Source organism: Dreissena polymorpha, chromosome 7 (genome assembly GCF_020536995.1).
Source record: "Dreissena polymorpha isolate Duluth1 chromosome 7, UMN_Dpol_1.0, whole genome shotgun sequence".
Lineage (NCBI taxonomy): Eukaryota > Metazoa > Mollusca > Bivalvia > Myida > Dreissenidae > Dreissena > Dreissena polymorpha.
The window spans coordinates 69,903,772-70,047,950 of NC_068361.1; the positions used below are offsets into that span (position 1 = coordinate 69,903,772).

A 144,179-nucleotide genomic window follows, 5' to 3' on the forward strand; every position below is an offset into this window, starting at 1 on the left:
AAACTTGGTTCGATTGATTAATTTATGTTCAGCATAGTATGTGAAATCACCAAAATTCCAAAACATTATTGTATGTTTTTCATATATATATATATATATATATATATATATATATATATATATATATATATATATATATATATATATTGTGTTATAATTTTAGCGATGCATTATTTAGTATCGATTAAATGTTCACGTCTTTATTTAAACATGGAATAATAATAAATAGTGTATAACATGTAAACTGTGTTTGACCAGTTGGGGACACTTGTATAGTTTGTTAAAATACCCAACTTAATGAGCTGTATGCATGTGTGTTTACGTATATCATTTCCTGTAAGTCCTACCCGTCCTATGTTAAGCCTTGTAAAAAACCACATTTAATTCACAACATATGTCTAATTAATAATGCATTCATCATAGTAATTTGCAATTGTCTTCGTTGATTTCATAAACCATGCTGAGATAATACATGCAGTTGTTATCTGCATTGTCGATGGTAAAAATATTAGTTTATAATGCGCGTGGTTCTAAGTGTGATATAAATATTTTTTTGAACAGAATATCAAAGTTACTTTTTTTAACAATGTTATCATCATCATTGTAATCATCACTCCATCATCACAATCATCATCATTATCATAATAATTATCATCGTCATCATCGTTATCATCATCATCATCATCATCATCATCATCATCATCAGTAGAAACATTATCCAGCCGCATTGAAAGATAGTTTACAAAAACATCATCGCAATCAAGCTAATAAACAGTATTACTGCCTACACGGACAACTACAACACTGTTTAACTATTGAATGTTGTTTAATAATCTTTGGTATTATACAATATAAGCAACAAAAAGCTCACACAATTAATAAACAATCCGAAACAATGATAACTCGTTATTAATAAGAAACAAGGGCTGTTTGTAAAACATGCATGCCCTCCATATGGGCGGTCAGTTGTAGTGGCAGCCATGGTGTAAATACGTTTTTTGTCACTGTGACCTTGACCTTTGACCTAGTGACCTGAAAATCAATAGGGTTCATCTGCGAGTCATGATCAATGTACCTATGAAGTTTCATGATCCTTGTCGTAAGCGTTATTGAGTTATCATCCGGAAACCATTTTTCTAAGTTGAGTCACCGTGACCTTGATCTTTTACCTAGTGGCCTGAAAATCAATAGGGGTCATCTGCGAATCATGATCAATGTACCTATGAAGTTTCATGATCCTAGGCATTAGCGTTCTTGAATTATCATCCGGAAACTATTTAACTGTGTCCGAGTCACCGTGACCTTTGACCTAGTGACCTGAAAGTCAATAGGGTTCATCTGCGAGTCATGATCAATGTACCTATGAAGTTTCATGATCCTTGTTGTAAGCGTTGTTGAGTTATCATCCGGAAACCATTTTTTTCTAAGTTGAGTCACCGTGACCTTGATCTTTGACCTAGTGACCTAAATATCAATAGGGGTCATCTGCGAATCATGATCAATGTACATATGATATTTCATGATCCTCGGCATAAGCGTTCTTGAATTATCATCCGGAAACAATTTTATTGTTTCGGGTCACTGTGACCTTGACCTTTGACCTAGTGACCTGAAAATCAATAGGGATCATCTGCGAGTCAGAATCAATGTACCTGTGAAGTTATGTGATCCTAGGCGAAAGCATTCTTGAACTATCATCCGGAAACCATTTTAATGTTTTGGGTCACCGTGACCTTGACCTTTGACCAATTGACCTGAAAATCGATAAGGGTTATCTGCGAGTCTTGATCAATGCACCTATGAAGTTTCATGATCCTAGGCGCAAGCGTTCTTGAGTAATCAGCCGGAAACCATTTTACTTTTTCGGGTCAACGTGAGCTTGACCTTCGACCTTGTGACCTAAAAATCAATAGGTGTCATCTGTGAGTCATGGTCAATGTAGTTTCATGATCCTAGGCGTAAGCGTTCTTGAGTTATCATCCGGAAACCATTTTACTATTTTGGGCCACCGTGACCTTGACCTTTGTCCTAGTGACCTCAAAATCAATAGGGGTTATCTTCAAGTCATGGTCAATGTACCTTTGAAGTTTCATGATCCTAGGCCTAAGTGTTCTTGAGATATCATCCAGAAACCATTTTACTATTTTGAGTCACTGTGACCTTGACCTTTGACCTAGTGACCTGAAAATCAATAGGTGTCATCTGTCAGACATGGTCAATCTACATATGAAGTTTCATGATCCTATGCCTAAGCGTATTTGAGTTATCATCCGGAAACCATCTGGTGGAGCGACAGACGGACGGACCGACCGACGTGAGCAAAACAATATACCCCCTATTATTTGAAGGGGGGCATAATAATTATATGTAAACAAGGGCTGTTCGTAAAACATGTATGCCCCCAAATGGGCTCTCCGTTGTAGTGACAGCCATTGTGTGAATATGTTTTGTCACTGTGACCTTAACCTTTGACCTAGTGACCTGAAAATCAATAGGGGTCATCTGCCAGTCATTATCAATGTACCTATGATGTTTCATGATCCTAGCCATAAGCGTTCTTGAGTTATCATCCGGACACCATTTTACTATTTCGGGTCACCGTGACCTTGACCTTTGACCTAGTGACCTGAAAATCAATAGGGTCATCTGCGAGTCATGATCAATCTACCTATCAAGTTTCATGATCCTAGGAATAAGCGTTCTTCAGTTATCATCCGGGAACCATTTTACTATTTCGGGTCACTGTGACATTGACCTTTGACCTAGTGACCTGAAAATCAATAAGGGTCATCTGCGAGTCATGATCAATCTACATATCAAGTTTTATGATCCTAGGCCAATGCGTTCTTGAGTTATCATCCGGAAACCATTTTACTATTTCGGCTCACTGTGACCTTGACCTTTGACCTAGTGACCTGAAAATCAATAGGGGTCATCTTCGAGTCATGATCAATCTACCTATCAAGTTTCATGATCCTAGGCCTAAGCGTTCTTGAGTTATCATCCGGAAACCATTTTACTATTTCGGGTCACCGTGACCTTGACCTTTGACCTAGTGACCTCAAAATCAATAGGGGTCATCTGCGAGTCATGATCAATGTACCTGTGAAGTTTCATGATCCTAGGCCCAAGCGTTCTTGAGTTATCGTCTGACAACCACCTGGTGGACGGACCGACAGACCGACATGAGCAAAGCAATATACCCCCTCTTCTTTGAAGGAGGGCATACATATACATATGTGAGAAAATGCATCTAAACTGTTGAATCTATATGCATTTTACAAATAAATACTTTCATTTTGTTATTGTTATTGAAACGTAATTTAATGGCCATTTCTTGAGGGTACAGTTATTACAGACAATCAAAACGACACGCCCTTTGCACACAAATCAAATATACACACATTAATATCTTTAATATTAACTAATCAAGTTGTGATAATTATAAAGAAAACAACGGAAATCATAACTGAGAAATCATGCAATAGTAATAGATGAAGTCAAATGCTTACAGTATATTGCGGGATAAATGTACAGTTAATTGCGTATACTTTAACGTGCATGTGTAAGACTGTATCAAACTCTTAAATTATATAATTCCTCAACACAAAAGATAGCATTGAATGAAGCTATGTACATATTAATACCATGTACACAAAACGTTAACTCAATGTAATTAATAGTCTTATTGCGTTTAGTAGTGTGACACTGCTCTGTTGCAAGAAGAAACATCGCCTAATCTTTTTTCGTGTATTTGAACTAATGCATCTGAAGTTATTTACAATTTCGGAGCTAAATTGACATGATTTGTTTATTTTAACATTCCATCAATTGACCAGCAAAGCTTGTGTGAATGTGTATCTTTTAAAGATGGACGTATATTAAAAATATAAAATTGTCATTGAATGTCACTACAAATTAGACTGAGATCATTTTAAAATCGAAATATTATTTGTCTACTCTATTGTTTTGTCAAAAAACACTAGTGGTATATTCAACAACACAGAATGAAAGCATAATGCTTTAGCTTAATGAAGCCGGGGTTTGAGTTTATAACGCAACCTGGGTTTTACGTTCCAAGCTTTTAATACTATAAAGTATAAATGATGTAAATGATGGCCTGAAACATGAATAACAAGGGCTGTTTGTAAAACATGCATGCCCCCCATATGGGCTGTCCGTTGTAGTGGCAGCCATTGTGTGAATACGATTTTTATCACTGTGACCTTGACCTTTGACTTAGTGACCTGAAAATCAATAGGGGTCATCTGCGAGTCACGATCAATGTACCTATGAAGTGTCATGATCCTAGGCAAAAGCCTTCTTGAGTTATCATCCGAAAATCTTTTTACTATTTCGGGTCACCGTGACCTTGACCTTTGACCTTGTGACCTCAAAATCAATAGGGGTCATCTGCAAGTCATGATCAATCTACCTATGAAGTTTCATGATCCTACGCGTATGCGTTCTTGAGTTATCATCCGAAAACCATTTTACTATTTCGGGTCACCGTGACCTTGACCTTTGACCTAGTGACCTCAAAATCAATAGGGGTCATCTGCGAGTCATGATTAATCTACCCATGAAGTTTCAAGATCCTAGGCGTATGCGTTCTTGAGTTATCATCCGGAAACCATTTTACTATTTCGGGTCACCGTGACCTTGACCTTTGACCTAGTGACCTCAAAATTAATAGGGGTCATCTGCGAGTCATGATCAATCTACCCATGAAGTTTCATGATCCTAGGCGTATGCGTTCTTTAGTTATCATCCGGAAACCATTTTACTATTTCGGGTCACCGTGACCTTGACCTTTGACCTAGTGACCTCAAAATCAATAGGGGTCATCTGCGAGTCATGATCAATCTTCCCATGAAGTTTCATGATCCTAGGCGTATGCGTTCTTGAGTTATCATCCGGAAACCATTTTACTATTTCGGGTCACCGTGACCTTGACCTTTGACCTAGTGACCTCAAAATCAATAGGGGTCATCTGCAAGTCATGATCAATGTACCTATGAAGATTCATGATCCTAGGCTCAAGCGTTCTTTAGTTATCGTCTGACAACCACCTGGTGGACGGACAGACCGACCGACAGACAGACATGAGCAAGCAATATACCCCCTCTTCTTCGAAGGGGGGCATAAAAATCATGTTATAATTAACAAATGACAATTATAATAACACTTTAAATAATTCATTGTAATACATAATAATATGCAATACAATACAATTACAATTCAAGAAAATACAATTATATAAATAATATGCAATACAATGTAATTCAAGAAAATACAATTATATAAACATAGAATAATGCACTCACCAGTGATCTCAAGACTTATTGTAGAAAGTGGCAATTGGAAAAAGCCTTCTACCTCTTACAAGGTTTTACAAACAAGTGACCAAATGTTGAGTTATGATTTAAAATTATATAGATGACTATGAAATCATCTCATAATAAAAGCATGCACTGTTAGTAATTAAACTCACTCATACATCACAAAGTATCTCTCACACTGAACTTCTCTCAGTCTTGATTGGGTTAGTATTGTTAAAAGGATTAGTGTCAGAGTGAATACCCTGTTACATTAATTTCATGTATGAAACAAAAAACAACACACATTTTTGACACATAGCGTCAACACATTTTCGATGATTACAAAGTGCCACATGCACTTCAGGACATTAAAAACAATCGCTTTATACTAATACAATGCCTAACAACAGCATACACATGTAAACGCATTTATTACATCGAGTCTGGACGTATACAAAGTCAATTAATTTTTATGTCATTCATACAATCAAAGAATCTTTAACAAACATCAGCTTTAACGCTAAGGTCATCGTGGGCAGTGTCATCAACGCCAACAATGTCACGTACAGACATGGCAAAACAGGCAAAAACAGCCAGACTCTTCAAAGTTTTGGATTTGACACGCACTGTGCAGAAAACACAAATAAAAATACTTTATATCTATTTCAATAATCCAAGTGTCTTGAAGTCTGTAGAAAGGAAGACAATCGAAACGATGATGCCATGAACTCTTTATAGGTAAAGTCAACGGAATGAAAAGTGTACAGTTAAATACTCATGCTTCAACGGGCACTACTTAAATTGTAACACCGTGTTGAAATTGTTTATTGCATGAAAACAAAGACATGCGTTAAATTAAAACATATAACAAAACATTTACACAAAATATATACGTAATGTGATTATGCCGTTTTATTGCGTTTAGTAGTGAGACACGAAGAATCGCTGCCTATGTATCTTGATTTTAATAAATACATATCAAATAGTTTACTATTGAGGAGCGAAATTTCCGTCATTTTGTTTATTTTAAGAGGCCATTATTGTTACAGAAAAACTCCGGCGAATGTATCTCTTTTAAAGATTTGTGGAGCAGAATCATATACGTGTCATTTGACTTAATACAATTAAGTTCAGATCGTTATAAAATAGAAACATTGTTGTTTCCACTATATTTGCTTGCCAAATAACACTTGTCGGAAATGCAACAACACACTTTGCATAATGTTATAGCTAAAGTGCATGAATAGAATGAACACAACATCAGTGAACGCATAATGTAAAATAAGTTTCGATTTTTACAAAGTATTACAAACACTATAACGATTCAATTACACTAGTTTCATATTAATTAAATGTCAAACAACAACACACACTTATTAATAAGAATGAGTCTGGATTTATCTGAAGTCCAATTGAAATTCGACTATATTTGAATCTTTCCATTAATTCAGCGAATATGTCATATGCATAATCTTTAATGCTTAAGTCACAGTGAGCAGGGTTATCAACACCATCAATGTAATGTACCGGCATCGTAGAATTAGATTCAGATTCATATGTTCGGAATTTTTTAACTACAACATTCGGCCGAGAAACAAGTTCCTGTTGAACAAGAATGTATTCCTGGAGTAGGATTCGTTCTGGGGGATCAATACTTGAAGCTCAACCAATTTCTAGCGGTACAGTTATTACAGACAATCAAAACGACACGCCCTTTGCACACAAATCAAATATACACACATTAATATCTTTAATATTAACTAATCAAGTTGTGATAATTATAAAGAAAACAACGGAAATCATAACTGAGAAATCATGCAATAGTAATAGATGAAGTCAAATGCTTACAGTATATTGCGGGATAAATGTACAGTTAATTGCGTATACTTTAACGTGCATGTGTAAGACTGTATCAAACTCTTAAATTATATAATTCCTCAACACAAAAGATAGCATTGAATGAAGCTATGTACATATTAATACCATGTACACAAAACGTTAACTCAATGTAATTAATAGTCTTATTGCGTTTAGTAGTGTGACACTGCTCTGTTGCAAGAAGAAACATCGCCTAATCTTTTTTCGTGTATTTGAACTAATGCATCTGAAGTTATTTACAATTTCGGAGCTAAATTGACATGATTTGTTTATTTTAACATTCCATCAATTGACCAGCAAAGCTTGTGTGAATGTGTATCTTTTAAAGATGGACGTATATTAAAAATATAAAATTGTCATTGAATGTCACTACAAATTAGACTGAGATCATTTTAAAATCGAAATATTATTTGTCTACTCTATTGTTTTGTCAAAAAACACTAGTGGTATATTCAACAACACAGAATGAAAGCATAATGCTTTAGCTTAATGAAGCCGGGGTTTGAGTTTATAACGCAACCTGGGTTTTACGTTCCAAGCTTTTAATACTATAAAGTATAAATGATGTAAATGATGGCCTGAAACATGAATAACAAGGGCTGTTTGTAAAACATGCATGCCCCCCATATGGGCTGTCCGTTGTAGTGGCAGCCATTGTGTGAATACGATTTTTATCACTGTGACCTTGACCTTTGACTTAGTGACCTGAAAATCAATAGGGGTCATCTGCGAGTCACGATCAATGTACCTATGAAGTGTCATGATCCTAGGCAAAAGCCTTCTTGAGTTATCATCCGAAAATCTTTTTACTATTTCGGGTCACCGTGACCTTGACCTTTGACCTTGTGACCTCAAAATCAATAGGGGTCATCTGCAAGTCATGATCAATCTACCTATGAAGTTTCATGATCCTACGCGTATGCGTTCTTGAGTTATCATCCGAAAACCATTTTACTATTTCGGGTCACCGTGACCTTGACCTTTGACCTAGTGACCTCAAAATCAATAGGGGTCATCTGCGAGTCATGATTAATCTACCCATGAAGTTTCAAGATCCTAGGCGTATGCGTTCTTGAGTTATCATCCGGAAACCATTTTACTATTTCGGGTCACCGTGACCTTGACCTTTGACCTAGTGACCTCAAAATTAATAGGGGTCATCTGCGAGTCATGATCAATCTACCCATGAAGTTTCATGATCCTAGGCGTATGCGTTCTTTAGTTATCATCCGGAAACCATTTTACTATTTCGGGTCACCGTGACCTTGACCTTTGACCTAGTGACCTCAAAATCAATAGGGGTCATCTGCGAGTCATGATCAATCTTCCCATGAAGTTTCATGATCCTAGGCGTATGCGTTCTTGAGTTATCATCCGGAAACCATTTTACTATTTCGGGTCACCGTGACCTTGACCTTTGACCTAGTGACCTCAAAATCAATAGGGGTCATCTGCAAGTCATGATCAATGTACCTATGAAGATTCATGATCCTAGGCTCAAGCGTTCTTTAGTTATCGTCTGACAACCACCTGGTGGACGGACAGACCGACCGACAGACCGACATGAGCAAGCAATATACCCCCTCTTCTTCGAAGGGGGGCATAAAAATCATGTTATAATTAACAAATGACAATTATAATAACACTTTAAATAATTCATTGTAATACATAATAATATGCAATACAATACAATTACAATTCAAGAAAATACAATTATATAAATAATATGCAATACAATGTAATTCAAGAAAATACAATTATATAAACATAGAATAATGCACTCACCAGTGATCTCAAGACTTATTGTAGAAAGTGGCAATTGGAAAAAGCCTTCTACCTCTTACAAGGTTTTACAAACAAGTGACCAAATGTTGAGTTATGATTTAAAATTATATAGATGACTATGAAATCATCTCATAATAAAAGCATGCACTGTTAGTAATTAAACTCACTCATACATCACAAAGTATCTCTCACACTGAACTTCTCTCAGTCTTGATTGGGTTAGTATTGTTAAAAGGATTAGTGTCAGAGTGAATACCCTGTTACATTAATTTCATGTATGAAACAAAAAACAACACACATTTTTGACACATAGCGTCAACACATTTTCGATGATTACAAAGTGCCACATGCACTTCAGGACATTAAAAACAATCGCTTTATACTAATACAATGCCTAACAACAGCATACACATGTAAACGCATTTATTACATCGAGTCTGGACGTATACAAAGTCAATTAATTTTTATGTCATTCATACAATCAAAGAATCTTTAACAAACATCAGCTTTAACGCTAAGGTCATCGTGGGCAGTGTCATCAACGCCAACAATGTCACGTACAGACATGGCAAAACAGGCAAAAACAGCCAGACTCTTCAAAGTTTTGGATTTGACACGCACTGTGCAGAAAACACAAATAAAAATACTTTATATCTATTTCAATAATCCAAGTGTCTTGAAGTCTGTAGAAAGGAAGACAATCGAAACGATGATGCCATGAACTCTTTATAGGTAAAGTCAACGGAATGAAAAGTGTACAGTTAAATACTCATGCTTCAACGGGCACTACTTAAATTGTAACACCGTGTTGAAATTGTTTATTGCATGAAAACAAAGACATGCGTTAAATTAAAACATATAACAAAACATTTACACAAAATATATACGTAATGTGATTATGCCGTTTTATTGCGTTTAGTAGTGAGACACGAAGAATCGCTGCCTATGTATCTTGATTTTAATAAATACATATCAAATAGTTTACTATTGAGGAGCGAAATTTCCGTCATTTTGTTTATTTTAAGAGGCCATTATTGTTACAGAAAAACTCCGGCGAATGTATCTCTTTTAAAGATTTGTGGAGCAGAATCATATACGTGTCATTTGACTTAATACAATTAAGTTCAGATCGTTATAAAATAGAAACATTGTTGTTTCCACTATATTTGCTTGCCAAATAACACTTGTCGGAAATGCAACAACACACTTTGCATAATGTTATAGCTAAAGTGCATGAATAGAATGAACACAACATCAGTGAACGCATAATGTAAAATAAGTTTCGATTTTTACAAAGTATTACAAACACTATAACGATTCAATAACACTAGTTTCATCTTAATTAAATGTCAAACAACAACACACACTTATTAATAAGAATGAGTCTGGATTTATCTGAAGTCCAATTGAAATTCGACTATATTTGAATCTTTCCATTAATTCAGCGAATATGTCATATGCATAATCTTTAATGCTTAAGTCACAGTGAGCAGGGTTATCAACACCATCAATGTAATGTACCGGCATCGTAGAATTAGATTCAGATTCATATGTTCGGAATTTTTTAACTACAACATTCGGCCGAGAAACAAGTTCCTGTTGAACTAGAATGTATTCCTGGAGTAGGATTCGTTCTGGGGGATCAATACTTGAAGCTCAACCAATTTCTAGCTCAATATCAATTGCATGCGGACATGCTGCCAGTCTGCCCACAATGTCCCGTAATTCCGAGGGAAGCAATTTTTTAGAGTAGATATTCAAATACTTCAATGATCGTGGTACCTGCATCGCAATGTATGTATTCAAATGTAGTGTAAGCGTCTCAAGCTGTGTAAGTGATGATAGCGACTGAGACAACGACTCTGCATGATCCACTCTCAAACCTCTGTTTTCGCCACTCAGACTCAGTCTCTTGATGTTCGAACCATTCAGAGCCTCACACAGGCCAGGGCTGTCTTTTTGGCGATTATACTAAGTGTGTTCAGCTGTATGAGCAATAATAACGACTTCTTAATAGACTCTGCATACTTTTGATTAAAATCTATATACAAACTCATACTCAGACTCTTGATATGGAGATCTTCCCACAGATCAGGAATGCCGTGATCCACACTAATACTAAGTGTGTCTAGCTTTGTGAGCGATGACAGCCACTGTTTCAAAGACTCGACATACTTCGTTTAAAAATCTGTATTAATAAAACCTCTATCAATACCTCGCAGTCTCAGACTCTTGATACTCAGACTATGGAGAGCCTCCCACAAACCAGGACTGTCGTAATTCACACTAATACTTAGTGTTTCCAGTTCTTTGAGCGGTAATATCGACTGCTTCAGAGAGGTCGCATACTTCAGTCTAAAACCTAGATATTCGTCATACAGTGCCTTACTCAGAGTCAAGTTCAGAATCTTGATACTCAGACCCTGGAGAGCCTCCCACAGACCAGGAGCCTCTTCATACACACTAACATTAAGTGTTTCCAGCTGTTTAAGCGATAATATCGACTTCTTCAGAGACGTCGCATACTTAAGTTTAAAACGGTTAAGACTCAGACTCTTGATACTCAGACCCTGGAGAGCCTCCCACATACCAGGATTGTCTTCATGCATACTAACACTTAGTGTATCCAGCTGTTTGAGCGATACTAACGACTGTTTCAAAGACGTAGCATACTTCAGTTCAAAATCAAGATCCGTGCAACTCAGACTCAGACTCTTGATACTCAGACCCTGGAGAGCCTCCCACAGACCAGGAGTGTCTTCGCACACACTAACATTAAGTGTTTCCAGCTGTTTGAGCGATAATATCGACTGCTTCAGAGACTTCGCATTCTTTACTCTCAAACCTTTAAGCCCATACCACATATTCCAGTTGCCACTCAGACACAGACTCTTTATACCTAAACCATGAAGAGCCTCCCACAGGGCACGATTGCCACAGTTCACTTTAATACTAAGCATTTCTAGCTGTGTAAGCGATGCTAACGACTGAGACAACGACTCTGCATGATTCACTTCATACATACGTAGACTTAGACTATTAATATTCAAACCATGAAGATTCTTCCACTGATCAGGATGATCATCATACACAACAATACTAAGTTTGTCCAGCTGTGAGCGCAATACAACAATCTGAGACAACAACTCTTTTTTCTGATTTTTTCGAAAAGCTTTGAAATTCTCATCAAAAGTCAGCATAGTGATGTCCTCCCACAAAAAGCAATCAAGTACGGACACTGCTATTTTTTTATTTTCTGTTTTTATTTTTACATTGCGAGTATTAAATAATTTGCCGACATCACAGTTTATCAGCTCAAACTCCACCTGATGATCAAGTGTCAGCAGACTGCTGAGTAGACTGCATAGCAACGTATAGGAACATTTGACATTTTCTAAAAGAATATATTCTATAGAAGGCAGTGTTGTGCACTGGCTTGGATTGGTACTGATTTGAACAATCCAGACTGGAAATTCCAATGAGGTCACTCTGGCAGAATCTGAAAACAAAACAAAATAAAAATAATATTTAGTGTATATCATGGTCACATTAGTTCTATATTTACGAATTGAAACATTGACATTAATCAATCGTCAGATCATATTCCAATACCTCTAACTATGAAGCATTAAAGTGGTACGTTTGTTTTGATATTTTCAATTGCATTAATCTTATTGTTCGAATGGTTCACTCAAATTATTCATACATGTACGTTTAGCATATGTGTACTCGAGTGTTATATTTACACTATGTTGTATACTATATTAATTTTAATTATATATGTACTTGTTGATATAAATATTGAAAATCTAATTCACTGCATTTGTCGTATGATATACATATTTGTATTATAGCACATTTCCTTATCTTTATGCACAAATAAAAGACAATCATGGGTTTATATCTAAACACCTCAAAACAATTTTCACCCCTATAGTTTGTATAGTTGACATACAAAATAAAATAATTCCCATAAAATAAGAGAAAATAAGATAATTTATAGTAAAATGCCTATCATCGAACATAACAACAAAGCTTTGTTTTAAAAAAACATTGACAAAGGCCTCAAGGCGCTCTAGTCTACAGGGAAATAACTGATCTGAAAAATGGTGAAAGGGTTTATAGGCAAGTACATGAATGCTGACTTGTAACATTCTCCTTGCATTTGCTTCATACCGACTGCATTGTTGCATATGCTGCTGAAGAAATTCATTGTTTGTGAATGCTTCACCAGGCTAATGTGTCGTCTCTTAATTATTGTTGCTTTTATCATATGTGTATATTGTTTTTGCAAACTGTTGCTAGTTACTGCATAGTTGAAATGTCAATGTATTGCTATTTTTGTTTGTTACGTATTCTTGGTCGCCAAAGTGAAGAAGACAATGTAGTTAGCGAATGTAGCGATTGATTTACGCATTTTTACTTGTTATTATTTTTTTCCAACACATTTCATTTCGTGATTCCATATACGTACAATATGCATAAGAACAATATTATTTTGCAATTAGACATAAGAAAATGGCAACATAAATACATGTAATGCATCAACGTACAATATGATTAATAACAATATTATTTTGCAATCAGACATAAAAAATGGTATCACAAATACATGTAATGCATCAAACACATATCATAAGTTATTCGTAATAGAATACACGATGACAAAGCGTATAAGTTAGTAAAGTATGATGTACAGATTGCAATTACACGTACTACTTTAAAGTTGCAAAATACATATACAAAAATGTAAAGAAAGGGGATAAAAACAAGTGAGTATTGACTGAGTAGAATGTGTACATTATAATAACAGATGAGAAGTGCTTAAGGACATAATAACATGCGCTATATTTTATAACGCAGACATTTAATTTTACGTGGGTAACGGTACGCTTTAGTTAGTACTTGTAAAAAAATAAATATAAAAACCACAACAATCATCAAAGTTTATTTCCAAGTTCGTGAGACAATACCATAAAATAATTCCCATTCACTGTCAAAGGATTCTAAATAATTTTTTGAAATTGATATTTTTCTTAAGTTATCGTATTTGTACTTAATGAATTTCTTTGCTCCTATAGCGCTTGGAATATATTTATTCATTTAACACTTATACAGGTATAGTTTAACAAACAAAATAACACTATTTATGGCTGTAGCAGACTTAACTATTATCCAAGTAGTATGATTGTCATATTAATGAAAGGAAAAGATTGTTCTGGTAATATTTCATCAATAATTGCTTAAGATATGTGGCACCACCAGAATAAATGTACTAAATTTTCCTCACTTTTTTTTGCAAAAAGAACATAATGGATCATCTGTAACTTTCATTTTACTCAAAAGACTATTTGTTCCAAGTATCCTGTGCATTAGCCTATATTGGATTCACTGATTCTTTACATCATTGGTGATTAAAAAGGGTAGTTCTTGAGTTATCATCCGGAAACCATTTTACTATTTCGGGTCACTGTGGCCTTGACCTTTGACCTAGTGACCTGAAAATCAATAGGGGTCATCGGTGAGTCATGATCAATCTACCTACACTGTAACTCCAATAGAACGCGGATGACGGGGTCCAAGCCACGCAACAGCGTTATAAATGGACAGTGTCATAAGTTTTGAGCTCATGTATTTAAGGGGGCTATAAAACAGGTATAGTATAGCCTATAATATAGGTCCTGTGTATTATCATGCTGTGTTGTCATCCGCAAATACATACATATAAACCGAACGATAACAGTATACATACCTCTTTTCTAATGTGCACATTTATCCGATAATCCAATATAATTAGAACATCACTTATGAAAAAAATAATGTTAAACATTTATGACGAGAAATATGTTTACGAATTTCAAAAACAAATTCATATGCCCACGCCATTTTTTAGAAAAAATAGTACAGTGCATTATGGAACACTGCTTTCATTGGACGAGCGAATTTAAATTTAGATTGAATGCAATACGATACACATTAATATACCCCCTCTTCTTCGAAGGGGGGCATAAAAAAATGTTTTATTGTGTCATACCCAGCATGCAAAAAACGTGCTTTGCGTGGACTTTCGGATAACGGGTAAAAATTTAAATGCATCTCTGTTAACTATTACACTGCGTTAGCATGTAAATAAATCGTCAGGATTTTGTATTTTATACGTATACGTATTGAAACATTAAACATACACAAGGATCTTTTTATTTATCAAGCATGTATAGCATATAATAAACGATAACACACTTACACAGCCATAGTTTATACCATGAAATACAATACACGATAAATACAAAACATAAACAGGTAATCGTTTTAAATAACTTTAATTTTTCTAATTATTCCGCTTGCACTTGCCTTATTAAAATTAGTGCACCGAACTGCTTTGATAGGGAATACATGTAATAAACATGGACTCGCGAATTTTCAAACCTTTATTGACATTACACAACAGATTAACACCAATTAGCTGTCGAGTGTCGTTTAACCTCTAATCGATTAAAATCAGATAAAAGGACGGATAAAGCAATCAAGCTGTGATCGCCGGCTTCTTTGAATTTTCCGAAAATGCATGAAGCTGCATAACATGGATTTGAATCAGAAATGGAAGGTTGGAGAAAAAACGGGATCCAAGGACCCCCCGCGTTATATTGGACACAGCGTTATGACGGACCGCACTATATTGGAGTTACAGTGTATCAAGTTTCATGATCCTAGGCCTAAGCGTTCTTGAGTTATCATCCGGAAACCATTTTACTATTTTGGGTCACTGTGACCTTGACCTTTGACCTAGTGACCTGAAAATCAATAGGGGTCATCTGCAAGTCATGATCAATCTACCTAGCAAGTTTCATGATCCTAGGCCTAAGCGTTCTTGAGTTATCATCCGGAAACCATTTTACTATTTCGGGTCACCGTGACCTTGACCTTTGACCTAGTGTTCTCAAAATCAATAGGAATCATCTGCGAGTAATGATCAATGTACCTATAAAGTTTCATGATCCTAGGCCCATGCGTTCTTGAGTTATCATCCGGAAACCACCTGGTGGACGGACCGACAGACCGACCGAAAGACCGACATGAGCAAAGCAATATACCCCCTCTTCTTCGAAGGGGGGCATAATAAGCATTTATATATTTATGATTTACATACACGCTGCTTTGTCACAAGAAAGAATATTTAAATATATAAAATGTTATTTAATAGTCAGTGGAGACTGTCGCGTTCTCTAGAATATATTAACTATACACACCACATACATATGGGCCGACCGTTCGATTGTTACTGTCTGACTTGACGTCTATTAACCAATGGGGAACAGTTTACTCATAGTTTCTAGTGACTCCACAAGTGTTTTGGGGCCATTCAGGGTTTTCTTGTAAAAGATACGACCATCGTTTGTCCAGTATGAGTCAATACGTTTCGATTTTCTGGCTTCAGACAGTTTTTGAACAATTGACTGTCGGCGTTTAGTGAGGTCTTCGCACATAAATACTTTGAAGGACTCGGATTTATGTTTGTGCAGTTCTTTCTTAGCCTGGTAAACGGCATTTTTGGCTTTCCAGTGTTGGAATTTGCATATGATTTGTGCGTTACCATTTTTGTCAGGCTGTCCGATGAAGTGAGACCTCTCAATATCATCTGAAGTTAAATTTTGAAGGCCCAATTTTTCACGACAAAGTTTGATGATAACTTGGTCAGTATCGGATTGAGGCTTTCCATTCATTGGGACGTTATGGAATCGCAGAATGTTTCGTCGGCTATACTGGCCTAGGTTATCGTGCTCATGTTCTATCTGTTAGATTTGTGATTCAAGGGCAGATATTTTGTTTTCCATTTGGGGTAATTGGTGGGTTTCCTGCTTTAATTCAGAATTGAGATGCTCGATCGTCTTAGATTGTCCGTTTAATCTATCAATCAGCGGTTGAATAGCTTTGTCGATTATGGTATTTAAGATTGGCTGAAAGCCCTTTACGAGTGATGGCCCAACCTCCTCAGCAAACCCAGTTGCAGTAAGAGTTGCTTGTATCAGGTATGTCAAGTTTAGTGACTTACTTTGTTGTCCAAAGTTCGCAGAGATGTTTTTTTGCATCGAGTTCTTGCATATTTCCCATCGAGTTCCTGCGCCTCATTGGGGTGTAGCTTCATCTTGGCCACTTGGACTTAGTGTGGCGGTAAATGGACGCTTTGGTGTTCTCGAAGTCATTCCTTTGTGCTTTCACGCTGGTTTCCCGTGCCTTCGTTGTTTATGCTCGAATCACTTTTTTTCATGTGTTATCTCCTTTATTCTCCGACAGATCCGATAATTTATTACTGAAAACTCTAGTTAACACTTTTTAAAGGATATACTGACTTGAGGCACCACTAAAGTTTTGTAAGATTACCATTATTATTAATTTTTATTCTCTGTTTCAAAATTCGTAACCTACTCCGCCATTACCGGAATTCTCATCCTCTTTTTTTACTTGTTATAAGATTACATGTAAGTAGTTCATTATTCTATTGAACTTTACTGTTGACAGGAGAAAGCCCGGTAGTTTCCAGGCTGTAAAATAGTTTTGTTGAATATCGATTGTGGCGTCTGAGCAGGTTTTGACGAAACTATATTCAACACAAAGATAAGTGTTTTAGAGAAGTAAATAAGTAAATACAACTAAATATGCATATTACAAAACATGTCTTATACTCAAGAAAATTGTGATTATTTTAACTTTGTTTTTTGTGCAAGACTTGAACTGTGTCGATCTACATTTCCAGTTTAATAAGATATCACGTTGGATCTCATCAGACGATGGATCAATATGTATTAAACAAGAGGGCCAAAGTCGCTCACCTGAGATAACAAGATATTATTGGAACAAATCTTCTGACCAAGTTTCACGAAGATCAGAAAATAAATGTGGCCTCTTGAGTGTTAACAAGGTTTTACTATAGTCATATAAGGAAAAATGCCCCTCCCCCTGTCAGTCATGTTTTTCAACCAACCGACATCATGTTTGAACTCATCTATGATATAATCGGGATGAATCTTCTGACCAAGTTTCATGAAGATCGGACAGTAAATCGGGCCTCAAGAGTGTTAACAAGATTATACTATAGCCATATAAGGAAAAATGCCCCGCCCCTTGGAAGCCATTTTTTTCAAGCAAACATAATTATTTTCAACCTCATCCAATATATCATTGAGACCAATCTTCTGACCATATTTCATGAAGATTGGACAATAAATGTGGCCTCTAGAGTGTTAACAAGGTTTTACTATAGCCATATAAGGAAAAATGCCCCGCCCATGGTGGCCATGTTTTTTAAGCAACCAAAACCATTTTCAAACTCCTCCAAGATATCAATGGGACAAATCTTCTGACCTGAAGTTTTATGATGATAAAAAAATAAATGTGACCTCTAGAGTGTTAACAAGGTTTTACTATAGCCATATAAGGAAAATAGCCCCGCCCCTGTGCCATGTGGTGGCCTTGTTTTTCAACCAACCGTCATCATTTTTGAACTCGATCAAGATATTATTGGGATAAATCTTCTGACCGAGTTTCATGAAGATCAGACTATAAATGTGGCCTCTAACGTGTTAACAAGATTTAACTATAGCCTTATATAGCCCTATAAGGAAAAATGCCCCGCCCCTTAGCGGCCATGTTTATCAAGCAAACGTAACCATTTTTGAACTCATCCAAGATATCATTAAGACAAATCTTCTGACCATATTTTATCAAGATTGGACAATACATGTGGCCTCTAGAGTATTAACAAGGTTTTACAATAGCCATATAAGGAAAATAGCCCCGCTCCCATGGTGGCCATGTTTTTCAACCAACCGGCATCATTTTTTTACTTATCCACGACATAATTGGGATGAATCTTCTGACCGAGTTTCATGAAGATCGAACTTTAAATATGGCCTCTAGAGTGTTAACAAGATTTTACTATAGCCATATATAGCCATATAAGGAAAAATGCCCCGCCCCTTGGCGGCCATGTTTTTCAAGCAAACGTTACCATTTTTGAACTCATTCAAGATATCATAAAGACAAATCGTCTGACCAAATTTCATAAAGATTAGACAATAAATGTGGTCTCTAGAGTGTTAACAAGGTTTTACTACAGCCATATAAGGAAAAATGCCCCGCCCCCTGGCGGCCATGTTTTCAACCAACCGTCATCATTTTTAAATTTATCCAAGATATTATTGGGATGAATCTTCTGACCAAGTTTCATGAAGATTGGACAATAATTGTGGCCTCTAGAGTGTTACTAAGATTTTACTATAGCCATTAAAGCCATTTAGGGAAAAATGCCCAACCCCTTGGCAGCCATGTTTTCAAGCAAAGGTTACCATTTTTTAACTCATCCAAGATATCAGTGGGACAAATCTTCTGAGCAAGTTTCATGAAGATCAGAAAATAAATGTGGCCTCTAAAATGTTAACAAGGTTTTACTACAGCCATATAAGAAAAAATGCCCCGCCCCCTGGCGGCCATATTTTTCAACCAGCCGGCATCATTTTTTAAATAATCCAAGATATTATTGGGATGAATCTTCTGACCAAGTTTCATGAAGATCGGATTATAAATGTGGCCTCTAGAGTGTTAACAATATTTTACAATAGCCTCATAAAGCCATATAAGGAAAAATGCCCCGCCCCTTGGCGGCCATGTTCTTCAAGCAAACGTAACCATTTTCGAACTCATCCAAGATATCATTAAGACAAAATTTAATATTCTTACCAAATTTCATGAAGATTGAACAATAAATGTGGCCTCTAGAGTGTTAACAAGGTTTTACTAAAGTCATATAAGGAAAACTACCTCGCCCCCTGGTTGCCATGATTTTCAACCAACCGGCATCATTTTCGAACTCATCCAAGATAATATTGGAATAAATCCATGTTTTTCAAGCAAACGTAACCATTTTCGAATTCATCAAAGATATTATTGAAACCAATTTTCTGACTAAATTTCATGGAGGTTGGACAATAAATGTGGCCTCTAGAGAGTGAACAAGGAATATGTTGACGTCGCACGACGGACGACGGACAACGCACGACGGACAAAAGGCGATCACAAAAGCTTACCAGGAGCACGTTGTGCTCAGGTGAACTAAAATATATAAATCCAACACACAAACAGAAACAAGCCCAAGTTGTATTCAGTGGCATGTGGCGTGTCCAGTATTGTGAACCTAGAGCCTTAATTTAAATTAAAATTAAAAATACATACAAGACGATTTTTTGCACAAAATATTGAACCAACCAATACTTGTGATTTCAGAGAAGAGGATTGTATAAAACCTTTGACCATTTGAACAATTGCATATGATCAGTTTTTGTCAACAGATACAAGAGTTGACAGGGTTTGAACACACACAGAAGAGGAACACAGGACGATGTTACTTGTCAACTATTGCGCACCTGATCCATGTGACTTCAGGGAAGATTTTAATGCAAAATTATTTACTATATCATGATTTATGTTTCTTGTGACCCCTGGGGGTGGACATGTGTGACCAAAGTTGTGAACACCAGTGCAGATAAGCATTAGATTGCGTTGTACACAACATAATATATCTTTGGGACTTGCAGTTTCAGAGAAGCTGATGTTAAAAATCAGTGTCTATGAATTTCTTTATAAATAATGAGAACTTTTGGACTCGACCAGTTCTTACTCCTGAGGCATCATTTGAAACATTGTTGTTTAAACGATCTTGTGATCGCGGTTGGTAACACAAATAATTAACATGTATCAGGTTAAACATGGGTCCTGGCAAGTTTTGAACCTTGGGGCGTGACCACTTTTGAACCAAGAAGCATGATTTGCAAACAAACACTAAAGAGGACATAATACGATCTTACAAGCCAAATATTTAATAACTGACAATTGTGGTTTTCGGTGATTATAAAAAACAACAACAGCATGCTCTCTGTTTATCACGAGACAACATAAACAGAGCCAGTTGTTACCCTAGGGTAATTATTTAAACAATCTTTGTACATGACCTCAATCAACCTTGTCATATTAAATATTAAAGATATAGGGACAATATGGGATTTGTGGTTATTTAATATATATATACATTTATATATTTGTTTAATGCACACATCTATATAAATAAGCTTACCCGTTGGGGCGTGGTCATTGTTCAACCCAGGGCCATAATTTGAACAAACTCAGTTGATGAACATAAGGCTATGTTATAAATCAAACACAAAAAATCCTGATCAGGCAGTTTGACAGAAAATATTTCTAACGGCCTTTTCTTTATATCCAGGGGTGAAAGCCAAACGGTTCAAACCGACATTATTTCAGGCGATTACTTAATTATATTCGAATAACAACATTTATTTTTATATTGCATCAACATGTCTTCATTTCAAACAATCAGTTTAAAAAGAAAATTTGAAAATTTCCACAAAACTCTTAAATGAATTTAAATTTTGAGAGCACAAAAACAAGTAGTAAAAAAGAAAAAAAACTTTTTATGATCATTCATTTAATTCTGGGCCTAAACAAAATAATGATAAAACACCAGCGTCTTCATTATTGGAATCGAGAAAAATAGGTCGGCGGTTAGTGGAATGGGAAGAGTTGCTGAATAGTTTCATGTATTGTTATGCATGTGTACCTGTTCCGCTCGTAAAATCCATAAAGGCGAATTACAGAAAGGACTGGGAGGATATCTGTAAGTAGAGTGTTGTTACGTTGACTGCCAGTTTGTAAACACTGCAGCGTATGTAAAATCGACAAAGTCAATGGGAAAAATGGACCGAGAATGCCATGCTTTGTTGTCAACACAAAACTTTGAACAGGTAATGTCACAGATATATGATCAGACCTTTTATATACAAGAGGGCCAATATGGCCCTAGTTTGCTCACCTTTTTTATAAGGCCTTGTTCATTGCTTAGTTGAAAATTCAGTACTCTAGAGCATATTAGATTGGTTATCTTCTGTTCACTTTTGCAGTGTGAGCATATGATTAATACTGATTGAGTACTGTCCATTTGCATGGGTATTTTGCAATGCAAACATGTGCAAGTAACGATAATGCTACATGTGTTTACATGGTCTTTGTAAGATTTGGACATTGTGACCAAGATTTTGACCCCCACATGACCCAATGTCAAACTTTGCCTAGATATCATCATCCTGATAAAAACATCCTGGTCAAGTCATTATTGGACCAAAACTATGGGCTCTAGTGTGTTAACAAGGTTTTTGTAAGATAAAACTCCGTAACATAGATTTTGTCCCCACATTACCAAACATCAAACTTGATCAAGATATTGTCCAAACAAACATCCTGGTCAAGTTTCATCATTATTGAACCAAAACTCTGGCGTATGGAGCATTTACAAGGATTTTGTAAGATGTGACCCAGTGACCAAACATCAAACTTTGCTTACAGCAAGAGATGTGCTTGTCAGAACCACTATACCCCCTCTGCTCCGCTTTGATTTAAATATTTTTGTTTTTTATTATATCCCTTTTAACTATTTCTTCCCTTGATAAATGATCTGTACCTGCCAAATGATAAATATAAATTTATTTCTTTACAAGTTGTTACTTCCCTTGGATTTGTTTTTACCATTGACCTTGAATGATGACCTTGACCTTTCACCACTCAAAATGTGCAGCTATATGAGATACACATGCACGCCAAATATCAAGTTGCTATCTTTAATATTGCAAAAGGTATGGCCAATGGTGAAGTTTTCGGACGGACGGACAGACTGACTGACAGACGGACGGACAGACTGTTCAACTACTATATGCCACCCTACTGGGGGCATAAAAATAAATACTATGACCAAGATTCATAAAATCAGACACAAAATTGTGACCTCTAGAGTGTTTACAAGAATTGTGTTTAATATAATGAAAGTTTTGACAATCTAATGGCAATAAGTCTGGCATTTATTATGCGATTTTGCTCATTATCAAGCTTGACTGAGATCTTGTGGCCATATAGCTTCTCAGCAACTTTGATAAAATATGCTTAAGAAATGTGAATGCTAGAGTGTTTACTAACCAAATGTGGACGGACGGACAGACGCCGGGCAAAGACCGATCTTAAAACCTCACCTGAGCAATCAGGTAGGCTAAATGGTGTGTTTTTCATACCGATCTGAGCCATTTTCCAACTGGTCTGAGATATCAATAAAACCAATGTCTTGACTACGTTTTATGATGATGAGGCAAAAAATGCGACTTCTATAGTGTTCACCAGGTAGTCATATAAGGAAATTCCCCCCCCTTGCGGCCATGTTTTTAGATTAATCGAGACCATTTCAATCTCATCTAAGATATAAACAAAAGCAATGTTTTCACCAAGTTTCATGATGATTGGGCAAAAAATGTGACTTCTAGAATGTTCACAAGCTTTTTTTATTATATATATTCAGCGCAACACTGTTCCAACTCCATTTTACAAAAGTTTTCAGGAAGAAGAAAAAACTGTGGATTTATGTTGCTTCTTTAGATATGTCATATGTTTTTTCTTATAATGATGTAATATTCAAATACTTTATAAAATAGCTCTTTACTACAAAACAATATAAATTTTAAAAGAGATATAAAACATAATTGCAGTTAGAACAATTTTCCCACTAAAAACTGTGTCTATATGGTTTTTTTTATTTAGTGGAACACTGTTCTAACTCAAGTTAGAACAGTATTCCACCTAACAATTATTGTTGTTTGCTTATATTAAATATGTGCAACACTGCTCCAAGTGACTTCATGATTCTATCTTATTTAATTATGGTTGTTTTAAACAATAATCATTTAAGACATAAACTACTAGGTTATTTATGAACACTTAAATTTCTGGTACACAAAACTTTACATAATATATTAACATTTTGTTTGTTAATAATGCAAAATGCTCGTCATATTCTTTAGTATTAATATATTAATATTTAAATATCATAATGAATATTCAAAGTATTAAACACATTCAGCTGCTAATTTCAAAGATCACTGTCAAAATCTATACTTGAGGCAGCTGTTGACAAAAATACTATGAATAACATACCTGTACATACGAAATGAAAGGCCATAATGCAATTAACTACATTGATATAACTTGATACATGATTAAATAATATAAACACAGAATGTACAGTTATGGTGGCTTTATCTCAATAAGTATACTTCATAGGAAAAGGTTTAAGAATAGAAAAGTATGAAACGCCATATCTGACTTTATATGAGCACTGTCGCTGTTTGCAGTACATTCATCATTAGTTTCGGTGGGATAAGCTTTATGTCGTGTGAAATCTTCTTTACCTTCTCTACATTCGTTATTATGTGCAGTACTAACAGCATTACATGCAGTAGTTACATCATTATGTTCTGTCAAAACTTAATTACATTCGGTACATTCGTCAATATGTGCAGAAGTTTCAGCATAACTTGCATTAGTTACAGTATTAAGATCCGTGGACAAAGTTTTATTTTCTGTGCAAAATTCATTCTTTTCTGTGCAAAGTTCTTGGCGTTCTGTACATTCATTAAGAGCGGTAGTTACAATATTACGCGCAGTAGCAGCTTCACGGTTTGCTTTGCAAATTTCATTATGTTCAGTACATTCGTCATCGTGTGAAGTAGCTACATTATTATGTTCACTCCAAATGTCTTGATGTTGGGTACATTCAACATTTTGTGCAATAATTACATCATTTCGTGCTGTGCAATTGTCTTTACGTTGAGTACGTTCGTCATTATGTCCAGTTGTTACAGCATACTTGCGGTAGTTATAGCGTTAAGTTATGTCAAAATGTCTTTACGTTCGGTACATTTATCATTATGCGCAGTAGTAACAGCATTACGTGTACTAGTGACAGCATTATGGTGTGAACAAATGCCTTTACCTTTGGTACATTTAACATTATGTGCAGCTGTTACAGCATTACGTACGTACCGTAGTAACAACATTATGTTCTGTCCACATAGATTAACTTTTGGTACATTTATCGTTGTGTGCTGTAGTTATATGATTACGTGTTGAGATTTAAAAATTCTTGCTATGCAAATTCCATTGTATTCAGTACTTTCGCCGCTACCCGTACTGGTTACATCGTTACGTTTGATAGAAACGACTTTATGCTTGGTAGTTACATGTACGCCTTTTCGTTCATTGGCTAGGTCTTTCTAGGAACATTTATACGTGTCACCGGATGACGAAATTTTCCCGAAAGTATGAAACAGAATCTTTGACTATTCACCCCAAGACCATTCACCCCCTGGACAATTCACCCCCAGAATTTGATTTCCTTGGACAATTCACCCCCATAGACAATTCACCCCCAAAACAATTCACCCCGATATTTTTATATGAGATTTTAGTGTAATTTGCTTTTGTCATATTTGAAAATAAGTTGTGAGCAGATGTTTAGGGGTTATAACTTTGACTTTGCAGCAAAATTTTTACGTGAAAATAATAAAATGTAGTATGTCAATGAAATATGACATTGAAAATTTTTGTCAAATGCAATTCAAACATTGTTTTTTTTCTATAAACTGTGTTACAACATATAAAATTGAAATAGATGAAGTATTTTTATATAATATTTGTGCATTCGTTTTAAATAATATTATAAGTTACTATTTTATTATTAGTACTTTGTCAAATATTGAAGTTGATTTATTAATTTCATTGTATTCTTAGAATTTATCATTATCATCATTACTTATTTATTCATGTTAGATGGGATAATAAATTTAATAAAATATAATGGTTTAATTAAGAGAAAAAAACATTAAATAAAGAAAGGAAATTTAATCTGGTTGGGAGCGTGCCATTAATGGGTATTACAATCAAGCATTCACTAGGCAATTCTAAAGGTCTTACATCTATAAGATAAAACAAACAACTTCATAAACATTAATTATGACTTTTATTGCAAATGTCCATAATGTCTACGTAATGCTTTAACTAAGTGCACATAATGATGTGTAATGAACGAAAAGACACAGCACGTAATGTTTTTATAACAGCACGCTGTAACTATTGCGCATGACAAATGTACCAAACGGAAAGAAGTTTGCACGCAATGTTGTTACTACTGCACATAATTATGTAACTGCTGCACGTTATGACGAATGTACCGAACGTAAGACGTTTGCACAGCGCATACTGATAAAACTACTACACATAATGTTGAATATACCGAACGTAAAGAGTTTCGCACGGTATTGAATTATGTTAGTACAGCGCATAATGATAAAACTATTGCACGTAATGACGAATGTACCGAATGTAAATAAAGTTTGCACAACACGAAATGATGTTACTACTTAACGTAATGCACATAATGACAAATGTACTGAACGTGTAGACGTTTGCACAGCAAGTAATGATGAAATTACAGCACATAATGTTGAATGTACGTAACATAAAGAGGTTTGCTCAAAACAAAATGATGTGACTACTGCATGTAACTACAGCACATAATGACGAATGCACCGAACGTAAAGAAGCTAGCACAGAACTGAATACTGTAACTACTGCGCGTAATGCTGTAACTTTAGCCCATAATGGCAAATGTACCGAACGTAAAGAAGATATCACAGCACGTAATGATATTGCGACAGTGCGAAATAATGTTACTACATCACAAAATGTCGAATGTACAGAATGTCAAGAAGTTTTGACAGAACAAAATGTTGTACCTACTTCGCGTAATGCTTTAATTACTGCATATAATGACGAATGTACAGAATGTTAAGAAAATTGCACAAAGCATAATGCATATTCCACTATAATGATTCATGTACTGCAAACAACGACAACAGTCATATGAAGTCAGTAATGGCGTTCCATAGAAAAAGGGTATTGCTTTAACACATTTACCTTATTGAGACCTTTATTAATGATTATATTGATATACATAACCGTTTAACGATTTCATAATGTGCATTGTATAAAAAGACCAACTTTTGCCCTTAACTTTTAATATAAGGGTAATATCTGTTACAAATTGTAACAGTATGCAAAAGTAACTATAATAGCTGCAACATTTTATAAATCTACACACAACCTACAAACTGTATGAAAAATGTCTTTACATTATCCTTATAATCTCACAATAAATTGTGACAATCATGGCGTTTATTCTGAAATATCTAAACAAGTCTGGACACAACATAAGTTATTTACCAGCAGTTTACCCACAATTACGGACACAATTTTAAAATATCTCAATAAGTCTGGACACAACATTGTTAATTCCCCGCAGTTTATCCACAATTATGGACACAATTCTGAAATATCTCAACAAGTCTGGACACAACATAGTAAATTCCCAGCAGTTTACCCACAATTATGGACACAATTCTGAAATATCTCACCAAGTCTGGACACAACATAGTTAAGTCCCAGCAGTTTACCCACAATTATGGACAAAATTCTGAAATATCTCAACGAGTCTGGACACAACATAGTTAATTCCCAGCAGTTTACCCACAATTATGGACACAATTCTGAAATATCTCACCAAGTCTGGACACAACATAGTTAATTCACAGCAGTTTATCCACAATTATGGACAGTATTCTGAAAAATCTTAACAAGTCTGAACACAACATAGTTAATTCACAGCAGTTTACCCACAATTATGGACACAATTCTGAAATATCTCAACAAGTCTGGACACAACATAGTTAATTCACAGCAGTTTACCCACAATTATGGACACAATTCTGAAATATCTTAACAAGTCTGGACACAACATAGTTAATTCACAGCAGTTTACCCACAATTATGGACACAATTCTGAAATATCTCACCAAGTCTGGACACAACATAGTTAATTCACAGCAGTTCACCCACAATAATGGACACAATTCTGAAATATCTCAACAAGTCTGGACACAACATAGTTAATTTCCAGCAGTTTACCCACAATTATGGACACAATTCTGAAATATCTCAACAAGTCTGGACACAACATAGTTAATTCCCAATATCTTAACAAGTCTGAACACAACATAGTTAATTCACAGCAGTGTACCCACAATTATGGACACAATTCTGAAATATCTCACCAAGTCTTGACACAACATAGTTAATTCACAGCAGTTCACCCACAATAATGGACACAATTCTGAAATATCTCAACAAGTCTGGACACAACATAGTTAATTCCCAACAGTTTACCCACAATTATGGACACAATTCTGAAATATCTCAACAAGTCTGGACACAACATAGTTAATTCCCAATATCTTAACAAGTCTGAACACAACATAGTTAATTCATAGCAGTTTACCTACAATTATGGACACAATTCTGAAATATCTCAACAAGTCTGGACACAACATAGTTAATTCCCAGCAGATTACACACAATAACAAGACCAAACATTAGTATGTCATGACATCATACAATAATGACATCATACAATGATGACATTATAGCTTTACTATGATGTTATTCTTTATTCTAGTGAGGTTATAGATATTAACAAATCTAGGACAGTGTTGCACTTAAAATAAAAGTGATCATGATCATTTTAATTTGCGCAACACTGCTCCAACTCAAGTTGGAACAGTTTTCCACTGAATTAAACATATCAATTGAGATAGAACTAAATGCCAACTGGCCCTTTTGACCCTTATTTTTAGAAATATGTTGATTTTTTAAAAATATTATGTGTATCTATTTAAACCATTGACAATGCAAAAATGTCATTTTTGTAAAACAAGTGAGTAAGAACAGTTTTGCGCTGAACAGACGATATAAGGAAAATGCGTCCCCCCCGGATGCCATGATTTTCAACGGACCAGAACCATTTTCGAACTCAACTCTCTGAAAAAAGAATTTTCTGACAAAATTGTTTGAAGATTGGACCAAAATGTGAATTCTGGAGTGTTCACATGCGTTCACTATACTCATATTGAGAAAACTGCTTCGCACCCTGGTGGCCATGTTTTTTCACCGATCTGGATCATTTTCAAACTCGTCCGAGATATCAATAAAACCAATGGTTTTACTATTAGTTTCATGATGAATGGGCAAAAAATATGACTTCTTGACTGTTCACAAGACTTTTTACTATATAAATATAAGAAAAACTACCCCGGCCCGCTTGCAGCCATGTTTTTCAATGGACCGGAACCATTTTTGAACTCAACCAACATATTATGAAAAACAAACATTTTGACAAAGTTCTAAATTTATTTTGACAAAGTTACATGAAAATGTGGCATGAAATGTGACTTCTACAGTGTTTTACAAGGTTTTTCCTTTTTTGACCTAGTTTTTGACCCAGCATGACCCAGTTTCGAACTCGATCGGGGTATTATTGGGCAAAATCTTCTGACAAATTTTCATGAAGATCGGACAAGAAATGAGGCCTCTAGAGTGTTTACAAGGTTTCTATTTAGCCAAATAAGGAAAGCTGCTCCGCCCATGTTTTTCAACGGACTGGAAACACTTTTGAACTCAACCAACATATCATTTAGACAAACATTTTGGCAATGTTACATGAAGATTGGGCATGCAATTTGACTTCTACAGTGTTAACAAGATTTTTCTTTTTTTTGACATTGTGACCTTGTTTTTGACCCAGCATGACCCATTTTCAAACTCGATCAAGGTATTATGGGGACAAATATTATGACCAAGTTTCAGGAAGATTGGACAAAAATGTGGCATCTAGAGTGTTTACAAGCTTTCTCTTTAGCCAAATATGAAAAACTGCCCCGCCCGTTGGCGACCAATTTTTTTCAACGGACCCGAACCACGTTTGAAATGACGAACACATCCTTATGACAAACATTTTTAAAAATTAACATGAAGATTTGGCATGAAATTTGACGTCTACAGTGTTTAAATGTACAAGGTTTTCCTTTGTTTGACCGAGTGACCTAGTTTTGACCCAGCATGACCCAGTTTTTAAACTCGGTCGAGATTTCATTGGGACAAACTTTCTGACCAAGTTACATGAAGATCGGACAAGAAATGTGGCATTTAGAGTGTTTACAAACCAAATCAAGACGACGGACGGACATACGACGGAAAAAGACCGATCACAAAAGCTCACCTGAGCTATCAGGTGAGCAAAAAAAAACACATTATCAGTGATATAGACATTTAGTTCAAAGATGTAAATTGCGGGCATTATTATAATTATAGTGTGTTAGTCTATGCTCTCTTCACTATAAACATAGAAATACAGTAACCCGAAGTAAATGTATATTGTTTTGTTTTAGATATTGTACTTACTTTTATCTTCGCTATAGTTATATTTGTTAAAATGCACCCATTTGCATTTCAATGAACATGGTGATTAAACTGGTTTACTGTAATATCATAAAATAGAAATGTGTGTTCCAAAATCTTTTTTACACAATATGGCCTGAAAGGTCCAAAGTCGCTCACCTGAGATAACAAGAAATGACATGTTACTTGCAGCCCAAGATAACAATGGAAACAAGATGTGTTTGTGAAACACAATGTCCCCCTATATGATGTTTGACCTTGTAGGATGACCTTGACCTTGATCTTTCACCACTCAAAATGTGCAGCTCCATGAGATACACATGCATGCCAAATATCAAGTTGCTATCTTCAATATTGCAAAAGTATTCATAAAATAAGCGATTTGGGCCACATATATTTGACCTCTGACCTTGAAGGATGACCTTGACCTTGACCTTTCACCTCTCAAAATGTGCAGCTCTATGAGATACACATGCATGCCAAATATCAAGTTGCTATCTTCAATATTGCAAAAGTATTCATAAAATGAGCGATTTTGGCGACATATATTTGACCTCTGACCTTGAAGGATGACTTTGACCTTGTACCACTCAAAATGTGCAGCTTCATGAGATACACATGCATGCCAAATATGAAGTTGCTATCTTCAATATAGCAAAATTTATTGCAAAATGTTAAAGTTGGCGCAAACAGACAGACCAGACAGGGCAAAAACAATATGTCCCCCACTACTATAGTGGGGAACATAAAAATATTCACACCAAGTTTCATGAAGAATGAACAACAAATGACCCTCTGGCGGCCATGTTTTGCAACAGACCTGAGCCATTTTTGTACTAGTACAAGATATCATTGGGACAAATCTCAAAAAGTTTCATGAAGGTCCGAATAAATGTGACCTCTTCTGTGTCAACAAGGCAAATATTCATGACGCACAGCGGGAGACAGACAATTGACAAAAGCGTGTGGAAACTGTGGAATTATTATGGCTTAACATTACAAACAAGAGGGTCATGGTGGCCCTGAATCGCTCACCTGACTAACCAAATACAATCCCAACCCAGATTTCATCAAGATAAACATTCAGACCAAATTACATAAAGATTGAATGAAAACTGTGACCTCTATGTCTACACAAGCTTTTTCTATTATTTGACCTAGTGACATAGTTGTTTGACCCAAGGCGACCCAAATACAATTCCAACCCAGATTTCATCAATACAAACATTCTGATCAAATTTTATAAAGATTGGATGAAAACTGTGACCTCTACTGTCTACACTAGGTTTTTCTATTATTTGACCTAGTTTGTTTTTGACCTAGTGACCTAGTTTTTGACCCCAGATGATCCAAATACAATCCCAACCCAGATTTCATCAAGATAAACATTCTGATGAAATTTCATAAAGATTGGATGAAAACTGACTTCTCTATTGTCTACACAAGGTTTTTCTATTATTTGACCTAGATTTTGACCTAGTGACCTACTTATTGACCCCCAGATGACCCAAATACAATCCCAACCCAGATTTCATCAATATAAACAATCTGACCAAATTTCATAAAGATTGGATGAAAACTTAGACCTCTACTGGCTACACAAAGAAATTGTTGACGGACACACGCACGCACACATGCACGCACGCACATAAGAACGCCAGACATTACACGGTCACATAAGCTCACCATGTCACTTCGTGACAGGTGAGCTAAAAAATCTGATGCAAATAAGTTTTTTTAATGTTGTAATGTAAACCTTTTTTGGCACTTAGTATTGTTGTGAATTTAAGCTTAGCTGAGCACTACTTTCATATGACACTATTTTATATTCGTTTAATATTCATTTAATGACACAAATCCTTATTAATTAACACTAGCTTTAATTTCGGATAGGTGGTCACCTATGGTATTATAATAGTTTATAATAAAGTAAAACATAGACTTAGTTTTAATTTAATATCATAAATCTTTAAAGGGGCCTTTTCACAGATTTTGGCATGTTTTGAAGTTTGTCATTAAATGGTTCATATTGATAAATTTAAACAAAAGCTCCAGTAAAAATTAAGAATAAAATTAAAACAAGAGGGCCTGAAAGACCCAATGTCGCTCACCTGAGATAACAAGATATTATTGGGACAAATATTCTGACCAAGTTTCATGAAGATTGGAAACAAATGTGGCCTCTAGAGTGTTAATACGATTTTACTAAAGCCATATAAGGAAAAATGCCCCGCCCCTTGGAAGCCATTTTTAGATGGTCGCTTTAGCGACCGTCTAAAGAGCTTGATGTGAAATTCAGGTCGATACGGCCTAGGTATGATTAACCCAATACCCGCTTGCGTATCCGCGCAAGAAAGAGTTGTATAATTTATGCAAGAGGTTTGAGTTCTCCAATTATGTGTATTCACAAATGGAAACATTATATTAATATCGTGATACATTCAATATTTTCGAACGGTGTTTTATAGAAAAGAATCAATAAACAATGATCGTATTGTACGTGTCGCGGAGGAGATTGTTTATGAATGATTAAAATAGTCTACTTTCTGCTGCGTCTGCGTGACGTAGTATTTTCGCTCAGCTCATTCATAACTCTGCGGCTGGCGATAAACAAAGGGGAGTCCGGGTGAGAATAACGCACTAGTATAAGGTTACGCTTGTTTATATTCACAGGTCTCAATAAATAATACGTTTACCACGAGTTCAACAATTATTACAGGGATACGATAGACAACATAAAAAATGTTTCATTATCGCTGAATATGTTAAAAAACATTTAAATATAACAAGACTATTCTCTAAAAATGTAGTCTTGCTGTTTTGAAATAAGGTTTGGAATGTTGGTTTCTAAATAACTCAATTAAAAACAAAAGTTTAATAATAGTGTTTTTTCACTTGTTAGTCGCATATTTACCGCATTATAATGTGTGTTATAATAGGCAAACCATACATTAGTAAAATTCAATCTGCCTTCGCACATAGAAGGAATGGGCCAAATGGGTGCTGCGTTTCCTTTGCTTACTTCAGTTAGAGGTCAATCAATTCTTTACGTAATAGCAACCACAAGGCTCCGGCTTCAAAGGAATTGCGTAGCGATAATAAAAGCCGTAGTCGCATGGTATTTGCGTTTAGCGTCCTATTTGGTCACGTGGTTCTTTTTTCGTGGGTGTTTTGGCATTCATGATATGAGGATATTAATAGATGCGCCTGTCGATAAACAAAGGAAAGTTTACGGGTTATAACAACGCAATAGGTTACGCTCTCACATACAACTCAAGGACGTAGTACAGGTCGTAAATTGAGAGATTCGGGAAAAAGTTGACGCTTATTTATATTCTCAATTTATAAAACGTTGAACATAAGTTCAACAGTAACTTCAGCGATACGATAAACAAAAACAAAAAAAAGTTTCATAATCGCTAAACCCGAATATAACAAACAATTTATAATAATAATACGAATGACCTGTTTCATAACCTCGTTCATGCTACTACAACGTGTATTTCTAAAAACGTTCTTTGGTTCTGAACAGATAGCGGCGATCTTTTGTATTTACGGGTGCTAGTAACGCAAAAGTAGAAGGTTAGTAGAAGGTTTAGCTTGTTTATATTCACAGTTCTCAATACATAGACAGTTGGATATGAGTTCATCAATTACTACAGGCATACTGTAGGCAACCTCGAAAATGCTTTATAAATCGCTAAAACCGAAAACAACTAAATATATTATATTAAATATATTTATAACAATAAATGTCTTTTAAAAATGTAGTCGGCGAATACGCTGACTTTGAAATAAAGTTAGCAATTTACTTTTCTAAATAATTAAATACAATTAAACAAAAGTTTAACTATTGTGTTGTGTTTTTCACTTGTAAGCTGCATATTCACCACATGAAATGTGTGTTAGCATTGTCCTAACCACACATTAGTGTGAGTAAATAAAAACTATACTAATGGAGAGCACTTCATATGTGTCCTCATATGCCTTGTTATGAGTATCTTTCTTCACTATCGAAATATATCGTATGTTTATATTTGATTTAAACGCAGTTTTCTTTCGACACATTTAAATCACACGTCAATAGCGCCGTCATGCGAAAATAGATCTTATGCGTTTCGGCAAGCGTTTGTTAAACCAAACATGTGCTTTTGCGCAGTCAGGCCATAGGCGATGCTGTTCGCTTTAAAATCACTCAATATGTTATGTTTCTCCGTACCAGAACGAGGGATAGCTGAGTGGGCTATTTATATGATGGCCGCATATGGAATAAGACCCATTTTCGCATGACGAGGATCATTACAAATCTCATTGCGAATTGAAAATGCCACATTAAAGAACAATGCTTTTTGATACAAAATTGAATTCAAAATAGCAAACTTGTTAATAATGGCAGCCTGTCCACACATTAAGGAATGATTTCCAGACGTGCTGACCAAGTACGGCAAACATTGTGGTATGATAATTAAACGATTTTGTCTTATCGTGGAGACGAATGTGAAATTCTGCGAGATGGATTGTAACGCGTAATTGTAACGGGGCCACAATTTGTGTCGTTTGAGCATACAGAGAGAAGTCCGGAATTCCTTACACTGATCAGTGCAACATCCTTTGAATTGAGCACATACGCAGTGATGTAGCAAAAATTCAGAGGTTGTATCTCGAATCAGCTTATTAAATATTCGAAAATATTCATGTGTGTCTGATTAAAACTGAAACAGCTACGCCTAAAAGTGCATTAGTGCTCTATACCTATGTTTATGTTAGCGTTGTTGACACCGTGTGAACTGCTCGGGTAACAAGTAAAGCATAAACAGCTTTGTTTATATACTTTTATTCCTCCATATACAAGATACGAAGATTATTGTATATTTTGAATTTGTATATGGTGTCAAAATAAGTTTTGTACACGGAACTTTCATTATGAATTTATATTCTTGGTGAGATAGTCATTTGATATTAAAAAAAATATTCCTTTAATATGATGGTGACTGCAAAAAAAAATTATATTAAGTTCTCATAACCATTTTCATCATACTTTCTATGCTTTCAGATGTTCCTAAAATGCATGTTGTTTTTATTTTGTCTTAGTTATTCTATGAAATAATAAGGATGATAAAAAGTGCACACAAAATTCGACCCGTGCGCTATGAACCACACTTAATAAAGTTGAATGGCGTGTGTTCATTTTAAACTTGCGATTGATTTTCAAAAATGAATTGCGTGTTAAATTATGCAATAGCGAACATCTTCAGTGCCTTCAGCGCTTTGGTTTTTTAAGCAAACATAATTATTTTCGAACTCATCCTAGATATCATTGAGACCAATCTTCTGTCCAAATTTCATGACGATTTGACAATAAATTTGGCCCCTAGAGTGTTAACAAGGTTTTACTATAGCCATATAAGGAAAAATGCCCCGCCCCTGGTAGCCATGTTTTTAAAGCAACCAAAACCATTTTCGAACTCATCCAAGATATCATTGGGACAAATCTTCTGACCAAGTTGTATGATGATCGGAAAATAAATGTGACCTTTAGAGTGTTAACAAGGTTTTACTAGTCATCATGGCAAATATATTGTAGAAACATGATTGTAAAAACTTACATGTATACTCAAATTATCATGGACTTATTGTTCATATTGTGTAACTTTCTCACAGGATTATATTATAGAAAGTATAACCTAAACTGGACCCCATTGGAAATAAGCTTTCGAGCTTTCATGGGCAATCCTAGGTTTTTACACTATATTATCCAAGTTATTTCATTTTACATACTAAGTTTTCCCTTAAGTTGTGAATGTGTTTCTATAATATATCAAATTACTAGTCTGTGCTGAAAATCTGTGATAACAAATATATGTGACATGTTTAACTGTGATAATCAAGCAATATATTCTATTATATTATAGTCACATTAAATCATATTTTAAGTGTGAGGCTGTTGCTGATCTGTTCCCTTTAAATCTAATTTGAAGTGATACGCTTCCTTAAGACAATTTTATATTGTTTCACTTTTGTGTTCATTTTCCTTGTCATATCATATGTTATATTATTTTATGGCAGTTTTTATACCATAGGTTTTGATCAGCAGAAATCTCACAAATGCCTTTAGTTAAAATTGTTATGTAATTTTGAAAGATAACTTGTATATTATGTGTTTTAAAACCTGAATAAAAATCAATCAAATCAATCAATCAATCAATCTACTATAACCATATAAGGAAAAATGCCTCGCCCCTGTGGTGGCCATGTTTTTCAACCAACCATTCTTACTTTTGAACTCGTGCAAGATATCATTGAGACAAAACTTCTGACCCAATTTCATGAAAATCGGACTATAAATGTGGCATCTAGAGTGTTTAAAAGATTTTACTATAGCCATATAAGGAAAAATGCCCCGCCCCTTGGCAGCCATGTTTGTCAAGCAAAGGCTACCATTTTCGACTCATTCAAGATATCATTCGGACAAATCGTCTGACCAAGTTTCATGAAGATCGGAAAATAAATGTTGCCTCTAGAGTGTTAACAAGGTTTTACTATAGCCATCTAAGGAAAAATGCCCCGCCCTCTGGCGGCCATGTTTTTCAACCAACCGGCATCATTATGAATTAGTCCAAGATATTATTGGGATGCATCTTCTGACCAAGTTTCATAAAGATTGGACTAAAAATGTGGCCTCTAGAGTGTTAACAAGATATTACTATAGCCATATATACAGTACAGCCAACGCGGCACAAACATAATCTGCGGCAACGCCACGACCAGATTATTAGTACGCGGCGGCCGAATCGTGTGTTCACGCGGCGTATCGCCCTTGCACTCGGCATCGATCCGCGTAAAGACGCCGAGTCTGTATTAACCTTGTGTATTTTAGCGGAGTAAATCGAGTGAAAAGATATCCACCTACATGTATGTGTAGCGTAGAATTAATTACGCGCAACTGTTAATGTTTCGTTCCATTATCATTATTAAATTTGTAATCCGAAACACACTGCCGAATTTTAATGCAACGCGACCTTTGGCAAATTCTAGCGTCAAATAAACAGTGCTAAAATATCCTTTGTTTCATAAAAAGCGCGCGAAAATTATGCAGACATGTAGAACGTCGTTTGGAAAGTTTGGGTGTATTTTGTGTTGTATAAATACATGAACATCACGTCAGGCGTAAATCGCGTGTTCAGTGGGAAATAAAACTCCCTGATTAGACGTTATTGCATCATCTCTATAAATAGTAATACATGCCAAAATGTATTTGATACTTAAGGAAATATCAAGAATGTTTGTGTCTCGTTAGTATTTACCAGCATTTGCTTTAAAACTGGAATATACGGGATTATTGGGTAATTAGTAACGATATTAACTGTATAATATGAACAAAATAAAACGTGTTTATATACGCATATTCAAACAATAGTTATAATTACCTGATAATTAACAAAACAACAAATACGTCGTCACCGTCTTGATTATTGATGTGGCTTCAAACTGCTAATTTTCTCAGCTTAAATATAATAGCAAAATCAACATGCAATTAATTTATAAATCCACCATATGCTGGAGCCTTGACCACTTGTATGTGCGAAAACATAATTACGTGACCTTGTTTATGTGTGAAATACATACACTACGGGCGGGAAACAAACTTCATTGGCCAGACACATTAACTATGCTTACATGTATATGCTAATACAATCCGCGCAAAATAAATTTATTATGATTTTAATTATTATTATAATAGTTCTTTCAAAATTTGTTAACTACATGTAACTAATAATTTTAAAAAGATTTTTTATTTTATGATGCGCATCAACTCGGCATCATGTCGCGGATCGAAGTTTCGCGGCAAAATGCGACTTGCCGCCGCATACTGACGCGGCTTCAACGACTGACCCGGCATCGACTCGTTTCGCCTTGCCGCCGCGGATCGCGAAAAACGTTTGTTCCGCTTTGGCTGTACTGTTACCATATAAGGAAAAATGCCCCGCCCCTTGGCAGCCATGTTTTTGAAACAAAGGCTACCATGTTTGAACTCATCCAAGATATCATTGGGACACATCTTCTGAGCAAGTTTCATGAAGATTTGAAAATAAATGTGGCCTCTAGAGTGTTAACAAGGTTTTACTATAGCCATATAAGGAAAAATGCCCAGCCCCCTGGCGGCCATGTTTTTCCAACAAACCGACATCATTTTCGAACTCGTCCAAGATATTATTGGGATGAATCTTCTGACCAAGTTTTATGAGGATCGGAAATAAATGTGGCCTCTAGAGTGTTAACAAGATTTTACTATAGCCATATAAGGAAAAATGCCCCGCCCCTTGGCAGCCATGTTTTTCAACCAACTGACAACGTTTTCGAACTCGTCTGAGATATTATTGGGACAAATCGTCTGACCAAGTTTCATGAAGATAAGACAATAAATGTTGGCTCTAGAGTGTTTACAAGGTTTTAATATATGCATATATTGCCATATTACAACAATGCCCCGCCCCTTTGCAGTCATGTTTTTCAAGCAAACGTAACCATTTTGGAACTCATCCAAGATATCATTGAGGCCGATCTTCTGACCAAATTTCAAGAAGACCGGACAATAAATGTGGCCTCTAGAGTATTAACAACGCAAATGTTGACGCCGCCTACGGACAAACGGCGATCACACAAGCTCACCATGAGAACGTTGTGCTCAGGTGAGCTAAAAATCCCTATTAATCAGATGTTTATTGCACAGGTATATCACACGAAGACAGACCCTACACGGATCAAATACCATATCTTCAAATCAGTAATCTTAACATGGAAACCAACCATTATTACATTTGACCTAGAAGCTACTGGACTCAGTATGTTATGAAACTAACACTTGTACTTTTAATAATTATGTATAATCAATAACTGGTTAGCTACAGCTATCAAACAGATTCCTCTATGATTTTGTTCTTCTAAAAACAAATTTTATTGCCAGATCAACAGTATGATTATTAACTTTATAAAATTCCAAGGATATTGTATTCTGTTTAGCTGCATTCTTAATGTGATATTGCATATACATATTTTACTAGATTGCAATGACAACTATGTTTTCAGTTGACGGAAGGGTACTTTCGCAGGTTACTCAGATAGAAGCGATGAGTGTCCAGCCTGGTAGTCAGTTCGCAACATACGCCACGCCAACTGTTTCAATAAGTCAAGAGGCTTCACAAGTTACAGGCATTTCAATGACTGATGGGACAATGACAACCAATGGACAAGTTGTGCAGCCAGTGTCAATACGAGTGGCTGTCAAAAGAATACACTGGCTTGAAAAATTTCAAAATGTGTGCATAGTTGCTCATTATGGTCGTCGTTTTGATTTTCCAATTTTGGTTTCGATTTTGGTAAATGTCGGTGCAATTTATTTATTTTTTATAACTGTGTTTTTATAGATTCTCTATCCATATTCAGACAAGAGGGCCATGATGGCCCTGTATCGCTCCACTGTTTTTTAATGCGAAAAAAGCGTGCAATGCGCATGGGTTGAAATGTATTCAAGCATGTGACTTTCTTGTTCTATCCCTCGTCCCACTGGGCGCTTAAAGTTGGAAGGGTGAGCATTTTATATATGGAAAACTTTACTAAAAAGCCCGAGATTGTCGCACAGGTCCTTTGCTTATAGCGTACGTACATTTATCTCTCCAAAAGATATTGTCGTTCTTTCTATTTAACATATTTTTAGATGCTGAAGATCAAATCTACGCATGTTCTACAAGATTAATGAAAGTTCCTTCATTCAATCATGAATCTTTCTCCAAAATTCCAAATTGTGTTTGTAGGTTTCAAAGTTTCTGTTACTTATATAGTTCATGACATATGCAAAACACCTAATGACGTAAACCACCTGAACTTTACTTCATTTTTGAGGCATTAGTGATTGTAGCAGGATTGTTAACGTTGTGAAGAAATTGTTTATTGTACAAAGAAGATATTTTCCTGAGGAAACACATATTCTTACTTCAATTCCTTTGTAAGCAGTCACCATCTGATCTAAAATGGCACTAAATAACAGGGTTTAATCAGGCTCTATAAATATGAAGAAGATTTTTAAAGTTTGCACAAAATAGGCTTTATTTAAGAACATGCTCATTTTTGAGAATCTCGGTACAGTGTCAAATTTGACCCCAGGGGCATAATTTGCTAAAACTTGGTAATGAACTTTAAGATTTTAATACATACCACATTTGGTAAAAATAGGCCAAATGGATATGGAAAAGAAGATTTTTTACGTTTGCACAAAATAGGCCCGATATAAGCATATGTTCAATTTTGTGACCCCTGAGGAACGGTCAAATTTGATCCCAGTGGCTTAGTTTGAAAAAATTTGGTAGGAGACTATTAGATGTCACTACATACCAAATTTGGTAGCCCTATGCCATACGGTTATGGACAAGAAGATTCTAAAAGTTTGCACAAAATTTGCCTTATTTAATCGTATGTTCATTGTTGTGACCCCCTGGGCAGGATCAAATTTGACCACAGGGGCATAATTAGAACAAACAAAGTAGAAAACTATTAAATGTCACTACATGCCAAATGTGGTAGCACTAGGCCCCATGGTTATGGACAAGAACATTTTAACAGTTTGCACAAAATATGCTTTATATAAGCATATGTTCAATTTACTGTCCCCCGAGGCGGGGTCCAATTTGAACACATTTGAAAGAGGTTCAACCCAGGAACGTTTGTGATAAGTTTTATCAGAATTGGACTTGTAGTTTAGGATAAGAAGATGTTTAAAGAAAAAGGAAACGTGCGCATGCACGGACGCACACACGACGGACGCAGAACCATGACATAAACCCCGCTGTCCTCTGGCCAGTGGAGCTACAAATCATATCAAACCAGTCATTGAAGCAAGTTGATTTAGTTTTGCAATTGCTTGGTGAAACATACAATGCACACAATGCTATGGCAGATATGGCAGCACTTATTAAGTTGCTCCAATTTGTGAATTTGTCTTCCAAAGATTTAATGCCCTACAGCCTTCCCAATTGGCTGGGTCAAATAACATGGCTTTTAGCAGTGTTAAAGCCCAGAACTATCCAAAGTTGAAACATTTAGCCCACTCATTTCATGTGATATAATGAACAGACCTACGCATGAAAATATTCCTGGGTTAGGGCTTAAACTTGTGCATCTGTGTGCATCTCTTGTGTACTTGTTCAGTAATTACAGGAGTCAGATTGCTTGCATTTCTTTATTTATTTTTAAGTAACAGTGATCTCACCTTTCAATGAAAGTAAGAAATATGACACTGCATTATCTCCATTATGCCTTTTTTATGTGCACACAATTTTATCAACGTGCACTTTAATAGTACTTTTTGAGTTTTCGAAGGATCAATTTTGTGTGAGCTTGTGTTCCTATTTTTAGTAACAGTGACCTGATCATTTACATTAGGTAAAATAAAGTGTAATACGTAATCCCCACATTGCGTTTTATATGCATGCCAATTTTCACCAAAATGTCTTAAGCATTTGTAACTCACTGCAGGATATAGTGTAGAAAGCCATGTCCATGTCAAATGAACTTATAAGTATATACCTATTTAGTATTTTTATGAAATTCTGCATAAATATTCTTGTGTGCTCATTGTTACTTAATGAATACAAGCTTGTTAGGTAGATTTTCAATCTTACAATGTTTAGATCTCGGTTAACAGAGAAAAATACTTAGTATACAACTTTGTTATTTTTTCAGTTTTCAGACCTACTCATGCCTCATGCCCCACCCCCATCCCAACCTCACCAACGCCATCCCTACATTGCCAGATTTAGCATAACTGCACGATAATAAAATAATCATAATATATAATATATATATATTAAGTCAGTAAGAACATTGAAGGTGTTTACATTTACTGGATGGGTAAATGACTATTTTATTTTGCATATTTAGATCATTTTTCATTATGTGTTTTTGAGTTTCTTTCAAAATATTCCTAATACTCCTATAAGATTTTAGTGAATTGTTCAAGATATACACGGGCAAATTGCTTTTTTCACTTCCATTTAAGCTAATCACGTGTCTCTGATAAAATATAAATGCTCAAATTCTTAGGAAATAAAAACTTATTAAATAAAGTTTTGTATGGGTCATTTTTGCATACACGGGTCGAACTTGTAGTTTTGAAGGGCCCTATACAATCAAGCAGATTTTTGTCATTATTGTTATCACTCAATTGTCTTGCATGGGATTTTCAGCACTGTCTGTGCCTCCGGAAAATGGAGTCATTCCCAGAGCAAACGGCCGTGTTCCCAATTTTTGAAGTCATTTTTCCCAATTCCAATAGAGCAGTTTTCTTTCAATATCGTTAAAAGACGTAAACAAACTAAAACAAGGGCTGTTTGTAAAACATGCATGCCCCCCATATGGGCTGTCAGTTGTAGTGGATGCCATTGTGTGAATACGTTTTTTGTCACTGTGACCTTCACCTTTGACCTAGTGACCTGAACATTAATAGGGGTCATCTGCTAGTCTTGAGCTATGTACCTATGAAGTTTCATGATCCTAGGCATAAGCATTCTTGAGTTATCATCCGGAAACCATTTTACTATTTGGAGTCACTGTGACCTTGTCCTTAGTGCAAGTAAACTGAAACTCGATAGGGGTCATCTGCCAGTCATGATCAATGTTCCTATGAAGTTTCATGATCCTAGGCGTAAGCATTCTTGAGTTATCATCCGGAAACCATTTTACTATTTCGAGTCACTGTGACCTTGACCTTTGACCTAGTGACCTGAAAATCAATAGTGGTCATCTGCCAGTCATGATGAATGTACCTATGAAGTTTCATGATCCTAGGCCTAAGCATTCTTGAGTTATCATCCGGAAACCATTTTAGTATTTGGAGTCACTGTGACCTTGACCTTTGACCTAGTGACCTGAAAATCAATAGGGTTCATCTGCCTGTTATGATCAATGTACCTATGAAGTTTCATGAACCTAGGCCTAAGCGTTCTTGAGTTATCATCCGGAATTCATCTGGTGGACGGACGGACAGACCGACATGTGCAAAACAATATACCCCCTCTTTTTCGAAGGGGGGCATAATAAGATTTGAGTGACTTCCCTTTATCTGTAATTAGAATGCGTCTACCGCCTCAGATGTAAGCATGATTTTCCGGATTCTTCTAGCATCATTTATAGCAATAAAGTCTTAACTGTTCCACAATAGTATGCAAAAGTAAAGGGGACCGCAAAGTACACATTCTTATCCAAATTGGAAAACGCTCACTTCTATTTTAATGTGCTTTTGCGAACATTGAGAGTTAGCAAAATTACGCTAGAAAATTGTCAAACAATTTAACAAAATAAAAAAATATATATTAAAATTTAAAATATATTATAACTAGAAATGGCGCGGCAGAGGCCGACGCGTATCCCCACGTCGCATGTTTGACCCAGGGGCGCCCCTGGGTTGATAATGGGACCATGCATAGTTAAGATTGACCGTATTGTCATAAGAGAAGTTCAGTAGTAATTAGAAGTGAATCGGTGTAGAAATGAAGAAGTTAAGTAAAATGCAATTTTGGGTGGGTGTGGCCTATGTGGGCAGGGCGCCCCAGGGTTGGTAATGGGGCTATGCATAGTTGAGATTGACCGTATTGTCATAAGAATAGTTCAGTATCAATTATAAGTGAATCGGTGTAAAAATGAAGAAATTATAGTAAAAGGCAATTTTATGTGGGTGTGGCCTATGTGGGCGGGGCGCCCCAGGGTTGGTTATTGGGCCATGCATAGTTGAGATTGACCGTATTGTCATAAGAGAAGTTCAGTATCAATTAGAAGTAAGTCGGTGTAGAAATGAAGAAGTTATAGTGATAGGCAATTTTGGGTGGGTTTGGCCTATGTGGGTGGGGCGACTCAGGGTTGGTAATGGGGCCATGCATAGTTGAGATTGACCGTATTGTCATGCATAGTTGAGATTGACCGTATTGTCATAAGAGAATTTCAGTATCAATTTGAAGTGAATCGGTGTAGAAATGAAGAAATTATAGTAAAAACCAATTTTGGGTTGTAGTGGTCTATGTGGGCGGGGCGCCCCAGGGTTGGTAATGGGGCCATGCATAGTTAAGATTGACCGTATTGACATAAGAGAGGTTCAGTATCAATTTGAAGTAAATCGGTGCAGATATAAACAAATTAATGTAAAATAACATAAAAAAGGAGTGAAAATCTCCGACCCGGCCCCGCCCCAACCCCCATAACTTATGACCCAGGGGTCAGATCAAAATTCCAAATAGTGCAGGGTCGCACATATGCTCATAGCTACCATGTGTTTAAGTTTCAAGGTTCTAGTGCTTATAGTGTAGGAGGAGATAGTGGCCAGGACGGACAGACGGCGGAGATCAATACAATATAACCACTTTTTCTCCAAAAAACGTGGGGATAAAAAGAGCTTGTATTTATAGTCTTTGGTAGTTGTATTGGGCTCTAAAATGTAAAAGAAAAGGCAGTGTTACACTGATGAAGTAGAGGACATTACTAAGGCTTTGAGTTGTGACTTGTTTGATTAGTTAGTGTTTTATTTTCTGTTGATGACCATGTTATTAGTCATTTACTTATTACCTGTGTGTTTTAAAATGGACAAGTTTCAATGTAATACTTTCCAGTTTTGCATGGCTTTTAAATTATAGTAGACACAGGCATAGTAACAAGTAAATTGAAGTTAATTAGTCAAAACTTAATTATTTTTATCATAACAAGGGCTGTTTGTAAAACATGCATGCCCCCTATATGGGCTATAAGTTGTAGTAGCAGCCATTGTGTGAATACGTTCTTTATGGTGGTGGTGGTAATGGTGGTGGTGGTGGCCAATGTTTATTGATACAATGCATTACAAAAATGCAGTTAGCCTTACATTTGGTAAAATTTAAATAAATTACAAGGGAGGCAAATGCTGTAACAAAAAGAACATGCATAAACGGTAGTTGTTTCCCTTGTTTGATCCATGCTAAATCCTTAAAATTCCTATTTCCAGTAACTGTAACCTTCACCTGTGACCTTGACCTTTGACCAATTGACCTCAAAATCAATAAGGGTCATCTGCGAGTCATGATCAATGTTCCTATGAAGTGTCATGATCCTAGGCCTAAGTGTTCTTGAGTTATCATCCGGAAACCATCTGGTGGACGGAGCGACAGACGGACCGACATGAGCAAAGCAATATACCCCCTCTTCTTCGAAGGGGGGCATAATAAAATAACACTATAAAAATTCCCAAGACCGGCTGTCTCTCCAATGCAAAAAATCCCAAAATTAACAATTTTGTCGATAAAAACTTCCCAATTGTGCCAGACTCCTTTTTCCAAAATAGGCAGAACTGTCTTGTGTTATATAATTTTATCATCTACATTCTACAATCATATTCTGTACTAAATGTACAAACATTGTTAACAATAATGCTAAAAAATATGACTTAATTGAATTGATTTATCCCCAGGGGTAATTTAAGTAAGAAGAAAATTCAAATTATGGGTAATCATACAGAAAAAAAACACGACAAACATTTTTGCATGTAAAGCCACCCTGCAAATTTGTAATAAGACCACATGATATCAAGTTTATGAAAACAAGGGCTGTTTGTAAAACATGCATGCCCCCATATGGGCTCTCCGTTGTAGTGACAGCCATTGTGTGAATATCTTTTTTGTCACTGTGACCTTGACCTTTGACCTAGTGACCTGAAAATCAATAGGGGTCATCTGCCAGTCATGCTCAATGTACCTATGAAGTTTCATGATCCTAGCCATAAGCATTCTTGAGTTATCATCCGGAAACCATTTTACTATTTCAAGTCACCGTGACCTTGACCTTTGACCTAGTGACCTGAAAATCAATAGGGGTCATCTGCGAGTAATGATCAATCTACCTATCAAGTTTCATGATCCTAGGAATAAGCGTTCTTGAGTTATCATCCTGAAACCATTTTACTATTTCGGGTCACCGTGAACTTGATCTTTGACCTAGTGACCTCAAAATCGATAGGGGTCATCTGCGAGTCATGATCAATGTACTTATGAAGTTTCATGATCCTAGGCGTAAGCGTACTTGAATTATCATCCGGAAACCATTTTACTATTTCGGGTCACCATGACCTTGGACCTAGTGACCTGAAAATTAATAGGGGTCATCTGCAAGTCATGATCAATGTACCTATGAAGTTTCATGATCGTAGCCATTAGCGTTCTTGAGTTATCATCCGGAAACCATTTTACTATTTCAGGTTACCGTGACCTTGACCTTTGACCTAGTGACCTGAAAATCAATTGGGGTCAACTGCGAGTCATGATCTATCTACCTATCAAGTTTCATGATCCGCTGCATTAGCGTTCTTGTGGTATCATCCTGAAACCATATTACTATTTCGGGTCACCGTGACCTTGACCTTTGACCTAGTGACCTGAAAATCAATAGGTGTCATCTGCGAGTCATGATCAATGTACCTATGAAGTTTAATGATCCTTGGCATAAGCGTTCTTGAGTTATTATCCGGAAACCATTTTACTATTTCGGGTCACCGTGTCCTTGACCTTTGACCTAGTGACCTGAAAATCAATAGGGGTCATCTGCCAGCAATTATCAATCGTCCTACGAAGTTTCATTAACCTAGGCCTAAGCGTTCTTGAGTCATCATCCGGAAACCATTTTACTATTTCGGGTTACTGTGACCTTGACCTTTGACCTAGTGTCCTGAAAATCAGTAGGGGTCATCTGCGAGTCATGATCAATCTACCTATCAAGTTTCATGATCCTAGGCCTAAACGTTCTTGAGTTATCATCCAGAAACCATTTTACTATTTCGGGTCACAGTGACCTTTGATCTATTGCCCTCAAAATCAATAGGGGTCATCTGCGAGTCATGATCAATGTATCTATGAAGTTTCATGATCCTAGTCCCAAGCGTTCTTGAGTTATCATCCGGAAACCACCTGGTGGACGGACCGACCGACAGACCGACATATGCAAAGCAATATACCCCCTCTTTTTCGAAGGTGGGCAAAAAAATTGTTGGAAACCTTCACAAGGGAATTTTTAGGTCTCATTTGGAAAAAATAAACACTTTTTTCTATTGGGAATGGGGCCGAATACCCGATTTTTAACAAAAAATAACACTGTAAATATCCTAGTTCCTTTTTTTTGGTCACTGAAATATACTTTGGTTACTCATATTCAAACTTAACTGACAATAATACAAACGGTCACAGGTATTTTCAGAGGTTGCAATAAGACTCAAGTCTCAGAATGTAATGTGGCTTTTAGTACTCTCTTTAAAACCTCAAAAGGGTCTGACCAACATTCATATTTTTGTATTCTTGTAAAGATTCGAACCTGGTCAAATATTCATGCCTTTTACCAATTTGGTGTTGAGCAGCACCTGAACAGTTGACAGACATTAACATTTTTCTTATTGACTGCCTCCCAAAGCCTGTAGTGGTTCCCACCCAGCTATTTTTTTCCTTACCATTTTGGGTATGTCAACAGGGCACTTAAGATAGGCGAAAATAGCCTAATTTAGACAAATTGGGAAAACGGTGGTTTTTGTTGCTAACAAATACTAATAATTTAGAATAAAAGTTTTCATTATTATACTAACCAATGTTCAACTAATAGAGCTGGTGACGGAAATAAACCAAACGCTGCGATTTATTCAAATAATTTTTTAATAAAACCTTCAATTGGGAATTTTATGTTGGAAAATATTTACTTTTTTTATATTGGGAATGGGGTTGTATAGCAGCCCCAAATCAGGCCAAAATCACTGTGTGACTCACCATCATCTTCCTCCTCCTCCACTGCTTCCTCCCCATCCTCCCCTGCACCATCAGCATTGAAATCTTCATCATCTCCTTCATACTGCAACACAAATAAACGTGTGAAACTTCAGCATGTTGAGCACTGAGAACAATCTATAGCAGCAGTGAACTATAAAATACTGCATAAAACCTTTTACAAATTTGATGGCTGTGTAGATCCTTACAAAAATCAATTTAAATTAAAGACATTTCTTACAGATTCAAAAGTTAAAGGCTTCATTTCTATCACTGAGATACTGATGCACAGCATACAACCTGAACAGACTTCAAGGTACTTGCTGGTTGAATATAGGCATACAACCTGAACATACTTCAAGGTACTTGCTGGTTGAATATAGGCATACAACCTGAACAGACTTCAAGGTACTTGCTGGTTGAATATAGGCATACAACCTGAACAGACTTGAAGGTACTTGCTGGTTGAATATAGGCATACAACCTGAACAGACTTCAAGGTACTTGCTGGTTGAATATAGGCATACAACCTGAACAGACTTAAGTTACTTGCTAGTTGAATATAGGCATACAACCTAACCAGACTTCAAGGTACTTGCTGGTTGAATATAGGCATTTATTTTGCTTTCCAGTAGAAAAGGGTTAAGCCATTTTTGACATTTTTTATGATGATGATTTTAAGGTCTTTTCAACCCTGAAAGTGTTTTTTTTTAATTCATAGCTATATACAGTCTTTGCTTAAGCGACTTGCACGATTCCTATGACAAGCAGATTTAATTTCGCGATTTAAAAAATTGGAGAAGCTTTCCTAACAAGGCAACTGGTTTACATGAACTGTAAAACAATTAAGATAACAAAACTAACAATTTTCAGGATTATTAGGCCATAAACAACAAGGGACAAAATTGTCACAAAACCAGGTTTTCATTGTGAAAAAAAATCTGATAAAGGGAGACAACTCAAACTGAACTTTTGAAATGAACAAACAAAATTAACCCCCTTGGTAAGTTTGTTTTAAAATAAATCTATTTTTAGTCGTGGCGACCTTGACATTGGAGATATTGACATGATTCTTTCGTGCGACACACCGTCCCATGATGGTGAACAAATGTGACAAATGATTTTAAAATCTCATAATGAATGACATAGTTATAGCCCAGACAAGCTCATTTATGGCTATTTTTTACCTTTGAACTCAAAGTGTGACCTTGACCTTGGAGATATTGACGTATTTTTTTCGCGCGACACACCGTCTAATGATGGTTAACAAATGTGCCAAATGATTTTAAAATCTCACAATGAACGACAAAGTTATGGCACGGACAAGCTTGTTCTGCCCGCCCGCCAGCCAGCCAACCAGCTAGCCAGCCAGCCCGCCCGCATTCGCCAATCTAATAACCAGTTTTTTCCTTCGGAAAACCTGGTTAAACACTGATTCTTGCACCTCCACTGCAGTCCATACCAGCTTTTCAGAGATAACATTTGTGACTTTCTGCCTACACTATTTTTTATTTTGAAAGAACTTCCTGTAAGCAAAAACATCCATAAAGGCTGAAAGTGTCATCCCTGATTAGCCTGTGATAAGCCTGTGCTAAGCAAGGTTTCCCAGAAAGGAGCTCAAATGATGCCCATACCTCGAGGTCCCCTGACTGGTTTAACAACTGCAGATTGGATCCCTCATCTTCTTCCTCATCCTCCTCATTATCATCGAAGTCTTCTTCATCATCATCGTCGTCGTCATCATCTTCAGCTCCTGCTTCCTCCTCTTCTTCATCATCATCTTCACCTAACGAACAGCAACTAAAGGTGTTCAAAATGTGCCTCTAACAGGTCCTGCATTCATCAAACAATTCTTAGAATTAAATCTAAGAATAAAGTACAATCATAACACAACAGTAACATTAAGTATGATTGGTGAAATTTGTTAAGGTTTCGCACTAAGCTGCCAAATGCAAGTTGTTTCTGATTAATCTTAATGATGATGGATGTGGTGTCATGAAGGGAATGAAATAAGTGAAGAGATTATTAAATGCTGAACAGAAACAACTTCTCCTTTAAGTTGCCTTTCTTCATTTCAGCTGAGCGAGAAGTCACTTCACATTTGATCTTAGGCTTAGTCTTGAGAACCATGCTAGTTTACCTTATATCTCTCCATGAACCCAGTAGTTCAATTAATGCAAATTTATTTTACCTTCCTCATTTTCTTCACCGTCTTCTCCATCAAAGTCTTCGTCAACACTGTCTGAAACCAACACACACATTGTGAGTACAGTAAGAGCAGAATGTCACTATTTAACAAATGCAGTCGGTAGGAAAGTCTACAAATAATGACAGGCCACAAGGTATGGTTAACTTGTAACTATCACTGGCCCAACATTCCAATTAACTGGCAAGTAAAACTAGAAATGGCGCGGCAGAGACCGACGCATATTCTCAAGCTGCATTGTTGACCCAGGGGCGCCCCAGGGTTGGTAATGGGGCCATGCATAGTTAAGATTGACCGTATTGTCATAAGAGAGGTTCAGTATCAATTTGAAGTGAATCGGTGTAGAAATAAAGAAATTATAGTAAAAGGCAATTTTGGAAGGGTGTGGTCTATGTGAGCGGGGTGCCCCAGTGTTGGTAATGGGGCCATCAATAGCTGAGATTGACCGCTTTGTCATAAGAGAGGTTCAGTATCAATTTGAAGTAAATCAGTGCAAAAATAAAGTTAATGAAAAACAAGCAAATTCATTAAATTGATATCCCCCGCCATATACTTCTGGAAACAAAAGTGTTATATTTGACACTAAAAAAAGAATTTTTTTAAGATACAAAGGGCTATAACTCTGTTATTATCAGATGGTGTACAATGTCATTTGGCCTGCATCATCTTATTATTAATATATATACTCATACCAAGTTTCAATGAAATCCGCAAAAGCACTTCCAAGATATGGCTCCGGACACAAAAGTGCCTATAGTAAAAAGCATTTTTTCAAGATACAAAGGGCCATAACTCTGTTCTTAACAGATGGTGTACAATGCCATTTGACGTGCATCATCCTCTTATGCATATATATACACATACCAAGTTTCAATGAAATCCGCCTAAGCACTCTCAAGATATGGCTCCGGACACAAAAGTGCCTATAGTAAAAAGCATTTTTTCAAGATACAAAGGGCCATAACTCTGTTTTTAACAGATGGTGTACAATGCCATTTGGCGTGCATCATCCTCTTATGCATATATATACTCATACCAAGTTTCAATGAAATCCGCCAAAGCACTTCCAAGATATGGCTCCGGACACAAAAGTGCCGGACGGACGGAAGGACAGCTGGACGGACGGATGGATGGACAACGCCAAAACAATATCCCTCCGCCTCTGGCGGGGGATAATAACCTAAAGAAGTGAGTGAAAATATCTGACCCAGCCCATCCCCAACTCCCATAACTTTTGACCCAGGGGTCAGATCAAAATTCCAAATAGTGCAGGGTCGCACATATGCTCATAGCTACCATGTGTGCAAGTTTCAGTGCTAATAGTGTAGGAGGAAATAGTGGCCAGGACGGACAGACGGACGGAGATAACCAAAATATAATTAGATTACACATTCTCTGTAGGGGCACTTGCCATGACTTCATTTGTGAATATTCTAATGTACATGTGGTAGGAAACTAAATATTATTGTGTACTAAAACTGCCAGCTTTGGTTGAAGGTTGTAGACATCATGATACTTCTAAAGCTGGCAGTACTGTACCCACTGGGGGCTGACGAGGTCAAAGCGTAGTCCGTTTCGCTACGACGTCGAGTATATGTTTTACTACGAAAACATTGTTTAAATACACATGACATCGAGAACGGATTAGTCGAAAATTGTGTTTAAAACATGTAAGATTATGATTTTGTTATAACAAAACTCTGAATTTAAGCACAATGTCATTTCATAGGTCTGTTACATCAAATTATAATCCAAGATGTGTCTGGTTTATGCGGTTAAACATGAAATAGACCGCTGATTTATCAAACCGAAGTCAATTTTCACTTTAAAAAAATGCACTTAAAGTTTACAACTGTGTTTAATTGACACAATTTTACAATTTCCATATTGATCTATGTATTGTTAAGCCACTGGTGTGTTTAGAAATGTGTAGGGTGACCCAGTTATCAGAAATAAAGGATACATATTATTATAAAGGCATGATCATGTCTCTGACAGCATACGTATATGCCTCGCTACGACAACGCTTTAGCGTGCATGCGTTTCTCACAGAAGACGTATTGGTTATCTCTCAAAGGCAAAGTAAAAAAAAAAATAATACAGAGTGGCTGGATGTTTCCTTTGAAACAGAGATAGTAACAACGGCACAACATGATCTGAAGCGCACAGTCGACATGGTAATGAACATTATTATGATATAATTTAATTCACGACTTGGCCAAAGGAAACGATTAAAATCGAAAATCCATATATAAGATGACAGTTGAGAGTCGAGAACCTAATGTCGTCGGTCTCAATAAAAATGACGCATCTTCACCATTTGACAATCCCTTATACGTTCATTTTGATAGAGACCGACGATAGGTTTTCAGCATACGGTACTCTTTTTCAAATGACATTCGGTTCTCGTTATTCCCAACTCGCTTATCTCGAAACTCTGCTTATGTCAAAGTAAATCCCATGTTCTAACTTCGATCATTATTTATCTCATACGGATTTTGATTTTTACATTGTATATATCAAAGCGATTTTCTTGAAAATCGGTTATCGTCAACTAATTTTGAGGTGAATTTCATGTTCGTATACATGATTGTACCTGTAAAATCCACACCTGTAACAGCCGTAAGGTGTGGAAAGTAGGACCCCAATGGCACAAATCCGCAATTGCATAATCAATATATTGTTGTAAAGTTGTGGCAGTGGGTTTCTGTCACAGGTTATTGTTAACTGCGTACATGACGGCCGGTAAGTTTACTTCGTGTTACAATGCGGTTAAGGCCCAGTCTCACTATGATGCCGGCGGAGCCCCAGTGCGTGATCAGGCATCTACCGGGATGAACCGGGGCCCTACCGGGATGAACCGATGCTCCACCGGGATGAACGGTGGACGACCGGGGACAACCGGGGCTCCACCGGGAAAGAATTAAAATGTTTAATACCTCCGCGATGAACCGGGAGTCACCGGGTAGGACCGGCAACGACCTGCGTGGCACCTGGAACAACCGGTACTGTACCGGGAACAACCGGGACGGCACCTTAGCTCCACCGGGGCCCAAAACCACCCCGGCAGAGCTACGGCAACGCCCCGGTTGAGCCCCGGTGAATGCCGGCAGAGTCCCTTTATAGCTACGTTACATAAGTAAACCGGTGCTCTGACGGTACCGTCCCGGTTGTTCCCGATGCAGTCCCGGTTGTTTCCAGTGCCAAGCCGGTTATTGCCGGTCCTTCCCGGTAACTCCTTGTTCATCCCGGAGGTATTAAACATTTGAATACTTTCCCGGTGGAGCCCCGGTTGTCCCCGGTTAAACCGGGGCGTTGCCGCAGCTCTGCCGGGGTCTGATGCCGGTATAAACCCGGTGAGTACCGGCGTAGTGACGGTATACCGGGGCTCTGCCGGGACTCTGCAGGCTTTCACCGGGTTCAACCTATTCGTTTTGATGTGCATGCGCACAGTGAAGCAAGGCATCTTTTGCACTGGGAAATGGCAGTCTGCAGTAACTGAAAACTGCATGTGATATGTCCAGAAATGGATACAGAAACTTCGTTGAGCAACCTATACATTATATGTGTACTTCGTTGCGCAACCAATACATACTCTGTGCGAAACCTTTACATAAAGCGACTTGTAATTTCCTTCGAAACAAAGAATTTGCATAATTAAAATATATGTTCGTAACCTGTTTTGTACTTTAAAATGTGTAATGTACACTGAATCAAAGTAAAATGTAGTTTTATTTAATTTAAGTTACCGTAATTGGCTATTTTAACAGAATAACCACCTTATGCATTGCTTCAAATCAAAATATTTCGATTTTAGCTCAAAATAAACTTAAAGGTTGCAACTACGCGCATTTGTTATAAGTTTGTTATTGAAAATAAGTACCTACCATTACTGGATGTTCCGTTCTCTAATTCATAAACACCAGAAAATATGAAACTCGCCTGATTAAGTAGTGTATTTACACCATGTTTTCGTAGTAAAACATATACCCGACGTCGTAGCGAAACGGACTACGCTTTGACCTCGTCAGCCCCCAGTGGTACCTTCATCAACAAGAGTAGCCGGTACAAAGATGGATGAAAAACAGTGAACTTTTTTAATTGTTTAAATCAATTTCCCCTGAAATAATGTTCAAGGAGTGGTTAAAGTTATTTCTTTTACATTGAATTTGTAAAAGGGACCTTTTCACGTTTTGGTTAATTGACCAAATTAAAAACAAGACTATTGCCAAGCAATTAAAGTCCCCTACCGGCTCCACCATTGTCAGATTTTTTTTTATTTGTTGCCATAGCAACCAGAATTTTTGACGTACAAACAAAATTAAATGACATGCATAATGTTCATATTGCCATCTATCCATGTTTCAAGTTTCATAAAAAATATTAAGAACTTTTAAAAGTATCGCAGGATCCAGAAAAAACACCATTTTCAGCAGTATTTCTAGTCTATTTGTTGCCATAGCAACCAATATTTTAGACGTATGAACAAAATGAAATGATGTGTATAATTTCCATATTGCCATCTATCCATATTTCAAGTTTTATGAACAAATATTAAGAACTTTTAAACTTATCGCAGGATCCAGAAAACCACCATTTTCAGCAGTATTTCTAGTCCATTTGTTGCCATAGCAACCAGAATTTTTGACGTACAAACAAAATGAAATGACGTGCATAATGTCCATATTGTCATCTATCCATGCTTCCAGTTTCATGAAAAAATATTAAGAACTTTTTAAGTAATGGCAGGATCCTGAAAAAAACACCATTTTCAGCAGTATTTCTAGTCTTTTTGTTGCCATAGCAACCAAAATTTTTGACGAGGGAACAAACTGAAATGATGTGAAAAATTCCATATTGCCATCCATCCATATTTCAAGTTTCATGAAAAAATATTAGAACTTTTAAAGTTATCGCAGGATCCAGAAAATGTGACGGACGGACGGATACAAAACCAAAAGTCCCCTCCGGTAAAATCGGTAGGGGACTAACAAGAGCTGTCAGAGGACAGCGCGCTCGACTATTTGAGTGCTTGACAGTATAACGTAAGCCATCAAAAATAAAAAATGAAAAAAAAAGTTTGTTTTGAGGGGGAGGGGGGAGGCAGGGATTCTGGGTTGGGGCATGGGGTATTGTTTGGGTGGAATCCATTGTGGTATTCAGGTAAGTGTTGTATTGTGAAAGTAATAATAAATTCTGATCACAAGGGCTGTTTGTAAAACATGCATGTCCCCCATATGGGCTTTCCGTTGTAGTGACAGCCATTGTGTGAATATGTTATAGTCACTTTGACCTTGACCTTTGACCTAGTGACCTGAAAATCTATAGGGGTCATCTGCCAGTCATGATCAATGTACCTATATAGTTTCATGATCCTAGCCATAAGCATTCTTGAGTTATCATCCAGAAACCATTTTACCATTTCAGGTCACCGTGACCTTGATCTTTGATATAGTGACCTGAAAATCAATAAGGGTCATCTGCGAGTCATGATCAATCTACCTACGAAGTTTCATGATTCTAGCAGGGGTTTTTTTAGAGAAAGGGGAAGACGCTGGACGCTGGGTGAAAGGGGAAAAAAGAGTGCGAAAGAGACATATTAGGGAAAAAAATAAAAACTGTTCATTTCAATGTCTATAACTCATCAAAAGAGGCTTGTCTCTGTCCTTTTTGTTCTTAAACACATTTAACACGTATTAAAGTCAAAGTCCTTAATTAAGTTGCAGGTGTTGATCTAATTATGGGAAATGTTTTCAACTATATTTCTGTACTGGGGCCGGGGGACGATGTCAATTTTGTGATTTCAATGTCATGATGAATGGGTTGACGATCTTGATCTGCTACAGTATTGGAAGGGAAAGGAGCCGCAGCTGCCGATTGTCTACATTCACTTTCACAATGTTCGATGTTGATTACCTCAGAATCCTGCTGGGTTATAACGGTTTTCGATGATTCTTTCTTAAAAATGCCTAGATGCGTTCAGTATCTTCCGTGTCAGAATGTTTTATTTTGTTTGTGTAAGAACGCCAATTGTGAGACATTTTTTTCTGTTTTCACGTTTATATCTTGGCTTGCACATAGCCCGGATGAAAATTCGACTGGTTTCCGGTAATTTATCGACGAAACACCCTTCTCGTGCAAGACCGGTATCAAGTAAAATAGTCACATGATTATTACGATTAGTTGCCCAGTTTACATGACGTAATTTAAGAGCTATATTTAGAATAACTTGGATTCCCAGATTTATTGTGTTCGTCTGGAGAGAGAGAGAAAGATCGTTGTACATGGTGCAAATTGGATAATTGTCGAATGCCCAAAGGAAAAATAAACATTTCTTTGAGAGAAAATATTATATTTTGGTGAAAAATGAAATTTTTGGTTCGGAAATTGTATTTTATGGGGAAAAATTCTGGTAGGAGAAGACGCCGAATATCGACGTCACTTTCTTAGTAAAAAAACCCTGCCTAGGCATAAGCGTTCTTGAGTTATCATCCGGAAACCATTTTACTATTTTGGGTCACCGTGACCTTGACTTTTGACCTAGTGACCTGAAAATCAATAGGGGTCATCTGCGAGTCATGATCAATCTACCTATCAAGTTACATGATCCTAGGCCTAAGCGTTCTTGAGTTATCATCTGGAAACCATTTTACTATTTCGTGTCACCGTGACCTTGACCTATGACCTAGTGACCTCAAAATCAATAGGGGTCATCTGTGAGTCATGATCAATGTACCTATGAAGTTTCATGATCCTAGGCCCAAGCGTTCTTGAGTTATCATCCGGAAACCACCTGAGGTGGACGGACCGACAGACCGACCGACATGAGCAAAGCAATATACCCCTTCTTCTTCGAAGGGGGCATAATAATACTTTAAGTGGGTTTTGGAATATTGTCCATAACAGTTGTACTACCTTAATGAACAACTGATTTCAGTATGTGCCAATAATGATTATTTGAACATATGTTTTATGAATTATGGTCTAATTGCTATTCAGTTAACTGAATCGATAAGCCCCTTATCAAAATACGGTATCACGGTTTAAATTATGTACAACAACATGCTGATAATAGTGCTCAGCAGAAAAATATATTTCATTGAATTACATAATATAAAACAATATAATCTAAAACAAAAACAAACGTATAGCACTAGTTGTAATATAGTGCATACTTATATTTAAGTAATTAATGTGTTATTAACCGGAACACTTTATCTTCGGAGAGTGACGTCATTCACACGAATATCTTAACGTAAGATATTGCCAGAATGACAATAAGTATCGGGACTGATTAGTTTCCGTAAATGTACAATTATAACTTTATGTATATTTAATGTCAATAAGTTACTAAAATGACTGTGTTTAACTGTGTATGAAATAATATGTATCATGACTATGTTTATGAAATGTGAAGTATTTGGTAAAAGTATTTGGTAAAACATTGGTTTATGAGATGTGAAGTACGTGTAGTTCACAATCGTGTTTGTCATATAAAAAAAATAATGCAAGAACTTGTAAGGAGATGTACAGTACTTAGTGCTATGATCATGCAAACACATGAAAATGCCCCATACATCTTTCACTTTATTCGGATAATGCAACTTCGTGCTTTATTAAATGTGCATATCATCCACGTTATAAAATGTGACGCTATGAAATACTATTATACTATGATATCGTTAAACGTGAAGGTGATGCTTTTTGTGTTAAATTGTAAGCAAGTTGTAAAATAAATGTATACGTTATTTTGATGCAGTCAATAATGCTCAATGCAAGCATACCATTAACATTCTGGTCATTACGCCATATTGATGGGATATGAGCCAGCCACAGTCCATTTGAGCCATTCAAGACTTTGATATGCATACTGATATACTGCTCTTATAACCAACCTCGGTCCACTTGAGCCATTGAACACTTTGATATGCATAATGATATACTGCTCTTATAACCAGCCCCAGTCCACTCGCGCCATTCAAGGCTTTGATATGCATACTGATATACTGCTCTTATAACCAACCTCGGTCCACTTGAGCCATTAAACACTTTGATATGCATAATGATATACTGCTCTTATAACCAGCCTCGGTCCACTTGAGCCATTCAAGACTTTGATTTGCATACTGATATACTGCTCTTATAACCAACCCCGGTCCACTCGCGCCATTCAAGACTTTGATATGCATAATGATATACTGCTCTTATACATTATGTAGCCAACCATGGTCCACTTGAGCCATTCAAGACTTTGATATGCATAATGATATACTGTTCTTATTACCAGCCACGGTCCTTTTGCGCCATTCAAGACTTTGATATGCATAATGATATACTGCCTTATAACCAACCACGGTCCACTTGAGTCATTCAAGACTTTGATATGCATACTGATATACTGCCTTATAACCAACCATGGTCCACTTGAGTCATTCAAGACTTTGATATGCATAATGATATACTGCTCTTATAACTAACCACGGTCCACTTGAGCCATTCAAGACTTTGATATGCATAATGATATACTGCCTTATTACCAGCCACGGTCCATTTGAGCCATTCAAGACTTTGATATGCATTAGGATATACTGCCTTATAACCAACCACAGTGCACTTGAGCCATTCAAGACTTTGATATGTATAATGATATACTGCTCGTATAACCAACCACGGTCCACTTGAGCTATTTAACACTTTGATATGCATAATGATATACTGCTCTTATAACCAACCACGGTCCACTTGAGTCATTCAATACTTTGATATGAATAATGATATACTGCTCTTATAACCAACCACGGTCCATTTGAGCCATTCAACACTTTGATATGCATAATGATATACTGCATTATAACCAGCCTCGGTCCATTTGAGCCATTCAAGACACTAGGGCTCAACATTAACGGTTGTCCTATATTGCCCCTGGCAAGTAAAAGTTGGGTCCGGGCAAGTTATTTTATAATCTAGTTGTCCAACCGGGCAAGTGCAAAAACGAACAAAGAGCATGTAATTTAGACTTTCATTAGACTTTAAATGCAGTAATCATTTTGTTAAACATTCAAAAATAAAAAAGGTTTTGTGGTGTATCATATTGATCTTTATTGAAATATATGAGGTTTACAGTTAATGTGATATTTCATGTTTGGGCAAGCGGCTTTACGTTCAGGGCAAGTACATTTTCTAAGTACTTGCCCGGAAGGGCAAGTTGGTTTTTCGGTAAATGCTGAGCCCTGCAAGACTTTGATATGCATAATGATATACTGCCTTATAACCAACCACGGTCCACTTGAGCCATTCAAGACTTTGATATACATACTGATATACTGCTCTTATAACCAGCCTCGGTCCACTTGAGCCATTCAAGACTTTGATATGCATAATGATATATTGCCTTATAACCAGCCCCGGTCCATTTGAGCCATTCAAGACTTTGATATGCATAATGATAAACTGCCTTATAACCAACCACAGTCCACTTGAGCCATTCAAAACTTTGATATGCATACTGATATACTGCTCTTATACATTTTTTAGCCAACCATGGTCCACTTGAGCCATTCAAGACTTTGATATGCATACTGATATACTGCTCTTATACATTTTGTAGCCAACCACGGTCCACTTGAGTCATTCAAGACTTTGATGTGCATAATGATATACTGCCTTATAACCAGCCCCGGTTCATTTGAGCCATTCAACACTTTGATATGCATAATTATATACAGCCTTATAACCAACCACGGTCCACTTGAGCCATTCAAGACTTTGATATGCATACTGATATACTGCTCTTATAACCAGCCTCGGTCCACTTGAGCCATTCAAGACTTTGATATGCATAATGATATACTGCCTTATAACCAGCCCCGGTCCATTTGAGCCATTCAAGACTTTGATATGCATAATGATATACTGCTCTTATAACCAGCCACGGTCCACTCGCGCCATTCAACACTTTGATTTGCGTAATGATATACTGCCTTATAACCAGCCCCTGTCCACTTGAGCCATTCAAGACTTTGATATGCATACTGATAAACTGCTCTTATAACCATCCACGGTCCACTTGAGCCATTCAACACTTTGATATGCATAATGATATATTGCTTTTATAACCAACCACGGTCCACTTGAGCCATTCAACACTTTGATATGCATAATGATATATTGCTCTTATAACCAACCACGGTCCACACGACATTCAAGACTTTGATATGAATAATGATATACTGTTCTCATGACCAGCCCCGGTCCACTTGAGCCATTCAACACTTTTATATGCATAATGATATATTGCTCTTATAACCAACCACGGCCCACACGCCATTCAAGACTTTGATATGCACAATGATATACTGCTCTTATACATTTTGTAGCCAACCATGGTCCACTTGAGCCATTCAAGACTTTGATATGCATAATGATAAACTGCTCTTATAACCAACCACGGTCCACTTGAGCCATTCAACACTTTGATATGCATAATGATATATTGCTCTTATATCCAAGCACGGTCCACACGCCATTCAAGACTTTGATATGAATAATGATATACTGTTCTCATGACCAGCCCCGGTCCACTCGCGCCATTTAAGACTTTGATATGCATACTGATATACTGCTCTTATAACCAACCACGGTCCACTTGAGCCATTCAAGACTTGGATATGCATAATGATATACTGCCTTATAACCAGCCCCGGTCCATTTGAGCCATTCAACACTTTGATATGCATAATGATATACTGCTCTTATAACCTGCCTCGGTCCACTCGCGCCATTCAAGTCTTTGATATGCATACTGATAAACTGCTCTTATGTCCAGCCCCGGTCCACATGCGCCATTCAAGACTTTGATATGCATAATGATATACTGCTCTTAACCAACCACGGTCCACTTGAGTCATTCAAGACTTTGATATGCATAATGATATACTGCCTTATAACCAGCCCCGGTCCATTTGAGCCATTCAAGACTTTGATAAGCATAATGATATACTACATGTCTTATTACCCGCCTGGTCCATTTGAGCCATTCAACACTTTGATATGCATAATGATATACTGCCTTATAACCAACCACGGTCCATTTGAGCCATTCAAGACTTTGATAAGCATAATGATATACTGTCTTATAACCAGCCCGGTCCATTTGAGCCATTCAACACTTTGATATGCATAATGATATACTGCCTTATAACCAGCCCCGGTCCATTTGACCCATTCAAGACTTTGATAAGCTTAATGATATACTGCATTATAACCAACCACAGTCCACTTGAGCCATTCAAGACTTTGATATGCATAATGATATACTGCTCTTATAACCAGCCCCGGTCCATTTGAGCCATTCAACACTTTGATATGCATAATGATATACTGCCTTATAACCAGCCTCAGTCCATTTGAGCCATTCAAGACTTTGATATGCATAATGATATACTGCCTTATAACCAACCACGGTCCACTTGAGCCATTGAAGACTTTGATATGCATACTGATATACTGCTCTTATACATTTTGTAGCCAACCATGGTCCACTTGAGCCATTCAAGACTTTGATATGCATAATGATATACTGCTCTTATAACCAACCTCGGTCCACTTGAGCCATCCAAGACTTTGATATGCATAATGATATACTGCTTTATAACCAGCCCCGGTCCATTTGAGCCATTCAACACTTTGATATGCATAATGATATACTGTCTTATAACCAGCCTCGGTCCATTTGAGCCATTCAAGACTTTGATATGCATAATGATATACTGCCTTATAACCAACCACGGTCCATTTGAGCCATTCAAGACTTTGATATGCATAATGATATACTGTCTTATAACCAACCACGGTCCACATGAGCCATTCAAGACTTTGATATTCATAATGATATACTGCCTTAACACCAACCACGGTCCACATGAGCCATTCAAGACTTTGATATGCATAATGATATACTGTCTTATAACCAGCCTCGGTCCATTTGAGCCATTCAAGACTTTGATATGCATAATGATATACTGCCTTATAACCAGCCCCGGTCCATTTGAGCCATTCAAGACTTTGATAAGCATAATGATATACTGTCTTATAACCAGCCTGGTCCATTTGAGCCATTCAACACTTTGATATGCATAATGATATACTGCCTTATAACCAGCCCCGGTCCATTTGAGCCATTCAAGACTTTGATAAGCATAATGATAAACTGCCTTATAACCAACCACAGTATACTTGAGCCATTCAAGACGTTGATATGCATAATGATATACTGCTCTTATAACCAGCCTGGTCCATTTGAGCCATTCAACACTTTGATATGCATAATGATATACTGCCTTAAAACCAGCCTCGGTCCATTTGAGCCATTCAAGACTTTGATATGCATAATGATATACTGCCTTATAACCAACCACGGTCCACTTCAGCCATTCAAGACTTTGATATGCATACTGATATACTGCTCTTATACATTTTGTAGCCAACCATGGTCCACTTGAGTCATTCAAGACTTTGATATGCATAATGGTATACTGCTCTTATGACCAACCTCGGTCCACTTGAGCCATCCAAGACTTTGATATGCATAATGATATACTGCCTTATAAAAAGCCCCGGTCCATTTGAGCCATTCAACACTTTGATATGCATAATGATATACTGTCTTATAAACAGCCTCCGTCCATTTGAGCCATTCAAGACTTTGATATGCATAATGATATACTGCCTTATAACCAGCCCCGGTCCATTTGCGCCATTCAAGACTTTGATATGAATGATGATATACTGTTCTTATGACCAGCCACGGTCCATTCGCGCCATTCAAGACTTTGATATGCATAATGATATACTGCACTTATAACCAACCACAGTCCACTTGAGCCATTCAAGACTTTGATATGAATAATGATATACTGTTGTTATGACCAGCCACGGTCCACTTGCGCCTTTTAACACTGTGATATGTATACTGATATACTGCTCTTATACATTTTGTAGCAACCATGGTCCATTTGAGCCATTCAAGACTTTGATATGCATAATGATATAATGCCTTATAACCAGCCTCGGTCCATTTGAGCCATCCAAGACTTTGATATGCATACTGATATACTGCTTTTATAACCAACCACAGTCCACTTTAGCCATTCAAGACTTTGATATGCATACTGATATACTGTTCTCATGACCAGCCACGGTCCAATTGAGCCATTCAAGTCTTTGATAAGAATAATGATATACTGTTCTTATAACCTACCACGGTCCAATTGAGCCATTCAAGACTTTGATATGAATAATGATATACTGCTCTTATAACCAACCACGGTCCACTTGAGCCATTCAAGACTTTGATATGAATAATGATATACTGTTCTTATGACCGGCCACGGTCCAATTGCGCCTTTTAACACTGTGATATGTATACTGATATACTGCTCTAACGACCAGCCATGGTCCGCGTGCGCCTTTCAAGACTTTGATATGCATACTGACACTCAGTCTGAAATACTTCTCTTATTACCAGCCACGGCCCACTGGCGCCATTTAAGACTCAAGACTTTGATATTCATACTGATATACTGCTCTCGTGACATTAAGTCCTAACAATATATGCTTAAATGCTAAAAAATTTCTCTGATGAATTATGGTGGATGATGATTTTGTGTATGTCAATTGTGCTTGAGTACATTCTATTAAAAGGTAAAGGAATACTTTATTCACTGTATGAAATCACTTACACATACTATGTGATAAAATTGTTACTATATATATGTACATGTATAATATCCCTGATATATATATATATATATAATTGATCGATATGTTTTATTTAATCTTAATAAATCTTTCTAGGTCCTTGTGGGTACACACAATTAATCGAATTTGATCGATAAGTATGTTCATTCACGATAATGCGATTTTGGAAATTGAAGAAACTTTCCTTTGTTTTTGATTTTGTTTCAAATAGAAATTAATAACTGTATTTTTTCACATTTGGACTAATGCCGTAACATGTATTGTATGAGTATTTCATGTACTGGAACAATATTGTTATAATGCTTACACTAAATTGCCCAATAAAACGACACACTGCAAAACACCTCAGGAAACCTGATACACTGTGAGCAGTGTAATACCATTTGAGCAGTGCTCGTTATCGTTATTTTAGTATGAACTAGCACAGGTTACGTAAATTGGAAAAATTAAAATTTTCAAAGTCTAATTTGAAACAACTGTGTATTAAGATTGATAGCAAAGTTATGAGCCTACATGTACATGTAGAAAAAATCCTGACAAATTTTCTTAATAAAATGAGAGAAGTGTGGCTCCCTGAAGTAGAAGTTCAGGCAAAATGGTCCATTTTCAGGCAATTAGTGAAGAAAAACTACTTTAATTTGCAAACCACTACAATATTTAACCCTTTGCATGCTGGGAAGTTTGTCATCTGCTAAAATGTCGTCTGCTGAATTTCTAAAATTAGCATTTTTTTCGATTTTTTTTCAAAGAATATTATCAGAATAGCAAACAGTTTGGATCCTGATGAGACGCCACGTTCTGTGACGTCTCATCTGGATCCAAACTGTTTGCAAAGGCCTTCAAAATTCGGTTCCCGCACTGAAAGGGTTTAAGCAGAGCTCCAGATAAGGATTTGTGAAATTAGAAACGGTACTGCCACTGACAGAAAGAAAAGGAGTAACGCTGAAAATCAATAAGTACCTGTACTACCATATCTAAAAATACAGGTAGTAATGTACTACCCGTGTTCTTGTATATTGGAATGACTAAATACTATTTCTTCATTTTTCTTGACAAGAAAACACAAGCCAACTAGTAAGCTAAGTAAATGAACACTAATTTCACTGTCTCATTTCAAAAGAATCGTTGCTTTAGCAGTTAACTGTCAAAGTTGCAAAGTAGCCACCGATGCAATCAAATTGTTTTATATCGGGGCGACAATGTCTTTTTCTGGGTTGACATATTGAATATCAGGATAGTTAGACGACCGTATGTAGCCATTATATGACAACAAAGTGTTTTTTTTGAAACCGAAAGTTAGCCGGCCTTCCCTTGCCCGCATACATATTGTTTTGACGGGTTTATAAGTTACTTGAAATCACGCGACATAATAGACAATAATATCGGAACCCAGTCTACAACTTTTCGGTAATTTGAATAAACAAAAAGCGCCGTTAGGTTAGAGACCAACCAATCACGCCGCGTTGACGCGGACGTATCGGTACGGCCAAATTGTTTTCGTAAATGCGTAAAAGAGATATTAAAGTCGTAATTGTACCTTTAGTTTAAACAAATAAATGCGTAAACCTTCATGAAAAAGCCGTATTTACGGCTGTAAGGCCCTTATCTGGAGCTCTGATTTAAAGGATTTATGCACACTTAACACATGCCTGTCATAACCTTTCAGCATGGTTACTCTAAGAAACTATTTCATGTGGGGAAATTTGCGTTTTTAATGACCATGTTGGGAAAACATGGATACCATCTGGAGAAGACCAGGAAACCTTATATAAGCAGTGACTTTATAAATCTTTTGGATGACAAAAAACTAATTTCAAGCCATTTGGTTGCAATTTCTTTGCTTTGTAGAGGCAGTTTTTCTGATTGCCTGAATATGGCCCATTTTACCCGATCTTCTACTTCAGAGAGCCACGCTTTGCTCATTTTTTAAAGAAATTTTGTCAGGATTTTGTCTAAATGAAGGCCGATAGATTTGTTATCAATATAATACACAGTTGTTTCAAATTGGACTTTGAAAATTTTAATTTGTCTAATTTACTTACCCTATGTTAGTTCATGGTAAATTAACAAGCACTGCCCCAATGGTATTACACTGCTCACAAGGTATAGGGTTTCCTGGGGTGCAAAATAAAAAGCAAAACAATCATAACATTAGACTAACTCGTTTTGTTTTTCTGATAGCGCCATTATGCTGATCTACTACACAGTCAATGTATTTTGTTTGTACTACATGTATTACTACAAATCATTATAATTCACATTATTTTATATATAAAAATATTTGCGTGTCTGTTATCTACCTGACAAAACTTACAATAAGCTAATGTTGTTTAATCATGATTCAGTTTATATGCCCAATACAAACACATTGCATGTACCTTGTTCATTATATACACCGAATTCACTTTACAAACAATTACTTTTATGGTATAATTACCTGTCAACAATATGCTGTTTTTTAATTCTTCTCCAATCAGGACTAAACTTTTCAGCTTGCGACACAATGATAGGTCAATCTTTATATGAGATGCAGACTCGTCATTTGCAGGTGACATTCGTTTGTTCTGGTCGTCAACATTCATGGAAATGACATTTTTTGCGTTATTTGTCCAAATCCTATGAAGGTCGTTGGTGTATGTTTGCTGATCGAATTTGAAGATACTTAGTCTAAGTAAAGCTTCATTATGTCCGTTTGCAACAGCTTCTCTGTGTCCTGCCAGTATGATTGATTGACTCAAAGCATTGCGTTCATCCATCATGCTTGATAGCTTTTCCGCACACGTTACATCTAGTCCACACAGGAATATAAACACCTGTGATATGTCGCGATATGCTTCCCTTTGGCGGTTAAGATAAACAGAAATAACGCCATCAACGAGATCGGTATTGCGGGAAATATGATAAGCAGCGAGGAATTCCTGCATGCTCAAGTGGATAAACGAAAATGAAGATGACGGTCGCAGTAAAGCAGCGTTTCGTGCTGACGACAAAATTCCGGATTGTAATGCAAATTCCTTTTGCTCTTGTTCATCCAACTTAAATTGTCGTAATTCGCTTATACTAAACACTAGTGAATTTTCCTTTGTATTTACAAACAACAAATGAAATGCTAATTCGGCTAGGCGATTTAGGGCATCTATATTTGGCTGTATGTATTGAGTCTCTGTGAAGCATGAAGACGGGGGATGTTCAAATGTACGCATTTCACTGTTCGCTTTCTTAAAAAGACTTTCCAGTAAGAGAATGTATATTTCACACTTAGAGCCTTTGAGTTCTATTCCCTCTGCAAATGAACAAACAATTGCAGAGAGCATCATGGGTGATGCCAGTAAATTGTCGAGCTTCTGTTTCGCTATGTAATGCTTAAATGCTGAGCATTTTAATTCAAGATCATCCTTATCTACCAAGCGGCCCAGTATTAATCTGCTGAGCTCAAATGGCTTGTTTACTCCTTCCAATTGCACCGACGTGTATCTGTCCAAATGCGTAATTTTTAATTCAGCCAATTTCCAAGGTCGTGTTGAAAATAACATCACACATTTGCTGTGATCTACTACCAATGTCGGTAGGTTGTGATGATCTCCTGGTCCGGTCCACTCATCTAGACCATCAAGTAGTATCAAGCATTGTTCACGTTTCATGATCTCATTCACTAGTTTGTACGCCTTCTCACGGTCTTCCTGAGAGTAAATCGAGTCTATTATTTGTTGTTTAATCAAAGTATATACGTCAAATTGTTTTACCGAATTTCTCAATGTAATATGGAAAACAAACACAAAGCTTTGCAAAACGTCGATATCACTAAAGAAAAGTGAACTGTTATCAGATGCACTAATATTATGCGGTTCTCCACACCAGTCCAGGGCTAACTTGGATAGGAATGTAGTTTTTCCAGACCCCGCCTCACCTTGAAGAAATATTCGTCGGTTAACATTGTAATCTGTTAAAAACACACCCTTGTACTGCGTAACCTGTTTGTCTGTTTTCTTAAAAACACCTTTGTCCTCGAACATTTGAACAATTTTCGGCGGCATATAAACATCTCCTAATTTTTCATGTTTGTAGTCATTTAATGGAGATATGGTAACGTGATTTAAGGTGTCCCTGTAAAGCTTCTTCGTACGTTCGATCAGTTCTGAAATCAAAACGTTACATATTAATTATAAGTATTAGAAGTAGTAGCATATGCTTTTTACCATGAAGCTTATTTTTTACACCATGACTAAGTTGCAAACTCGGCCCTGTTATCATTAACAATCTTCATGAAGATTGAACATTACATGTGGGCTCTAGAGTGTTCAAAGGCTTTGTTTTCTTTAATTTTGATTCTACATCATCGTGACATGACCCATGTTCGAACTTAGCAGAACTGTAGTTAGAACATTTGTTCTTAACATTTGGAAAGTATCATTGAACCATACTTAATTAAATATATTACTAACAAATGGGCGCATGCTTCTTACAACTACTCAACAGTCGGCTCATGTTTAAACCAGAGCTGTCAGAGGACAGCGCGCTCGACTATTTGAGTGCATGACAGTATAACATAAGCCATAATGGGGAAATTGTTCATATTCAATAAGGTCATGGTCGTATAGTCATATTGTAAGTGGAAGAGGACCATAATTGAAACATATTGATCGCTTATGTTGTAAAGAAGTCGTACTTTATAGATGATTCTGAGTTCAGGTATATTTTCCACAATTTATTGAACATTTGTAAAGCCATAAAACAAACTAATACAATTTTATTTCAAGTTTGTTAGCAATAGCTTGTGTGGGATGGTTAGACGGTCCTTCAAAAATGCAATAAATAAATATTTAGTTTTTTACCATGTTTCAAAGAAAAAAACACCTTTTTTGTGGGGGGAGAGAGGGGGTATAATGTGGGTTGCGGTCATTTATTAAATGATCATTCAAAAATATTGTATGCCAGGTAAGTGTTGTTTTGTCAAAGTATGAATCAAATCTGATCATAAACAAGGGCTGTTTGTAAAACATGCATGCCCCCCATATGGGCTGTCCGTTGTAGTGGCAGCCATTGTGTGAATACGATTTTTGTCACTGTGACCTTGACCTTCGACCTAGTGACCTGAAAAACAATAGGGGTCATCTGCGGGTCACGATCAATGCACCTATGAAGTGTCATGATCCTAGGCAAAAGCGTTATTGAGTTATCATCCGATAATCATTTTACTATTTCGGGTCACCGTGACCTTGACCTTTGACCTTGTGACCTCAAAATAAATATTGGTCATCTGCAAGTCATGATCAATCTACCTATGAAGTTTCATGATCCTAGGCGTATGCGTTCTTGAGTTATCATCCGAAAACCATTTTACTATTTCGGAACACCGTGACCTTGACCTTTGACCTAGTGACCTAAAAATAGATAGGGGTCATCTGCGAGTCATGATCAATCTACCCATGAAGTTTCATGATCCTAGGCGTATGCGTTCTTGAGTTATCATCCGGAAACCATTTTTACTATTTCGGGTCACCGTGACCTTGACCTTTGACCTAGTGACCTTAAAATCAATAGGGGTCATCTGCAAGTCATGATCAATCTACCCATGAAGTTTCATGATCCTAGGCCCAAGCGTTCTTGAGTTATCGTCTGACACCACCTGGTGGACGGACCGACAGACCGACCGACCGACAGACCGACATGAGCAAAGCAATATACCCCCTCTTCTTCGAAGGGGGGCATAATGAAGAAGTTATGGCAATTTAATTAAAATGTATTAATTTGACCTTGTGAGTAACGGTCAAGGTCAAATTCAACAGTACCCTCATGATAGTAAGAAAGTCTTTGACGTTTGAATGCAATAGCCTTGATACTTTAGAAGTAAAGTGCATCTAAACACAAACGCAATATTCAAAGTTACTAAGACGGAAAAAGGGCCATAATTGCGTTAAAATGTCAACCAGAGTAATGCAACTTGCCCTTACAGTCCCCTTACGATAGTTAGCGAGTTTTCCAAGTCTGAAAGCAATAGCTATGATACTTTAGGAGTAAAATGGACAAAAAAACAAAACTTAACCAAATGGTAAATTATCTTAATATAAAAGGGGCCATAAATCAAAATGCCAGTCAGAGTTATATAACTTTGCCTGCACAGTCCCTTTATGATAGTTAAAACATTGTTGCAAGTATAAGTCCCCTTATGATAGTTAAAAAAATTGTTGCAAGCATAAGCTTTGATAATTTAGGAATAAAGAGAACCTAAACAAAACAATTCACAAAATGTTCAATTTTCTAAGTATAAAAAGGGAACATAATTCTTATAAAATGCTTGATACAGTTGTCTTCTCGTGTTTATAGATTGGGGTCTTTTTTGTAAAGAAGTATGCAAAATATGAAAGCAATATGACAAGGTACATAGAAAATATTTGATTTGGTGCGCAAACTTTAACATAGATTTATCAATGATATGCATATTCTAAGTAGAAAAAGGGCCATAATTCTTACAAAATGCTTGGTACAGTGTTCTCCTCTTGTTTATTGATTGGGGTCATGTTGGTAAAGAAGTATGCACAATATGAAATAAATATGTCAAAAGGGACATTGAACATATTTGAGGTGGTACGCACTCTTTAACATAGATTTATCAATAATATGCATATTCTAAGTGAAAAAGGGCCAACATTCTTACAAAATGCTTGATGCAGTTGTCTGCTCTTGTTTATAGGTTGGGGTCATGCTGGTTAAGAAGTTTGCAAAATATAAAAGCAATATGTCAAGGGACATGGAACATATTCGAGGTGATACGCAAACTTTAACATTCCAATGCTCACGCAGACTCTCACGAAGACGCCGACGCCGGGGTGAGTAGGATAGCTCCATTATATATATTTTATAGATAATATTCGAGCTAAAAATGTTCACAGTTATTTCCATATATTTTATATACGCCTGAAGGAGAAACAAATGTTACTGTAATATAAAGAAGTTAAACTATTTAATAAGTAAGCATATTATCGTGCATGTAGTCTACTTATAGCTGTTATGAGAACATTTATTGTTTAACTTAACGGTACACAATAAGTTTGACTGGTTTTATCATTTGCATTCGCATTTAAATGGTGGTAAGGTTTATATCAAGCGTGTGACATATTATTTGAAAAGCAACACATATATATCGTAGTGTGTTTTCAATTGGTTTGCCAGTCCATTAAAAAAGTTCTTTTTAATTTTGTACAAGTGTGCGATGCTTCAACACTGAACATATTGAAATACTATTGCCAGAGTTTTGCTAGACAGTCAACATATTCTTGTGGTTGCATGTTGTTAATATGATCAAATGATTACACAATTGTGCTCAAGACAGGCATTTGTGCGGGAAATAGTACTTTACTTTACTCAAGTAAGTAACTCAGTAATATCATATTGAATTACGTGAGTTACATAAAGTAACAGTTTTTTTTAAATAAAATATACGCTAAATATCGGCCATTTTCCCAAGGCGTAGATTTTTTCCGAAACGAAACATTTTTCCTAAATATTTCCCTAAAATTTAACAATAAAATACACCACGTTTCGAAATACAATTTTAGATTTACAATGATATTTTAACACTTCTTTTACAGGAAACAAATCAATGCGCATGTGTACAATGACAATAAGTTCCAACATTTAATAACAAACAGTCCGTGATGTCGCCAAATTACAGCAGACTTAAAACAAATTTGGCGAATGAAGTCTGACATACAGGGCTCGAATTACTTTTTTGTTTCAACTCGCAAAAAATTGCGAGTTGTTAAAATTTTAACTCGCATTTTTTCTATCCAACTCGCAATACATCTTTCCATAAAGCATGCATACTTTGGTAGATCTTAACTCGAAAAATAAAGCCCTGAACTTGTAGTGATACTGTGCTAACAGATAACACAAAGAACTAGGTTTATTTTCGCCACAAAAAAGCTCGTTATTTTTTTAGTAGACAACATTTTAAAGTAACGTGACTACTGTTAGGAAAATAGTGGGCAGCGTTTTGAACTCCGGTCACGTCCAGTGTACAAGGTTTACTCGCGAATAAAGTTTTCTATTTCATGTTAGCTATTGTGCTTCTCACATTTTAATTCTAACTGAGCCGGTCGTTAATTTCTGTGGGTTTATGTTTTTCTCCGAAATATATCGAGTACGATAAAGGCATTATTTACATATCCAGAAACAATTATGCCCCAGAGACGTGCCGAGAAACGAGCATCAACAGAGACATAAACCCTCACAGACAAACCGGCCAGATTGATATCCCTTGCAAAGTATGTTGTTTACAGATTTGGAACTGTCACATTATAAACTTACAATATTATGATCGACGGAAAAGACCTTAGATAGACCACTGTATCCTCCCGTTCTTCAGACGATTATTTTTTGGAAATCTGCTTATTTGTTTGTTTTTTCCCAACTCACAAAAAATGGCGAGTACCTCAATTGTGTACTCGCATTTTAGACCTGTTTGCGAGTGTTTAATTCGAGCCCTGTGACATATATGTTTTATGTTGGTATGCACCGATTTGTCGACAATTTGTTAAACATTCAATTAACTAACGATGTATACTGAGAATGACAATACATATTAAAACACATGATGAATTATCCGTAGTATGCATTTGCAGTTATTGATAGGCAAATAAAGCACTCTTGGACGTAACCAACTCGACCGTCAACCGAGTCGAGTGATTTTTGTGTTGGTCGAGTACAAATTCCAAGCCGGTAGCCCTATCGGTCGAGTGCATTTTTTCGTGTCCGAACTTAGTAACATGTCCGAAATAGATTCATTTAGACGCTTATTCAAAACTGCATTTGTTTTTTTAATTGAGCGTTCATTGATTAGACGCTTATCGAACAGTGTTGTAAGTAAATCTCGCGAGATGCTATAACTATTATTACTACTGGGTGGAGAATATGCTGCGATACATTTATTGTATTGTCTTTTATGCGTTATTTTGAGGGCGCAACGCAAACATATCAACTGCAAAATGAGAATGAAGGTTGCAACAAAAATTATGTACAGTCAATGAAACGAAAATTGCAACCGTTATGGCAGAATAATCAGTCATGGCTTTGTTTTGATGTCTCCAAGTATTGGGGAATTTGATTCTGAGCTAGCATTGCTGACTGGCTGTCTGGTAAGTGCATTTCATACCTAATGTAAGCAAACAACATGCAATTAAATATCATGCCCTAACTTACGAGTATAGTTTTTAACAGATAAAGTTAATCTGTCAAGGAACGAATCTTACATTAAATTCAAATGTGTTATCATACTGCATTTTAGATGCTGGTACAATCGGCGACAAAGCAGATGTGGCCTAGGCAATGGAACTACTGCTACACAAGTCGTTTTATAAGAAGACACAGAAGTTAGGGCAGAAAGTTACCTTCTTGTTCTACTTTTTATGCACAGGTATTATTGCTAGTTTGACATTGCATTTACTTATTCGGATATTTGAGTGGAAAATTCATATCATCTTATAACATTTTTTTTTTGTTTTCACGCCGCCTTTAAGAGCATAACTGATATGTCAGACCTGGATGTCGGTGACTCAGACAATGACCATGAAGGAATGGAGATGTCTGGAGACCTTGTGTTAAATTTTTTGTCAGACATTAACTGTGAATAAAACAGAATCAAGTGTTTATTTGTTCAATATTTATTGTTCTATGTTGCTTCAATGCAAACATAGTTACAAATGTAACAGAATTAAATCTTTTATTTCGGGCTAGTTAAAATTGATTCGGGCTAGTGAAATTTCCAAGTTGGTAGCCCGGCTGGGCTAGTGCCTAAAATTAATGCCAAGACTGATAAAGTTAAGTTAAAGTAAGAAATACCTTTACACGATTGCTCATAGGTCGATTCAACCGTCTTGCTCACATGTTCATCTATTGCATTTGTACATTTTGCAGTGTGCTCATCAAGTTCCTGTTTACATTTGTCCGTATGTGCATTGAGATCCTTTCTACACTGTTCAAGATGCATCTTCATCTCATCCAGAGCTTTATCAGCAATGTGTTCAACTGTCTTAAGTGTATCTTGAGCAGCCTTTAGTAGATGAATCATCTCCTCCGTGGTTATCCTCAATGTATCCCGTTCCAGCTGTGTTGTAAACAAACTAATGTTTCAACTGCAAAAAACTGGTATTTATCATTCAACAACTGTTTCATAAAACCAGTATTTATTACTTAACTTTATAATATTAGACGAGAATGTGTTCAATTTGTTCGCCCCATACAAGCTGAGCCTTGCCAATAATGCTCGAAACTCGCCTTATACGAGAAAAAGGCGACCAATATGGAAAAACACACCCAATATGGAAAAAGGTCGGCCAATACGACATTCAGCCATTCAGAAACCAGGAAAAACTCTGACTTATATGAGAATGTAAAATTTCGACAATTTTGGACGCCAATTTAAAGTTTTATGATTTGTTTTGGTGCAAATGTTTAAATCCTTAAAATTTTTATATTGCAATTTACTAAAAGCACTCAGCCCTAATATATTCAGCTCCCTTTTTCAACAATATCAATAGTGCAGTGTAACCACAACAGTTAGGTTCAATATTTGAGCATATGTACAAAGATAACAACTTTGAATATGTTCAAGCTGCAATGAGCGCCGAAAGCAAAACTTATTCGACATCATGGGAGGATTAACACATTACAAATGCAATTTCTAATTGCAACTAGAGCTTTGTGACACAGAATATTTTGCATGTTGTCTTCACAAAAAACAGCGGGCACCATGCTCAATGTTGACCCCGTGACCTTGTTTTTGACCCGGCATAGCCAATGTTCGAACTTGACCTACATATCATCTAGATACAACTTCTGACCAAGTGTGGTAAAGATCGGATTACAACTACTTGAATTAGAGAGCGGGCACCTTGCTGAATGTGTAAAACGTACTAAGTGATCCCATGGCCTAGTATTTTATCTGGCATGAGCCATGTTCGAACTTGGCCTTAAGATCATTTAAATACAACTTCTGACAATGTTGGTGAAGATCAGATGAACACTACTTGAATAAGAGAGCAGACACCATGCTGATGTTTAACACGCACCAAATGACCCTATTACCTAGTTTTTTTACCCGGCATTCCCCATATTTAAACTTGACCTAGACATCATCTTGATTTAACTTCTGAACAAGTTTGGTGAAGATCGGATGAAAACTACATGAATTAGAGAGCAGACACCATGCTCAATGTTTAAAACACACCAATTGACTCCGTGACCTAGTTTTTGACATACCATGACCCATGTTCGAACTTGACCTAGACATCATCGAGCTACAACTCCTGACTAAGTTTAATGAGGCTCGGGTGGGAACTACTTGAATTAGAGAGCGGACACCATGATCAATGTTAAAATCGCACTAAGTGACCCCCTGGCCTAGTTTTTGACCCAGCATGACCCATATTTAAACTTGTCCTAGACCTTATCTAGATACAACATCTGACCAAGATTGGTGAAGATCAGACAAAACAACTTGAATTAAAGAGCGGACACTTAATAAGGACCGACCGACCGACAGACCGACCGACCAACCGACCGACAGACAAGCTCAGTCCTGTATACCTCCAAAACTTCGTTTGTCGGGGTATAATAAGTAAGTTTTTAATCCGTATTGTCTTTCTGAGTTGTATTAAAAACAAAGGTTGTGGATCCAGTGTGGCCGGAATGTTATTTAGGTAAATTTTGCATAATTTCGCGACCTGTCAAATTTTGTTCCTGCATAATGTAATGTCTTGAAGGCAACTTTCGTCATATACTAAGTTTAAATGTTATTGTTCCTATGCTTTATCAGTGATATCGCCTTCATATTACAATATTTATATAGTAATAATTATTATTCTGAAATTAAATGCATGGAACATTTGTTTCCTCTTGCAACAACATTAAATTTTCGTTTTAAATTAACAAGATTATCTCTTAAAAGGTATTTTGGTGTACATGTACATAACATTTTCAAAGCATTTTGCATGGGAATATAAACAGGGAAAAAGTTGTATAGAACAGAAATTTCACTATTTTTCAAAACTTCATACTTCATTTAATAGCAAAAACCTGTAATTAAAAAGTTGAATTCAAGCTTTTCTTGATGAATAATATTATAAAGTTAATTAATAAAATTGTCATTAATTAGTTGAATTCATATTGGCTTTGTTATTGAGCTTCAGACAACCGCATTGTCCTTCGGCCTGCAGCTCAATAACAAAGCCAATATATATTCAACTAATTAATAGCATTATAGTAAAACTGTATGATGAAGTATTAATAAATATAATTCGTTTAATTCACGTTTGCAACTCAAAGAAGCTTTATGTATCAGTAACTGTTTATAAAATTATGTGATACGTTAATTATCAGTTAAGCCGATGTGATTTATGTCGGATTTAATATCTGGTAAAACACAAATAGCAATTGACGATAAAGCGGAAAAATCGAGTCGTTTAATTACACTAGTGAGGGACACTCATAACGATGGGAAGGAAATAAATTGCCCACGTTTAATTATACATTTAAACCTAATCCTTTTTTGTAATGGACCAATATGGCAACTATAGTTTATTTGATATCGTAAAATTACGTTACTTACATTTCGTCTTGTTTTGAATTCCCGATGAAAATTAATCATATATATAATTTATAATGTTTAATTATTGTATTAAATAAAACATGTCAGCACAAATTGTTTGTCAAGACTTTAGAGAGATGGGTATGCGCATGTGAATGTACTAATATTATTTTGTATACTATTCTTGTTTTAATGAACATAAACAAATAAACACCAAAATATCGCCCAATTGGTGCAAAAAGGTACCATATGTCTTCTTATTTCAATGGTACATTGTACCTTTTTGCACTAAAGGGGGCGATATAATGTAGACTGTCACGACAGTGATTTGTGGTAACAAAGAGTTTGTCATAGCGAGCTACAGTGGAAAAAAACTCCTGTAGTATCAGATCGACGTTTACATTTTATTCACCGCAGATGATCACGTTAATACTCGCGGACCAAGTTTTTTCAGGGTTTTGCAGATATTCCACGATTGTATGAGTGTAATGTAATGTTGGTGGCATACGCATCCGGCGCTTCATGCGAGTCATGATCAATGCACCTATGAAGTTTCATGATTCTTGGCCTTAGCGTTCTTGAGTTATTATCCAGAAACCATTTTACTATTTCGGGTCACCGTGACCTTGACCTTTGACCTAGTGAACTCAAAATCAATCGGGTTCATCTGCGAGTCATGATCAATGTACCTATGAAGTTTCATGATCCTAGGCCTAAGCGTTCTTGAGTTATCATCCGGAAACCATATGGCGGACGGACCGACGGACGGACCCACGAATGATACATTGTGTGTCTAATAATTTGTGGGACTATCAAAATCGTATTGTGGGTGTTTTCATTTTTGTTTCTAACGAATGATACATTGTGTGTTTTTCAGACTTCTGTGTCTATTTCACTATGTGTCTTTTCATCCAAATAAATTGTGGGATCATATTATGTCAAATAAAGAGTTACAACTCCACTGAAAAACTATGTATTTAACACAAACACCAACAAATGACACATATGTTAGATATGTTCAATAAAAACATATTGTATCAAATAACTGTCACGAATGCATATTTTTATAAATGTAAACTACCAGTAATACAATCAAGTATTTGCAATCTATGCTAGTGCTCTAAAGAAACAATAAAACACTTACTCTTTGAATGTAGAAAATTCTACAATTGTAATCACTTTCCCCAAAACTTAAGCAAAAGGAATATTGACATAAGTTTCATTTATCATGTCAAAAATATTATAAATGAAATGATCCGCATTGTGCATCAAATTGCGCTTAACCACAACTAACTGGATTCACACATTAAAAATGGCAACATTTCATAATGTAATTTCTTCTCTTTCTCACTTTAGCCATACAAAACCACATAAAGCATCGCACACAAAGACCATGGTTACCCACCAATTCAACATACATTCAGGTACATTTACACAACATGACTTAAAACTACACATTTTTTATTTTTCAGAGGTGTATGTAAAGACATATAGTAGATATTTTCCTGCAAGGTAAAATGGTCAAAAGTAATGTGCATCATTGGTCTATTTAAAACAATGTTGCAAACCAGTAAATGACAAAATGCAGGCATACTGGAATAACTTTAATAGCATAAGATTAACAAAATGGATGTGGGATGTCACTAATATGAACCTAACATCAATTATTGTGGGTCATCAAAGAAAGATATAATTAAAATGTTACTGACACAAACATGACCTTATTCTTAAACTAAAATATCCGTTTCTGTAGGAAGAGTATAAAGATTAGTAAATATCAGATTTAACTATGTTTGCAAATGGATTTTACTGCAGCAGAACTAAATGGAACAAAATAAAAGAATTAAAAACGAGGGCTGTCCGAGGACAGCGCTGGTCAACTTTTTCTGAATACTTGTCACATATTTGCTCAGATCACATGCTTATTTTCAATATGTTCAAGTTATTACAGAGTGTAATCTCAGATCACACGTACTTTTCAGTACATTGAAGTTTTGTAATTTAAGCTTTTGTAATGAAAAACTAACATTGACAAATACAAATAACATTTTCCCAAAGTTATTTGTGATTTATAAAAAAAAATTAACCACAGCAAATGCCGCGGTGGGTACAATAGCTCTCATTTTCTTTAAAAAGTTGAGCTTAACGACACCTAGGGAAAGTCAAACAAATATTGAAATTGAATGTCGTATTCTTCTACAGACTCAGTATAAATCCTATCTACAACATGTATAGACAGTTAATATGTATAAAATATATCTCCATTTACCTATAAACACACGTGACATGAACTTCAGAACTAGATGCCTGTCGAGCCCAGTGTCAATAAAAGAAAGTTGGTATCCTGTTTGCACACAGACACAATTAATAATTAAAAAACTGACAAAAACCAACAAGAAATATTTGTTTAAAATGTGTCAATGCATAAGGGAGATACAGACCGGACAAGGTGTATACTGCTAATTTTTGACCTTTGAACTCTTATATCGACTTGAGCGACTATATGTGAGGCAATCAGAAGCCTGTTTATGAAAACGACGAGCCAATGAACACCAAGCTTTCTAATCGAGGCATGCCCGTACACCCGCGTGTTGGACATGTGGCTTTTTTGTGTAGTGGGATTTTCAAACTCGCAGAACCCATACAACATATTTATAATTGACGATATTTGAAGTGTGACCTTGACCTTTGAGCTAGAGACCTGGATCTTTCGTGTTGCACACCGGCTCATGGTGTTGAACAATTATGCCAAGTTATTTAAAAAAAAGTGTCAATGCATAAGGGAGATACAGACCGGACAAGGTGTATAATGCTAATTTTTTACCTTTGAACTCTTATATCGACTTGAGCGACTATATCTGAGGCAATCAGAAGCCTGTTTATGAAAACGACGAGCCAATGAACACCAGGCTTTCTAATCGACGCATGCGCGTACACCCGGGTGGTGGACATGTGGCTTTTTGTGTAGTGGGACTTTCAAACTCGCAGAACCCATACAACGGATTTATATTTGACGATATTTGAAGTGTGACCTTGAACTTTGAGCTAGAGACCTGGATCTTTTGTGTTGCACAGCGGCTCATGGTGTTTTACAATTATGCCAAGTTATTTATAAAAAAGTGTCGATGCATAAGAGCGATACAACCTGGACAAGCAATCCTGACCGAAAACCTAACCCAACTAACATACAGACACGCAAGTGCCATTGTGGTAACTGTATCGAGCTCACTGCCAGAGGCATGACAAAAATTATTCCAATCATACTGGTAAACATTTCCATCAGAAAAAACTAATTGTCAGTGTTTTATTCAACTGCCTCGTCCTTTTTAAATATTACAAACCAGTAACTGTAAAACAAAAAACATGCTTAGGATGTGTGCATATGTATTTTGTAATAACAATTTCAAACTAAAAATGTCTAGACAACTCTTTCTTAAGACAAAGTTTCCTTAAGATTTGTCAAACTTAATATTATCTTTTTAAAAAATGGATCAAAAATGTGTCTTATAGCATATTTACAATTATTTTTGTAAATTGTTGCACACATTCTAGCTTTTGGACCCACATGACCCAGATTCCATATTGGTCTTGCAAAAACATTTTCTTCAAGTTTGGACCATACATATGACAGCTTAAGTTGCATATTATTAGCAACTTTTGGAAAGGACACACAATCTCTTTTTTTTAATATCAAAAACAACAGGAGAAAAAAGAATCTATTTTGAACAAGATGTGTTTGACAAACACAATGTCCCACTATATGATGTTTGACCTTGAAGGATGACCTTGATCTTGACCCTTCACCACTCAAAATGTGCAGCTCCATAAGATACACATGCATTTCGAATATAAAATTGCTAGCTTCAATATTGCAGAAGTGACATTACATGAGCAATTTTGACCCATATATTTGACCTTGAATTATGACCTTGACCTTAACCTTTCACCACTCAAAATGCGCAGCTCCATGAGATACACATGCATGCCAAATATCAAGTTGCAATCTTCAATATTGCAAAAGTATTCATAAAATAAGCAATTTGGGCCACATATATTTGACCTCTGACCTTGAAGGATGACCTTGACTTTTCATCACTAAAAATGTGCAGCTCCATAAGATACACATGCAGGCCAAATATCAAGTTGCTATCTTGAATATTGAAATACTGCAAAAGTGTACATTAAATGAGCGATTTTGACCCATATATTTGACCTTTGACCTTCAAGGATGACCTTGACCTTGACTTTTTACCACTCAAAATGTGCAGCTCCATGAGATACATATGCATGCCAAATATCAAGTTGCTATCTTCAATATTGCAAAAGTTATTGCAAATGTTAAAATTGGCGCAAACCAACCAACCAACCAACAGACCAACCAACAGACAGGACAAAAACAATATGTCCCCAACTACTATAGTGGGGGACATAAAAATGTTTCTTCCTTAGTAGTGACAAGTAGAGCTTGATTCTAAAATTCATTTGTGACCTTATATTCATAACATGTGTTTTTATTCTATACCTTAAACTTTACATATAAATATTTGTAAACTGAAATCAGGTATATAAGAAAATAAATAAGGTACATTTCAAAAGCATCGATGAAGCAAAAAGGAAAATATTGTATCTAAGCTTTTGTATAAGCATTTTTTTAACTTTTGATAATATACCAGATTCTTTTCCACCTTTAAACATATACATAGTAAAGTTTCAATTCAACAAATAAAATGCGCATGAACTTTTCAATGTCCCTCGAGGTATTCTGATAATGTTTCATCCGAGTACCGGTAGTAAACAACATGTTTTTATTTTTTCTTATGATTCATTGCACTAATGTTCTTAATTATCTTGTCGTTTGATCTTTTTAATATTTGCCCATTTTTCTCACGACTTTTCTGTTTGGCATCTTCAACCTGCTGTTTCCGCGGACAAATTCCACTTTTAAGATATTCACTAAAGTAAGTTTTTATTTCCTCCGTTTCTACCTCTGTGAATTTCTGACGTTTTGCAGCCTTTTTTGGGGGGCTTCCTTTTTCTCTTTCCATTAAATTCCTCTTTATCCCCATTTGATATAGTGTGGTCATCTTCGTCCATGCTTCTGAAAAAGTTACACAGAATATTATTCAAATAAAAGCAAGCAACACTAATTCAAAACTTATTACAAAATGTCCTTATTTCTGAAAACACACACAGTGGCGATAATTAAATCAAAAGGACAACGAGGATTCTGCTGTTTTGGTCTTCTCAGATGAGCTTGTTTAGCATTAATTTCCAAAACATGACCAAAACGCAACCTATTGTCTAATAGACAAGATTCACATCAAACATCTTAGCCCTAGTTCTTGCTCTATCAGAAAAGGAGTTTTCTCTATGCTCACAATGAGCATTTTGTAATCAGGTGCGCTGAAAAGAAGTACTGAGATCTTAGAAAGCCATTCGAAAAAGTAAGAAAAGTAAAAACACTGGAAAGCGCAACTCAGCTAAAAAACATTGATCTCCAATGGGGATATTAAAGTACATTGTTTCAATTTTTTTAATTTAACTTACCCATAGCCATCTGGGGCATCACGACTTGTGTGCTCAGCATCGACTTCTGCTTGACATTCAAGACTTGTGTGCTCGGCATCGACTTCTGCTTGACTTTCTGCTCTATTTTCATTACCACATGTCTCTGGACCAGATGTTAAAATGTCTGAAAAGATTCATCAACTGTTTACAATGTGTACTGTTAACAGTAAATGCACCTACATATTTATCGGATTTTCATCAATTTCATAATCAAGCATCTGCCATGTACAATAAAACAACAGTCTACATTATAGCAGGGCCACTATGGGTTGAAAAGGGATATAGATATACAGCCTGCAAATTTAATAATTTGATTGGCTGATAAGGTAGGTCCAAACAATAATATAGATTTCAGCAAGAAACTCCGGGAAATGGCAGCCATTTTGTTTTAAGTCAGTCTGAATCTATTCTAGTATTAAATAAGTAAATGTGAAATGTTATACATACATGTAGATAGTTAAATAACATCATTAATAAGTAAGTGTTTGATATTGGCCCTGTTATTTGTCCTCGGGTCAGTTTTATTGGCCCTCTGCCTTCGGCGAATACGACTGCCCTCGGAAAAATAACAGTTGAGACTGATATCAAATCACTTAATCATCAACAAATAGTCAAAATCAGTGCTAAGAAAAAAAAATTATATATATTAGATATAAGACATTTATGAAAGAAAAATATACACATGCATGTGTTGTCCTAGAAAAGCATTAACATTTTGCATTTAACTGCTAAATCTGGTACTTACAAAACTTTTATTATTCAATCCTTATATTAAATAGTTAAAATAGTGCTTTTAGTTTATAATTTTTATACCATTAGAACACTGAATCTAATTTAATTATAATTGATTAAAACAAGATCACCGCATAACGGGTGCCAACGCTCGGCTGAGGGTGCAGTATTGAATAAATGAAAGCTTGTCGGATTTTAATTTTTTTGAAGGTCACAGTGACCTTGACCTATGACCTAGTGACCCAAAAATGGGTGTGGAATGTAAAACTCAGCAAGGAGCATCTAAATATAAAGTTTTAAAGTTGTAGGTGGAAGCACTTTGATAATAGAGCAAATTGTCAAGGTTTTAGCACCAGGCGGACGGAAGACAGCAGACGCCGGACAACGAGCTGGCTGTGACAATAAGTCGGGTTTTCTCCGAAAACAGCAGAACTAAAAATCATCAAAAATACCTTTAAAAGGTATATTCCTATTTACATCAAGACTCTTTCCTACAAACTTTTCTGTAAGGTTTATGTCTTGCATCAGCAATACTTTGCTGATTTTGACTCTTTCAATGAAGCCAGACATTTGCCTGTAGTGGTCCAAGCGCACTCTCGTTGTATGACCCAGGTGGCTACACAGCAATTGTAGCTTGTTTGGTTTCAAGTTTATCACCTGAAAATAATATTATGATCGCAATTGCAATCATCAATCATTGTTTAAAGAACTGCACTTTGGTTCTCATTACTTTTTGGGCTGATAGAAAGGCTTGTTATTGTGTAATATTCATTTAATATGGGAAAGTGAAAGTCATTCTGGCTTAAAAGAAAAGTTTCTGCATTCATAAGTCTAAGAAATTGTGTATTGTGCTTAAAAAATAAAATAAACAAAAGATGTGTTTTTCAGAAACACAATGACCCCTATTGCACCGCTTTGAGGCCATATATTTGACATTTGACCTCGAAGGATAACCTTGACCTTTCATCCCTCAAAATGTGCAGCTATATGAGATACACATGCATGCCAAATATCAAGTTGACATCTTCAATATTTCAAAAGATATGACCAAGGTTTAAGTTTCAACGACGCTTTGAAGCCATATATTTGATCAAGTTGTTATCTTCAATATTACAAAAGTTATTCATTATTGCAAAAGTTTAACCAAGGTTAAAGTTTTCAACAGAATGACAGACAGACAGGCGAAAAACAATATACCCCCGATCCTTCGATCCGAGGCCGGGCATAATAATCCACTGTTGAATTTAAATGAGTTCCAAACCCACAAAGTACGAGATATAATCTTTACCTGGCTTAATGTTGCAGTTATTTCCTAAGGTTCACCTCCTGACTGACTGTGTGTGATGTATCTTGACGTTCTGATGAGCAAACCTCTTGACTGGCTGTAGGGGATGTATCTATATGTGCTGATGGCCAAACCTCTTGACTAGCTGTGGGTGATTATCTTGACCTGCCGATGAGCAAACCTCTTGACCGGCTGTGGGTAATGTATCTTGACGTTCTGATGGCCAAACCTCTTGACTGGCTGAGGGTGATGTTTTTGACGTGCTGAAGACCGAACCTCTTGACTGGCTGTAGGTGATGAATCTTGACCTCCTGATGAGCACACCTCTTGACCAGCTGTGGGCGATGTATCTTGACCTGATGATGAGCACGCCTATTTATTGGCTGTGGGTGATGTATTTTGACCTACATCCTGATTTGAAGGGATAAAAGCATTAACAAAAAATAATAAAATGCCAGCGTTTCGGTCAATGATGTGCAGACTAATGAATTATAAAATCAAAAACACAGAAAAGGTGAAAATAATCACATACACAAACATTATGTGTATAGGTAAAGTCAAAATTGTTAATATGTTTGTACTAACATTTTGAATTGAAATCAAAGTAAAATGAATAGTTTAAAAACGTGTTACTTTGCAGAAAATGTTGTGGATTTTCAATTTATTTTAGTCAGTTTGTAATACTGAACATATTTAAAAGGCAAGTAACAGAAATATTAATCTATCAACAAAAGTTTATGTTTCTATACCTTTAAGAACCCCTTCTTCAGTGCAAACTCTCCATCATTTAAGAAGGCCTCCAAGTTCTTTGGTTGTTTCTGTAAAGCCACTGAAATGATTTTTTTATTTGATTATATGACTTTTTGTGTCATAAATAGGCCTGATTTGTGTATATGAACTACATCACTAGTGTATCTTTTATCCCTATTGCTAATGTGTCTTTAATAACAATCTAGCAACTGTCATGTCCATAACTTGTGTGACTATAATGTCCAAGAGTTGTGTGACTTAACTGTCCATAACCTTAGTGACTGCCAAGTTCATAAATTGTGAGACTTTAATGTCAATAATCTAAGTAACTGTCATGTTCATAACTTGTGTGACTGTCATGTCCATAAATTGTGTGACTTAATTGTCCATAACATAAGTGACTGTCATGTCCATAAATTGCGTGACTTTAATATTAATAATCTAATTAACTGGAATGTCCATAACTTGTGTGACTGTCATGTCCATAAATTGTGCGACTTAATTGTCCATAACATAAGTGACTGTCATGTCCATAAATCGCGTGACTTTAATATTAATAATCTAATTAACTGGAATGTCCATAACTTGTGTGACTGTCATGTCCATAAGTTGTGTGACTTATTTGTCCATAACATAAGTGACTGTCATGTCCATAAATTGCGTAACTTTATTTTTTAAACTATGAAACTGTCATGTCCATAACTTGTGTGACTTTAACGTTCATAACCTAAGTGACTGTCGTGTCCATAAATTGTGTAACTTTAATATTAATAAACTAAGTAACTGACATGCCCCTAACTTGTGTGACTGTAATGTCCGTAAGTTGTGTGACTTAATTGTCCATAACCTAAGTGGCTGTCATGTCCATAAATTGTGTGACTTTAACTTTATAAACAATGTAACTGGCATGTCCATAATGTGTGTGACTTTAACGTACATCACCTTAGTGACTGTCATGTCCATAAACTGTGTGACTTGAATGTTAATAATCTAAGTAACTGTAATGACCATAAGTTGTGTCACTGTAATGTCCGTAAGTTGTGTGACTTAATTGTCCATAACCTATGTGACTGTCATGTCCATAAATTGTGTGACTTTAATGTTAATAATCTAAGTAACTGTAATGACCAAAAGTTGTGTCACTGTAATGTCCATAAGTTGTGTCACTTAATTGTCCATAACCTAAGGGACTGTCATGTCCATAAATTGTGTGACTTTAATATCAATAAAGTTAGTAACTGACATGTCCCTAACTTGTGTGACTGTAATGTCCGTAAGTTGTGTGACTTAATTGCCCATAACCTAATTGGTTGTCATGTCCATAAAATGTGGGACTTTAATTTTATTAAACTATGTAACTGGCATGTCCATAATTTGTTCGACTTTAACGTCCATAACCTAAGTGACTGTCATGCCCATAAAGTGTGTGACTTAAATGTTAATAATCTAAGTAACTGTAATGACCGTAAGTTGTGTCACTGTAATGTCCGTAAGTTGTGTGACTTAATTGTCCATAACCTAAGGGACTGTCATGTCCATAAATTGTGTGACTTTAATGTTAATAATATAAGTAACTGTAATGACCGTAAGTTGTGTCACTGTAATGTCCGTAAGTTGTGTGACTTAATTGTCCATAACCTAAGGAACTGTCATGTCCATAAATTGTGTGACTTTAATGTTAATAATTTAAGTAACTGTAATGACCGTAAGTTGTGTCACTGTAATGTCCATAAGTTGTGTGACTTAATTGTCCATAATCTAAGTGACTGTCATGTCCATAAATTGTGTGACTTAAATTTTATTAACTTAAGTAACTGTTATGTCTATAACTTGTGTGACTTTAACGTCCTATAATCTAAGTGACTGTAAAGTCCATACAGTTTGTGACTTTAATGTTAATAATCTTAGTAACTGTAATGTCCGTGAGTTGTGTGACAGTCATGTCCATAAATTGTGTGACTTTAATTTTATTAAACTGCCATGTCCATAACGTGTGTGACTTTAACGTCCATAACCTAAGTGACTATTATGTCCATTAATCGTGTGACTTTAATTTTATTAAACTGGGTAACTGTCATGTCCATTACGCAGGTGTGACGTATGACTTTAACGTCCATAACCTAAGTGACTGTCATGTCCATAAATTGTGTGACTTTAATTTTAATAATCTAAGTAACTGTCATGTCCATAACGTGTGTGACTGTACTGATCATCAAGTGAGTTATTCTTGAAATCAAGTATAAGTGTAAAATTATATCAGACGCCAATATATATTTTGGAAACTTAACACGGACAATCTAAAGCCAACTCCTATATACCTCCCTTCAATCTTTGAATAATGAATAACTCTGAACGTAATTAGGTGCACTCCAGACCCGGGGGGTTAACTTCCTATATACGGTATATAGGGGTGTTCCGATTTTTCGGGGTGTGTTTTTCGACTAAAATTATAAATATGGGTATGGTTTTGAGCATCTAAGTATATATATGAGTATTGAAATCAGAAATTTGCTTGTATATAAATGCATATAGATTTGAAAGTATCAGTATCAAAATGGGAATAACCAATGTCATTCTTGTACATAAATGGGTATCAATCAGTAGCGAGAAAGATGCAGAAACATGACTGTTTTTATCTGTTGCTTGATCGAACAAGATGATACTGTGACGTCATATATTAACATTCGTCAAAATTAAGTGACGAAATCGTTACATAATCTAAAAGTGCCGGGAAAAGTGCAGTTACTGCAAATGATTTATGAAAATTGTGTTGGAATTTGACGACTGTCAAACTATCCGAATTATGCTACATGTGTACACAGAATTATACTCTGCCATGGTGACATCATGGATAATTATATATTTTTTGTAGAAAATTTTGATTATGTGTGAAATCATGAAATCGTTATCACAGGCTTTGAAAGCAAATTAAGAAAAAAAATAATTTCCGGTCATACTTAAGAACGCTCTTTATAATACATCAAAACAACATAAATATTTGCATAATTCAATAAGCATACAATATTGATATGATAGAGATTAAAATTCTATAATGAATTGTGACCACTTTATCAAAGTACTGAAATGGGTCCAGTTTATCAAAATTCTTGTATTGAAATGGGTCCACTTTCTCAACAGTGTCGTATACAAATGGGTCTGCTTTAAAAAAAATCTTGTATCAAAATGGGTCTACTTTATCAGAGTTGGGTCACATTTCGGAAGTCTCAGCGGGACACTTCTACCCTAAAATTTGGGAAGTTACCGAAGGTTGGTGGCTCTACCTAAACGCACAAAACAAAACAAACCAAATACATAACGAATAAACAATCCCACAATAAAAGTATTTCAGGGCGTTGTTCAAGAGAATGTAAAACTACATATACCACTGGAATTAAAACAAGAGCACCGTATAACGGGTGCAAACGCTCGGCTGCAGGTGCAGTTATGAATAAAAGATTGTCAGAATTGTTTTTTTTAGCGCTCACAGTGACCTTGACCTCTGACCTAGTGACCCCAAAAATGGTTGTTGCGTGTAGAACTCCTCAAGGTGCACCTACAAATGAAGTTTCAAAGTTGTAGGTGGAAGCACTTTGACTTTAGAGACAAATGTCAAGGTATTAGCACGACGGCGGACGAAGAGCTGGCTATGACAATACCTCGGTATTTCTCCAAAAACAGCCGAGCTAAAATCAGCTCAATATCAGTAGTTTGAAAGAATTGTTCGTATTTGCAATCCTGTGGTATTATCCACACATGTTGATTTGTAGAAAGCAACAAGACTGCTTTACTGTCCAAGTGATAATTTTATATCCTTAGGAAAAATTACAGTTCACTCAGTCTTTTATTTATCAATTTGCACCATCTTAATTTTTTACATTGATCATAGTGTGACAATGCACAAAACTTAGACCAGCATTAAATATTCCAATAAAAGTTAAACATTTTATAAACACAATACATATAATATTTTCTCTTCTAGTATTTGCATTGGTCGACCATCAAGGCTGTAAATTTGGCTAAAAAAGCCCTGCATTTACCTCAGAATTATTTACAAACAAAATGTACATGCAAGTACATTGTGTGTTTGTGTTGAATGTAAAATTTATATTTACATGTATATTTATTTGAGTAATAACTTTCAACTGCAAATTATATAGCAGCAATTCACCAGCTACTCACATAAAAACATAATGAAAACTGTCAAAGAAAACTAAATAGTTCTGTTCCTCTTGTTTTATAAACTCATAATTTTTTAATAGTTCATCTGGTGACAAACTTTACCCAGATTTAAACTTAACCTAGATATCATTACATGACCCTAATAACATTTCAAGGGACCGGGGCCCTCATGTAGGGGAATTTAACATCGTTTTGAAGAAAAAGGGGAAATTGTTTTAGCTTTATGTTCAATTAATGTTGTTCAAATAAAAAATATCCAACTTCACATTTTATGCAATCTTTATAATCACCAATGCATCTTTAAAAGAAAATAAGAAAATCCTATAATATGTTTCACTGAAAACAGTGTAATGATCAACGTTTTTGCTTGAGCAATACACATTTCTTTGCTCGTAAGATGTAAAACTAAAACATGTAGTCAGCCAACACATGGTTTCCCTGGAAAAGCCACAATTTAATGGTTACAATTGACAGGTAGCTAGTTTCTTCGGCACCTGGTTACTTCGGCATCGTAATTAAATGCCACTTTGGCATTCGGGTTTGACCAGTTCGGCATTTACAGTTTGTCTAATCTAATTAAAATATCATTATGGTGGCTGCCGCCCCACAACGGCGCTTTACTTTTTTTCCATATAAAAAAAAATTTGCTGCAGCAAATTTGTTTACAAACAAAATGGCGGCGTCTTTTTAACGTTGCTAACGACGAGCAGGTGCGCGTGAAAAAACAGCGAAATTATTGACAACTATTGAAAGCAATGTGCGTTTACTCTGTTAAAATTAGTTGTGCTTATGGCGTATTGGTTGTAAAAAAATGAGACACAAATTAAATATTGCATTTCCCTATCACTGTGTGGCCAATAAAACATTTCAAAATGACCTTATAATTATTTATTCCTATTTTCATTGCTTAAACTGGGTGCCATATGTCATTCACAAAAAGAAAACATCTAAATGGATTATACATATAGAAAGAAAACATACAAAACTTACCTCACATATGGTTCTATAAAATATAAATCCGTTATGTTGGTTTCTGCGACGTTTAAAACAGCCCCACTACACACAAAAGCCACATGTCCTTCACGCGGGAGAACGCTGGTGCACGCGCATGCGTCGATTAGAAAGCCTGGAGTTCATTGGCTCGTCTTTTTTATAAACAGGCTTCTGATTGCTTCAAATATAGACGCTCAAACTTTCATGGACACTTGCAAAAATAAAAGTTACGGTCTCGTCCATCGCATAGACAGTTTTACATAGACATCCTTTGGACACACTTTGGACAAAAACGTTGTGCGACTTCTCCAGATAGGTTTAAAGTTGCACAAGACACATTTTGACGAACTTTGGGCAAATGTATTGTGCGACCAGTTGCACAATTAAATTAAGACACACAATGTATATCTAGGCATAAAAAAGTTGCACAATGTATCATTCGTGAGAACGGACAGACCGACGGACGGAACGACCAACGGACCGACATGAGCAAAACAATATACCCCCTCTTCTTCGAAGGGGGCATAAATAGTTAGGACATATATGTAATTAGTTTTCAAATCTAAAAGTACAAAATTAATGTATCATGTAGTAATCTATATACAGTAACATGAACTGTATTTGAGAGTAACTCAATCTAGTTAATCATAAAATATCATTAAGTTACAATAGACCTACATGTACACGATAATATAATTATGTCTTCATAAAACATATTATATCACCCTTTTATTATTTGTCGGAATGCGCCTACCTTTACGGTTTGTATCGAAACACAAAATTTATACCTCTGCTAATTTCCTCAGAGCCTCTTGTGCAGTAACGTCATGTGATAGACACTTCGAGTCACTCAGCAGGCTAGTCAGTATTGTGAAGATGTCCCGGAGGTCTGGATCTGTTACTTTACACTGCGACGAATGACGGACAGTTCTGCCAATCTCTCGTGCCTATGAAAACATATATGTTATATTATATTATTTTAAGTTGTATTGAGTGAAATGGTTGAGCTAATGTCTACATGATATACATGTATGAAATTATGACAGGGCTATAGATAACAAGCGTATTTGCGTTATTACGCAATTAAAACAAGCACATTCGTTGAATTGATATCTCCCGCCAATATGCATCTGGACACTCATACCAAGTTTCAATCAAATCCGCAAAGCGCTTCAAAGATATGGCTCTGGACAAACTAACAAGCATTTTTTCAAAATACAAAGGGCCATTAATCTGTAATTATCAGATTGTGTACAATTCCATTTGGAGTGCATCATCTATTTATCCACATATATACTCATACCAAGTTTCAATGAAATCCGCCAAAGCACGTCCAAGATATGGCTCCGGACGGACGGACGGAAAGACGGACGGACAACGCCAAAACAATATCCTTCCGCCTATGGCGGGGGGTAATAACCAAAAACGTTATTAAATTTCAAATAAAGTGAACACAAACGAAAATACAAATTTTACAACTTAATTCCCGTAAAAAAAAACGCAAACGCAATTCTTTTTACAAACAACGGGCCTATTTTTAGACTGGTTATTTTCCATACAAAAATGTACCGGATAGTTTATATGCCGTCCTATGAAAACAAGAGGGCAGTCTTTCCAGTGCTTATCAATCTTTGGGGTATTATTGTAATTCGTATTCGTAGACCCGTCCGCTTTCTACTTTCATTTTCAAAGTATTCAACTCAAAATGACCCGAAAATGGGGTGCATCGCTTTGAACAGCCATTACGTCATCAACTGTGCAGCAATTTTCACTACCGCGGTCTTATTCAACGCAAAAAAAATGAGTGAACTTTTATCAGAAATTCAGAAATTGTTTGTTGTTATGCACAGGTACATTTTTTAATTCCATTTGTATAAATAATATAATAACCTTAGTAGATTTTTATTATATTATATATGTCATTTCCTCAATTAAAAAATATTGGGGGCAATGGGGGTGAGAGGGGGGTATAATGTGGGGTGTGGTAATTGTTTAGATGTTTGAAAATAAAATTAAGTGGTGGGGGGTAGGGGGGTGGGGGTGAGAGGGGGTTATAATGTGGGGTGGGGTAATTTATAAGATGTCAAAAAAAAATTGGGGGGTGGGGGTAGGGGGGTTAGGGGGGAGTGAGGGGGTATCATGTGGGGTGTGGTAATTTATTAGATGTTTACAAAATTATTTTTTTTTGGGGGGTGGGGGGTGAGAGGGGGTATAATGTGGGTTGTGGTAATTTATAACATGTTTTGTATGGGGGGAAAGGGGGTGGGGTGAGAAGGGGGTATAATGTGGGGTGGGGTAATTTCTTAGATGTTTAAAAAAATAAATATTTTGTTTTGGGGCGGTGGGGGTAGGGGGTGTGGGTGAGAGCGGGGTATAAAGTGGGGTGTGATAATTAATTAGATAAAAATGGGGTGGTGGGGATATTGGGGGTAGGGGGAAGTGAGAGGGGGGTATAATGTGGTGTATGGTAATTAATAAGATGTTTAAAAAAATTGGGAGGGGGGTAGTGGGGAGTGAGAGGGGGTATGTGGGGTGGGGTAATTTATTAGATGTTTAAAAAAAATGTGGGGGGATGGGGGGGGTAGGGGGTGAGAGGGGGATATAATTTTGGGTGTGGTAATTTATAAAATGATGTTTAAAAAAAGTTGAGTGGGGTGAGGTTGGGGGGCGAAAATATAGGTTGGGGTGATGTTGGTAAACAAGTATGCAAAATATAAAAGTAATATGTCAAGGGACAATGTAAACAAGATGTGTTTGTGAAACACAATGTCCCCCTATATAACGTTTGAGTTTGAAGGATGACCTTGACGTAGTGAAGGATGACCTTGACCTTGACCTTTCACCACTCAAAATGTGCAGCTCCATGAGATACACATGCATGCCAAATATCAAGTTGCTCTCTTCAATATTGCAAAAGTATTCATAAAATAAGCGATTTGGGCCACATATATTTGACCTCTGACCTTGAAGGATGACCTTGACCTTTCACCACTCAAAATGTGCAGCTCCATGAGATACACATGCATGCCAAATATCAAGTTGCTATCTTGAATATTGAAATACTGCAAAAGTGTACATTAAATGAGCGATTTTGACCCATATATTTGACCTTTGACCTTGAAGGATGACCTTAACCTTTCACCCCTCAAAATGTGCAGCTCTATGAGATACATATGCATGCAAAATATCAAGTTGCTATCTTCAATATTGCAAAAGTTATTGCAAATGTTAAAGTTGGCGCAAACCAACCAACCAACCAACAGACCAACAGACCAACAGACAAGACAAAAACAATATGTCCCCCACTACTATAGTGGGGGACATAAAAAGGGACAGTTACTATCACCTGAAATAGCAGACTTGTTAATTGGCATATGCCAAACAAGGCCCACCTCGTGCAAGTGACTACCAAGTGTCACCCCTCTTTTCCCAGCACGATTCTTTCGCAACCGCGTATTACACGCAGAGCTACAGATAAGCTTTTTAGGGTAATTGGGTAATCCCCTTCAAAATAAGAATGAATTTGGTAATGGAAAACGTGATTGGGTATCCAAAAGTATGATACCCGCTCATATAAAAAAAATTGGGTATTTGTACCAAAACAAACAAGTGAATTGGGAAATTGCATTAGAACATGAATTTAGCTTCTCAAAACCTTACCTACACAAAGTCACTGTTATGTATTCAATGTCAGTATAGGTTGTTCTATCTTTCTGCTACCAGATTCAACAATAACAATTTTTAGCACAAGGCACTGAAAATGTTATTTTGGAGAACTAGGGTTAGGGTTAGGGTTACTATTATTATATTAAAAATTATTTTTTGGCATTTTCGGTCTTAACACACATTATTATACTATCTCAACACCGTTCCAGCCCGCTGTTCATCCCATCAACAAGTTCATCTAAAATACTTCCGCAGATGTCCACGGAACAAAACATGGAGTTAATATTGTCATTAACTATGTCCTTTGCAATTGTTTACTATTTAGATTTATTTAACACGACAACGGAATCTATACGTTTTTATGTATTTTTTGCGGAACTTTTCGTCTGCCTCGAGACGCCATTTTGTTTGACTCGCATGTGTTATCATCTAAACGAATGGTAAATACTTTACCAGATAAAACAAGCGCTTGTCGATTAAGACTCGAGTCAAAACGGCCAAAACAAAACAGGATTTTTCATTACGCATAGAAGGCGGCTCGAATTGGGTATCGGCGATTTGTTTTGCGTTTTGAAAAAAAATGCGTATCCACCTATTTTTGATTGCGTATTTACGCACAAACGCAGTTTATCTGTAGCTCTGATTACATGTATTACAAACATTACAAACAAATCGGACGTTTTTTTTTTCAAAACCAGGAATGGACGAATTTAAGTGCTGACGAAATAGTAATTTTTTTAAAAGGACGAAATTTCGTGCTGCCGAAAATAATTGGTTTCACAGTATAACATGTAGGCCATTAGAGTTTCAAAGTCTTTTTTATAATATTTGAACTCGTGACCTAGTTTTATGTAAGAATATTAACCAGATTCAGATTAGGTCTAGATAGTGTCATCAGAAACATTCTGACCAAGTTACAGTACAGCCAACGCGGCAAACACATAATCCGCGGCTACGCCACGGCCAGATTATTAGTACGCGGCGACCGAATTGTGTGTTCACGCGGCGTATCGCAATGGCACTCGGCATCGATCCGCGCAACGACGCCGAGTCTGTATTAACCTTGCGTACTATCGTGGAGTTAATCCGCCGCATACGTACGCGGCGGATCGAGTGAAAAGATAACCACCTACATGTACATGTATGGGTAGCGTAGAATTAGTTACTCGCAACTGTTAATGTTTCGTTCGATTATCATTATTAAATTTGTAATCCGAAACACACTTCCGAATTTTAATGATAACGCGACCTTTGGCAAATTCGAGCGTCAAATAAACAGTGCTAAAATATACTTTGTTTCATAAAAAGCGCGCGAAAATTATGCAGACATGTAGGACGTGGTTTGGAAAGTTTGGGTGTATTTTGTGTTGTATAAATACATGAACATCACGTCAGGCGTAAATCGCGTGTTCAGTGGGAAAAAAATGCCTCGATTAGACGTTATTTCATCATCTCTATAAATAGTAACAAATGCCAAAATGTATTTGATACTTAAGGAAATATCGAGAATGTTTGTGTATCGTAAATATTTACCAGCATTTGCTTTAAAACTGGAATATACATGTACGGGATTATCGGGTAATTAGTATCGATATTAACTGTTTAATATGAACAAAATAAAACGTGTTTATATACGCATATTCAAACAATAGTTATAATTAACTGATAATTAACAAAACAACAAATACGTCGTCACCGTCTTGATTATTGATGTGGCTTCAAACTGCTAATTTTCTCAGCTTAAATATAATAGCAAAAATCAATATGCAATTAATTTATAAATCCACCATATGCTGGAGCCTTGACCACTTGTATGTGCGAAAACATAATTACGTGACCTTATGTATGTGTGAAATACATACACTACGGGCGGGAAACAAACTTAATTGGCCAGACACATTAACTATGCTTACATGTATATGCTAATACAATCCGCACACAATAAATTTATTATAATTTTAATTATTATTATTATTGTTCTTTCAAAATTTGTTAACTAAATATAACTAATAATTTTAAAAAGATTTTTTATCGACTCGGCATCATTTCGCGGATCGCGGCATGCCTCGGCGGACAGATGCAAAGTTTCGCGGCGAAATGCGACTTGTCGCCGCATACTGACGCGGCTTCATCGACTGACGCGGCATCGACACGTTTCGCCTTGCCGCTGCGGATCGCGAAATACGTTTGTTCCGCTTTGGCTGTACTGTACATCGAGATAAATTTACAAAACTGGCCTCTGGGCTAGGATTAGGGTTACATAGGAAGCAAGGTTTTACTAAGATCTAATCTTCTGAACTATTTTTTTATGTGTTTGACCCATATTCGAAATCTGCTTAGATATTGCCAAGATACATTATCTTACCAGGTCCAATCAAGGTGGGATCTTAAATATGGCCCTAATTGTTTAAAGAAGGTTTGTCTAAGATTTGTCTATTTGGCCTTGTTTTGGGATACACCTCTCATAAAGTGTCAAGATACAATTTCTGACCAAGTGTCATCAATACAAAGTCTCAAATGTTGCTTCTCAAGTGATAACAAGGAATTTCTAAGATGTACATTTGTAATATAGTACATGTAATCTAGTGCTTGGATAAACATGATCAAAATTCGAATATTGACGCAAAAGGGTGTTCCGAAAAAAGCACAATAAGAATCAAGATTTCATCGCAAAGTGGACTATCCGTGCCATAACCAACTCAACGTTGATGACACACGATTAGAGCTGCAACGATTCACCAACAGCTCGATTTGATCTCGATTTCAGACACTCCGATACCGATTTTTTTCGATTCGACTCATCTTCAAATTCCATTGATTTCCATTGAATTCCATAAAGTGCTAATGACTATGGCAGACGGGAACCTTCATGAATGGCAAAATCAATGGTATATATTTAAACGTAATTTGTCATAATTTCGGATATTAATTTTCGGATACTTTATCCCCATTTATATCCAGACAGATTGATGTCGCAGGAAAATATGATCCCTGGGGTTAATGGCATTTGATAAAAAATGTGTTATGTTAATTGTAGCATGATCACTGATTAAAACTGTACATTCAAGTAAGGACTAGTGTAATGTGAGTTTTTAATAATAAAGCCAATATGAAAACAAGGGCTGTTTGTAAAACATGCATGCCACCCATATGGGCTGTCCGTTGTACTGGCAGCCATTGTGTGAATACGACTTTTGTCACTGTGACCTTGACCTTTGACCTAGTGACCTGAAAATCAATAGGGGTCATCTGCAAGTCACGATCAATGAACCTATGAAGTGTCATGATCCTAGGCAAAAGCGTTCTTGAGTTATCATCCGAAAATCATTTGACTATTTCGGGTCACCGTGACCTTGACCTTTAACCTTGTGACCTCAAAATCAATAGGGGTCATCTGCGAGTCATGATCAATCTACCTATGAAGTTTCGTGATCCTAGGCATATGCGTACTTGAGTTATCATCCGAAAATCATTTTACTTTTTCGGGTCACCGTGACCTTGACCTTTGACCTGAAAATCAAAAGGGGTCATCTGCGAGTCATGATCAATCTACCTTTAAAGTTTCATGATCCTAGGCATATGCGTTCTTGAATTATCATCAGAAAATCATTTACTATTTCGGGTCACCGTGACCTTGACCTTTGACCTCGTGACTTGAAAATCAATAGGGGTTATCTGCAAGTCATGATCAATCTACCCATGAAGTTTCATGATCCTAGGCGTATGCGTTCTTGAGTTATCATCCGGAAACCATTTTACTATTTTGGGTCACCGTGAACTTGACCTTTGACCTTGTGACCTCAAAATCAATAGGGGTCATCTGCAAGTCATGATCAATGTACCTATGAAGTTTCATGATCCTAGGCCCAAGTGTTCTTGAGTTATCGTCTGACAACCACCTGGTGGACGGACGGACCGATCGACCTACCGACATGAGCAAAGCAATATACCCCCTCTTCTTCGAAGAGGGGCATAATTATGTATATTTTGCTGAAAATTTGAAGATGTGTGCAAAATACAACTGGACTCCTACTTTTTCCGTTTGGACTCCTACTTTTTCCTTTTGGACACTCCTTTTTTTCTTTGAACTCTTTTCCAAGGAAGGAGTCCATGGACTCCTGTTTTAAAATCCTAGCAAGAGCCCTGATGCTATTTTTTCTTTATTGGGGCATAAACCTTTGAAAATCATTAAGCAGTGTGTGAAAAATAATATAAATTGCATATTGACACATCATTTTGAGCAATGCAGGCGAGTGTGAAGTATTTACGCTGAAAAGTGTCGGATTTCTTATTCAAAAAAGGTTCCCAGTGTACTCAGACAATCAGACCGGTAATTAGGCAGTTATCCATGGTGAATCTGGCATTATGCAATACCTTATTAACTATAGTTAAAAGTTTGACCTAATGCATTCGAGAACAAGTGTTCCGCTGTCGGAAACATACGCCCCCCCAAACGTGACCTTGACCGTGACCTTTGACCTAGTGACCTCAAACTCAATAGGAGTCATCTGCCAGTTATGATCAATGTACCAATGAAGTGTCATGATCCTAGGTCTAAGCATTCTTGAGTATCATTCGGAAACCATTTGGTGGACGGACCAACCGACCGACAGACTGACGGACCGACATGTGCAAAACAATATACCCCCTCTTCTGCGAGGGGGGGGGGGGGAGGGGGCAAAAAATGTACACTGCTGTTGAATTCAAAACATATTTAATGTTTGTATCTGTGATTAAGCTCTGATACACACTAGTATGTGACTGCAGTTATTATATTTCTTGTGCAATTTAAAGACGTATTATGAGTGTTCAAAATGTGTTTATTGAAATCTTGTAACGACATGTAGACTAATTGACACTGAAAAAAAAACGAATAACACGCGGAATTGCAATGAAACATAGTTATGGCATGAATGCGTACCGGTAATAATTTGTTGATATTAGAAATGTTCAAAACAGTGATATATAGCATACAACATAAACGATCTCATATGTGGCTGAATGGACAGGTGGGTGGGACATAAAATAAACTGACAATCACAAGTATACACTTACCTTTGTTAGTAGACAAGGGGGATTATGTTTTCCTACAGCTATGACGAATGAAAACATGTTGTTAAAGTGTTTGCAGTTCATCATAAAGCTCATGAGCCCGTTGAAGTCGGTATCTTGAACTGAAGTTTTTTCAGCATATCCGTCTGGAGGGAAATAAGCCTTGGCAATTTCCCATGGATTTTTTGCCCATTGTTGCGCTGATGTATTTTTCCATGACGGAATACTAAACGTATGTTGCTTAACAATTTCGTCATGGACTTTATTACATACATTTGCAAGACAAGGTCGTGTTTGTTTCGAAGCATTATAATGCATAGATGTACATGTACCACGTCCTCCTCGTATATTGCATACGCCTTGTGTCGGGCATTTCAGCAAGTTTGCAGTATGGCAGCCTATACATGCGGCTGGCGCCTGACTACTACCCCAGACAGCTTTTAATATATTAGCGTGTAAAGTTTTAGCTTCATTATCCACGAACGACTCTAAGCCCGACTTTGCAATGTCAACTGCCAGCCACGCCTTCAGCCAGTTGGTCCTTTCCGCCTCAGTAAAGACACTGGATAGACTCGCCATTATGGCTTATTCCGCCCCATCCCTGTAAACATATACCAGTTTTATACATTTAATTCCGACCATGTATAAATATCGTTGTTCATAAATATAGATTTTCCAATAATTATGCCAAATATTTGCTTGACCATATTGTTGTTAAAGGTGACTGAGTATGAATATATTTTAGAATCACGTGAGATATAGGTATTGACATATTCAGTAAATAATATGCTTTGAAAGCTGCTATTATGGTATAAGAAATGGTTGTTAAACCGAATTTATCCAGTGGTGTTATAATAAGTGTACGTATAATGCATATTATTTATAATTCCGATTTCAATTGTTATGCTGTGCACAACCTATACTCGTGTTATTGTTTCATATTAAGCTGTTTAAACATGGTATATTAATCCGATTGTGAACTATTGTATTATTGCATTTTATTATTTTATTTTATCAAAAGTATGAGGTCACAACAGCAAAGTACATGGGAAACAAACACTCGAACACCTTACAATCATAGGCTATTAATTATGCATGCAACTGTTCCTTTATAAAAGTCTGTCTTTTTAATCTATATATAACTTACAGTTTAACAGTTTAAAGTAAAAATCCATAAGTAGGGTTTTCCAACCGCCAGCAATGACTAAAAATTAATTCAGTAAAATTAATGTCAAGTTTGTTTAGATCCCGCAAACATAGAAGTCTTACTCCATGATAATAAATAATCCAGCTACACAATACATCCTTCTCTTATGACAATCACTGTTACTGCCGAATTTCCTCAACAAACTTCATCATTAAATCAAACAATCTGTAAATCATGAAGATTATAACGATTACAATAATCCATGTTGAATCAAATATTTGCAACGCAGCTTCCTGAAAATCCTTTAACAATGGTCATTTTTAGAGATACTATGGCATATCTTACAGCTACATATATAACAATGTAGAAATGGATAGTGGTTACACATTGTTTGTAAAATTTAACCTTATGACCTGGTGTTTGATCTCAGGTAAGCATACCAAATGAACCAAATGGCACTTAAGCACTATTATCTGAATATCACTAGTAATGCAAATATAAATGATAGTAATACGTGTCCACTCTAATTTACGAATACAGAAACAAATCGAATTAAAACCTGAATATCTTATGCATTTACACTTAGTGATAATTCAAACTTGAATCATTTAGCACCTTAAAATGCCATCAGAATTGGACGTGATCAAATTCACATAAATTCGATACCAAGTAGACAAATTGTATTTCATACATTTCATAGTTTAATATATTTTTGACAAACATGCTTCAGATTCAAACCTAGCTGAAATATTGGCAAGATAAATATGAAGCGCAGTTTTATTATTCAGTAATTTAATTGTGTTATCTGGACAGCGAGTTCTTTCTAGGAGTTGAACTGGAGATCGAGCAATCCAGATTTGAACTCGGGTTTTAAATTGTTAATATAAACATTCTTACTCCTTTCACACCTGTAGAGTGGTAACGAGCTTAATTTTGATAGAGGATGACCACACTTGTTAAACTGGAGCACTGTTTGCTTATGTGAGTTTAACATGACTACAGCATATTACTAGTTTCTCAAATTTAATTACATAAGTCCGCGAGCAAATGAAACCAAGCCTGGTCAAACTATCCAATGACGCCATTGTAATCGGTCAATGTATTCTGTAACACATAATAATATTTTAAACATAAACACTATTGACTACCAAAACAACATATCAAAATATCTTACTAACTCTTGTATTAAATAAGTAAACGCTTAGTTAAATATGTATTTGTATAAGTAAATACTAATATATATTATTATCCATAAGCATAAAATACAACACAAAAAAGTCACTTTTTATATAGGTATTGAATCATATTGAAATGCCCGATTTTTGTGAATATTTGAGCCCACTGGATGCATGATACAAAATATTACACTTTTTCTTAATGATGTAATCATATGTAATATATTATTGTAACTACACCAAGCGTGAACAATCACGGTTACAATTTCACAATAGACACAAACGTTTCTTTGCAAGCAAGCATTTGTATGAATGCGTACTTGACAAGATATAATTTTCATAGTTGATTGAGTTGTCAGTTAGGTAGTACATAACGGCATATGGTTTTCTAATTGGCACAAATGTAAGTACTAGTTATAGTAATAGAATTAGTAAAAGTAGTTATTTTTGTTGTTTGTGTATGAGTAGTTGTAGACGTAGTAAAAAACGTTGTAGTACTTACATAAGTAGAAGCAGAAGTAGAAGCAGAAGAATTTGTAGTAGAAGTAGTAGTAGTAGTAGTAGTAGAAGTAGTAGTAGTAGTAGTAGTAGTAGTAGTAGTAGTAGTAGTAGTAGTAGTAGTAGTAGTAGTAGTAGTAGTAGTAGTAGTAGTAGTAGTAGTAGTAGTAGTAGAAGTAGTAGTAGTAGTAGTAGTAGTAGTAGTAGTAGTAGTAGAAGTAGTAGTAGTAGTAGTAGTAGAAGTAGTAGTAGTAGTAGTAGTAGTAGTAGTAGAAGTAGTGGTAGTAGTACTAGTAGTAGTATAAGTAAAATAAGTAGTACTTTAAGCAGTAGTAGTTGTAGTAGTAGTAGTAGTAGTAGTAGTAGTAGAAGTAGTAGTAGTAGTAGTAGTAGTAGTAGTAGTAGTAGTAGTAGTAGTAGTAGTAGTAGGAGTAGTAGTAGTAGTAGTAGTAGTAGTAGTTGTAGTAGTAGTAGAAGTAGTAGTAGTAGTAGTAGTAGTAGTAATAGTAGTAGTAATAGTAGTAGTAATTTTGATTGATTTTGTCGATGGTATGAGATTTTGCTGCAAAACATTGGTAGCAGTTTCAAGGAAAACCACCCTTTTAAGCGAATATGTAAACATTTTCAATGTGGCACTATTCGTTAAGTCAAATTTGAGTTCAATGCAAGGGGTCCCACATTATTCAAACTGAAGCCTCTACATGAACCTCAAATCAATATCAAACCCTGGTAATTTTACAGACTATTTGAAGTTGTAAACAAAAATTGTCCCAATCACTGCGTACATTTACGAACAACTTTATGGTAAAACAAAACAGTAGAGTTAGAGTTATACTTTGCATTTTACAAATACAACATTTTTAGTGCCCTACCGGTTTCACCAGAGGGGACTTATGGTTTGCGCTCCGTCTGTCAGTCCGCCAGTCAGTCCGTCCGTCAGTCCGTCCGTCACACTTTTCTGGATCCTGCGATAACTTTAAAAGTTCTTAATATTTTTTCATGCAACTTGGACCATGAACATGGATAGATGTCAATATGGACATTATGCACGTCATTTCATTTCGTTCCTATGTCAAAAATTATAAATGCTATGGCAACAAATAGATTAAAAATACTTCTGAAATGGTGGTTTTCTAGATCCTGCGATAACTTTTAAAGTTCTTAATTATTTTTAATGAAACTTAAAACATGGATAGATGGCAATATGGACATTATGCACGTCATTGCATTTTGTTCCTACATCAAAAATTCTGGTTGCTATCGCAACAAATATCTATATTTTTTAAATCTGAAAATGGTGGAATTTCTGACAATGGTGAAGCCGGTAGGGGACTTATATTGCTTTACAATAGTTTTGTTCTAACTATATTTCTACATAAGCCAAGCTCTGCGTAAATAACAATTAAAATCTGCATAAAAATACTAGCAACTACAAAATACCTGATATCTTTACCAACTTTTCAAACAAACAAAATTGTTCAAAGCATAAGCGAAGCTCTGCGTAAATTAACGCACTTAAATCAATATAAAACCCTGGCAATTTTACAGAGTATTTGAAGTTGTATACAAAAAAATCCCTAGCACTGCATAAATTTACAAACTAATTATTTGGTAAGATCGGTTGTTATACTCTGAATTTCTAAAATACATAATTTTCTGACTATCTTTCTACATAAGCCATGTCTTGCATAAATTTACGCACTAAAATCATCTAAGAAATACCAAATAATTTTACAAACTAATCAAAGTAATAAACAAAAATTGTCCAAGCAATGCATTAATGTACGAATATATGACAAAATATAGTTATATTATAGTTTGAAATTTATAAAACAACACTTTCAACTAAACTATATGTCAGGAAAGTCTATTTCATCTTGATCTTGTTCGCAGTGCGCAAGCTACTGTCCCCCTTCAAAAGCTCCCAGGCCATACAAGCTGAACACGGTTGACCTGCACACCCAACAGTGGAAATAATAAAACAAGTGATCACACATCCACCCACTTTCTGCCCGGAACAACAGGTTTTCCTTTGTATTATTACTGTTTAAAGGTTGACATTGCAGGATTAGTTTAAACCAATTTATTTTAGCCATAGGCTTATTTAAAATGCTTTCAAGTCCGTTTCTTGAGGCTAGGACCATTACTTGTTGTCTATGGGGATATCTAAATAACGTCCCCGCATTGTGGATCGAACATATTACCTTCTAGCAGGGTTTTTTTCTGCCTATTTTGGGAAAAGGATCCTGACCAAATTTGGAATTTTTTATCGACAAAATTGGTCATGTTGGGAATTTTTGCTGCGATGAAACGGCTCATTTGGGGAAAAATTGTGAATTTATCATACTTAAATAATTCAGCGGTTTAACAAATAAATTTGTTTTTATTTGTTATTTTGTCTTCTTTTAATAAACAGATGCAATATTGGAAATGTTCAACGTTTATTCAAGTACTGCAAATTTGTTTCTCAGTTACACTCTGAGATAAGAACTGAACAGTCAAAACCGTAAAGCAGATATTTTTTACCAAAACAAACACTGGTTAGTCACACAAGTTTTAAGACACTTCATTCTTAATTTTTTTTTTTTTTTTGGAAATTGGTTTTTTTTATAATTTTGGTTTGGGATCGGGTCCGTTTGCATTGGGAGTGCCTCCGTTTTCCGGAGGCGTAGACAGTGCTGAAAAACCCCTGAGCCTAGTCACTGGGTTTATATTATAATTTTCAATACAACGTATGTAACATGTAAAGTACTTTTTATCGGGCTCTGCATCGTATAGGTCTATATTCTAATAGGCTTGCGCAAGGATGCATCTGAATTAATATAAAGTTGTATTGTATGTGTCTGGTGTGCGGGCGTGCGTGAAACCATCCCTTGTTCTTACGTGTGCTTTCAATATTATACAAAAACAAAATAATTATAAACCTTTATTTTGTCTGACACTTTAAATTATGTTATGTTCTTGTTTCGTTGCTGACCACATAATACTAAAACGATGACTTAGTTTACTTTAACGAAATTTAAAAACAAAATTATGTAGAATTCAATTTGTGATCAAAAGTGATGATGTTACATTTTCGCATTTTAGAAGACCCCAATTAGTATCCGTCATTAATTGTTGTGGTTTCGGAAAATCTCCAATATCGTAACTCTAGATGTGTCTATAGAACGTTTTACATCTTGGTTTGGTAAAATTTAATGTAATGAAAACAGGGCAGTGGTATCGAACAGTTTGATCTAAAAGGGGATCGCCTGTTCCAGAAATAAGTAACCTATTCCGGTTACTTACAAAAATTAAATCAATTATAGACGATGTGTATTCAGTATAATGTCTTGGTTCGTTTATAAGTTGCGTTAAGTCTTGTTGACATAAATCATTTATTTTTTGTGCCGACGAGTCAGCGAGAGCATTCATGTTGAAATCACCTGTTATAATAATATCATTTATTCGCGTGTCTCTAGCCCTATAGAATCTTCAATGGAAATCATATATGATCTATCCGCACTAGGCGGCCTATAGAACACTCCAAAAAAAAAATGGATTTATGTTTTGAAGGAAAAACTTCAATCCATATACATTCTACGTTATTTACTTCAAGATCATGTCTGCGTTTGAAAACAATACTTTCATTAACATAGATAGCAACGCCACCATGAGAATATGATGGGCGATCCTTACGAATTGGTTGGTGGAAGCCATCAAATAGGAGATCAGTAGATGAGATAGAGCTATTGAGCCATGTTTCAGTAAAGCCAATTATATCAAAGTCGCGTAAACCTGTGTAAAGAAGATCTATTTTGTGCATTAGACTTTGTATATTGTAATGAATAAAACTCATGTGGCTTGCAGATGAGCAATACAAGATGGAAGAGGAACTGCTTGCATCTGTATCAACAGATTGATCAGACGAAGTAGGTCCTGGGTTTGGATGAATATCACCTGGTCGCATTAGGACTATAGAGATCCAACAACATAGTGCGACACACAAGAAACAATGAAGGAGCATTTTGGGAAAAAGAATGTCAGTGATATGTTTTTCTATCAGGACACGTTTGCGTGGGTGTTCGATTATCAGAGATATATTTGTACACATGCGTACATTAATTTGTAATGAGGAAAGGCTTGTTTTGCATTAAGCCATTATTGACATGCGTATAATAAGTGTATGAATAACGAGAAAATAGCTGTTGATCTATATGCAACCATGACAGCGTTTACTGGTCCCTTTTTAATTTACGACATAATAATATCCTCCTATAAATACGAGATGAGCCAGAAACGCTGACATGATACGTTGGTTGCATTTGACAGTAATGCAATAATGCGACTGAGTTGACGATAGGATTTGATAACGCCGTTTGCTACAGAACTGCTTCAAATAGGAGCTTAAGATATAAGAGAAATAAGAAGATAGGAAAGGAATGAAGAAAACGATAGAGGATGGTGATAACTTTGGTATCATTTTCATGATATTTAAAGTTATGTTGGGTGTATAAATAAGCATATGAAAAGTCACCAAGGATTGGCAATCAAACTGGGACCCACTGCAATAATGAAAAATACACGTGAGAAGAACAATAAAAAGTGTAGCAATTAACTATAGTAAGCGCAACGATGATAGTTTACGAAAAGGTACACTTACACATATTATAATGTGATAGCATTACGCAGAATGCAGGAATATAGTGATACAATAAAGGCATGCACTATGAAATTGTATATACTCAAGATTGCTATAGTTTGATGTAAAAAGGTGTTGTACGATATTGGAGATTTTCCGAAACTACAACAATTAATGACGGATACTAATTGGGGTCTTCTAAAATGCGAAAATGTAACATCACTTTTGATCACAAATTGAATTCTACATAATTTTGTTTTTAAATTTCGTTTAAGTAAACTATATATCTACGCAGACAATATTACTAAAACAGTATTACAAATTTCAAGCACATGCATTCCGAACAAAAATGTTTGTATCCGTTCTCGTGATATTCCATGGATAAACAATAACATAAAGAAAAAAAATCGAAAACGGAAACGCCTTTACCAAAAAGCAAAACAATCCAATAATGATATACACTGGTCAAATTTCCGTCACGTAACGAATGAGGTTGTATTATTTTTACGCAATTAGAAATTAGAATAATTCAACAATATTTTACAGAAACTAAAGTCATAAGACCTTTGCGCTAAAGACTGGTGGAAAAACCTTCGAACATTTATTTCTACGAAATCAAATAACACTAGTCCATGTCTTTACGATGACCAAACTAACATCTTTGTAGTGGATGACATTAGTTAAGCTGATATGCTTAACCGGTACTTTGTTGGCCAGTGTTCAATTGGTGAAAGCAACCACGAACTTCCAACTATGCACAAAACTAACGTAAACAGTCTTTAGTCTATAAATGTAACCCAGGAGGAGATTATTGATTCAATTTAATGTCTTAAGATAGGAAAAGCGTCCGGTCCTGATGAAATAGACAATCGTATCCTCAAAGAGGCAATGCATCAATTAAGTTACCCTGTGTGTGATTTATTTAATTCTTGGCTTACTTCTTGCAAAATGCCTTCTTGTTGGAAAATCACAAATGTGTGTCCAATCTTCGAAAAAGGAGACCCATCCTTAACGTCCAATTATCGACCCATATCACTTCTTAACACTATCGAGAAGGTCTTTGAAGGTCTGGATTTTTGCCAGGTGACTCGACTGTCAATCAGTTAACTTATATTTATAACACATTTTATTGAGCCTTAAACAATGACCTTGAAGTCAGGGTTGTTTTTTATATTAGTAAAGCTTTTGATAAAGTATGGCATAAAGGTGTAATATTTAAACTACAACAAGGAATTCGAGGAAATCTATTATCTTTGCTGTCTAATTATCTCTCTGATCGTAAACAAAAAGTAATATTACCGGGAGCGCATTCAGCCCCTATCGAGATTCTCGCCGGTGTCCCTCAAGGCTCTATCTTATGGCCTCTTATGTTTCTTGTGTATATTAATGACATCATCGCTGACATACAAGCACACATTCATTTGTTCGCTGATGATACCAGCCTATTCATGAAAGTTAACTCGCCAAACGAAACTGCAGCCGTACTGCAGTCAGACATTGATAAAATATCCAGCTGGGCTGATAAATGGTTTGTATGTTTTAACCCATCAAAATCGGAATCAATGCTTATATCCCGCAAAATAAATCAACTATCCCATCCCCCATTGACTATGCAGACCGTAAATATACCCAATGTTGATGTCCATATGCATTTAGGTGTCTTTATTTCAAATGACTGTACCTGGCATGCGCATATATCTTTCATAAAGGAAAAGACTTGGACACGAATTCATATAATGCGTAAATTAAACATAATGCTTGATAGAAAGACTCTCGAGAAAATATATGTATCGTTTATAGGACCAATCTTGGAATACTCACACGCTGTATTCGATAATTGTACGCAATATAAAAAAAGAACTTGACAAAATCCAAACCGAAGCAGCGCGAATAGTTCTGGTTGCACGCGTTTAGTCTCATTAGAAGATCTGTAATATGAGCTAGGATGGGAAACTATTAGTCAACTAACACGCAAACATAACTTAATATTAGTGCATAAAATGTACTCTGGCAATGTACCAAACTACTTACAATCCCATTTACCCGCAACAGTTGTATTGCGTAGCAATTACACATTAAGAAATGCGTCTAATCTCCAAACAATTCAAGCGCGAACATCACTGTTTTTGAATTCGCATTATCATCTACTGTATCTGAATGGAATAATCTTCCCGGTGACGTGAAGAACGCTGAATCGATCCATTCCTTCAAAAAGCTTATAAACACAGATCGACCGACTCAAAATCCATTATTTTTCTACGGTGAAAGACGCCCTCAAATGTTACACACGCGCTTAAGAACAAAGTGTAGCGCCTTAAATGACCATCTCTTCAGACGCAATATTATTTCCTCTCCGTTATGTATATGCGGACTTCATGAAACGACGTCGCATTACTTTCTTGAATGCACTCAGTATGAACATATTCGCGGTGAACTTATAAACTCAATATCAATGTATTCCTTCCTCTCCATTGAAACTATATTATATGGAGACACCACTTGTGACTACGTTATCAGTACTAAAATAGCTGATGCAGTTCATAAATTTATTTCCATGAGTAAGCGATTTGATTGGTAATATGCTCGTCACGACTCTAAACCCTTCTTCTCCCCTTTCACACAACAAGCCTTTCAAAACATCTCCTTTCTTCCCAAACCTCTGCTACTTTCTCTCCAACATATTCACGTGTCAATCCGTTATCTGTGTTGAACACTTGAAACTATATATACGGAGTCTTTCTTTTTTTACAATTATGTTATTATTGTTTAAATCATGTACATCCAATTATGTTCGCTTGACCAAATGAAACTATTATTGTATAGGGAGAAGAACTCTATAAGACTTTTTCTTTCGTTCCTATCCTATTCGAACATGTGCGTATTACAAACATTGTTGTAATTATATGTAAACAAAAGTGCATTGTTTGAAATAAATTTGTTTAAACTATATAATTACCAGTGTAGCCTTGATAGACATAACAGTGATTATACATTATATAATTAAAGAGCCATTTACATTGTTTTGTAAAGTTTCAAAACTTATTTCAGTAGCTATTGCGGTCAATTGTTTCATATTTCAATCTGCAAAATGTGAATGTGTGTTTTCGAACAGGACATATTACTATTTAAAAAAATAACCAATGTATTTTTTTTCACAATAAAATGTTTCCTGATCCTTTAAAACAGCTCTGATGGTTATTTGTAAATTGGTTTAAAGAAGTCCTGATGCAATTAGAAAATGATGCAAAGCATTGTGTTAGTTTGCAAAGGTATTATGTTCATTTGTTTCGTCGAACTTTTGCGTTTTGTTTGGTACTTATTTTAATTTTCGTTTAAGTTCAGTAATCTTGTTTTCGTTACATGTTTAGTTATTGTTTGAACTTTGATATTTAATAAATACAATAAAAAATTGCAATACTTAATATTTTCATTCGATGACCAATTATTGCATGTCGAAAAATGCAAACTTTTTCGCTACAACTTATTTTCTGTTCAGTGTGAGCCCTATATACTGGCCAACGGTTAAACAATACAACATTGAAGTAGCAAACAGGTAAACTTCGGTGTCAGTTTCAACTTAAAGTTAAACAATATCATGTCCATTAATGTGTAGAAGCCTTGCTTTAAATACGTACGGAATATTACGCTAGTTGTGTGTTTTTTTGCAAGTTACCCAACGACTGATCATCTTTGAAGTCATTATGGCCCAGCGTCAGTCCGGTATACTTGTAACAGGACAACAAACTCTTTAAAAAGAGCCAGCAATCATATAAATTATTAATCATAATTAATGATAGGTCATGCGACCTATTTTCTTCATATCTCCGCAATCGATTTCAGTATATCAAAGCCGAAAACATTACATCTACTTGTAAACGCATCATTGCTGGTGTTCCCCAAGGATCTATTTTAGGGCCTCTTCTATTTCTTATTTACGTTAATGATCTTTTGATAGATCTTACATGTGGTTCTGCAATGTATGCTGATGATACAACATTGCACACTGTGGGAACAAAAATTCAAACACTTCAAAATAAGCTACAAACAAATCTTTCAATTGTAAATGATTGCTGCCAAACTAATAACATGATTACTAATCCACTAAAATACTTGTTTGGTATAAGGTTCGAAACGGAAAGCTAAAAACTTAACAAATCTAAAACTTAAAATTTCAGATACGGTGATCAAAACAGTAAATTGTCAAAAACGTCTTGGCCTTTATATTGACAATACTCTATCTTGGAAACTACACATTAACAGTGTTTGTTCAAAAATGTCATCACCAATGTTTCTTTTGCAAAAAAAACCCCATATTTAACCCTTGAAATGCGTAAGCTCTTCTATAATGGTTATATCTCACCTATATCCGACTACGCATGTGTTACCTGGAGTTCCGCGGCCAAAACGGAAATAAATAGAATAGTCAAAATACAAAAGCGTTGTGGTGCACATATTTTAAATATAAAGTACAACACTAATTCAAAAACACTATTTAAAGATCTAAAATGGTTGACTTTCGAACAGCGTAATCACTATTTCACGTCAGTTATTACATTTAAAGCATTTCACAATCAAACCCCAACATACATACGTGACCTTTTGACACCTTCACAAATCACTATAACTTGCGATCTTGAGAAAAGGGTGATTTAAAGCTAGTGCGAATACCCAAAACAAACCATTTCAAACAATCGTTTGAATTTTCTAACAAAACAATTTGGAATTCGTTACCCCAATCTATACGTCAAACCAACAATTTAATTAATTTAAGAAAAAAATTAAAAGCTTATCTTTCCTCCACACTTTATGAAATAAATTGAACATGCTTCATGTTGTTTTAGTAAATAACATTAGTTTAATGTTTGAATACTGTTCTTGCATAAATGGTTATTGTAGTTTTATGGCTGTCATTTGTTTTTAATTATAATATATATCATCATAAGTGTGCATGCATATATGATTCTTTATGTTTTGTTCTTATTGCTCAAGATGAAATATGATGTATTTGTTGTAAATTGTATATTGTTAGAAGGCCTTGTTGAAAATAAGAAATGTATTAAATAAATTGCATATTATGTAATTTCATCTGATTTATTATTTAACAAGTCTATCTTCTTTAAATAAAGATTTAATTATTATTATTATTATTATTATTATTATTATTATTATTATTATTATTATATAATCAAACTTAATCGTCAGTTTTCACTTAAAGTTAAAAATCCTGATATCAACAAATGTCATAATAAGTTTATCAGCCTTTATGTTATACTTTTTTTTTAAGAAATAGTGAAACAAATACATTTTACATTTTATCATGATATTTGAATAAAACAACATACCTGCGCATAATCTATTCCTTTACAAATACATCACGACAAATACCTCGACCGTCTTGTACTATTAGATGGTGTGCGCCCAATTAAATATTGAGTTATATTGTAATCATTCAATAGGCGATCGCCTTGCTATAGACAGGTATATTGGAAAAATGCTACGAATGAATGGATCTTTGTAAACTTGCCATACACATTTGTAATTTATAAAGTTAAAATACGAAATCTAATACGTTCAAGTAATATTTATTTTGGCTTAACTCAAGCGTAACTATCTGTATTACAACTAAGTATGAGTTGTTAACATATCTTAGTCTTCATATCCATCGCTCATTTAAGACTGTGGGGATTTAATTGAAAACGATACTTCGAATAAAATGACTTGCTCATATACTAAACAAACATCTACACCATTTAATAATAGAGTGGGCTTTATTTGTTGAAACCATATTTTAAAGTAAAATCAGTCAGATTAGGTTGTAATTCTACAATAGAGTAGATAATATTAATTTGGACCAAGGTTTATATAAAAAGAATCCAGATAAGGCTGTCATACAATGATAGAGTTGACTATATATAAACCACGAGCAGTCATGACATCCGATTTGTTTGTTTTTTTAACAACGCACACAATTGTAATATGTCCGTCATTGTTGATTCCAATACGTGCACTTGTTTATTGCATGATATTGTAATGACAAGATATTTCGTTTGTTTGATTCACACTTCAATCTGCGAACTTTTGAATGTGTGCATTGATTTTTTTTTGTTATTTGTCGTAGAACTATTACGTTATTGTTTGTTTATGAATAGCATTGAAAGCTTTGAATACTAATATGGCGAGTAGTTTGCTATTCAAAAAACCGCCGATTTGTTACATAAACGTCAGTCAATATGACAAATGTGTTTACCTATTATTTTAAAATATCGATACCGATTGACAAGGTAACGTGGGACTAAGTTTAACAAGAGCATCGTCTTGGGGGGTGGGGGATGGGGGGTATAGTATGAGGGTGTGGTGGTCATTTATTAGATTATCTTTAAAAAAATAAGGGGGATTCGGGGGGATTCGGGGGGGCGTGGGGATGGTTTGGGTGGAGTCTATTGTGGTATGTCAGGTAAGAGTTGTTTTGTCAAAGTATCAATCAAATCAAATCATACATAAAGAAGTTATGGCATTTTTTTTAATTTAATTATTTGACCTTGAGAGTCAAGGTCATTCAAAGATCAAGGTAAAATTCAATTTGCCAGGTACATTACCCTCATCATAGCATTAAAAAAAGTGAAGTTTGAAAGCAATAGCCTTGATACTTTAGAAGTAAAGTGGATCTAAACACAAAATGTAACCATATATTGACAGTTACTAAGTCAAAAAAGGGCCATAATTCCGTAAAAATGACAACCAGAGTTATGCATCTTGTCCTTTACTGTCACCTTATGATAGTTTGCGAGTGTTTCAAGTATGAAAACAATATCTATTTAGGGGTAAAGTGAACCAAAACACAAAACTTATCCAAATTTTCAAGTATAAAGGGCCCTTAATTCCGTCAAAATGCCAGTCAGAGTTACATAACTTTGCCTGCACAGTCCCCTTATGATAGTTAGTAATTGTTGCAAGTATGAAAGCAATAGCTTTGATACTTTTGGATTAAAGTGGACCTTAACACAAAACTTAACCAAATTTTCAATTTTCTAAGTATAAAACGGGCACATAATTCTGTCAAAATGCCAGTCAGAGTTACATAACTTTGCATGCACAGTCCCCATAAAGTTAGTAAGTGTTGCAAGTATGAAAGCAATAGCTTTGACACTTCAGAACTAAAATGGACCTAAACACAAAACTTAACCAAAATTTTAAATGTTTTAAGTATAAAAAGGGCACATAATTCTGTCAAAATGCAAGCCAGAGTTATCTAACTTTGCCTATCCAGTCCCCTCATGATGGTAATTGAGGGTAACAAGTTTGAATGCAATAGCATTGATACTTTATGAGAAAAGTGGACCTAAACGCAAAACTTAACCGGACGCCGACGCTGACGCTGACGCCGACGCCAAGGTGATGACAATTGCTCTTTTTTTTCAAAAAATAGATGCGCTCAAAATAAATCGGAAAGTAAACTGAACCATTATTAACCAATCCAATACAAGTTAAAGAAAATACTATCTGAACAGTTTAAAGCAGTATGATTTATTACAATAAAATTGTATTTGCCATGAACAGGATTGGTTTGAAATTTGAAGCTAATTCATTTTAATAGAATAAACCATGTTGACGATAATCAAATCACACTTCTGGCACTTTAAGTTCAAAATCCCGATTACAAGTGTAAGGTTGTTAGCTAGTAATGTGCAGTATGCGTTAAGCATAAATCATGTTACCTACAGAATCCACTGAATATCACGCACTGACTACAGTAATTGCCGTCTTTACCTTAGTCAAAATATAAAAAGTATGCTATTTTTGAAAAATCGTGCAAATCAACCAATATCTCCAAACTGTGCTGAACCAGATTAAATATAACGGGTATACAACTACCCGTTGTCATCTCTGATTACATTAATACAATAGCCAGTGTATTTATACAACAAAATTATGGTACCTAATATGATATTCAGTGAGGTATAGTATATATGGCATTAGTGAGGTATGTATACATGATATTTATATAGGATCTTGCATGAATGGTCGTTTTGTATTGACTTTATTAAACAAGTCATCTAAATAAAAATAAAAACGAGGCTTGCCGAGTTTTTATCTTTTTTAAGATGACGAGTTTAATAAATTCAATACAAAATGACCACGAATCTTAGATTCTATTTATAACATGACCAACAAATTTAATTTTTATTTTATGCCTTTTTCACCGTTTATTCACATTGTAAAAGAGTTTTACTGAAGAAATTCGCTGGAATAATGACGTCATTCCGTTAAAAATATGCCGTCATTGCACAGTTATATAACAAGTGAAATAGCACCTGTGTAATAAACAAAATTCAGCATTATCTTATTTCACTCCTGGAGCGCAGGCCACGTTATAAAGTGAGGTATAGTATATACGATATTTAGTGAGGTATAGTATATATAATATTTAATGAGGTATGTATATGTATTATTTAATGAGGTATGTATATATGATATTTAGTCAGATATGTATATATGATATTTAGTGAGGTATGTATATATGATATTTAGTGAGGTATGTATATCAAAGATTCCATAATTCCACAATATGGTATAAATTACTATGCTTACTTAACTTAGCCGAGATTACGCCGTCGATTTAAACAAACGCAAACAAAGCTCATGGAAATTCAAAAGAGAAGCAGATTTTTTCAAATATGATCATTTATGATCCTTGAATAAGAGTTGTACAAAGGCGTTATATGGAAATAATATTGACAGGTCGACGGATAATTTTTTATCTCGCGATTAATATAATTCGCAGAGTGAAACCTGAAGAAACAAATATGTTCGAAAGGTGCGAGTTCTCCTGATTTCATAAATATAATTTTAAAGTTACACTCAAAGTTTGATTACACGTTTATGTCTAAGCAAAATATGTACATCGCCAATATTGTTTTAACATCGCTTCAAGTGTATTGAAACTCACGCCTACCCCTAAACTGTGATTTAATTTTATTGGAACCAAAATTGCACTTGCGATTTACATTCCTCCATGTACGTTGTAGTGAAAGGGCTTCTACTATTTGTTTTACGGCGCTCGAGAAAAATGTCTCGATGACAACGATCAATTTTGTGTAATATTCCAACAAGCGATGTTCATGTTTAATTACTAAATACGCAAACATTAACATATACTTCACGATATACTTAACGATAAACTTAAGTGTACGTATGCCATTGCAATACCGTATTCAACTTCAAAATTTCTACTCATTTACCTATTCCCAGTAGTATTAGGTTACTAAATCGTAGTGTTCAGATCATAAACGTCAATTATTTGTTGTCTTCGTATGCTGTATAGCGGGACTTTACTGTTCATAAAAGGATCATATGGATATACGATGAATCTCTGCCAAATGAACATGACATTCATAATAATTTTATTGTGAAAATACGAGAAAAACTTATTTCTCTTTAAAGTTGGAACTATGTCTTTCAAATTTAAACATTATTTAGCATATCCACATTAGGGCACAGTTAGTGACTACTTACATTTTAAATAAAGTTACGCGTTATCATTTTGCGAGTCTCTAGTTATTATAGTTTTTAACTATGCCTAACAAACTACAATCTTTTACGCGAATATATAAAACATACTGGGATCATTTTATGTTTTCCTTAGTCGACGACGTTACCCGTATTACTAACGTTTATTCACACACAAAAACAGAGCGCTTAAGCATTGCAGTTATTTGCTTTTGTGTAAGCCTTATCTCTTTGAACATGTAAACGAAAGTATCTGAATTTGTTGATTTTCAATTTATAGTGACATTTAAAAACCGATATTATTATGATTTAATTGCTTACACGTTACTCAATAGGACTCTTCTTATCAAAAGAACATGATAACATATCGATTGAAATTGAAGCAGTAGTTAATTATGGAAAGAGTTTCAGTAATAACCCATAGTGTACCTCGGCGTTTGCGTTTCATATTTTTAAAACAATAACAAAATTTTAAATAAAAGATAAATTAAACCAAAAAGAAGATTTTCTTTACAAAAAATATAAAAATAACCACTCTCCAAGTTAACAAACTTTCTCGGTATAACTTTGTAAAAACATTATCTAAGTTGGTAATGTATTGGGACATGCTTTAGCATCAATATTTTAGATCACCGACCAATATCTAAAGCTCTGACATTTCGGCTATAATATTTCCCTCTTCATCTTTCAAACCCCGCGGTCAACGTGATGAAGTTTCAGTAAACATTGTATGTCAAAAATGCCTATGCTATGGTATATATTTTTGAACGTTTATCCAGAATCATTAAGGAACATAACTTACCAATTTCTATAAATCTGACATTCGGTTTCATTTAATTATGAACCTTTAGAAATTTGTGTTAAATAACTTTCGTTAATTAAAATATCTCATAAAGTCAAGATGATGTTACAGTGAAACTTTCCTATATCACAATACATAATTATATTAAGCATCTATACATTAAACAACTGAACACGTTCCATAAGTCGGAAATGCAATATGACTCAATCATCCCTTCTCCGCTTAGCTATACGGCTAAAACCCCAATGCGTTGCTTTGACCATTCAATGTTCGTGATCCCAGTTGTAATGATTAATGTTTATAGTTGGTATTCTGTTATTAAAGAAGTGAATATAAATAAACATGTTTGTTCTGGTAGAATTTCTAGAGTTTCACGGTTTGCTTGATTCATACATTTCTGTTACTGCTATTGTTTTATTTTCCGCACAATGTCTAGATAATGATATTTTCATCACCTTGCATCATCTTTTATCCGTTTCTATTGAATGAACCTTAAGTTTCATTGACTATATTTCAATCGAGCAGATAAAAAACGCCAACATATTTATGTGACACTCATGGACCCTGTTTTAAACATCTTTATGCATATCATAAATACACTTTTAGCAATACTAATGACGTAAACTATAAATATCTTACTTTGTGGAGTCTGACAAAACACCTAGCAAATCATCGTGGTGCTGTATTTATTTTCACCATGCAATCTGAAAATAAAATAACGCTCATTGTATGTTTTAAGGAATGTATTGTTTACATTATTAAGGTCTTCCATTTTGATTAGTATTATTCGAATGCTAAGAAACAATTTACGCACAATCTGATTACAAACAGATAAATATTAAATAATTTTTACTGAACAGTAAATGTTGCATGACTACTGCAAGATAATGCTAAAAGATGTAAAAAGAGCATTTAATTGATAACTGAATACATACGGAATATTACGCTAGTCAATTGTTCCAAGAGTTTTTATCACTCGAGTGGCTTGTGTGATGACGTATCACACGAGAGGCGGAGCCTCGATTGTGATGCGAAATAGCACAAGCCACGAGAGTGATACAAACTCTTGGAACAATTGACTAGCGTAATATTCCTTTTATTATATACAACAACTAACGAAAACAGTTAACAAATGTATTTTTTACTTTAACAAAACTGACAAAACAATGACTAAAACGGTACGCCATAGTATATTTAAGACGCGTATGAATACAGTTTATGTAAATTAACGTGTAAACATTCGAACCGGGAACACACAGGTTTCCGACACGCTTACCTTAATGCCATCGTTAATCCAATTTTTATAACAATTAAGTTGACAACTTTAATCCGATGTTTATTACAAAAATGTTTAAATGATATGCACTTCCACTTCTATCGTCCATGTCTTTATCGAAACTTAGTTTAAACCTCACTTTTTTTATTGTATTCCTATCGAAATATACATTTATGCACGATAAACACACACTCCAAAATACGTTTTTAACACATAGTTTATTGTTAAAAAACACTACGTTCGACATGTCCTTACAGAGTTTAGATAAAACTATTGTGTTTTGTCACAGAAATGACGTCAGACGATGTACTACGTAATATATTTTGTAATATAAAATATTTCTTAATGTGACGTCATTCAATGGGTCGAAGTAGTCCGGCTAGTATGGTAATACTGAATTGAAAAACAGCGAGTAGCGTAATACGGGATGTTTTATTTCAACGATTGATACAACCTGTATTTTGTTAAAAGCATTAAACAGGTATATGATAAATATAATTTACTTGTATCGATTACACTTATGTGGCTACTTTGCATAAATGTTTTTATTGTTAAATATATAAAGACATAAATGAAAAGGATCTAGATTTTAATTGTCTGGCATGGTATGTGAACAAAGCGCTCTACAAGGCAGTCTTTGGAAACGTGGATCATTAATTTGCAATGCCAATTAGAATGGGTATGATACTATCCCAAGTATTGTGAAATCTTATATTGATATTACCAAAGTATGTGGATATTTGATATGAACCAATTGACGTAAATGGATTCACCAGGGAGGGCACTGGAAGTTTTAAACTAGTTTATAGTTTAGTATATAGATTTCAAACTTTATACTTGAACCATATAATAATTTGAGTAAGGAGCAGAAATAAAAAATAAATGTTATTAGTCTAGTATAATTTTTTATGTTTTATATGAAACAAATGCGTAGAAAAGTTGTATTACAATCACATTCAAAACCACATTTGAATACTTTACTTCATTGAGCAAATGATTAATAAGCGCATTTCAAAGTCGTCAATTCGCTAAACGCGTCTTTTGTTCTCTATTAATAATCAACCATCTTATAATTAATACGTAACGTGTATTAAAAGGTTGTGTGTTCCACTTGACTCAGCGGGAGTACGAACGACTAGTGTTTGTTAATGACCTGTAGATATAGTTGTATGCATTTCCTCACATTTCCTTAATAATATTACTGTTTTGTTATGCGTTAAAACGAATTAATTAGTGCTCTAGGCAATAGACATGTGATACTGCATACATACAGGTTAGCATTATTTTGAGTGATCTTGCCTTTGTTCACTTTATCATTTTAATGTGATCGCTGTAACATGTAACTTAGTATATGTCGAAAAAAGTTTTGTATATTAAGTCGCCAAAAGTGCAATGTATTGGCAAATACTACATGTATAAAAAATCAAGACAAGCTAAGTGTTGCTATTTACACTGATATTGTTTTTATTATAGTTTCCTTTATACATGTAATCCAATGACAAAATAAATGCAACACATTGTTCGTTTTGCGGTTAAATGGTAACATGTATCCTTTGAGGAAGAAGAACGATTATTGTCACGGCTTGCTTGACGCTCTAAATTAAACTTCACGCAGCGGTTATCTACCCACGGCTACTTGTGATAACCACTGCCATCACAAGAAAATCCTTCCAGATGTGGAAGGCTATATTTAGGTATTATATTATGAAAAGTAGTATCATTTTCTGTTATATTTCAAAAATAGTGTATAATTTCAGGTTCATAATAAACAAGAAATATCTTTAAAAAAGATATACGGCGTTGATTGTGGTCGATGTTTATGAACGATCAAAAGTTATCTCTATGAGATAAAAAGTAGCGGATGCCTTTTTTCTGCGCAGATCTAAGCTACATCACAAGCAAATCAATTACGGGGTGTTGCGCCAGATTTCGTGGCTTATTTTGCTTTATGAGATATATTTACTCAGATATCTATATTTACAGAATAGAAAAACACAAGAAACATGAAAATAAACGAGTGCATATAGGTCAGCCGGCAATACTCGAATCTTATTTAATTGCATAATTATAGTATAGTGAATTATTGTGCTCATGCTTAATAAACTGGTCTAAATGGATAAATAATTTCTAATTAATTTTATCAAAATTGGTCCTTATCATGCAAATGTTGAAACCATATTAAAAATCGATGATTGACATACCACAATAATATCGCCGAATATCTTTATTTAGTATCTTTCTGATCAAAACAGACTTCAAGTGCACAAAGTTTACGAGACGGCGTTTATATAAAGATTTCTGCAACTGACCGCAAACTGACCTTGATACCTTGCGGATTGGAATACAATGCATTACAGTCACTACGTTATTGTCAGTAAGACCGGTGTAACACAATGATCGCAACCCCTTCTGCGAACTCCGGTTATGCACTGCATATAAACTCTGACTTTCACAAATGGCCGCGAATTGACCCGAAACCTCGCGGGTTGAAATGCAATGCAAGTAAGTACTAAATATGACAACATAGCCTTTAGTATAAACGCTTTTGCGCTGGTAATTCTCTGAAAATAAAAGGTGAACTCACAAACTGTATTTATGTCGAAAATTGATTGTAAAACTGTTCTATCTATTGAGCCTTTTCATTAGACATAAAATTGTTTCATGCAGTAAAACAGTGTTACAAAGACGCGGATATGTTTCCAATGTTCTGGTGTTATACTCAAATCAGTCAATGAAATAAATGAAGTGTATTCATTCGTACCTAGCCGCGGGAAATTTTATTTGAGTATTATTGGACACTTACAAAGGTCAAGTCAGGGTGAAAAGCTGGCTTAATACAGCTTACGCCGAAAAAACTCAAACAAAGTAAAAATAAAAACCGGAAAAGTATTGTACTAGCTCGGCTTTCATCACGTGGTTGGTTATAGCGGCAGGGATTTGATATCGATATATGCTCGGAACCAGTCAAACCTCTGCGCGGAGGTTTGCTATCAATACTCAATAGTTTGCATCGCAACCAATAATTAATTGTTCTTACGCCATGCTGTGGCATAGGTTTATTAGGTTATAGTGTACGTATTATGGATTTAATAAAAATTTGGTTTATATAGAGTCACCAGTTTGGAACAAACACAAATGATAATTATGCTTCATTAAAAATTGTTTATCTAGGAGAGGCGCAAGTACTACTGCTCGATTGTTAAGTTTTTGTTTCCCCATGTCAATTGTAGGTAATGTTGATATAAGAGACGTTTCTGTAAATAACTTAATTAGTGCTAAACCGATTATAAAAGAGTTAATGAAAGACCTTTACCAAAGTATCTAAAATGAAGAACAACTGGTTCAGAATAAACACAGATACTAAAGCTCACAACCTTGGACTGGGGACCCCAAAGTTTTAAACTCGGAAATGTCACCATGATGGGTCAAATATGTGACAACAGTAGAAAAGACCCTTAGGTACCGTTAATGATTTATTATTAAATGAGATTCAAGTTATGTCTCTGAAAGACAGTGACGCCGTGGTCTCATCAGTCAATCAGGCAGTCAATGAAAAGTTGGAACCTAAGCCTAACAAGATAACACAATCAATGATAAATGCAAAAGTGCAGTTTTTTTTTTGTTTTTGGGAAGGGGCGTGAACGTTTAAATGATCCTTCAAGTAGACTTTATTTGCGGAACAAAATCCCCAACCTTACTGTATATTCCAGCGTATCAAGGGTTCATAATTGTGGTAAATTTTACAAAAGTAAATTATTGAAACTTCTATAACAATGTTAAATATGAATATTTAAACATAACAATTGATTTTCCGTGTGTCGCGTTATATAATAAAAGCAAATCATACAAGTTCAAAGTGAACTACATCAGCTACACCTTAAAATACTGTTAAAATCCCCGTTCTCAGAGATATATATGGGCAGAATCGTCAGTTAACGGGTTTTATATTGAGGATATCACTGAAAATCCGGTTTAAATTGGTTGAAAACAAACAATAAAGCGATTTTTATTTTGGAGTCGAGTATGGTTAAGTACGAACACGACATAATTAAGATTCATGATTCGACACGTTAATTCAAACCTTAACAAACAAAATTGCGGACACGGGCGAATTTAGTGGACAGAAGGTAAGAACAAATGCAAATACATCTGTTACAGACGTTGCAACGCTACGTTTTTGCTAATTCTATGCATTTATCTTCTATATGCTAATAATGTTTAGCGAAAGCTAAATATAGATATAATTTGCATAACTCACGACGCTGCAATGATTTTCGTCTATTGTATGTATTAATGATAATTTATACATTTTTGTATCGATTCAAAACCTTTTTTGACCATGTTTTCGATGTCATTCTGCGAACGGGGACTTTATACAATGTGTGACGTACACCAAGTCTTTATTGGAAACGTATGCATCACTAGTATACTAGTATTAAACAATAGTAAATATGCGATAAGGCCTCCTTTGAAATGCATTGATTTCGATTGCAAGTTTTAAAAAAATAACTTTGGATTGTTCATTTATGATGCTGATGATGTTAAACCCGAAATAACTTTTCGAGACATATTGCAACGATTGAGCTGTCGTTCGCCATTTGAGCAAAGCGCACAAATATTGATATTTTGGCAAAAACAAATCTTATTTGCCAAGATGCTTATATCAAAGTTTGTAGCAGACGTCCAACATAAATATCCGGACTTGTTATTAACTATATGATTCTATATTCTCAAATCTTTTCTATAAAGAAGGAATGTAGTTGACAATTGTTAATAGTTTTATTTGATCGTTCGTCAAAAAGTTGTAATTCTGTTACTCTTGTATCTTCAATGCAATTGAGTAATTAAATAGTAATTAAATTGAATGCGTTTTAATTCCCTTTTATTATTGTTTAATTTGAGTTACAATGCTATGACGTTAAATTTTATTTACACTTAAATGTATTATGAATATTGCTGGGCCAAGTGTGAGGTTGAGCGCTCTATAACCTGGTTTAAACCCCCAATGCTTTGCATTGACCGTTCCAAGGCGGTGACCCCAGCTTTATTCATATTTTGTGTTTATGTTGGTTTGTATTGTGCTGTATTGTGCTGTTTTGTACTGTTTGGGCAATCGGTCACTTGCCTTAAATAAAGGACCAACTAATTGTTTTTAATGAAAATTCAATACTGCTCCAGCATCTGGAGTTTCACTTCTTTATATTGTTAGTTTGGTTTTCTGCTTGTTTCCTTACACGCGTTAGCACTTTAAAGTAGCCGTAAACCAGTCTAAAACAGAATATAGAAACTTACGTTAAGTTAATTGTTATTGAAGAGAACATGCTAGCTTTGCCAATCAATAATGAGCTCACTTGAACCTGGTGTTAAATAAACGCTTGAATAGGTAAAGCTATTGGCTAATTAGGCGGGACAGACACTCTTTTAATTAGAAACGAAATCGGGCCATTCGTGTGCGTTCACTGTAAAACTTGAATACACAGATAATATTGCCGTCTATATTCGACATTTATTTCCGCTTAAAATAGTTGTTTTCCAAACAGCAAAAAGCGCGTGGAAATAAATTAGTTAATGAGCAGATGATTATTTCAAAATTTTCTGACGAATATCGGTCTTGATTAAAAAGTGATACTTAATTAATTAGGTATTTTGTAATACCCGAACCCGAATACAAACCAGAAGCAACATGACAACGGCGTTGTTCAACCAAGTCAATATCTAAAATGCCGGCGAGGTTTAGATTTTAGATCGCGGTTTAATAAAAGTTAAATTACAGTTTTGTTTAAGTCAAACATAGGTAGAGTAATTCATATAGTTAACTAAAACAAGGACAGCTAGTATGTCTTTAAAGTAGTTAAATTGGCTTCTTTAAGTTTAAAAAAACATCGGGCAAACAGAGATCAAGCAAGCCACTAAAACAGTATTTCAGGAGTAATGGGCAGTTATTATTATTCGGCTGTGATTTTACAATGAAATAAAATTAATGTTCTGTCCCATTCGCATTAAGGTTTGTAATTAAAAACATAAACATATTTGGTTGCAGTATATTGAAAAATGACTCGTTAACGAAACAAACTATGTATACTGGTAAAAGTTTAGAAATTAAGATAAGCTAAATGTGTGATGTTGTGAAGTAGTTTTATGAAGATAGCAATGGACAGAAAGGTCAATGAAATGTGATAATAGGTAAAATGCCATTTATCTATGTTGTTAAAAAAATTGTTCCGTGTGGTATGCCTGTAGTGATGTGTAACATTGCCATGGATGTTGTGGTTCCATGTATTAAATAAATTACGGTTTTACTTTGTCTTGTACCATTATCATGATTTTATTATATTGAAAACTGTTTGTTGAATTATTATAAGTGACTTTGTGAGCTTTGTTATTATTAAAAACAATACAAAATTGCAATAATTGAAATGTTCTTCATATGACCAGTTACCGCAAACTCTTTCGCTACAAATAAATTTATGTTTAGTGCAAACCCTGTATACTGGTCAAAGCTAAAATTAAAATAATAATTGAAGTAGCAAACAATTAATCTACGGTGTCAGTTCTTTACTTGAAGTTAAACAAAATCATATTCATTAATGTTTATAAGCCTCCAATTAAATACGAATATTTACCTATATAGCGGTACAATTAAAACAGACCCACTATTATTATGATATATAAATAACAAACCTTCAGACAGTCTACTCCCGCACGATAACATAAAGATTTATACCCTGCCGGCACCCACTTTTGAATGAAGTGCGCTCGATTGAATGTAGACTTATGTAGAAATCGTGTAATAGGAGAACGCTTGGCTTTTAAAACGTATATTTGAAAAATGCCTCCAAATTATACGACTGAATGGGTCTTTTTAACCTGCCATTCACATTTGTAAAGTCTTTGTTCAAAACAAATATAATACTTTCAGACAAGTGGGTGGTATTTGATAATCAGTTCAGCTTAACTGCAGAGTCGCTTAGTGAAGCATTTTTAAGCAGACATTTTCACCATATCGTAGTTTTTATTTCAATTGTTTATTTAATAACTGAAATGATTTAGATGACATGACATTTTAATTCATCATGATTGTCATTTTCCTAGTTTAAAATGTGTTTAAACTGAAAATGATGATATGAAGTATATGCCACAAATTAATGTATTTCAATATGGAATTTTAACATCAACGCTTATTGACGAACCAATATCTTATTGTTTCGTCAAAAGAATTTTCTCATAAACAAAATATAAAAACTACAACAGCAGCAACGTAAATGCACAATAACAGAAGTACTATTATACCCCAAACGAGTATACAATACATTTAATGATATAGTTCATTATATTTGTTTGAACCATTGTTTGAAGTAACAACATTAGGATTAGGTCTTCATTCAATGATAAAGAAGACTACATTCGTTTAAACCATTCTTTGAAGTAACATCATCCGTATTAGGTTGTCGTTCACTGTTTAAATATACTATATTTTTAGAACAAACGGTTGAAATAACACAATCCGGAATAAATTGAATTTTCAATCATATAGTAAACTATATTTGTTTAAACCATGGCTTGAAGTAGTATAATCAGATAAGGTTGTCATTCAATGATAGGATAGAGTATATGTGTTTAAACCATGGCTTGAAGTAGTATAATCAGATAAGGTTGTCATTCAATGATAGGATAGAGTATATGTGTTTAAACCATGGCTTGAAGTAGTATAATCAGATAAGGTTGTCATTCAATGATAGGATAGAGAATATAAGTTTAAACCATGGCTTGAAGTAGTATAATCTGATAAGGTTGTCATTCAATGATAGGATAGAGTATATGTGTTCAAACCATGGTTTGAAGCAACAGCGTCCAGATAAGGTTGTCATTCAATGATGGAGAAAACTATATTTGTTGAAGCCATGGTTTTAAGGAACAAACGTCGGATTGTGTTGTCATTCATTAATAGAGAAGACTATATAAAGTTTAACCAAGGTTTTAATAAAAAGCATCCATATTAGTTGGCCATTCAATTATAGAGTAGACTATGTTTGATGTTACTACACCCGAATTTGGGTTTTTATCAAAATTGAAAGATGTCCGTCATTGTTGCTTGTAATTTGCACATTGTGCAAATGCATGGTATTCTGTAAAGATTAATAATTTATGTGATTTGCCAATGAGTTAAAATTTAGAATAGGCTAATATAAGGCTATTTTATTCTGAAAGCATTTGAATGTGTGTCTTCTTACAGGACATATAACAATTTAAAAAATCAACATTTTGAATTGCTGTTTGATCTAAACAACAGTTCCAATCCTAATGTGTGACGGGGTAAAATAAGTCCTGCTGTTGTAAAGTATAAAATGTCAAACTTTAACGTTATTTTCTTTAGTTATTTTAGTTGTTAATGTTAATCCAGTAACGTTATACGTGGATATATTTGCGATTGTTTGCGTTGAAAGCTTTGAATACTAATGAAGCGAAACGTTGGCTATTCATCAAAACCGCAAGCCTTTGTAACATAAATATCGGTCATGATAATAAAGGTGTATTTACCTTGTTATGGAGACATATCGATACAGATTGGCAAAATTAGTTGAAAACCTAAGTTTTAAAATAAATCGGAAAGTACTCATACTAATGAGTTACCAATGTAATACAATACGTTAAAGATAATATTAACTGAACAGCGGCATAAATTCTACTTAGCATAAACACGAATAGACAAGTAAATGGTAACTATGTATGTATATATAATATACAAACTAGACGATAATCATATCATACTTCTGGCACATGCACGTATTGCACACAATCAGGAGAACAAGAATAAACGTATAGTTTATTAATCTGCAGTATGCGTTAGAAAAATATTAAATGATGATTTACGGTTATTATATAAAATATCAGCCATGGATAGGCAATTAAATAGGAATAAGTATTGGGACATAAAACATTTAATGGTCTAATAGACATAAGTATTGGGACATAAAACGTTTAATGGTCTAATAGACATAAGTATTGGGACATAAAACGTTAAATGGTCTAATAGACATAAGTATTGGGACATAAAACGTTTAATGGTCTAATAGACATAAGTATTGGGACATAAAACGTTAAATGGTCTAATAGACATACTGTTATCTAATGTGGTTTATCAAAGAATTGATCCAATGACTTGAAGATGAAAGTAATAACAATTAATACTGAAAGCAAAATTTAATATGGGAAATCATTACCTGACATATTTTGTCTTTATGACAAAGTGTGATGACTCAGATTGAAGTTGGTACATTTAATAAACATACTGCTATATAATGTGCTTTATCAAAGAATTGATCCAATGACTTCAAGATGAATGTAATAGCAATTAATACTGAAAGCAAAATTTAGTATGGGAAATCATTAACTAAAATATTTTGTCCTTATGACAAAGTGTGATGACTCAGATTGAAGTTGTTACATTTAAACGGAAAATTATTGGCGTTCATTATTAGTATCAAATGGATGATTATTATTGAATATCAAATGTGTTGGACATGTTGATGAACATTTATATTTAGATATAATTACTAGCCAACGGGTTTATGATGGTGAATAGAGTGCAAGTGATATGCGAGGTTGATTATAAAGAGTTAGTCAAGGATTTTTATATGTGTTTAATTCGTTTTATAATTGCAACGTTTAGAAATAAATTGTATTGTACGTGTTTATTTAAGTTTGAAGACAAGTGTTTATATAGTAAAGTAAATGTACTATATTGATATATCATTGCTCAAAGTGGAACATGTACTACGCTGCTGCACAGAGATCCAGCGCTAATAAAGAAGATGGTTTACAAGGTATGATCCAACAACGAGAACAGCATTAAAGGGCGTGCCTCCATAGATATTCACAACTCAACTATTCCAGATTGGAAAGCAAACACGTTAACGAATGTGCTTTTTCAGCTGAAAGCAATACGCTGCCAGAAAAAACCTGATCTATATGCAAGATGAACATAACAACATTGCACATTGAAACTATATCACTTACTCCTTAAATGTAGTTACCAAATGTGTTGCTACACGTTTTCCTAATGGTGCATGTTAAAGACATTAATTACCTTATGAGTGCAATGAAATGAATATCTTGCATTTGCATAGTAAAACATAAGAAATTGAGAGATGAAACAAGTTCCTAACAGCTGAAAGACAATTACTATGTAACGACTTGAGTTGTGAGAGAAAAGTTAATGATAGCATGCAGTCGTGAGAAGAAGACTTTCCAAATGCAGACAGTAATGACACCATTCAATCAAGAAATATAAAAGCAAACAGAGAACCGAGGAGTCAGAAGAATAATACGATTTGGTATTATAATGTATTTTAATCCAGCTAGGACTGACACAAAAAATACGACAAAAGGTTGAAGAAATAAACAAACGAAGGCTATATAATGGAAGGCACGGACACATGACGAGTAGAAAAAATCTGGTCTCTCCCCAGAAAGTGCGCTCTCGCATGACCTTATATTAATTGAAATGAATATAAGCATATGCTAGTTGCGCCGATAAATACTTAGCTCGCTTACATGTTGGATAACGTTGTTTAATAAAACTTAAGGATGGGTGTAGATATGTGTCATGGATGGCATCTGGTCATTCATGCGTATTTGATGTATAATTGTAATACACAGTTTATAATGTGATCTGCTTTCACATTATCTGCCAGTTTTACAAGTCTTATTTTAAAAAACAATGGACAGGAGCGTCTAAAATATATAAATTATAATAAAGTTGATTATTGATTGCACACCCTCCCTGGATTATCGATCTTAATTAACGCGTGATAATTAATTAATAGGTCGTTTTACGTAAAACATACCTTAAGCTAATATAATCTAATTTGGAAAACATGTTTATCAATGCGTACAGTTTACTATAACAATGGCAGTAACCTGTATGTCTTTATTGTCGCTAAACTGGCTTCGTTAAGATCAAAGCGTCCTCTGGACGGAAAGGTGTTTGACCATACAAACAAAACATATACAACATCTTAAACTAAGACATCTCCAAAGGGAGTTACTTTCAATTTGCTTTGATTTGACAATGAAACAAACTATATGCAGTCTTATTTATGCGTTAAGAATACATAATTCTAAACAGTTCCTGTATAATTCAGTATAATGCAAAAAGAGTCAGTGACGAAACATTCAAAGTTCATAGGATGAAAGAAGCCGAGTTTATGATCTTATGATGTTATTCTTGAAATAAGCCAAGTTTATGATCTTATGATTTTATTCTATGTAAGATGTGTTTAACGCATGTGATGATTTGAATATGCTAATATGGTACAAGCAACTGGTCTGTTTTGTTAAGATGGTCTACACGTAATATATATGCAGTGATGTGGATTTATCCTTAAAAATGTGATTTTTATATCAAATAAATGATATTCTGTACTTCGACATTTTGCACTATAATAATTAATTTTATAAACAACTGTTTTTTTGCATTATAAATAGTTATAATCTATTATGTGTTATCATGAAATGAAATAATACAAAAAATGAAAATAGTTTATATTTAAATTCGTTTTCAAGTTTATGCAAACTTGCCAACAAAACCAATTAATCTCAAAGACATTTATGTTAAGACTGAGCCGTCCATACTGACATCCGATAAAAAAACAAATATGTAATATAACAATCACTGAAACTCAGTTAGTTTCAGTTCTTGACTTTACGATAAACATTCTCATATCACAGTTAAAAAGCTTACACTTGACTACGAATGTGAACAGAAACCGTGGTACATGTATATACAATTAAATGTTCACTAGTTCAAAGATTAACAAGCAAATTTAACTTACCCGCGCACCATCAACTCCTCTATGAATGCATAACGACAAATACACAGTCTTCTACCACTGTTGAATGCGTTGCGCCGGGGCTAATTTCAAGTTATATTTAAGACAGGTATGGCTTTGTTCTGAACATGTGTCATATGACCTCACATGATACAAAATAGTGGCTCTGTTTAAAAAAGCCGCATAGATTTACAAAGCAATTGTTTAAAACAAAACTGATTTTGAAGCGATTATACGTTGTGCGGTTAATGTTTTGTTTTACTGAAAGGTCTCTAGCTGAAGTAGTATTCGGTAGGCGTTCTTACTATATCGTACCCTTCATTTCAATCGCGTATTCAGGACTGTGTTCATTTCAACCGCTTATTTAGGACTGTGATGATATGGATGACTTGTCATTTTATGATTTTATATTTATTTTCTGAAAGTTCCAAGTACATTTTTGCATAAAACATAAACCATACTTTTAATTGTATGAAGCTAAACCAATAATTCCAAGACAGTGTTTACACACCAACGTATATTGAGGAACCAATATCTTTCTTTTGTTAAAAGGACCTTCTCATATACTTAATAAATAACTTCGCTAACTAGAACTGAAACAACTACCATTTAAAGAAAATGTAAAAAAACATTAGTAATAACATTCCCCGCACCAAACCCAACACAAATGAATTACAAACAGGCAACCATATTTTTGACTTCACATTTTGTTAAAACTATGGTTTGAAGAAACAAAATCCGGAAAAGGTTGTTTACCACACCAGATATAATTGTACTTTCTCTGCAAGTGTTTATTGCAAATAATATAATTTTACATTATAGGTTATTTGCAAAGAATAAAATGTTTCATTATATATCAATTAAAATAAATTTATTTTGCTGTATTAGCATTGTGTGTAAATTGATAACTGGCTAAATATACAATTATTTTCAACATGCAAACATGTAAATTTGCGCCTCAAAACAAGACATATAAATATTTAAACAATAAATTAAAGTAATTTACTTACAACAAACTATTTTCTGACATTTAAACACGGATTAGTTGCTAAGTGGATACTATTACTATATAAACTATTGATATAGTATTTACTATGTATTGAGGTTTACATTTGATTAAAAAACGATTCTAAAAAGGTGTTAGTGTGTGCAAATTATGTTAAATAGTTTGCGTCGAACATATTATTGTATTTGTATTTGATTTAATTTGTGATATAGGCCCAGTACCCTTGTACTAATACATAGCTCAAATACACACAGATGTGGCCTGTTTAAGAATTGTATTTAATGCTATGAATACCTTTGTGTCTTATAATGTGCTATTCAACCAGACCATTTAAAGCTCTGAAATCCTTTGAGAATTATAATGTGCTATTCAACCAGCTCTGAATACTTTTAGACTTATAATGTGCTATTCAACAAGACCGCAGCTTGTGTAACATTCATAACAAGTATTAGTATCATGATGTGTTTACCTGTTATGCGGTATATAACGAGATATATTGTAACATAAATGACAATAATTAGTATCAAGGTGTGTTTACATGTTATGCGGTATACAACGAGACAGATTGCAATACTAATAACAATTATTAGTATCAATGTGTGTTTACCTGTAATGCGGTATTTAACGAGACATATTGAAATAGTAATAACAATTATTAGTATAAATTTGTGTTTACCTGTTATGTGGTATACACCGAGACATATTGTACTATTAAAATCAATATTTAGTACCAAGGTGTGTCTACATGCTCTGCGGTATACAACGAGCAAGATTGCGTGGGCAACTAGGTTTAACATTTTTATTTTATTAAATTTCGCCGTCTAAGATAGTCTGAAAAAATGCACAGTTTAATTGGCGTATTGTGATGAAAGTTTTATAACAAATTAGAATGTGTAATACATGTAAAGCATCAGGCTTACCATACCAATGGTTCTGAACTCTGAGCTTAACGAAATCTAAAGACCAAATTGTGTGCAACCGAACAAACAACTTCTATCACATACCACTAGATCATTACAGGCGTCATGGACAGCTAAAATTAAATGGCTCCTTTATGATTATGAAACACAATTAATTTAGTTTAAGAAATATATTAAGTTGACTAAAACAACCATTATTGTTGGTAAAAATAAAGACCCGTGTACAAAACACAAGTGTCTAAAACTTATGTACGATTTTTAAAAATAAGATAAACCAATGTTTTATGTTGTGATGTTGTATTATGTAGATTACACGATGTGTTTCTAATGTAAGCGGTGAATTAAATATGCTCCTATTTTACAGGTCATTCATCTGTGTTATTACAAATAAGCTCCATGTGAAATGCATTATAACTGTGAAACAATGAGCGTCAATGTATTAAATAAATTAGTAAGTCAATTGGACGTTGATAGGTACGATTAACATAATGAACTATCTTGAACACTGTATGCTACGTAATAGTAAGTGATAATATATGCTTTGTTATCATTAAATGAAATGAAACATGTAAAAGTAAATATGTTTTAACGATTACCAGTTTTCACCAACGGAAACTGGTTGCCTGTGAAGTAATTTTAGAAAAGTGTAAGTCATATTAACCGTTCAACGGTAAAAACAAAGAAGTCATTAAATAAAAAAAAGCATACATGCGCGATTAAACATAGATACCCGGCTGTTTATCTCTATAAATGAAGTGCGCTAAATTGATTATAATAGGATAACGCATGACGCGAGAAATGTATATTGGGTGTATGACTTCAAATGATAGGAACGCATGGATCTTTTTTAACTTGCCGTACACATTTATAACGCCTTTGTTCAAACCAAAGCTAATAATTTACTCTATGTATTAAGTATGCGATAGTTTAATTTGCTTTACTGAAGCGGCACTAGCTGAAGCAGACTAGTCCAGGCGTTTTTACAATATGGTAATCTTTCATCAACCACTAATTCGGTTCTCTGGTGATGTGGATGACTTTACGTTAGTGTCATCATGATTTTCATTTTCTTATTATACCATATGTGCTTTTAAACTGAAAAGCATAATATGAATTATATCCACTAAAAAGTATTTGAGTACAATTGGTTTATGTTGAGGCAGATAATTATTTCAATTTGTTGGCTGAGGTATTCAACCAGTGAAGATGGAGACAGGATATTTGAATTAGCGTTTAATACGATCATTGATATTTAAAAATTGAAGAATAATTAAACATGTTAAGACAGTGAAAAGGTTTTTCACAATTGTTGAAACATAATTCGCTAAAATGTTTGATAGAGCTGTTTTCTTCATATTATAATATACATCTATATTACTTTAGTATTTCAATAATAAATATATAAAGCACATTATATTATCTATATACATATTATGGCTTGTATGAGAGAGCTTCGTTTTTCTATCCGACTTCAAATAAATTATATGTCTATTTTCTGTAGTTAAGGTTGTTACATCATTGTCACTTCAAACACCGTTTATGGTAACATAATCTAAAATTGACAATAAACTTGTACCATATATTGTTTTGTTAACTTTATTGATACTAAACGGTCATATGTAGCGTCCACATTCCGATAATTTAGGTATAAATTCGATTGAAATGGCCTTTAAAACGCACCAGAGACGTTCTAGGTATAACAATTTTTCAAGGGAGGGGCATGCCCCCGGAGCCCCCATAGAATGGCCTAATATACTGCCTCGGCTAAAATTTGGGTCGGGTTACGCCACTGATAAAATATTGGAACAAAAATTAATAATATTCTGATATATCTATTTACACGTGCAGCAGGATGCAAAAACATCCGCGCGTGGTCCAAAAGTATCAAAGGGAGTAATAACTATGGTGTAAATGATCTAAACAAAACACCATGACAAAGTTAAACTTTATATATTTAGCAATTATTCGAGAAATAGGCATTTCATAAAAGTGTTACGATATAAGTGCGATTCAAAGTTAATCATAACATTAAATATACCTTATGTTTATAATTGTACTTTTTTAGCAAATATATGTTGATGATATGACTATTTAATAACAGTATGCTTAATACCAAGGCTAGCTATCCATTTCCAATAAGTTAAACTTGCTAACAGATATATATTCAATTATAGGGATAAATCGACTGTTTATCCCGCAATTCAGGACATGCTTCGTCGGTACAATCATGAGATACCAAATATATGTGTAGTCTCATTGATGGTAGTCGATTATTTAGTGGGTAAATTGTAAGACACACATTGTGTTATAGTTGTTGTTTGCTTCAATATAATTTACTACTTGTCTTATTTTGGAAGTTATCCAGTTTATTTATTTGAAACAACAGTCAGCTATTGGGCAACTGGTGCTACGGTTAAAACAAATTTGAGTGATACTAAATTGCCGTTTACGTCCTTCAATACAACCTAGGCGCAATTATAAGAGTAAATTATGCAATGTCAGGGTGCTTTAACTTTACAACCAGTTCATTTGATGTTAAAAAAACGTTCAGTTATCATTTATGGATTTTTGGCAGTAATATTGGCGTGAAATTTCGGGTTATTGTTATCAAACACAATTCACGTGGTAATGTATCAAGATAGTAATTACATGTATGTATTTTTTGAAGTGGCTTAACATCTCGAACAAGATGTTAAATCTGATATGCCAATCATATAAATATTTTATCCCATTTGTATACTTGTGGCGTGCAGGGACTACTTTAAAATTACTTAACCACTGAATGATTTTTCAAAAGAAATATCTGGAGTCGAGAAATCTTAAGCTTCAAAATTATACGAACTTCAACCTTTTAATTTAGTCAAGGGACGTAATTTCTCGCCATCCGTATAATTAATCAGCTGATTGATGGCGTCATAAAATGACATACTTATTGCGTCATTTTCCAAAAATATGTGATGTCATCTTCTAATATGCGATGTCTGGGAATAAAAAATGAAATACGTGATTTTTTCCGTGTACATTTATCCTGGATGTAATGATCATATGAAGTGCATATTCTATGGACTACTTACCTCGGATGGAACCGGTGAGACGAAGGAATAAGATCTACACGTAGATCTAGCTTATTCGTGTTATTGATGTTCAGAATGTGCGTGCATATTTGGATGTGAAATTGTGTGTGTAGAACTTATTGATGGTTGTGTATTTTGTTTCAGTAGTCTATTCGAATTGTTTCGCTTTTGGATGTAAGTCAACTTTAGGGTATTTTCTTTGATGAATAAACTTTGTCTTTGTTATTTTATCAAAGAAAGTATGTTCAGTAAGAATAACCCGTTTGCAACAAGTGTTTCACAAATTAATAGAATTATGACGGATTATCTTGTGTTGGGTCACAAACTACAGGATGTGAAGGCTAGATCTAGACGCCATCAAAATCTGCAGCGTCCATGAAAAAATAAGGCGAGTATAGTTCTTTGATAATTTATGTTTAGAACAATGTGAAATCTTCTTTTCGCGGTCGTATTGTGTTACAATTCGCATGCTTCGTAAAATTGACTCGAGGCATATGGTGATATTTTTTTCGTTTTACAGTTTGTGTGTGAATTTTTAAAGACTATTTTGCGTACCAGAACAAAAACATTTATATCACTACGCATGGTAACATTCGTTAGATTTTAAGCGCTTTTAAGAACGAATTAAAATTATTGTTAAGGTTATTAGATCTATTTATGTTAAATATCACGTTGAAATAAAACTCGCTCCCGGCGTTCTAAGCCTCGCCACATAAACTTCCATGTATTCAACGCTAACCTAGTATTCTCTATATTCACAATTATTATCAAAAGGTATACACAATTGATAAGTAACAAACAATATAAAATAGGGTACACATTTTTTCAGCCTTTTATTGAGCCACGAATATTATGATCTTATTTTAAGTACGCAGTTTAAGGGGCGTATCGATGCTTAAATCGTTGTAATTTTTACGAAAGTTGTATAAGCTTTAAAAACAGAAATTAAATTAAATTATGAATTATGTTGACACATAGCTGTTATTACGTGCCGTTTTGCATGAATTATCATTAAATGTGTTATTAATAACAAGTCGTTTCCAGGGAAACTTTCAGCACAAACTATACAATTAGAAGAAATAGTAAATTGGTTATTTATGCAATGTGTATTGGTTACCGCTATACACATGTACACTGTTAATAAGCGCACTTAAGTAGTATACACATTTCATTTAAGTAATCTCTTTTAGTAGGTATACGTTATATTATAAATAAAAACATGTATAAAAATATTGCAAGTTATTTTTTTTTTTCGAAGTGATTTCAAAAATATAATATATTCTGGAAAATGGTGATTATGTATTAGTTTTTCAAGTTTATATATACTTGTTTTAAAATAAAACAAATTTGTCCCCTTGACAACTTGAATATTTTGGTTAATAATAAGCATGTGGTTATTTTATTTGTATCATTGGATCAAATAATACATGTCTTCATAGAGGAGGGTTTTGTTTAAGGTAAAACATTCTAGTGTATATAGGTGCCTACTTAGTCGTAATAATTTGTGTCATTGCTCATTGTATCATTTGACATGTTTATATGTTGTATTCCTTGCATTGTTTTCAACAAAAAAGATATACCAAAGACGAGTAGTCCCATATACCGGTGGTATTACTTGTGTTATTTAATAATCCATGTAATATTAAGTCGATTAACAAGGATTGAGTACATTGTTTCAGTACGCCATGTAGCTGAGTGGTATTAATACAATGTTTTTTTTTGGAAGATGTCCATTCTTAAATATTTTAAACTACCTAAGCTCTTGCCCGTGCGACATTATCTATGGTTTATGAAGATCTTACTTCAGGTTAGTTAGCATTTAAATATATTGTAGAAAAATAGACGGGAGGGGGGAACAATGACCGAAACAATAGTTTAGTGAACAACGTGTTCAAAATGATAATGAGAACAATATTAAGCCATACGTCTATAGGCTTATAAGAGAGTAAAAAAGCATGGTTGCAAACACCAAGGTTGTTCGTCGTTCAAGGCCCCGTGATGATCAATGGGAACTTGCGAGTGACCGAGTATACTTTTCTTTACATGACATCAATATTTGCTTGTCTGATTTTTTATAACGAATAAAAATTTAATGACCAATGTTGGTTTATCGAGCTAAAGCCTCTTGTGGTACCAGATCTTTACTTTACTATACGGTAGCACAAGTATTGTTCAAGACTAAGGAAACTTGTTGCTATCATTACGTTATTTTTAGGTATGTGTTTAGCATCAATATCTTAGATCACGGAGCAGCATTTAGAGCTCCGACATACATTTTGACAAAAATGTCCCTATTTTCATCTTTGAAACTCCACGGTTGCCGCAATGAAGTTTAATTTTACTTGATAAGCCAAACAATTCTTATGCTATTGCATTGAGTTTGTTTACGTTTATTCAGAATCAATGAGTAACAACAATGGCCAAGTTCCACATATCTGCAATTTAATGGTGTTTATTTTTATCTTAAGTCGGTTTATTGTATAATAAATGTTTTTGATGATATCACAACTCTATTGATACCGGTGCAATTAACAATAATACACAAGGTATTGACGCTTGGGTAAGCCACACTTTCTAAATCAAGTACAGCAGCGGCAACGTGAGGAAAATACTTATAGAAACATCCCTACGTTTATTGTTTTAGTAATAAAATATTGAATACAAACAAGTGAAATGCTGTTTCAATGAAAATCCCTGATGGTTGTGGTAGAGTAATTTTATTTCAGTAGAATACAGAGGACCATGCATACCATGCAGCGCTTATCTGAGTTAGAAATAAACACATGATCGGAGCTCGACCTTTTCGACTAGATTTTGAACGCATGTGACCCAGATTCAAACATGACCTAAGTGCTGTCAATAGACACATTATGACCAGTTCATCAAAATTCCGTTATATTATTTCAACCTCTACAAAGATTACTTATTTGATCAATATTTGACCAGGTGACCAAGTTTTTGGAAGCACGTGACCTAAAGTCGAACTCTGTCTAGTTGTAAATAAACATATTCTTGCATTGAGAATTGAAATGCACATGTGGCTTCTAGATTGGTCAAAGGTTTTACAAAGATTTTACCTCTTGATCTAGCTTTAAGACGCATATGAATCAGAATCAAACTTTACTTTAATATTGAGTTATATATGTGGCCACTAGAGTGATTGAGAGGTTTTTCTAAAATTTGACCTGGTGACATGGTTTTTGAAAGCACGTGACCTAGATTAAAACTCGGATTGAATATGGTCAAGAAAATATTAACTGAGTGATAATGTTGCTTCTACAATATTAACAAGACTGTTGTAAGATTTGACCTAGTGACCTTTTGTTGGACGCAAATGGCCCAGATATAGACTCAAGATAATTTTGTGTCGATTATTCCAATGTACAGTCATGAACCAGATTCAGACTCAGGCCATATACGTGCATATTTACATTTTAATGTCACAAACATATTCAGAACTCTTATTTCCAGAACATCAGTTTCGCATTATTATCCTCACTTTCATTCTGTATTTATTTTTATTTAAAACAAGACGTGTAAAATTTGGATGAATATAAATTATACAGGCAATGCCAGAGATTTAATTGAAAATACGTGTTTTACTCACCATTTTGAGATTTGCCGGGGCGCTTTGAATTGGGGAAAAATATATCATCCTTTTTACTAAAATAGGGAAATTCAGCTTTTATTATTTTTGTCTTTTGTGCATACAAATACACATACTATTAAATTGAGAATAAAATTATCTTTGACATTTCCATAGAAATCAATTAATTTGAGAAACTCGGATTCAAATGACCCTTGGTCTGAAAGTTTTAGGAGTTATACTGAATACTAAGCGGGTCAATTTTAAGCGCGGCTAAATAAATGTAATCGTGTTAAGCCACAAGAGGAAGTGACTAATCGCTTTTAACGTTTAAGGGCTTAATTTAGCTATGATTTTTTAATTAACATTTTCCTAATATCGAAACACAATTATGAACAATATACACTAGATTTAAAACTTGTAATGCATCCGATTAACAATAACAATGTTACCATAAATAGTAAAAAGACAACGATTAATTATCAATAGCTATTAACAGTTACTGAAAACAAAATTTTAACATTAGAAGCTAAACCCATTTATAAGTTATGTGAAACGAATGCGTCCCTGTTTGCATTAATTATTTGTGTAACACATATGGAGCCCTGTTTGCGATAATTTGCTATGTGGTACACATTCGACCCTGATTGCATTAATTATTTATGTGACAAACATGGGGCCCTGTTTGCAATATTAAGGTGTTATGCGACACACATTCGACCCTCTTTGCATTAATTATTTATGTTCAATACATGAGGCCCTGTTTTAAACATCTTGATGTGTATAACATGAATACACTATTGTAACTACTAATGACAAACACAACATATATCTTACTTTATGGAAATCACCTAGCCATCATCTTGGTACTGAATTTACTTTCACCATGCAATCTGAAAAAAAACATTCATTGCATGTTTTTAGGAATGTATTGTTTAGATTGTTAATGTATGTCATTTTGTTTAATATTATTCGAATGCTAGGAAAGATTTTTGCACAATCGGATTAAAAAATAATAATATCAAAATAAATATTCACTAAACAGTTAATGTTTCTGAACTACAGCTTGAAGATCATGTTATATTACGTACTTGTATTCGATTACAATAATTGGGCTACTTTGCATATACATATTTGTTTTACTGTAAAACATGTAATTAAAGTACAGGATCTAGATTTAATTGTCAGACATGACCTTCGAACAAATGGACCATTTGACATAAATGGATTCACCGGTGAGGGCACTGGAAGATTTGAGCTAGTTAATAGTTTTGTATATAGATTTCAAACTTTATACTTGGACCATAGAATAACTTGAGGTCTGAAGCAGAAATAAAAAATCATAGTTATTGGGCATTGCTTTTATGTTTTATAGGAAAAATGCGTATAAATGTATATCAAAATAACGTCAAAAACTGCATTTCAATGGTTTACTTTATTGCGATAAAGTATTAGTATTGAGCTAAATTAGCGAATTTGAAAGCCGTCAATGCGCGACATGCGTCTTTAATCCTCAACTAATTAACAACCCGCTTATCTTTATTAAGTTACGTGGATACAAAAGTTGTATGTTCCACTTGTATAAGCGGGTAAATGGACCACTTTTGTTTTTTGATGACCTGTATTTATAGTTGTATTTATTTTCCTTTATTGCATTAATAATGTAACAGTTGTGTCATTAATTAAAACAAATTAATAAGTGCCCTAAACTTTACACATCTGATACTGCATCGCACAGGTTATCACTGTTTAGATTGATTTTTCCATTTTCCTCTTTATCATTTCAATGTGATCGCTGTAACATATTACGTATTACATGTCGAATAAAATAATGTTTGATAAGTCGCCAGAAGATACTTAACATTATTGACAAAGACAACATGTATATAAAAATCACTTTTTAAGTATTATATTATGAAAACAATGAAAACACGTAACATTTTTTTTTATATTTCGAAAATAGTGTATAATTTCAGGTTCATAATACAACATATCTACAATTTGTTTTTAAGTAAAAATAAAATCGGGAAAAGTTGTGAACTAGCTCGGCTATCATCACTTGGTTGGTTATAACAACATGGAGTTGATATCGAGCTATGCTCGGAACCAGCCAAAGTTCTGCGCGGAGATTGGCTCTAAATACTCAATCGGTTGCATCGCAACACATAACTTCGGAGACAGTCTACAATTTTTAGCCCTATTTGCGCATTTGTCCCGGTCAATTTCCTTAGTTTAAAATGTATGGTCTACAAAAATTGTTTTTTGACTCCAGAAGCTGAAATGTAAGTATAAATGGTCAATATTCTAGTAATTTCACTTGTTTTCAGTTATACGAAACTAAGTGACCTGGATTTTAGTAAACATTCTGCACATGCTCAGTGAGACATGAACCTCCTGCTTGAAACAGCCGACATTTGACAGATTTCAACAGTGGGTTTAAATAAGTTAGCAGTGCAAAAACGTTTAATGGTAATGACCCATTATGTTTGGCTCAGTTTGAAAGCATTTGCTGTGATAGTGCAAAGCTTGTTGTAGACTGTGTGCGTAATCTTGTTCGAAAAGATAAATGTTATTGCCGTATTTATCTTAAAATGGGGGTTTTACGGGCAAGTTCCGAGATCCCCGAAACGGTCTGTTTTACCCCAGATATCAATATATATCAATATAAAGAGCATGTTCTGCATTGTTTTGTGCTTTATTTTCAAGCTGTTGATGAGTTGCACTGAATATTGTCTGAATCTATTTCAGGTTGTGACTGGAGGCCTTGTTTTGAGTGTGTTTTTTGCAGACCAGTGGTTGTCGGCCTGGGGATAATCAAGAAAAACTGTAGACTGCCTCCTTTTTGGTTCTTACACCATGCTATGGCGAAGGTTATAGTGTACGTATAATGGATTTACAAAAAAATTGGTATATATAAACTCATCACTTTGGAATAGACACAAATGATAATTATGCCTCTTTAAATATTTGTCAACAGTTGATTATCTAGGAGAAGGCGCAAGTACTTCTATTCAATTTTTAATGGGGGTTTTCCATGTCAAAGTGTAGGTATTGTTGATATAACAGACGTTTCTGTAAATAACCTTATTAGTGCTTCACCGATAAAGGTTATAAAATAGTTAATGAAAGGTTTTTACCAAAGCATCAGAACTGAAGAACAATTTGTACAAATAACATGGATACAAAAGATCACTACCTGGGAATGGCAACCTGAAACCTTAAAACTCGGAAAGGTCACCATTAAGGGTCATGTATAGGACAACAGTGAAAAAGACCCTCAGCTACCGTTACATGATAGATTATTAGAGTTCAAGTTCAAGTTATAGCTCTAACTAACAGTGGCGTCGTGGTTACATCAGTCAATCAGACGTTAAATGAAAAGTTTGAACCTAAGCCGAGATAACGCAACTAATAATAAATGCAAAAGTGTAGTTGTTTTTGTTTTTTGTGGGTTTTGTTGTTTTTTTTTGGGGGGGGGATGTTAACATTTAACATTATTCTTCTTATAGACTTTTTTGCAAAACAAAACCACCCAAGCGTATTGTTTATGCCATCGTTTCACGGGTTCACAATTAAGGTAAATTTTACTAAAGTTCATTTATGAAACTGTAATTGCAATGTTTAAATAAATATTAAAACATAACATTTGCTTTTCCGTTTGTCGCGTTATATTATAAAAGTAAACCATGCAAGTTCAAAGTGAACGTACTCAGCTTCACCCTAAAATACTGCTAAACAATGTGTGGCGTAAACCACGCCTTTATTGGAAACGTATGAATCATCAATATACTAGTATTCAACAATAGTATAGATGCGATCAGGCAAAACCTCCTTTGAAATGCATTTATTGTTATTGTGAGTTTTAAAAAACTACTTTGAATTGTTCATGAATGATGCTGATGATGTTAACCCTTGACTACTTTTCGCGATATATTGCACTGATTCAGCTGTCGTTCGCCATGTGAGCCAAGTGCAAAATTATTGAAAAGTTGGCTTAAACAATTCTTATTTGCGAATATGCTAATATCACAGTTTGAAGTAGACGTCCACCATTTAAATCCGGACTGGTTTGTATGTTTTTCTGCTGGTTTTCTTACAAGCGTATGCAGTTTAAACTAGGCGAAAAACAGTCTAAAACAGGATATACGAACTAACGTTAAGTTCATTGTTATTGAAGTTCACACGTTAGCTTGGTCAATCAATATTTAGCTCGTTTACATATGTCGCTGAAACGCTTGAATAGGTATGTTAAAGCTATCGGGTAATAAGGCGGAATAGACACAATTTTTATCAAGAATGACGTCGGCGATTTATGTGCGGTAACTGTATAAATTGAATTCACAGTTAATATTGTTTTCTGCCTACAAAATATAGGCCTTTGAACATAGTCGTTTCAAAGAAATGCAAAAAAGCGTGACAAAATGAATTATTTATCAACTGATTTTTTAACACTTTTCTGTCGATTATTGGTTATTATAAAAGAGCAATAATCAAGGAATTAGTTTACGTACAAACCCCAAGCCAAATAAGAACGACGTTATTCAATCAAGTGAATATGGGAACAACAGGTGCTATTTAACTCTATGTAATTTACGTTGACATGATGAAATGTTTTGATTCTATTTATAGAAATGGACTTTGGCTAAAAATGTATAAAACAGGTATTGATGGTAAAGTACTTAGAATTGTTAAAGATATGTAGCAAAAAGTAAAATCTTGTGTGAAGGTTTGTTCTTCTTATTCTGAATAGTTCAACTACGCTGTTGGTTTACGGCAAGGGGAGGTGATCTCACCCTTTTTGTTTTCATTATTTGTTGAAGATTTAGAGCTGTATTTGCAGTATGATATTAACGCAGGCTTAAGTATTGATGATATTATTGTGATTTTGTTGTTATTCGCCGATGATATGGCTGATATGGATTATAGGTAAAACCCCTGAGGAAACTCAAGGGCATTTAGATCTTTTGTTTTCATATTGTTGCACATGGGTCTAATTGTAAATATCACAAAAACTAAAATAATGGTTTTCCGAAAACGCGGGGGGTTATTAGCAAATGAAAAATGGACCTATAATAGCCAACCAATCGAAGTTTTAGATGATTTTAACTGTCTACGAACTGTTTTTAATTACACAGATAACTTTTGTAAAAACATTGAATATGTCAATGGAAAGACTTTAAAAGCTTTAATGTTCTTTTCTGCAAATGTAACGCCTTTGATCTTTCGCCCAAATTTTTGTGTCAACTATTTGATGCATTTGTAACACCAATACTTAACTATTCTTGTGAAGTTTAAGGATATACGAAATCAAAAGAACTAGAAAGAATTCATCTTAAATTTTGTAATAGATTATTAAGAGTAAGAAGCAATACGTGTTCTGCTGCAGTTTATGTTGAACTGGGCAGATATCCACTCTATATCCACAGATACATCATAATAAGTAAGTATTGGTTTAAAATTAAAGACACTGATGATATTATATTAAGTGTTGTTTATAATGAAGCTCTTAAAGACTGTATTAGTGGACAGAGAAATCGGGTAACCAATGTAAAAAATCTCCTTAATAATTATGGATTTGCATACGTGTTTGAAAACACCAGTTTGTTAACAAAAGACATTTCTCAATGAATTTAAATGCAGAGTCATAGATTGTTTTTTGCATTTGGCTTAGAAGCAATTGTAATGCTTAATAGCTAATAAATGTTGTTGTTGTTGTTTTAAATAAGATTGGTTGCGCACAATTGAAAGTCCAGTTTTATTATTGTACAAAGAGTTTAAAATATCGTTTGAATAGGATAAATATTTAGACGTCTTACCTAAAAGTTTCAGGTTTTACTTCTGTGCATTAAGAATTTCAAGTCATCCATTGAGAATTCAAACGGGTAGGTTTAGTAATAATCGCATAGCTAGGGAAGATAGAGATTGTACTTTTTGTAACT

At 35.1% G+C, this 144,179-nt stretch overlaps 1 protein-coding gene and 1 long non-coding RNA gene across 26 annotated transcripts; both read right to left on the reverse strand.

The window, feature by feature from the left end:
• Window positions 1-807: 807 nt before the first annotated feature.
• On the reverse strand, window positions 808-57,010 carry LOC127837633 (uncharacterized). Of its 25 annotated transcripts, none has more exons than XR_008029404.1 (4): window positions 8,464-10,935; window positions 7,639-8,173; window positions 3,040-3,982; window positions 808-2,015 (listed from the first exon to the last, which is right to left on the reverse strand). It is a non-coding gene; the product is annotated as an uncharacterized LOC127837633 (long non-coding RNA). The 25 variants fall into 25 exon arrangements; XR_008029400.1 differs by having other exon boundaries at window positions 7,639-8,318; XR_008029395.1 differs by lacking the exon at window positions 7,639-8,173 and adding an exon at window positions 4,807-4,951 and having other exon boundaries at window positions 3,040-4,371; window positions 8,319-10,935.
• A 7,525-nt stretch (window positions 57,011-64,535) lies between these two features.
• LOC127839805 (uncharacterized) lies at window positions 64,536-99,393 on the reverse strand. Its single transcript, XM_052368191.1, has 5 exons — window positions 98,801-99,393; window positions 90,868-91,026; window positions 73,827-74,091; window positions 66,689-68,124; window positions 64,536-64,562 (listed from the first exon to the last, which is right to left on the reverse strand). The coding sequence occupies exons 1-5, from the start codon at window positions 99,374-99,376 to the stop codon at window positions 64,536-64,538; spliced, it is 2,463 nt and encodes an 820-aa protein (XP_052224151.1). The 5' UTR covers window positions 99,377-99,393.
• Window positions 99,394-144,179: the final 44,786 nt, after the last annotated feature.

Bases quoted from the DNA above. Each gene is read 5' to 3' on its own strand.
- LOC127839805 (XM_052368191.1), bottom strand. From the start codon at position 99,376: ATGGCGAGTCTATCCAGTGTCTTTACTGAGGCGGAAAGGACCAACTGG. The intron at 91,027-98,800 runs GTAAGTGTATAC...ATGTTTTCATAG, and splicing joins CCCCTTGTCTACTAACAAAG to GCACGAGAGATTGGCAGAAC. The intron at 64,563-66,688 runs GTTGCAAACGGA...CTTCTACTTCAG, and splicing joins TGGCAGGACACAGAGAAGCT to GGAGCCACACTTCTCTCATT.